The sequence below is a fragment of the Pristis pectinata genome, chromosome 4, assembly GCF_009764475.1.
Source record: "Pristis pectinata isolate sPriPec2 chromosome 4, sPriPec2.1.pri, whole genome shotgun sequence".
NCBI lineage: Eukaryota > Metazoa > Chordata > Chondrichthyes > Rhinopristiformes > Pristidae > Pristis > Pristis pectinata.
This window is the reverse complement of record NC_067408.1, coordinates 66,871,707-67,008,527: the sequence shown is the minus strand read 5'-3', so window position 1 is coordinate 67,008,527 and position 136,821 is coordinate 66,871,707. Positions and strand designations below refer to the sequence as shown.

At 40.7% G+C, this 136,821-nt stretch overlaps 2 protein-coding genes across 8 annotated transcripts; one reads left to right on the top strand and one right to left on the bottom strand.

Moving 5' to 3' along the window:
• Positions 1-24,903: 24,903 nt before the first annotated feature.
• Positions 24,904-108,739, top strand: ints6 (integrator complex subunit 6). 2 transcript variants are annotated; one of them, XM_052014195.1, is made up of 18 exons: positions 24,904-25,449; positions 25,611-25,688; positions 29,578-29,727; positions 56,714-56,803; positions 62,885-63,068; positions 70,312-70,440; positions 74,292-74,455; positions 75,011-75,163; positions 78,545-78,677; positions 85,563-85,657; positions 91,209-91,319; positions 93,822-94,037; positions 95,535-95,661; positions 97,017-97,159; positions 98,684-98,921; positions 101,136-101,507; positions 104,301-104,394; positions 107,927-108,739. In XM_052014195.1, the coding sequence occupies exons 1-18, from the start codon at positions 25,339-25,341 to the stop codon at positions 108,018-108,020; spliced, it is 2,682 nt and encodes an 893-aa protein (XP_051870155.1). In that variant the 5' UTR covers positions 24,904-25,338; the 3' UTR covers positions 108,021-108,739. The 2 variants fall into 2 exon arrangements, 1 of the variants encoding a protein (XP_051870155.1); XR_007956201.1 differs by lacking the exons at positions 93,822-94,037; positions 95,535-95,661; positions 97,017-97,159; ... (2 more) ...; positions 104,301-104,394; positions 107,927-108,739 and adding an exon at positions 80,689-80,813 and having other exon boundaries at positions 24,936-25,449; positions 91,209-91,318.
• A 428-nt stretch (positions 108,740-109,167) lies between these two features.
• On the bottom strand, positions 109,168-125,351 carry serpine3 (serpin peptidase inhibitor, clade E (nexin, plasminogen activator inhibitor type 1), member 3). Of its 6 annotated transcripts, XM_052014561.1 has the most exons (9): positions 125,180-125,351; positions 121,259-121,549; positions 118,179-118,412; positions 115,779-115,976; positions 114,316-114,514; positions 112,532-112,632; positions 112,167-112,253; positions 110,188-110,271; positions 109,168-109,688 (listed from the first exon to the last, which is right to left on the bottom strand). In XM_052014561.1, exons 2-9 carry the CDS (start codon positions 121,515-121,517, stop codon positions 109,645-109,647), a joined length of 1,206 nt encoding a protein of 401 aa, XP_051870521.1. In that variant the 5' UTR covers positions 121,518-121,549; positions 125,180-125,351; the 3' UTR covers positions 109,168-109,644. The 6 variants fall into 6 exon arrangements, with proteins under 6 accessions (XP_051870521.1, XP_051870517.1, XP_051870519.1 ...); XM_052014557.1 differs by lacking the exon at positions 125,180-125,351 and having other exon boundaries at positions 121,259-121,631; XM_052014559.1 differs by lacking the exon at positions 125,180-125,351 and having other exon boundaries at positions 112,167-112,226; positions 121,259-121,631.
• Between the last annotated feature and the right edge of the window lie 11,470 nt (positions 125,352-136,821).

The window sequence follows — 136,821 nt, the reverse complement described above, 5'->3', positions numbered from 1 at the left end:
ATGACCTCCACAATAGGCCACCTGCAGCCCAATCAGCAAATGGAATACACAGCTGGACACCAGGGAGTAGAGGGCCCATGAGATATTATTTCTGTTCCCAACCCAAGTAAGTGGAGGCATGCAAGGACAATCAAAATGCTCCACTACTCCTGCTGACTTCAACTTTTAGTCTTATAACAATACAATTTATTCTTTTTTTCACAAAACCGATCAACTCCCCCTTTTTGATTTTTTTGCCATTGACCGGAAACTAAGAGGCAAATTATAGTAGCCAATTAACCAGAATATTAAGGAAACTCACACAGTCACAGAGAGAATATGATAACTCCAAACAGACAGCACCTGAGATCAGGATTCCTGGAGCTAGACTTCTGTCCTCCTCAACATACCTCTGTCCTCCTCAACATACCTCTGTCATACCTATTTTCAATATGCCTGCAAAATAGAATTATTGGCCAGTTTCTAACAGTTGTTGCAAGTTGCATTATTATGTTCATAGTTAAAGTTGAAGATGGATGAATGGTAGTGGTATCTTCATCAGTTAATGGTAGCTGTGCTGAAGGCACCCTCAGGGGGCAGGAGGTCTCAAACCTTTTCTGCCTGCCAGGCCAGTTCTTGTGCTGATCTCCAGGATCCTGGGTGTTTGAAACCTCCAGCTGCAGCTGTTTGCAGACTAAATCGGGGGAGGATAGTTGGGGGATTAATATCCTGGTTGAAACCTCACACTCTACAAGGAGCCCCATGGCAGTAATGGAAACTTCTGCAGCTGAGACAACTTTCATTCTCCCAGTTTCTCCAGCTCCATCATATTTGTTTTGATGACGATTCCCTCCACATGTGTTTCTGATTTGTCTTCCTTTTCACTTTTCACCATGGTTTTCCCTGCACTACAGGGAGCCTCAACTGCATCCAAAATATTTCCAGAACTCTACTCTTCTTTGACCACCCAGAGAGCAAAGATAGGGTTAACCCTTTTGTCCTCACCTTATACACCACACTTTCGTATTCAACAGATCACCTTCCTTAATTTCCACGAGCTTCGCCTTGATTCCAGCACCAAACACATCTTCCCCTTGCTCCCCATTCCACATTATGCAGGCACTGTACCCTCCATGACTCTCTGCTATCTTTTCCAGTTCTGCTACACCCACTCCCCTTATCATACAATGCCTGCTTTTGACCTTTTCCCTTCCGACCATCCAGGGTTCCAAAGCAGCAGTTCACTCGTACTTCAGGTCAAGTGAATTGCAGTCAGTGTTACCAATGCAGTCACCGCTACCTTGTCGGAACCAAATGCAGATTGGGTGATCACTTGCAGAAAAATTCACTTTAATTCTCCATCCTACACCCAACCTGTCCTCTCTATCTTTGGCCTCATACCCACTCAAACAAAGTCCACTGTGAGCCCAAGGAACAGCATCTCATCTTCCAACAACACACATTACAGCTCCCGGAACAAAACACTGAGCTCAAGGAAAACCAGAAAGCCAACCTTTCCAGGTTGTGTCAGGACTGACCAGCTATGATGAATGCTCATTGACCTGTATTAGTTTAGTTAGTTTATTGTTTATTATCATACACACCAGGGCACAACGAAATTCCTTGTTTGCATGAAGCTCAAGGCGTCAACAGTATACATGGTAATCTTAAATGCAATAAATATAACAATGAGCACAAACAGCAGAATGGTGCAAAGATTGTGGTGCAATCAAAGTCAAAGTCAAGTTTATTGTCATATGCACAAGTACATGTATGCACAGGTGCAAAGAAAACTTACTTGCAGCAGCATCACAGGCACATAGCATCATATAAGCAGTGTTCACAAGAAAAACATAAAGTAAACATAAATTATACACAATTTTTACAAGAAAGAACTCAATTAGAACAAAAAAAAGTCCATTTTAGTGCAAAGTGGTCATAGTGTTGCTAAACTGTTGTGGTGATTAGGGTTTTGCCGGTTGGTTGAAGAACCGAATGGTTGAAGAGAAGTAGCTGTTCTTGAACCTGGTGGTGTGGGACTTCAGGCTTCTGTACCTCCTCCCTGATGGTAGCTGCAAGAAGATGGCAAACGGTGTGGATCTTTGATGATGGATGTTGCTTTCTTGAAGCAGCACCTCCCGTAGATACCACCGATGGTAGGGAGGGATGTGTCCGTGATGTAGTGGGCTGAGTCCACTAGTCTCTGCAGCTCCTTACAATCATGTGCATTCAAATTGCCGTACCAGACCATGATGCAACCAGTCAAGATACTTTCAACAGTACATCTGTAGAAGTTGATTAGAGTGTTCGGTGACAAGCCGAACCTCCTTGACCTCCTAAGAAAGTATAGACACTGGCGTGCTTTCCTTATGATTGCATCTGAAGTAGTGCAAAACAAAATCCTAGAGTGACAATGGCGGAATAACAGAGAGACGTAGAGTTAATAGTACGAGAATGTGGCAGCACCACCAGGAAGGGAATGTGAAGGAGGTGATTAGTTCAGAAGTCTGAAAGCAGTGGGGAAGAAGCTGTTCTTAAATCTGGACATCTGGGCTTTTAAGCTCCTGTATCTTCTCCCAGAAGGTAGAAGAGAGAAAAAGGAATGGCCAGGGTGGCAGGCATCCTTGACAACACAACCAGACTTACTGAAAAAATGCACCGTGAAGATGGACTGGATGGAAGGACGTGACGAGCCTGTGAGGGACTGGGCTGTGTTTACCACTCTCTGCAGGTTCCGTCGGGCCAGAGCAGAGCTGTTGCCATACCAGGGTGAGGTGCAGTCCATCAAACTGCTTTCTATAGCACATCTGTAGAAATTTGAGAGAATCCTCATGGACATGCCAAATCTTCTCAGATGCTGAAGAAAGTACTGATACACTTTCTTGATCACCACATCAATGTGGAGGGACCAGGTGAGGTTGCTGGTGATATGGATGCAAAAGAACTTGAAGCTGTTGATCATCTCTACAGCAGTTCTTTGATGAGGTAATGTTTACTCCAATTTTCTCTGCTCCACAGATACTTCCTGATTTGCTGAGTATTTCCAGAATTCTTTTATTTCAGATTTTTAGCAACTACAGTATTTTGTATCTCACAGTTCGAGCAATTTTCCCTCTCTTCTGCATTCTCATTCACCTCTTTCTATCTGTCTCCTCCAAGCCAATAAACTGCAATCAACAACCTTCACCAACAGCCCGCTCTCCCCCACCGTTCCTTTACGTTAAGGTTGGTCTCCACCCTAGCAAAGATATTCCTTCTGTTTTTGCCGCCCTTTCTCCTTCCCTGCAACTTGAAAAAACACTGACCTGAAAAGTTAACTCTGCTCTTGTCTTCACGGATAGTGCCTGACCTGCCGATTATTTCCAGCAGCTTTTGCTTTATAAAAGATCTCCAAGATTCCTGACTATATTCCCTCCCATCCTGCCTCCTGTAAGGACTCCATTCCATTCTTCCAGTTCCTCCATCTCCATTGCATCTGTTCTAGTGATCATTCTTTCCACACAGGAGCCTCTGTTACTCTTCTCTCTCCTCGATCATCACTTCCCCTCATCCATGGTTAACAGCGCCCTATTTTTCATACTTCGGTTCTCAACCCCTCCTCCCAGCTGGTACAAGAATAGCGCTCCCATTATCCTCACCTTCCAGCCCACCAGGCTTCATATTCGTTGAATCATCCTTTCAGTTACTGTCAGCATCAATGAGATTCCACCACCAGACCTTCTCCTCTCTTCCCCTCTCCTCCTGTTCAGCGGTCCAAATTCCCTTTGCTACTCCATTCTTCCCTCTCCACCAGCCACTCCCATTCTTGCAGCACCTTCCCGTGCAACCACAGGAAGCACAATATCTGCTCTTTTACTTCGTTCCTTCCCACCATCCACAGACCCAAAGTGAAGCAACAATTCACTTGCACTCCTTCCGATTGAGTACATTAAATTCTACCTCACAATATGGTCTCCCCTTTGTTAGAGAGATGGAATGCAGGCTTGATGGCCACTTGCAGGGGTGACCCTGGGCTTCCAGATGTCTGTCACTTTCATTCCCATTCTGACCTGTCCACTTGTGGCCTCCTGTATCGTTCCAATGAGGCCCAAAGTAAGCTTAAGAAATGGTCCTCATCTGTCTGGGCACAGAGCAACCTTCCAGACTCAACACCAAAGTCAACAGGCAACTTGGCTTTTCTGGTTGCATCAGAACTGATCATCCTGCTGTAAGGTTGTCCATCTGTAATATAAAGCCTGTTTTATCTTTCTCCACAGCCACTGCCTGATCTGCTGGGCATTTCCAACATTTTTCTTTTGGTTTCATATCTCAGTAAGGTCTCTGACCTGCATTTCACAGCTTTTACAAGTGCCTTTGTTTGTTTCCCATCTCTCTAAAAGTCCTCATTAATCTATCAAACAATCTGCTCCATAAACAGTGGAACCAGCTCGACAATCACAGCCTCATCCTATCGGAGAAAGGCTCTTTGTCCTATCCATTCCTCCTCCACTGACTCTGTAACTTAAAACAAACTTGTTTTCTCACTTTCAAGGGGTCTTCAACTTGAAGTGGAAGAGAAAAGGGAAGTTTTATAAAAGACCTTAAAGTCCTTTATCATCAGAATATAAACCTAACCCAGATAAGTCAATAGTATATTTTGCCTGAATGACTGATTAAATCCCTGAAGCAAAAGGTTGAGTAATTTAATCAAGAGACAGAAATGCAATTATTTATTTTTTTAAAGAGAGGACATGACTCTTGAGCCAAGGACTCGTGAGCTATGTCTGTGTGTTGAGGGATTGGCAGCTGTTCACTAAAGTCATGCGCAGCCAAAGTCCTGGAGGTTTTGTGCATGCGTAGCAGACAAACTGAAAATTGAAGGTTGACATTTGGGAATATAAAATTAGGGAGATTTTTTTTAAAGAAACACAAAACAAGAAATGCACACATTTGGATTGTGTTAGTGTCTCTAAAAAGCATTCTTATTAACAAGCAAAAGTATCAATTAGAACTATATGGGATTCATTTTTCAAGGTACCTTCTGAGGATCTGACGTATCCATTTACTAAATGAAAGCTATTTTAATGGGAAATAAAAAACAAAAAATGCCAGATACACTCAATCTTCAACCTGAAAGTTAATTGTTTCTCTTTCCACAGACACCATCTGACCTGCTGAGTGCTTCCAGTATTTTCTGTTTTTATTCAAGCATTTACTCTTTTTTGCTTTTCCAGAAAGGATGGTAGCAGCAATTAACAAGAAGCTGGAGGAACTCAGCAGATCAAGCAGCATCTGTGGAGGGAAGTGGACAGTTGAAACCCTTCATCAGTCCATGGTGGCAGGTTTTGTCAAAGAGCAGATCCACAGAATGGTTGTAACAGATACCAAAGACCAGTCAGTATAACCCCCAGCTCTCTCAAACCATAAGATTCAGATGAGCAGGGCAGGCACACTTCTCCCAGTCTCACAAGTGCTATTCACCTCATATTTCTTTTTTACAAAGTGAAACGTGGAAAGCAAAAAACAGAGTATGACAACTTTTCATTACAAGCAAAAGATAGAAACTAAGCTTGTTTTAAGTTGCAGTGCAGGAAATGGAGAGAACAAAGGGAATATCTGTAGTAGATTGGAGATCAAGAGAAACACGTGGTCTTTGAACTTAAAAGTCAGTCAACATACCGGCTTCCAAACAATTTTTAATTCAAGTGATAACTTTTTAATTGCATTTTAATGAAACTGAAATTCAAACAGCACTCTTCCTCAAGCTTAACCCTCTTTTCAAAATATGTGTGAGGTAGAAATGGTAGCTGCAGAGGTGAAAGTATTTCTATAATAGTGCATTTTTTGTTTGAGTATATATGTTCCAACTCAATTGTACACGAGTGATTTGGGTATTTTCATTACCACACATTCTCCTGTGATTGGAATCAAATGATGGTGACAGGAGGAGGGGATACCTCTCTGCATTATGGGAAATGTAGTGTCAGGTCCACGGCTTCGGCAGGCTGAATTTAGGTGGTGTAAGACTGGGACTACGCTTTCCTCAATGCATGCAATACGGAACACCCTAGGTGATAGCAGGCAGCCAATAGGCGAAGGAGTTACGTCCAGGCCCAGAACTTTAGAGTTTGTCCACCCCCGTAACCGGAGCCTGGGAGTTCCCAGATTTGACATAGAACAGTACAGCACAGGAACAGACTCTTCGGCCCACAACATCCGTGCCGAATATGATGCCAAATTAAACTAATTACTTCTGCCTGCACATGGTCCATATCCCTCCACTCCCTGCATGTTCATGTGCCTATCTAAAAGCCTCTTAAACGCTACTATGGTATCTGCAACAGATCACGAGAAAAGCTTAAAAGAGAGAATGCAAGAAATGTTCGGCAAGTCATGCAGCATCTGTGGGGAGAGAAACAGTTAATCATTTCACCAATCTTGCATCATTCAGACTTTATTTCAGATTTCCAGCAATTGCAGTTTTTGTTTTTCACTCATACATCTGAGGTTCCCTCCCTTCCCTTTTCAGCATTCATGCTCTGGTTCACTACTCCATCTCCATCAATACACACTCTCTTTCCCACAATGTCTTCCAGTGTGACAGCAAGGGAGGCCACATCTACTTTAGTACCTTCCTTCCGCTTTTTGTCGACAAAAGAATTAACATTAGGAGTAAGCCATTTGGTCCTTCACAGCGCTATAAGATTATGTTAATTTTCCACCTCAGTGCCATTTTCTTGCACCAGCTCCATATCCCCTGATTCCCTTAATATGTAAGAATCCATCAATCCGTATCTTGAACATACTCACAAACAGAGTCTTCACAAACCTTTCATGTAGAGGATTCTAAAGCTTCACCAAAGCTTCTAGGTGAAGAAGGTAAGAAATAGAAGGGGGCAGTTGCCCCTGTGGCAATTAGTGCCAGCTCTGCCATTCAATAAGATCATGGCTTCTACCTCAGCTCCACTCTCCACAACTAACCCCATATCCCTTCATTCCCCTAATATCCAAAAATCTATCAGTCTCAGTGACTAAGCCTTCACGATTGACTTGCAAAGACAATTCCAAAGATTCACTCCCCTTTGGGTGAAGAAATTTCTGCTTGTCTCAGTTTCCTGCGGTCCTGGGCAGAGCAGTAGCCGTACCAAGCCGTGATGCATCCAGATGGGATGCTTTCTATGGTGCATTGATAAAAGTTGGTGAGAGTCAAAGGGGACAAACCGAATTTCTTTAGCCTCCTGAGGAAGTAGAGGCGCTGGTGAGATTTCTTGGCTGTGGCATCTATGTGATTTGACCAGGACAGGCTGTTGGTGATGTTCACTCCCAGGAACTTGAGGATCTCAACCCTCTCGACCTCAGCACTGTTGATGCAGACACCACCCCCTTTCCTGAAGTCAATGACCAGCTCTTTTGTTTTGATCTAAATGATCAGTGATCTAAATGATCTAAATGATCATTAACCATAAATATTAACCAGGCTGTGTCCTCAGCCCTCTACCCTACTTCCAATATACTCATGACTGCCTGGCCAGATTCTGCTCTAACTCCATCTACAAGTTTGCATATGACACCACCATAGTGGGCCATATCTCAAATAATGATGAGTCAGAGTACAGGAAGGAGATAGAGAGCTTAGTGACATGGTGTCATGACAATAACCTTCCCCTCAATGTCAGCAAAACAAAAGAGCTGGTCATTGACTTCAGGAAAGGGGGCAGTGTACATGCACATGTCTACATCAGTGGTGCTGAGGTCGAGAGGGTTGAGAGCTTCAAGTTCCTTGGAATGAACATCACCAATAGCCTGTCCTGGTCCAACCACGTAGACGCTACAGCCAAGAAAGCTCACCAGCACCTCTACTTCCTCAGGAGGCTAAAGAAATTTGGTATTTCCCCTTTGACACTCACCAACTTTTATCGATGCACCATAGAAAGCATCCTATCTGGATGCATCACGGCTTGGTATGGCAACTGCTCTGCCCGGGACCACAAGAAACTACAGAGAGTTGTGAACATAGCCCAGCGCATCACGGAAACCAGCCTCCCGTCCATGGACTCTGTCTATACCTCTCACTGCCTTGGTGAAGCAGCCAGCATAATCAAAGACCCCACCTACCCGGTCCATTCTATCTTCTCCCCTCTCCCATCAGGCAGAAGATACAGGAGCCTGAGGGCATGTACCATCAGGATCAAGGACAGCACTGTGATAAGACTATTGAACGATTCCATTATATGATGATATGGATGCTTGACCTCACAATCTATCTTGTTATGACCTTACACCTTATTTTCTACCTGCAATGCACTTCCCTGTTGCTGTGACACTTTACTCTGTATTCTGTTATTGCTTTTACCCTGTACTACCTCAATACACTGCGTAATGAATTGATCTGTACGAATGGTATGCAAGACAAGTTTTTCACTGTACCTTGGTATAAGTGACAATAATAAACCAATACCAATACTCATACCAATACCAATGTCATCACCATTTCTGCCTACACTGACACTAACTGACTTACAGAGATTTTGGTCATTGTTTTCATTTCAGAATTCCAGCATCTGCACCATTTGCTTTTGACACATCATAAATAATGATCTGGAAGGTGCACAAAAAATATTTTTTTTATTTATTGGTTTATTATTGTCACATGTACCGAGGTACAGTGAAAAACTTTGTTTTGCATGCTGTCCATACAGATCATTTCATCACGTCAGTGCATTGAGGTAGTACGAAGGAAAAGCAATAACAGAATGCAGAATAAAGTGTTACAGTTACAGAGATAGTGCAGTGCAGGCAGACAATAAGGTGCAAGACCATGACGAGGTAGATTGTGAGGGCAGGAGTACATCTTATCTTACAAGGGGACCATTCAATAGTCTTATAACAGCAGGTGACATAAACAGAACAGATGCGACAGAGATAGAGACATTGGGAGAATGAAAGAGAAACCTTGGCATGACAGGCGTTGGAGGAAGTGTCGTCAAGATCACTCTTGAAGTGGGTTCATACTGGTCACCCAAAGATAATGGTATCCCTGTGCATTTGCTTCTCTTTTCTTTCTAAAGGGGGAAGTCATGGGTTTGTGTAGTGCTGCCAAGGAACAGTGAAGAGTTTCTCAGTCATCCTGTAGACAACATATACCCTGGTCACAATATGGCAGCGACACTGGATATTTGAGGCAGTAGATGGAGTGTCAGTGAAAAGGTTTTTTGATCTTAGTTGGATTTTTTGACTAATTTTTCTATTTTAGTTGTTAACCATGATGATACAGTTTCAGTCTCTGACCACTAAGTCGTGCTGTTGCATTTCTTGCAATTCCTCCAGGTTCAGGTCTCGAAATCAGTATAAACAAAATCCATTAAATTTAGAAGATATTTTTGTCAAAATAGTTTCATTTTCTCCCACCGCTTTGTTTCTCACTCAGGAAAAGTGCCAGGGAACTGGCTGAAGTGGTCTTCCACCGCACCTCAAGATGCTCCAGATCAGGCCAGCTGAGCTCTCGGGGGGAGCCATTGGGATCCCCACAACCCATGAGGGGTGGGAATCTCACCTTCCGTATGAGGAGTAGGATACTGACATCCCGTGTATGGGGTGAGATACTGACCGTGTGTGAGGGGTGAGATACTGACATCCCATGTGAGGGGTGGGATACTGACCGCGTGTGAGGGTTGGGATATGACATCGCGTCTGAGGGGTGAGATACTGACCGCGTGTGAGGGGTGAGATACTGACCGCATGTGAGTGGTGGGATACTGACCGCGTGTGAGTGGTGGGATACTGACATCCCGTGTGAGGGGTGAGATACTGACCGCGTGTGAGGGTTGGGATATGACATCCCGTGTGAGGGGTGAGATACTGACCGCGTGTGAGGGGTGGGATACTGACATCCCATGTGCGGTGTGGGATACTGACATCCCGTGTGAGGGGTGGGATACTGACCACATGTGAGTGGTGGGACACTGACCACACGTGAGTGGTGGGACACTGACTGCGTGTGAGGGGTAAGATACTGACCGCGTGTGAGTGGTGGGATACTGACATCCCGTGTGAGGGGTGGGATACTGACCACATGTGAGTGGTGGGACACTGACTGCGTGTGAGGGGTGAGATACTGACCGCGTGTGAGTGGTGGGATACTGACATCCTGTGCGAGAGGGGGGACATTCACATCCTGTGTGAGGGGTGGGATACTGATATCCATCACATGGATTTTTAAACCAATAATGACCTCCTGTCATGTAGAACTCCTGGTCAGTTGGCCTTGAGGTGATTTTGGCCACGGAAGAAATATTCACACGTTACTCCCCCACCACTCCTCAGCTGCTCCCCACTATACTGCATTCCACAAGCTGCTTTGTCTTCATGCTTTTCCTTCCTGCTCTTGCCTTTATTGAGTAAAACCTATAGGTGAGCATTTACAATGCAAACATTAATGGGAAAAAAGTAAGCCAGCATTTACATTCAAGTTCCCTTCATGCTTAACTTTACATACCTCATAATTTTTCTATTCTCATTGTTTATCTAATTTCTTGCCCATCCCCAGGAAACAGTATGAAGGAGTGGGAGGCTTCACAGTTTAATTCACAGGATGACAGCTGGCCACGTGAATATTCCTGTCCTGACCCACATCTATCTTTTTTGCAGCTGTCAAGGTGGTTGGTCCAACAGAACAAGAGTGTTTTATGTGCTCCCACAATCTATGTGATAAAGCAGGCAACCCGTGCCAACTGGCTGTTGCTATCCTGCTGAATGCCAACTCAGAATTCAGAGCCAGAGCTCAAGAATTTCCTCTCATGGGACTGTCTGGTATGAGTCCTGACCTTCTGCCTTAGAGACTGAAATGATCGGAGAGGATTTTCGACCCTCCCTTATTGTTGTGTAGATTAATCCAAGTCATGGTACAATTAGGTTCTTCATGGAAAAAGTGCCAAATCAACTATCAGGAATAGACCATATTTTCTCTTATATAACCTTGTGCATTTGCTGTGTACTTTCTAAACCTCTAACACATTTATCTAACTGGATGTCCAATACTCCACACAACATTCTAACAGTGTGCTGAACAATACTTAGTATAAATGCAACATTTTTATACTCATTCTGCATTTGCATAAGACACAGAATAATATTTGATTCTTTGTTATATGTGGCTTTTTTTATCCATTTGTATTGTTTTACGTTATTTAGATGTGTGTTGGTCGATAAGTCCGTCTGGTTCTCCTGCCCCCTATTTTGTTTGGAAATCAGCTAAAGCATCAGAAGCATGGTGAAACCTTTATGTTTTGAAGTGAAATGCTCCATGGCTGCTGTTCAAATCACCTACTGGGTGCAAATCCACAACTTGTCATGGTTCTTCAACAGCACGTTCTAACATCAAGGCACTAGGTGAAGGGGAACACTATTAACCAAGTCACAAATATTCCTGACCTGGACTTATATTGTCAATCCTTCATTGTCATTGGGTCAAAATCCTGGAACTTCTTGTTGAGTAGAAACGTGGTAGGACCTTCAATACGAGGTCCTCACCTTCCATCGCATCCATAACAGAGATGTTATGGCTGCCATGGGAGGTGAGGACCTCGATGTAATCACTGTCACTAAAGAGGTAGTGATGAGCAAACTAGTGGGTCTATAGTAGACAAGTCCCCTGGTCCTGATGGGATACATCCCAGGGTACTGAAAGAAATGATGTAAGTTATAGTAGATGTGTTTGTGATAATTTACCAACATTCTTTGGACTCTGGGCAGGTCCCAGTGGATTGGAAGACAGTAAATGTCACACTACTGTTTAAAAAAGGATGTAGGCGAAAGACAGGTAACTACAGGCCAGATAGCTTAATGTTTGTAGTTGGGAAGATGTTTGAAGCTATCATTAAGGAAGAAATAACGAGACACCTAGATAGAAGTGGTTCCATCAGGCAGATGCAGCATGAATTCAGGAAGGGCAGGTCCTGTTTGACAAACTTACTGGAGTTCTTTGAGGATATAGTTAGTGCAGTGGATAGAGGGGAACAGGTGGACATTGTATACTTGGATTTCCAGAAGGCGTTCAATAAGGTGCCGCATAAAACACTCAGCAATAAGATAAGGATGCATGGATTTGGGGGTAATGTATTAGCGTGAATAGAGGATTGGTTAACCAATAGAAGGCAGAGAATTGGAATAAATGATGTTTCTCTGGTTGGCAATCAGTGGAGAATGAAGTGCTGCAGGGGTCAATGCTGGGCCCGCAACTGTTCACAATATACATTAATGATTTGGAAGACGGGACCGAGTGTAGCGTACAGTATCTAAGTTTGATGACGACACTAAATTGAGTGGAAAAGCAAATTGTGCAGAGGATGCGGAGAGACTGCAGAGAGATATAGATGGGTTAAGTGAGTGGGCAAGGGTCTGGCAGATGGGAGTACAACGTTGGTAAATGCAAGGTCATCCACTTTGAAAGGAAAAATAGAAGATTAGATTATTATTTGAATGGTGAAATGCTTGTACATGAATCACAAAAGGTTGATATGCAGGTGTAACAGGTTATCAAGAAGGCAAATGGAATGTTGGCCTTCATTGCTAGCGGGATTGAATTTAAGAGCAGGGAGGTTATGCTGCAACTGTACAGGGTACTGGTGAGGCTGCACCTGGAGCACTGCGTGCATTTCTGGTCTCCTTACTTGAGAAAAGATATGCTGGCTTTGGAGGTGGTGCAGAGGAGGTTCACCAGGTTGATTCCAGAGATGAGGGGGTTAGCCTATTAGGAGAGATTGAGTCACCTGAGACGATACTTGCTGGAATTCAGAAGAAAGAGAGGGGACTTGATAGAAATATGTAAAATTATGAAAGGGACATAAAAGACAGAGGCAGGAAAGTTGTTTTCACTGGTAGGTGAGATTGGAACTAGGGGACATAGCCTCAAGATTCAGGGTAATAGATTTAGGATAGAGATGAGGAGAAACTGCTTTTCCCAGAGAGTAGTGAATCTGTGGAATTGTCTGCCCAGGGAAGCAGTAGAGGCTACCTCATTAAATATATCTAAGATACAGATAAATTCTTGTATAGTGGGGGAATTAAGAGTTATGAGGAAAAGGAAGGTGGGTGGAGCTGAGTCCATGGCCAGATCAGCCATGATCTTATTGAAAGGCAGAGCAGGTTTGATGGGCTAGATGGCCTACTCCTACTCCTATTTCTTCTGTTCTTATGTAAACTGCAGAACTTCATGAAAGCAGCTCACTACCACCTCTCATGGGCAATGGGAGCAGCAATGTGTCATCCTTACCTGAATATGTCCCATGAGTAAATAAGTAAATGGATTGCTTGTAGCTCTTGCCCTTCTTGTTTACCCTTCATACCAACTGAGTCTGCGATCGATGGTTTGATATCGGTTGATGCTATGATTAATCGACTCCTCCATTATTGATATATCATGCAATTACCAGGATGGTAGAGGACAAATACGATGTAAGTTGGACTTCTTTCCTCTTGCTGATAATACTGATATTTATGTACACGTTGGCATTCCCTGGATTGGGGCTTTTCACCCATATGGCTGAAAGACACACAACAATGCTAAAAATGCTGAAAATTTTAAAAAGGTCTTGGATTCTCATAGCACTATTCTCAATTTCAGAAGGGTGCTTCAGAGTCAATGAACTCACAGAGTCAAAGAGTGATAGAGCACAGAAACAGGCCCTTCGGTCCCTCGAGACTACACTCACCAAGCACCCATTTAAACTAATTCTAAACATGCCCATAAACCCCTCTAGATTCTACCACTCACTTACACACCAGGGACAATTATAGTGGCCAATTAACCTACCAACGCATGTCTTTAAGATGTGGAAGGAAACTGGAGCACCCTCGGGGAAACTCACAGAGTCATGGTTAGAATGTGAAAACTCCACAAAGATCCAGGGTTGGGACTGAACCGGGATCACTGGAGCTGTGAGTCAGCAGCTCCACTAGCTATTCCACTGTGTTGCCCCTATTTTGCCACTGTATTTTTGATGTGGTTACACGTTTCAGTACACGTTCCTCAGGAGAGATCAGGGTTAAGTTGAATTTGTGGATATTGCCCTTCCTACCTATTTAGCAGCAATCCAATCAAAGCTAACCAACAACTTCCCAAAGGTCCTAAAATTTGACAGTGCAAGAATGGCACGGTAGGGTGGCGGTTAGCGTAACGCTTTACAGCACCAGTGACCTAGGTTCAATTCCAGCCACTGTCTGTAAGGAGTTTGTACGTTCTCCCCATGGCTGCGTGGGTTTCCTCTGGGTGCTCTGGTTTCCTCCCACATTCCAAAGACTTACAGGTTAGGAAGTTGTGGGCATGCTATGTTGGTGCCGGAAGCATGGCAACACTTGCGGGCTGCCCCTCGAATACTACGCAAAAAGATGTATTTCACTGTGTGTTTCGATGTACATGTGACTAATAAAGATATCTTATCTTATCAAACACTTTGTAGCTGAAATGGTGGATAAATATATTCTTTCATATGCATGAAAAGGAAATTATAAAACTTGAGTATTTAAAATCATGAAGGGGAAATCAAAAAAGCTAAGGAAAATTACTGATGATACATTTCTGGTCTGTCACTACATGCTGCCTCAGGAAACAATGAATTTCAATATTAAAATCAGTACATTTTAATTTACGGGGATACAAGGGACTGCAGATCCTGGATTCGGATTCTGATTTATCTTGTGCTAACAATTGTTGTTCTTAATTAATTCAAAACCAGGAAAAAAAAACAAATGATATCTTGCACACACTTGCTCAAAGTTTATTCATTCAATAAGCATTTCACAAAAACATTTTACTCTAATCCCATTTACTCAATCCCATTTTAAAGACAAGGTAACCCATCCAACTACACATATTTCACAGAAATACAGCCTTATATAGTTCATTTTGGTATTCCAAACCTTGTACCAGTCTTTTTAAGCTGGTTTATCTGCCTACTTTGGTGCTGTCTAGAGTATCTGTGATAAACTTTTTGGGAAACTTACAAGGAATGTGGAGCTGAGTTTGTTTCTAATGCCTTTCTCATGGCTTTATCTTCTCACTATCCTTTTCTAGTTCAGGAACTGTCAAGGTTAAAGGACCCAGTTTTTCCTTTAAAGTGTATAGGGTTACCATGTTTTTGGATCAAAGTTCTTCAGTATTCACAGTTTCTGCAATAATCTGGAATATAGACATGATAGTCTGATTGAAGTGAGCCTGCCCCCTTCCACTTCATGACTCAGAGGTGGGATAAATAGCTCAGCTGATGTTCATGCATCTAGCTCAAAATGTCACTCTTTGCTGTTGGAATTCTAAGGCTGATTATAAAATAAAAGACCGAGAAGAAATGATATTCACATAAAACCCTAAAAAAGTTCTCAGCTGGGATAGAAAACTGAGGGATGGAAAGAATACAACATAAACTAATAGGATGTTTCCTGGTCTCAGGATGCACAAGTGCAAATGCAGACAAGCAAATTTGTATTTTGCTTTCAAACAATGTAGAACGTGGGACAATGCAGCTATTCAAAATTATAAAATGAAGGGACAGACCAACAATGAGCAGATAGTTTCCAGTATTTGAGGACCCATTGAAAGAAATATTTGCAGAGTGACAAAGTTTTAAATTTACTTCCAGAGTTTGTGGATGAGTCAGAGGTATATCAACATTTAAGTTTAGCTTGGATTGGAGGTTGAGAGTCAGTAAATGTGATTGTAATTGATTGCTTGTGTGAGAGTAAATGCTGACATGGTCTGGATGGGCCAAGTGTCCAGCTTCCACATTGCAAATTCTAAGAATGTCAACCATAGGGATAAAGTTTACTGATGACGAGAGCTTGGCCTTTCATTTATGATTTCTTTAATATTCATAATGATAGCTTGACCTAAATACAACAGCCTCTTTTTCACTGCTTAATCTATAAATCAAGAAATAACAAGTTCACCTCTGTGTAGTCAATATTTCCATAGTGATCTCATTGGAAGATACAAAGTCCTTTAAAAGCTTGACCGGGTGGATGCAGAGTTGATGTATCCTCTAGAACCAGGGATCACAGTCTCAAAATAAGGAGTTAGCCATTGAGCCTAGAGCTGAGAAGTAGTTTCTTCATATAGGAGGATGACTAGAGTGAGGGTAGGACTGATCAGGGATAAAAGTGGAAACATGTGCCTGGAGTCGGAAGAGATAGGGGGTGTTCTAAATGAATACTTTTCTTCAGTTTTCACCAGAGAGAGAGAGAGACGTGGACGTTTGTGAGGATGGCGTACAACAGTCCGATATGCTAGGGCATGTCGACGTGAGGAAAGAGGATGTGCTGGAACTTTTGAAAAACATTATGATAGATAAGTCACCATGTCCAGACGGGACATATCCAAGGCTTTACGGGAAGTGAGGGAAGAGATCGCTGCGCCTTTAGCGATGATCTTTGCATCCTCATTGGCCACAGGAGTAGTGCCAGATGATTGGAGGGTGGCAAATGTTGTTCCTTTGTTTAAGAAAGGAAGTAGGGATAACCCTGGGAATTACAGACCAGTGAGTCTTACTTCAGTTGTGGGCAAATTACTGGAGATGATTCTTAGAGACAGGATTTATGGGTATTTGGAGAAGCATAGGCTGATTAGGGACAGTCAGCATGGCTTTGTGAGGGGCAGGTCGTGCCTCACGAGCCTGACTGAATTCTTTGAGGATGTGACAAAGCACATTGATGAAGGTAGAGCAGTGGATGTGGTGTACATGGATTTTAGTAAGGCGTTTGATAAGTTTCCTCATGGAAGGCTCATTCAGAAAGTCAAGAGGCATGGGATCCAGGGAAACATAGTTGTGTGGATTCAAAATTGGCTCACCCATGGAAGACAGAGGGTGGTTGTAGACGGAATGTATTCTGCCTGGAGGTTGGTGACCAGTGGTGTTCCGCAGGGATCTGTTCTGGGACCCCTGCTCTTTGTGATTTTATAAATTACTTAGATGAGGATGTGGAAGTGTGGGTTAGTAAGTTTGCTGATGATACAAGGGTTGGTGGTGTTGTGGATAGTGTACAGGGTTGCTGTAGGTTACAACAGGACATTGATAGGATGCAGAGCTGGGCTGAGAAGTGGCAGATGAAGTTCAACATGTGAAGTGATGCACTGTGGAAGATTGAATTTGAAGGCAGAATACAAGATTAATGGCAGGACTCTTAGTAGTGTAGAGGAACAGAGGGATCTTGGGGTCCACTTCCATAGATCCCTCAAGGTTGCCATGCAGGTTGATAGGGCTGTTAAGAAGGCATATGGTGTGTTGGTCTTCATTAGTCGGGGTATTGAGTTCAAGAGCCACGAGGTGATGTTGCAGCTCTATAGAACTCTGGTTAGGCCACACTTGGAGTATTGTGTTCAGTTCTGGTCGCCTCATTATAGGAAGGATGTGGAAGCTTTGGAGAGGGTGCAGAGGAGATTTACCAGGGTGCTGCCTGGATTGGAGAGCATGTCTTAGGTTGAGCGAGCTGGGGCTTTTCTCTTTGGAGAGAAGGAGGATGAGAAGTGACTTGATAGAGGTGCACAAGATGATAAGAGGCATAGATCGAGTGGACAGTCAGAGACTTTTTCCCAGGGCGACAATGGCTAACACGAGGGGACATAATTTTAAGGCGATTGGAGGAAGATATAAGGGGGATATCAAGGATAAGTTCTTTACACAGAGAGTGGTGGGTGTGTGGAATGCATTGCCAGCAGAGGTTGTGGGGGCAGATACATTAGGGACATATAAGAGACTCTTGGATATTCACATGAATGATTCACATGGCTATGTGGGAGGGAAGGGTTAGATAGATCTGAGCAGGATAGAATGTCGGCACAACACTGTGGACCGAAGGGCCTGTACTGTGCTGTAATGTTCTATGTTAACCCAGAGGGTGGTGAAGCTTTGAAATTCACTACCCAAGAGGGCTGTGGAGACTCAGTCCGTGACTGTATTCAGGTCACGAGATCGATCCTCAACACCCTTCTAATTCCTCAAACAATGTCCTTCCTATTCACCACAGGTATGCTTTTTATTATTATATATTCCTCAGTTAATATATCCGAAGTCTTCACAGTTCTGAAGAAAATAATTTAGTCTAGCCAAGCGCTCCTCATCAGTAAAATTCTTTGGCCCTGGCAACATCTCCCTCTGAAATTTCCTCTGAACCTTCTTATTGGTGTTTTATACTTCAGAGTGGGATACTTGAAGTGAAAGTGGATATATTTTTGAAAAGATATAAGAATTAAGGGTCATGGGAAACAGGCTCTAAAGGGGAGTTGAGGCCTGGGGCAGATTAGCCATGATCATATTGAATGATAGGGGCAGACTTGAGGGGCCGAGCGGTCTACTCCTGCTCCTATTTACACGTTCTTTTGAATAATCAACTACAGTGTCAATTTTTCTATCATCTGCAAAGTTCTTTCTTGGCTCATTCAGTGAAGTTTAAATCACTGTAGTTACCATGACAAACAAGATCCTTGCTGAACCATATCACAACCTCCCAGTCACTAAACACTCGCCAACAATTAGCCTTTGCTATCTGCCACTGAATAAATGTTGTAACTGAATGTAAAGGTTTGCACTGTTTTATTCTTGTATATACTTTGTTTTTTATGATGAATAAAGTTTACTTTGGAATAAAAAAAATTTGTAACCAACTTGTCACATTTCCTCAAATCCTACTGTTCAGAATAGTCTTCTAAGTGGAACCTTGTCAAAATTCATGTCAACTGGTCCAAATGCACTCACATAGTCTTTGTCACCTGATCAGAGAAAAATGCAATTATTCTGTGCATGAATATTCCCAAACAAATCCATACTGACAGAATTTGATAACTATGTGCTCCTCTCAGTGATGACTTAGATTGTTCCTCAATCTTTTTCCATTAACTCTCCTTGCACTTGTAGAAGACAAGATGACCAATGATTACTTGTTCTGGAAGCCTGAACAATTAAAAGCTTACCCAACCACAGCTAATCCAGAACCAACCTTAACTGCTTTACGATATAACAAACTAAAACTTACTATTGCTCTGTTTGGGGAATAAATGTACTTGAAACTCTCAAATTATCCAGTCCAGATAGAGTACAGTGCTGGGATGGCATGGCAGGAATTGAACCAACCAGAACCCGAATGTTTTATCAGAATATACATCAGTCCTGATCTATGGAGTCATACAGTACTGACACAGGCCCCTCTGCCCACCAAGTTTGTGCTGACAAGCGACTACTGACTTGCAGTAATCTACATTCATCTCATTTTTTAAAATTCTCCCCACATTCTCATCAACTGATGAGGATGTGGAGGCTTTGGAAAGTGTACAGAAGAGGTTTACCAGGATGCTGCCCGGATTAGAAGGTATGAGCAATAAGAAGTTGGAGAAACTTGGGTCATTTTCTCTTGGGCATCGGAGGTTTGGGGGAGACCTGATAGAAATTTATAAAATTATGACAGGCATAGATAGGGTAGATAGTCAGAATCTTTTCCCAGGGTAGAAACGAGAAGTACTAGGGGACATGCATTTAAGGGAGGGGGGAAAGTTTAAAAGAGATATGCGAGACACTTTTTTTTACGCAGAGAGTGGTGGGTGCCTGGAACAGGCTGCCGGGGGAGTGGTGGAAGCAGATATGATAGTGGCATTTTGGAGGCTGTTAGATAGACACATGAATATGCAGGAAATGGAGAGATATGGATCATGTGCAGGCAGAAGAGATTTAGTTTAATTTGGCATTGTGTTTGGTACAGACGTTGTGAGCCGGAGGGCCTGTTCCTGTGCTGGACTGTTCTATGTTCTACGTAATTCCCACTGTCCCCCAAGATTAAACCACTCATCTATACACTAGCGTCAATTTACAGTAGCCAATTAATCTACTGACCACACGTCTTTGGGACGTGAGAGTACCTGGAGGAAACCCACACGGTCACAGAGAGAATGTGCAAACTCCACAGAAACAGCACCAGAGGTCAGGATTAAACCCAGGACTCCTGGAGGCATAAGCTCCATGAGCTGCGTCACTGCTAAGACAGGTCCCATCAGGCTGGTCTAGCTCCTTCTTCCTTTTAAATGGAAGTATCACTAGCAGTCTTCCTGTCGATTGGCCAACAAATTTTCAGCATAAGAGGATTGTAAAATGGTGATTGGTGTCTCCACTATTTCCTTCATTTCTTCTCCAAACAGGCTTAATTTTTTTCTTGGCTTATTTTTAAAGATGCAAAAAGTAGATCCAAAATTGGCTTGCCTGTAGAAAGCAGAGGGTTGTGGTGGAGGGAGTGCATTGACATTGGAGGGCTGTGACTAGCAGTATCCCACAAGGATCAGTTCTGAGACCTCTACTTTTCGTGATATTTATTAATGACTTGGATGAGGGGGTAGAAGGGTGGGTTAGCAAGTTTGCAGACGACACAAAGGTCGGTGGTGTTGTGGATAGTGTGGAGGACTGTCAAAGATTGCAGAGGGATATTGATAGGATGCAGAGCTGGGCTGACAAGTGGCAGATGGAGTTCAAAACGGAGAAGTGTGAGGTGGTACACTTTGGAAGGACAAACTCCAAGGCAGAGTACAAGGTTAATGGCAGGATTCTGGGTAGTGTGGAGGAGCAGAGGGATCTGGGGGTTCATATCCACAGATCACTGAAAGTTGCCTCACAGTTGGATAGGGTAGTTAAGAAAGCTTATGGGATGTTAGCTTTCATAAATTGTGGGATTGAGTTTAAGAGTCACAAGGTAATGATGCAGCTCTGCAAAACTCTGGTTAGACCACACTTGGAGTACTGTGGCCAGTTCTGGTCACTTCATTATAGGAAGGATGTTGGAAAGGGTGCAGAGGAGATTTACCAGGATGCTTCCTGGTTTGGAGAGTATGGATTATGAGGAGAGACTAAGGGAGCTAGGGCTTTACTCTTTGGAGAGGAGGATGAGGGGAGAAATGATAGAGGTATACAAAATATTAAGAGGAATAGATAGAGTAGACAGCCAGCGCCTCTTTCCCAGGGCACCAATGCTCAATAAAAGAGGGCATGGCTTTAAAGTAATGGGTGGGAAAACCAAGGGAGATATCAGAGGGAGGTTTTTTACCCAGAGAGTAGTTGGGGCATGGAATGCGCTGCCTGGGGTGGTGGTGGAAGCAGGTACATCGGTCAAATTCAAGAGATTGTTAGATAAGCATATGGAGGAATTTAAAATAGGGGGATATGTGGGAGGAAGGGGTTAGATAGTCTTAGGCGAGGTTTAAAGGTCAGCACAACATGGTGGGCCAAAGGGCCTGTATTGTGCTGTACTGTTTTATGGTTCTATGCCAAAACTCTTAATATTCCTCCTCCCTCAGTGGCCACCCCGCTCTCTGGGGCAGGACTATTTCACCGTCTGGGAGTCAAAAAGCAAAATACTGCAGAAACTGGAAATCTGAAATAAAAACAAAGTGCTAGAAGTACTCATCAGGTCAACCAGCAGCTGTGGAGCAAGAAATAGAGTTGATGTTTTAGGTGACAGCCTTTCATCAGGATGTTGTTCTTAGTTGTTTTGCTGCTGTGTTCCCTGGGGTTGGGCTGTGGATCACGGTCAGTGGCAGAAGTGAGGGGAGGGGGATGTGGTAGGGAGCAGCAGGCAGCTGAGGAGTTAAAGGAAATGGGTGGATACAGCGAGGGCTACTGTCAGTGGTAGCAGCGAGGGGAGGGGAGGAGGAGCTTACCCACCTCAGAAACCAGCAACAGACTTGGAGCTAATGTCATGATTCAGGGGTATTCAAGATTTAGAAAGGACTGGCAGATAGGAGAAAGAGGTATGGTAGCATTGCTGTTTAAAGAAATTAATGCAACAGTGAGGAAGGATATAGATGAAATGAAATCTGAGCTAATAAACACTCAAGCTCAGAAAACACATGTGGGAGTCTTGGTGATATTAGGGATGGCAATAGACAGGAAATCAGCGGTGTATGCAATAAGGGTGCAATTATAATCAAGGGTGACTTCAATCTACACATAGATTGGGCTAATCAAAGTAAGTACCAATATCGTGCTGGAGGAAATCCTGGAGGAATATCAGATGGTTTTCTGGACCAATACAATGAGGAATTAGCTAGGGAACAAGCCATCCAGAATAGGTGTTGTGTAATGAGAAAGGTTTAATTAGCAATCTTGTTGTGCAAGGGCCCTTGGGTTAAAGCAACCATAATATGATAGAATTCTTCATTACGATGGAGAGTGACATAGCTGTATCGAAAGCAAAGGAGGACCAAGGGACTAATTAAGAGGGGGGAAAATAGATCATGCAGGGAACATAAAAACTGGCTTCAAAATATTAGTGAAGACAAATGTAGTCCCCTTAGAGTCAGAAACAGGGGAATGTATAATGAGGAACAAAGAAATGCCAGAAAAAAAGTCAACAAATATTTTGGTTCTGTCTTTACAAAGAAGGACATAAGCAACCTCCCAGAAATGTTAGGGAACCTTCGATCGAGTGAAAGGAAGGAAATGCAGGTAATTAGCATTAGTAAGGAAATTGTATTAGGGAAATTGATGGAATTGAAGGCCAAAAAATCCCAGGGCCTGATAATCTGCATTCCAGAGAATTTAAGGAAATGGTCCCGAAAAGAGTGAATGCATTGGTGGTCATTCTCCATCAGTCTTTAGACTCTGGATCCATTCCTACAGATTGGAGTGAAGCTCATGTGATTCTACTGATCAAAAAAGGAGGAAGAGAGAAAATGGGAATTATCAACTGGTTAACCTGAAATCAGTAATGAGGAAGACACTAAGAGTCTGTTACTAAAGGTGTAATTATTTGGAAAACTGTGAGAGGATCAGACAAAGTCAGCATGGATGTATGAAAGGCAGATCATACTTATACTTTAGTAATTTACTGGAATTTTTAGAATGTAACTAGTGGAGTGGATGGGAAGAACCAGTGGATGTTGTGAATTTGGATTTATTGAACACCTTCAACAGGGACCCAGAGAAAAAATTAGTGTGCAAATTTAAAGCACATGGGATTGGGAATAATTTACTGACATGGATAGAGAAATGGTTGGCAGACTGGAAACAAAGAGCAGGAATAAACAGGTCCTTTTCTATGTATCAAGCAGTGACTAGTCGGGTACGACACAGTTCAGCTATTCACAATACATAGCAATGATCTAGATGAGGGAATCAAGTCTCTTTGAGTTTTTGGATCACACAAAGATGGGTAGGAGTGGGAGCTTTGAGGAGGATGCAGAGGATCCAGGTTAATTTGGACAGGTTGAGTGAGGGGGCAAATGCACGGTAGATGTTGTACAATGTGGATAAATGTGAGATTATCTGCTTTCGTTGCAAAAACAGGAAGTTATCTAAATGACGAGATTAGGAAAGGAGGATCTGTAACAAGACTTGGGTCCCTTGTATGCCAGTGGATAAAAATAAGCATACAGGAGCAACAGGTGACTAAGAAGGAAAATGACATGTGGGCCTTCAAGAGTGAGAGGAATTGAGTACAGGAGTGGGATGTCTCACTACAATTGTACAGGGCCTTGGCGAGACCATGCCTTGAGTACTGTGTGCAGTTTTTGTCTTCTTATCTGATAAAGGATGTTCTTACTGTGGAGGGAGTGCAGTGAAGGTTCACCAAAGTGATTCCTGAGATGGCAGAGCGATATATGAAGAGAAATTGAGATGATTGAGCTTCTATTTACTAGAGTTTAGAAGAATGAGAGGGGATCCTAATGCCACTGGACAGAACAGATGCAGGATATTATAGAAATGCAGAAAATGGGGGAGACAGCTCAAAGATACAGGGTACAGTCACTTAGGACTGAGATGAAGAGAAATTCCTTCCCCCAGGGAGTGATGAACCCGTGGAATTCTCCACCTCAGAAAACTGAGGCCAAGTCATTAAATATATTCAAGAAGGAATTTTGTTCAAAAGGCGAAACAGATCAATTGATATGGGAGAAAGCAGGAACAGGGGACTGAATATGAGTGACCAGGCATGATCATGTGGTGAACCAGGCTCCAAGGGCCAAATGGCATACTCCTGCTCTAGTTATCCAAGTTTTTATTCCTATGCTGCACTCCCAGAGCCTGGGTTGTGGCGAGAGCTACTTCACTGCTCTGACCCCCCCACTGTGGGTAAGAAGCTGCTTCATTGCCCGGGACTGGGTTGCGGATCAGTTGCTTCATTGCCCGGGACTGGGTTGCGGATCAGTTGCTTCATTCCCTGGGACTGGGTTGCGGATCAGTTGCTTCATTGCCCGGGACTGGGTTGCGGATCAGTTGCTTCATTGCCCGGGACTGGGTTGCGGATCAGTTGCTTCATTCCCTGGGACTGGGTTGCGGATCAGTTGCTTCATTGCCCGGGACTGGGTTGCGGATCAGTGGCTTCATTCCCTGGGACTGGGTTGCGGATCAGTTGCTTCATTGCTCGGGACCGAGTTGCGGATCAGTTGCTTCATTGCCCGGGACTGGGCTGTGGGTGAGAGCTGCTGTGCTCCCTGTGGCAAGGCTGTGTGTCAGAGCTACTGCATCCCCTGTGACCGTCAATAGCAAAGTTCCCACTCTGGCCTCATCAAACAACTCAGAACCCACACAGCCAGAGCGGAAGCAAGGCATCCCTGATCCCGAGAGATTGCCTGAGAAGGAGAAAGGTTCCCGGGAGCCAGACACCCCCCCACACGGGGCACAAGCCCGCGTCTCGGCGCCCTGGCCCAGCGCGCACGCGCGGAAATCCGGGCGTTTTGGAAGGCTGGCCATTTGAAAATAGCCACGCATGCGCATAGGGGAAGGCTGACGTGTGCGGCCCTCGCCCGCATGCGCGCGGAGAGACCCGTCGCCGTTCCCCACCCCCACGGCTGGGGCGGCGTGTCGTAATATGCAAACGAAGGGGGCCGCCCGCGACCAATGAGGGACGGCGGCGGCCGCGCGTCACGTGGGTCCGTGGAGGAGGGGGCGGGGAATCAAAACGAGAAGCAAAGTTGTGCCGAGCGGCATTTAAGAGAGGGACAGACACACGGGCGGGCAAGGCAGAGAGCCGGGGCTGTTAGCTAGCGCGGTGTGTGCGTGTGGCGGGGCGTGGGAAGCGGCCCCAGAGCTCGTAGGGGGGGGAAGGGGTTGGGGGTAAAGGTGACAGACAGGCAGACACAACAGAGCCGAGACCCCCCACACCCGCAGCCCCCTTTCCTCCATTGCCACCTCTTCCCCCCACCCCCCCCTTCAAACTTCAGCGGTCGGTGTCCAGTTGAGTGGAGATTCGAGGCTTATTTGCTCACCCCACCTTCCCACCCCCCCCTCCCTCCCCAACCTCGAGTGCAAGCCCCCTTCCACCAGACGCCTGCCCAGGGGGTTCTGGTGACAGCACATTGCCCCCTCCCTCCCTCTATCACCCTACCCCAGGTTGACCCCCTAAATACCCCCCTCCACCATGCCCATCTTACTTTTCCTCATAGACACGTCCGCCTCCATGAGCCAGCGCACCCATCTGGGCACCACCTACTTGGACATAGCCAAAGGCGCGGTTGAGACCTTCATGAAGGTAAAAAAAAAGGAATTAAAAAGCAATGGGAGTTTTTATTTAAAAAAACGGGTTGGGAGACAGGCCTCAGGCCCCGCAGTGGCGCTGGTGGTTGATCCTCTAACTTGTCTCCTCTCTCTCTTCTCCCTCCCCCCACCATCTTATTCCCCGTCTCTACACAGCTGCGGGCCCGCGACCCTGCCAGCCGCGGGGACAGGTACATGTTGGTGTCGTTCGATGAGCCGCCCTACGGTATTAAGGTAAAACCCGTGCCCTGGCGCTAACGTTTGAGGAGGGGAGGAGAGGAGAGGGGAGGGAAGGGGGGTGGGGGTGGGAGAGAGAGAGAGAGATCGATCTGCCTTTATTGAGCTGTGTGTGAAGGGGATGGGGAGGGTTGTGGCCGCCGCTCCGCCAGGGCACCTCAAACATGGCCGACTTCTTCCTGTGAGGCTCGGCTGCAGCTGCCGGGCCCGGGGGAGACGGCCGATACGCCGCCTCGTTTCACAAAACAGGTTGGGGTGGGTGGGCAGGGGAGGGAGCTGATGGGAAGGAGCTAACTTGGGTAGTTTCAGAACACCCCCCCCCCCCCACCTCCTTCTCCTCCTTCTCCTCCTCCCCCCCGCTTTGTACTGGATGTGAAGTCGGTACACTCCCCGGTGATTCATTTTCAGAAGGATGTTGTTTGGTAGGCTTGCTCCGTAAGAGGAAAGGGCGGTCTTTGTCAAATACCCAAACTTGCTCCTTTAAGGGGGCGGGCAGCCCGAGTCAAATGCCCAGAGCAGACTTGCTGCTTAAAGGGGAAAGCCACCTATGAAACATTAATTATTTGCTTGGGGTACTTCGACACACCACATAGCTACTGATACGAAGGACAACAGGGGCATGGGATCACCACCACCACCAGCGGGCAGCCCTCCCAGTAACACACCATAATGACTTGGGAATATTAATAGCTTTTTGTTCTTCACTGATCTTTATCCTGAAAGTCCCCTCTCAATAGCAGATGTGAACACTTTCCCCAGAAGTCTCACAGTAGTACAAGGTAGTGACTCACTACTATCCATCACCTTGGGGGTTTAATTGGGGATTGCTCTGTTAACATCCTTAAATAAAATCAAGTGCCCAAATACTCCTTAAAAGGGCAAGGCAATCTGAATCAAGTGCTGAGATTTGCTCCTGAAAATTTAATAGTAATCTTGTTAAATTGACTTTATTTAAAATGTCTTTTTCCAATTTTAGGTAACAACAACCTAGCACCTTTAATGGAGCTGAATGTCTCAAGGCAACTCGCAGAAGTGTTGTCAAACAAAATCTGGCACTGAACTGCACACGACTAAAAGCTTGGTCAAAGGACTAAATTTTGAGGAACATTTTGTATGAGGAAAAAGTAGTTTCTGAGCCTTTGGGGCAGGTTTACAGAATCTTGGGTCACGGCACCTGAGTGATGGAACTGTTGAATTCCGAGATGATCCAGAGGTCAGAACTGCTGTAGTACTGGAGGAGATTACCAAGAGGATTAACATCATGGAGTGATTTCTTTTTGGAGGAGGAGGGGGTACAGTTTCCCTGGGAACTACTGTAGGCTAGCAAGCACTCAGGTGTGGTGCAAGTTGGTGGAATTTGGATACAGGCAGCAGAGTTTTGGATGGCATCTTTGTGAAAAGTAGGAGAGAGGCAGCCAGCCAGGAGTGTGTTGGAATAGTTCAGGATTCTGAATATACGGATGGGGTTTTTGGGAGTAACTGGACTGAGAAATAAGCAGACAGTATAAGGTGGAGCTAGGTCCCCAAATGGAATGGATAGGTGGTCTAAAGCAGATATGGAGAAGTATGACGTCAAGGTTGTATATAGGCTAGATAAATTTGAATTGAATGCTGGAGAAATGATGGAATTGGTAGTTGAGGGACTGAATTTGTATTGGTTAATCCTTGTGTGGCTGAATGGTTACTTCCAGTGGCCATAATTATTGATTGCCACAGCCATATCCAAAAACACATCAATTTCTATTGGAACACTGACAGTTTTTTTCTTTAATCTATTCTTGGTGCAGCTGAGGTAACCAGATAGGTTAGTGAACCAGCTGAGTTTCTGCAACGGTCCATTTGTTTCTTTGTCAACATAGCTGGTACCAGATAATTAATTATATTCAAGTATTCCAGCCACTTTGATGGGGTTTGGGTTTGTCTCTGGATCATTAACCCTGATCTTGGATTGATGGTCCAGTAACATAAACACTGTGCTCCCATAGCCTGCACCACCCCCCCCTTCCCCCTTAGTTTCAATTTTCCAAATCTGGTGTATAGTAGTGGATACAGAGAAGTTGACCTGAGCCAAATTTTGGAAGGCTGCAGTGACTGTCTTTAGTCCCTGTTACAGACTCTGATGCTGTGGACTCCATCTCTGGCAAGATTCCCTGGCATGTGTTTAAATCTAAGCCAATATGTTTGCTGCCTTTGCCATATATGACTTTAAGTTGAGGTATCATTTAAGATATCCTGTTTCCACCTTCGTAACATGGCCTGCCTCTGTCCCAATGCTCTTGAAACCCTCACTTCTGCCTTTGTTAATCCAGAATGATGTCAGCTAGCAGTGTGTTGAAATAACCATTTTTCTGAACTCCGTAAACTTAAGGTCATCCAAAACTCTTAATTCACATTGTTTCAGATTCCAGCATCTGCAGTCTTTTTTGACTTAATTCACATTGACCTGTTCATCCGTTATCTCCAGGTCTACTGACCCTCATTGTCTTCCAATTAGGCAGAGCCTCAATTTTCAAAATTCTCATCTTTGTTCATGGCCATGTCTATTAGAGATCTTCTTCAGCTCTCTGAAATCTGTGCTTAATTTGTTTTTTGGTTTTTGATCATCTCTGATCATTGCAGAGGGTGCTAAAGCTCTCCCTGAAGACCAAAGCATTTCATCGTTAAGCCCTCTGCCTCTCAGTTCAGGAAAAATAAATCTATGAAAAAGCTTTTGGTTATCTGCCTGAATGTGATTGTGCCAAATTTTGTTTATAAAACTCCTGTAAATTGACTTGGGATGTTTTATTCCACCCATTTAAATTGGGTGGTTGTTTATTGAATTGGTGCAGTGAAATGATCTGTGAAGGGATAGCATAAAACAACATGCTGCTGAATTTTCATCTCAGCCATGTTTGGAAAACATTGATTAGTTTTATTGTAGAGAGGAGGTGGTGGGAAGGCAGTAGAGTCAGAGAGATACAGCATGGAAACAGGTCCTTCATCCCACTGAGTCTGCAATTACTATCAACCATCCATTTACACCAATCAAACATTAATCCCATTTCTTATTCTCCCCACATTCTCATCATTTCTCCGTAGATTCTACCACCCACCTACACATAAGGGGCAATTTACAGTGGTTAATTAACCTACCAACCTGCAGATGTTGGGATGTGGGTGGAAACCGGAGCACCCACAGGAAACCCACATGCTCACAGCATGTCAGGAATGAACCCATGTCTGAAGCAGCACTTCAACTTGCTGCATCACTGTGCTGCCTGTAATTTGAGGGGAAATTGGGTATTTATAAGTGGTTATGCACTAATCTCCTTTAATCCAGACTGAGGTGCTTCAAGATCACTGTTTTGGAGGGGTATGTTGTTGAACCAATGGGATAGGTATCCATGGATTTTTGTTAAAAATGCTCTTGTGTACATATTACATTAGCAAATCTCAGCCTAGACTGAGAGCAGTCCTGAGTCCTGGATAAAATTGGCTGCCCCTTTACCTCTTACCTTTTTTGTGCTGAAGCTGAATGGATTACATTGAGCTACAATTTTTCTTGAGGCCATATTCTTCAACACTCATTGTCAAAGCTCAGGCTATTTGGGTGAGGTGCATGTCGGTATCAGCTCTGCAGCTCTATTCCCATTTCAAGAGTCGGTGCCTTTGCCAAATAAAATGAAATGAAGCCTGGCACTGTAGAGATTCTATTAAAATATGGCAATTTTTTAAAACTTTCATATTGTGAAGTTACTAATCTCATATACATTTTCATGCTTTCTCTGTTGACATCTTATTAAAATGACCTGCGGAAGCTGTCTCCATGCAACAAGTGATGAAAGAATTGGAAGGATTTCTGAACAGGAAACGAGAGAGAACATGACTGAAATATTTTATTTTTCAGGCTGGCTGGAAGGAAAACCATGCAACGTTCATGAATGAATTGAAAAATCTTCAAGCTGTAGGACTGTCAACCCTTGGCCAGTCTTTAAGGACATCCTTTGATTTATTAAATTTAAATAGATTAGTTACTGGAATAGACAACTATGGGCAGGTATGTTTAACAGAAATAGTTCTACAAAATATATCATAAAACCTCTATCTACACAGAGGTACAATTAAAAAAAAAAATTCCTACAACCATTCCTTTCACAGTTACAAATCAAGAAACCACATGGACATGTGATATTGGGGTATGTTTGGGTAGTTAAGTGACTGAATTTCCCTTGTGCTCCACCACCAGCCTAGTGGCCTAGTATTTTCCAGACAAAATGGCTAGATCTTTAAGCCTGACTCCTCTCAGCCGAAGTTTTTGATGTGACACTCCCTGTGGGTAAAAGGGTCACTTCATCTTAATTGCAGTGTTCCAATCTATGCTAAAGAGTTAAGTACCAGGAAAGCAGAATGCTGCACTAGTAAGTTTTCACACAAGTGGTTAGTTGTTAGTTTTTCTGAGGAATTGTTCATATTCCTGGAATGCCTCTTGGGTTATCAGAAAACCTATGGATTCCCTGGGGTTTAGGGAATCCATAGGTTTTCATCCAGTGAGTAACCAGCCCATAGATCAAAAAGATTGACTCTTGGGTTGTAAGCTGTACAGTGTACTGGCCAAAAGCATTGTGATTGGGCTTCACTGATCTCCCCACTCCAGTAGCTGGATAGCACATTGATCTTTGCTGTTGGAGCAAATGCATTAATGGCTACTTGGGAATGTTACTGAAGACCACTGCTGGCAACAATGGAAAAGCACCCAAGCAAAAACTCTTCGAGAGTGGGGAAGCAAAATATAATGCATATTGAATGTGTCAGATCACCTTGAAAGTAGTGAATTTTCTAGAAGTATAAAAGTTCAAAACTTGAAATTATATGATATGTTAATTTTAAAAATAATTCTTTATATACAATTGGAAATGGGAAATTATAGAGTTATACAGCATGGAAACAGGCCCTTTGGCCCAACTGGCCCATGCCAACCAAGATGCTCCATCTGAGCTCGTCTCATTTGTCAGTGTTTGGCCCATATTCCCCAAGTACATTTCATAAGTGTCTTGTTACACCATGGTTTTTACAACTTTTTCTTGGGCCTGGTGAAGATTGAGTGTGTGATGTGTGATTTTTGTTTTATTCCCATTAACTTCCTGGTCTCCTAAGCTGTATGTTCTGAGCTCTAGAAAAGGATGCATGGCAATATAGGTGCCTGATGCTTACTGTGGCCAGCAAGTGTACACAGAAATTGAACGCATCCCAAATATGTAACAGTGCTGATTATTTTTGTCTCTTCATTGACTTAACACCGTGCCTCTGTTGATCTGCATCCGATGGCAATGCTGAGCTGTTTTAATCAAAAGCACATGTTCTGAGGTTGGCATTGAAATCAGTATCACACTATTAAAGTATTGTGCTCCTGGGTTGATTGAAGTCTGAACAACAACAGCCTGGGTGGAGGGGGAGGAAATCATTGTATATAATGTTTCCAAGCATGAAAATTTTAGATGTCCCAAATATTTCAGCTGCCTTTGGGACATTTTTTATCAATGCATGAACCATTCTACTTGATTTGTGTTCATGATCTAGCTAAAGTAGGTGTGCATATTTGTACATTCGGATCTGCTGTATTACTAATGCTTGATTACCTTTTCAGCTTGAAAGATACTTGGGCTAACTTATCTGGTGTTCAATTGGGGATGGATTTGATTAAAAGCATGTGGGTCTCTTTGTTTCTGATATAAGTGACAGAACTTATTTTGTAGTTTATATCATGAATATACTCTTAAGTATTTTGACCTTTAAACATTCCTCTGAAAACATACAAAATAAGACAAAACATTTATTTATGAAAGACTAATTTAAAGGACAGTTATTCCTTTGGCAAACAACCCTTTTAGAAAGGGTTGAATTTGTTTCACCAGACCACCTGGGGTATTCACTAAGTAAGAGTGAGCTATGTTTGACTCAGCATCAAGTTCCAAAGGCAATAGGACAGTGTCTGAACAATTCTGTGCTGATCCTCATCAAAGCAGTCTTTGAAAATGGGAGTTGAAATTTTCTTCAGAACTTTAAAGTTCTTCCTGTCTCGGCACTTGTAAATTGTGCTCTGTTGATACTCCTGGTTGGAGTCTAGAGCTGGCCAATGCTGCCTAATGGATGATTAACTCGGAAGGGTTATTTAAGGATTAAAAAAAACACATTTCCTCTGTGTTTGACCCTACCCTCTGGCCTGAAAGTTTAACCAAGCTGAGATTTACAAAACTTCTGCTTCATACCATGCTACCTTGTCTACAATCGTCAATAATTGTATGTTGTATTTATATGGATTTGAAAGAAAATTCTTGCGTAACATTTAATAATTTTTAATCCCGAGGTTTGCAGAAGGCAAAGATGAACAATCATTGCTCTAGTCTCCTTGCTCAACTAAAGAACAATTTTAAACTGAGTAATTTTCATCAAATTACATACTTTCATTTTTGTAAGATAGGGCTTCCTTTCAAATATTCTGCAGTGAGCCAAGCAATACTTGGACCTGAAGCATGTGCTCTCCAGTACCTTGGCCAAGTAGCCATTTTAAATGAGAGCCTTATTCAATGAGTGATCAATTCTGAAATTGATCCAATGTTTGTCCCAACAGAGAGTGACAGAGGCTGACGGGAGTGGGGTGCTCATCTCAGCCAAGTGGCTCATTGTCATCTGGATGGCTCAGCTGTTTACCAAAATCTTATTTTGAGAAGAGTCAAATAGGATGGCTATGTGTCCATACTCCAGCAGACTGTCATTTGTACAGCAATGAAGTCAATTTTACTTGGGCAAGAGCCTGCTTTTGCCATTCTTTAAACAGATACAACAAAAAAAGTACAGCCTCTTCCGTTTAAAAAGCAGAAGAATCTAGTAAGTGGCAGGTAGTTGCTTACAAATTGTGTATATTAAAAATCCATCTGAGTCACTGAGAGTAATATGGCCAAAATTTTCCAGTTGTCCGCAGTCTGCCTGGAAATGGCACTGCCAGTACATAATAGTATTCAGATTAATCATTTGTATCAATTAGGCAAAGTTTACAACATTGTGCAAGAAAGATCAATGCATCTGATTTTGTATTAACAGTCTCGTTAAGTCCCTCTGAAGTTCTGTTAGTGATTGCTTGTCTGTAGTTTGAATAGAATGTTTCTCCAGTGATAAATAATGATAGTTTGATCATATTTAAGAATAATGTGCCATAGCTGGACAAGGCTTATTTATATATAATAAAACAAGTTGTTGGTATGATGCACTCATTGGGGATTTAAATTTGGGTTCTCAAAAAGGATGATGACAAGCCCTTGATCATTAGTCGCTGACTTGATTTGAACATAATTCCAAAACTATGCCCAGCCAGAAATATGTTCAACTATTTCTAGTTTTTGGCCCAATTACAACATTGAAGTACTTGTACCTGATATTGAATGAACCTTTCAATATTCAGCAACTTGGAATTTTCACCCATTTAAATAATGTTTGGAGAATGCACAGATTAAAATTTGATTTAAGTTGTTACAGGATTAGGAACAATTAGAAAATGACTTTAAAGATGACTCTGGTTCATTGGTCTGCCAGATGTCTATTAAATGAGGGTAAATCAAAATCCCACTTTGCTTCTGTGGTTCAACTGATCTCTGGCTCGGGCAGGGTTCCATTGTGGATCCATGCAAGGGTTCATGAATGTGGATGTCTGACAGCCTGGACATTGTGCTGAGTGGTGAAAAAAATCAGTTGAATTGCCTCCTTATACTGACACCTGTATAATTGCCAATTGCAGCTTAAGAGCAAATTTTGTTCTGTGCTGAACAATTTGGGGCTCTTCACCACTGACCTTGTCTCTGGCAGTTTCTTAGTCTTTTCTCATTTGTATGGCGTTTCTGTGCAACTTTAACTGTATTTTGGGCCTTACTACAGGTCACTTAACTACACTTCCATGAAAAATAAATCATAAAATAGACAAGGTAGAAGTAAAAGATTGCAACCCCTTTAGTTGACATGGGTATAAAGCAGTGCTATAACTGGCACTCTTGCAATATGTTTCAATTGGTCTCCACTTCAAGCTTCATTGTGACAAAACAAAGTCGGTAATTGTGAAACAGATAACCATGTCACTTCTCGCCATTTTTGCCTTTTACGTGGAAGTTTATTAACTGAAGGTGCATTTTGTAGAACTTGCAGTGTGCATATAATTCAAGAAATAATAGACCTAATTATTTCATCTGCAAACCAATATTAGTATTCCAAAGAAGCATAAAATCATAGAAAGTATAGCACAATACAGGCCCTTTGGCCCACAATGTTGTGCTGACCTTTAAACCTCACCTAAGACTATCTAACCCCCCCACATATACCTCTATTTTAAATTCCTCCATATGCTTATCTAGCAAACTCTTGAATTGGACCAATGTACCTGCCTCCACCACCGCCCCAGGCAGTGCATTCCATGACCCAACCACTCTCTGGGTAAAATTTCTTGGGAAGAACCGTAGTATTAAATTGGCACATATAGCTGAGATATGAGTTTTTATTTCCTAAGAATGAAGATCAATTGATGGTTTTGAATGCCATTTTTTTTAGCTTGTTGCACTTTTACTAGCTTCACACAATCCTTGTCAAAAGTACAGAAATCACCTTTTAGGTTGCCTCCGTTACTACAGAAATTTGAGCTTTATTACATGATGTGAATGACTGACTTGAATCAGGGCACAGATGCAGTTCAATGATTAGAATTAATTGTACAGGTTAATGTAGTATAATACCTTCCAAGTCTCTCACGACCCTGGCTTGGGAGAATATTGATAATTACTTAAAGCCACAGGGTCAGAGTCCTGGGATCCCTGATCATAAAATGTGCAAGTTTCTGCACAGACTGCAATGATGCAAACAGCTGACCTTATTACCACCATCTTGAATAGTTGGATATGGACAATACATCTGGCATTGTCATTAACACCTGGTTTCAGCCAAAAATCTAAATGTAGGAAATAGTCAGATTTTAAATGCAGCAGTAAGTGTAATTTCTCCAGCTTTCTAACTTTAATAAATTCTAAATAGATACCAAATATTTTAAAGGGGGATTGAGACAGGGAACAAAGCTTTTAGAACAAATACCCATACTGTGATTTGATTGATAAATCTTTAAAAACTCTGAGTTAACTTTTGATTTAAGCAGTATCATATTATGACAACTTCATATGAGTGGCTTGTGAACCAAAAGATGTACATTTGTTGATACATCTTTTGTATCAAAAAGGAAAAAAAAAGCTGTATTTTGGTACAGATTGCATGTCTATTCAGATGGCAACATTTCTTCTTTTTCCAACAGGAATTCTGAACATCGTGGCATTAGAATTCCTGCAAGTTATTTACCTATACAGTGGAATAAGTTTATCACTGTTTTTGTATTGTGAAAACTATTGCTTTTCAATTTCTTCAATCTAAAAAAAAATTAATGTAATTGTATTCTCAAACTTAGATTCCAGGAATTTGAATCAGGTCACAAAAACATCTGTATTCTAGTTTGGGGTTGACGATTTAGAGTTTGAGTTATTGCTTTATTATTAATTGTTTCATTCTTTGGTATGACAGGCATTATTGTCTAAATAACTCTTCATTACCGATGCAATAATGGAATAAGACACATTCCCCTCTGTCCCTTCCCAACTGCATGTTATCATGCAAATCTATACTGATATAGATATTGTGATCTTTACGAAAGGTGGAGCAGGCGAGAAGGGCCAGATAGCCTACCCCTATGTTTTTTTATCAGGATATGAAATAGAGGCAGATGTGTTAATGGTTTTCAATGATAACCAACCATAATTACTCCTACCCTAGTTAGCCATCTTGGATGTTCCAGACTATTGTGACATAATTACTGTTGCTGTGATGAGATCAGCTAACTGCGAAAGAGAATAGAATTTATCTGGGAACACTTAGCATCTCGGGTAGCGTCTCTGAAAATGGAAACTGTCAGTGTTTCAGGTCCGAGACCCTTTGTCAGAACTGGGAAAGACTTTAAAAACATTAATTTTAAGTGTTAATTTTTATCTCCTTTCCCACTTCTGATGAAGAGTAGCTGACCTGAAATTGTAACTCTGTTCCCACAGATGCTGCCTGACCTGCTTATTATTTCCACTGATTGCTGTTTCTCTTTCAGATTTCCAATATCTGCAGTTCCTTTTTGCTTTTCATTTAGAATTTATTTGGTCTCAGATCTCAACAAGCTCAACATTGGGTATTGTATTTAGACACTTGGCTACTGAAGAGTGGCTACTGCTTCAATTGTTGCAGTTCACGTGCCAAAATTTATTGATTTACAATACACATGCCCTTAATTTAAGCTGTACTTCCCCAAGTCTTAATAAAAATAGGCCCACACTTGATGCAATGGAAACTACTGTTTTCCATGATTTCCTTTGTTCTTGTGACATAAAAGAAGTTTCATTAACTAATGCAATACTTTTGAAAAGCGTCAGAATCTGACACAGACAGACCTGTTAAAGGAGATGATCTGAATGGATTTGTTTGTATATGTCAGAATGTTGGGTGTGTGTTGTTTAGCCATGACGATGATGGAACTTAAAGGATTTACACACAAAAACGTCATTTTGCCTGGTGTTCATGCCCCTTGGGATTATCTTCTCATTTTAACTCTATTTGCAACCTACCAAGACCCACCAAATTTCTCCCTGTAATACTTGTCTCAAACATATCTGTATTAAACTGCTGTGGGTGAAATCCAATTCCACATTCTCACCACAACTAAGTTTTTCTTCACTTTGGATTTATTAGTGATTGTCTTGTATTTAAGGCCCCTATTTAGGGCTGTCACAAAGGGAGAATATTTCTAATAAACCTTTTGTTCTTTAAATAGTTCCATAAGGTTTCATGGATCTACTGGATTAAGCAAATGGCTCTTGATTCTGCTCATCTGTGTTTGCACTGCTGATGTGCAGCACTCCTATAAATTCTGGACTGTTGAAGAAAGTGGAGTGTAAGCCCACAACATTCTTAGTGAGCTGAGTGCTACTAGTCATTAGCAATGTTGACATGAAAAGTGTCATTAAAAACTACTTTGCCCACAGATTTTAAAAATCATTTACATTTATATTTTAAATTTGGAACCTGACGTTCTTTCATTACATTGCAGAATTTTCATCTTTGTTTTTCAAGTCCTCTTCATCCTTGCTTTGTCCCCAGAAATGTTCAAGGAAAAGCAAGAAGGTGAAACTCAAGATCTTAGCTTATTTATATAATTCAAAATAGATTTTAAAATGCATTTTATTCGGAAAGGTAGTTGACTAAACACCCCCAAGGCCTGAACTAATCCACTGAATTAGCTCAAATTGCATTATGGCAGCTTGGGAATGTATAGGGAGTTTTGAAAAATACAGTAGCAGTAAAATAAACCATGCTGTTGGTTTGTCTTAAATCAAATGGTTGACTAATGTCCATTAGGGAAAAAATATGTTGACTTTTTCCCATCTCATTTGTGTCCAGTGACCTGTGCTGGTGCAGTTAATTCTTCACTGCCCCCCTAAAGTGGATCAGCAAATTGCTTCATTATATTAAACCACTTGTATTCTTGAAATTTACCAGGGTTCCTTAATTTCACATGGATCAATGCTGGCTTGTTAAAGGCAGTTATTCTGTTACATCTGTGGAATTCAGTTCTTTGGGCCAAGACTGTAAAACAAACTGCAAACCAGTGAGCAGATTACTGGCCAGTAAGTGTGATTTGAGAGCACTGTTGCCAGCACCTCCATTCACTTCACTAATGATTGAGAATAGGTTGAGGCAGTAATAGGTTGTGTTGAATTTGTTCTACTTGAGGACAGGATATATTGGGCAATTTTCCTTATTTTTGGAAAGATTCGACTGGAACAGCATGTTTGGAGCTATGGATTTTTCTAAAAAAACATGTTTTCAGTGCAGTGATGTAAGTGTGTAGGATATTGGCTGAAAGGTATGTTTCTGACATGACATTGTTCCTCTATTGTTTAAATAGCTTATGCTTGATACCTAGATCTTATGTCTTAAGATATTGTCTTAAGTCGTATCTTGAATATTGTTGAAGATGACTTTTCCAGTTTGACTGGTGCCAGGCATTGCTTGTCATGTCCAGATTGCCTGTAAAAGTTGATGCTCAGTGGGCTATTCAGTTTAAAGTTTTATTACAGCAGTTTTACGTAATTGAAAGTGTGACCTTTTTTAAGAGGGCAGTCAAGAGTCATCAAAAGATGGAGGTGGTTCGTGGGGTGGGGGGGGAGGTGTGGGTGGGTGGAGGGAGGTGCTGTCTCAGCCAGTTGAGGGTGGGGTGGGGGAGGTGTCTCAGCCAGATGAGGATGGAGGTGGGTCTGGGGTGGGTGGGGGGGGGGGGGGGGGTGGTGTCTTATGGCCCATTTTCTTTCCAAATGGATGTATGGATCAGATGGATTTTAATTATAATGCATTAGATTCACAGTCAACAGAACTGACTAGCGTTCTCCCCCAGATCACTTCTTAAGTGCTTTTAATATTCCTAGTGTAATTTGAACTGTTCTTGCAATTGTCAGTCCCTCTGGGTTAGTTGTACATGAATGAAATCACCATTCCCTTATTGGAATTGATGTTATTGTGGTATCCTTACTGGAGCTTCAACTATTCATTATATTGATTAATGCCTTTGATAACTTGGTAGGAAACCATATCAAAATTGGGGAATGACACAAAGGCTGGTGACAAGGTAAGTAGTGTGAATGGGGGTATGAAATTGGGCAAGCTGATATAGTATGCTTATTTATCAAAGATGACATTGTGTAGTTAAGTGCAAGGTCCTCCGTTTTTAGTCAAGAAAAGGTAAATATTAAAATGAAGGGTAGCTGAAGGGTGGAGTTGTAAAGGATTAGGAAATCCACGTGCACTTGTTCCTAAAATGGGGCAAGTGGGTACAAAGCTTACCAAAAGTGTAATAGAAGGTTTGCTAATAATTACAAGTGTAGAATATAAAGGTGTGGATGTTCCACCATACCAGCTTTGGGAATATATTTGTACTTCTCGCACTACACCTTCAGAAAAGATGCATCAGTTTTGGAAAGAGTGCCTTGCAGTCGCCAGAATACTACAATGGATGGATTGAGGAGCGAATAAATAAATGAGGCATATACCCTAGAAGATGGAAGTTAAATAATAAGTAAATTGAGACTAGATTTTGCAAACAATTGATATGGCAAATGGAGACATTTTCTACAAGAGGATATATTCTTAATTCAGGGGGTAATGTAGGAAATGCTTCATGCAAAGAGTTGTAAGTGTGTGCAGCACTCTGTTCAATTCATTCAATTAGTACTTGTAACTCTAATATCCTTGGCGATCAAAAATATATCAAGGGATATGGAGGCAAGGTGGGTGGATGGAGTGAGAATACAAGCAATATCAGTCAAGGACCTGATGGGACTACAGTTCGATGTTCTTTACATACAACTAGAACTGTGCAATAAATGCCCACCTTGACATAAACATCATGAAATGATTTTCAATAAGAAATGACTTTCACGTCCCTGGCTGTGCAGCATGGTCTCGCAAAACACCAAAAGATAATCAGAAAATCTGTTTTAATAATAGACTGAGAAATAAAAGGTGGCTAGAATATTGGGGGAATAGCTCCATTTACTTGACAACGTAGCAATGCTTCAATTGAATACCACTTCATTTTGTGTCAAATTTTTGTAGTGCAGCTTGAGCGTATGACCTTATCAGGGAGAAAGCAACCACACTATCCAAGTTAATTCAGATAAGGTATTAAATGAATTTTATGCAAAGTTCTTGAAAAGATAAACAGTGGAATTGCAGTTTATTGTATTGACCTTTTGGGGCTCGATTGAGAAAATAAATAATCACAAGAATTCAGTAAATGTTTCAAGTTTTGGAGTCCAGAATATTAAATTAAGGGAAACGTTTTGTTTCATTCCCAAATCTGTTGAATAATGTTTGCTTTGCTCATTGGTCAATTGGCTTATTCTTTTATCTGTGCTGATGTTGAATGGAAATGAGCACTGGCAGATATGTAGGTTGATGTGTTGGATGTGGACATGATTGTTATGCCAACATTTTTGTCCATCTCTAATTGCTTCCTGAACTAAGCAGCTTGCAAGCCAGTTCGGAGGACTGTTAAGAGTTGACTATCTAAGTGCGCCTGGAGTTGCATGTAGGGTAGAGTGGTGAGGGCAGCAGATTTTTGCCCAGAAGACATTGGTGAACCTGTTGGGTTTTTGATAATTTAGGAGTTTCACAGTGAATATTATTGACAGCAGCTTTTCATTTCAGATTTATTTAATTCATTTTAGGTGCAGCTGTTTTTTGCCCAGTACGGAACCAAATGCTTCATTTGAGTCCAGCTATTTTGAAAATTATTAGAAAACTTTGTATTTTGGACTGGTACATCATGGCTTTGATCTGCTGCACGTCTGGCCAGTGTGACATTGTGTGTTATCCGGATTCTCCTGGTCTATAAATAGCCTCCTTGTTCAGTCAACTTCATTTTTGAAATGGGTTTACCATCAAATTACTCTTCGGCAATTTATTACCATACAGTAACAAATGTTAAACCTAGCTCTATCCTGTGAAAGCTCTCACGGCGTGCCTGAAAACAAGTGATAGTTGTAAAATTGCATTGTTTTGTTCATCTGAAATGAATTTGATTAATTTCAGAATTATAGCTCTGTGGAGGGACGTGTAGCTGGGAAGGTATCACTGAGATTATTGTAATTTTTTTTTGGTTAAAATCTGCTGACTCTAATAGTTTCAGGTTGCAGGCTGGGACTGTTAAATTCTCTTTGAGTGGAGGGGATGTTTTAAAGCTTCACTGAGCATTTGTTTCTATATTATTTTTCCAAAGTGTAAAATGGGAATTGCTGAAAAGTCCAGTGTTTAATTCCCCATCTCTAATGGTTCTTTAGAAAAAGTTGGTAGTGAGCTACCTTTTTTTAATCACTGCAGCCTTCTGATTTGCACATTTATGAAGTTAGGGAGTCCCAGTGCTAAAGAGACAGTGGTTTATTTCCAAGTAGTCAGGATGGTGTGTGACTTGGAAGGAAATTTTTAGGTGGTGGAAGCCTTTGTCTTTGAAAGAGACTGGGGTTGGGAGGTGCTGTTGAATTATACTGGGCAAATAACTGCAATCCTTTTGTGGACTGTACCCATTCCTTCCGCAGTGGTGGAGTGAATGAATGTTTAGGGTGGTAGTTGCTTTACTCAAATATTCTCTGACCTGCTTTTGTAGCCACATTGTTTGTGGTTGCATCAGTTGTGATTCCCTTAGGATGTTGTTGTTGATGGACTTTGCAATGGTGATGCCATTGATTGTGAAGGCTGGTGGTTGAACTCTCTTGGAAATGGTCATTCCCTTGGACTTTTGTAACGTGAATGTTACTTGTCACTTACCAGCCCATGCCTGAACATGGGCCAAATTTTGTAGGTATGGATTGTTTTATTTGCTGAAGAGTTGCAAATGAAATAGCATTTTGTGTAATTATTAGTGAACATCCCCACTTCTGACATCATGATGGAAAGAAAGTCATCAATGAAGCAGCTGAAAATGGTTGAGCCTAGGACACTGCCCTGAGGAACTCTGGCAATGATGTCGTCTGAGGCTGTGATAATTGATTTCAAAACTTGCAACAGTCTTCCTTTTTGCAAGACGTGACTATCTACTGTTTTCCCCTTGATGCCAGTTGACTTCAGTTTATCAGGGCTCCTTGATGCCACACTCTGAGAAATGCAGCCTCTGTAAAGGGTTAGGGTTGAGGTCTGCAATTTGGCTCTTTGGTTCATGTTTGGAATAAGCTGGTGCTGAGTTATCCTGGCCAAATCCAAACTGGGTATTGGTGAGCAGGTTAATAAAGTAAATGCCACTTAACAGCACTGTCAATAACAATTTCCAATGCATTGCTGATGATTGAGGAGACTGATTGGGTGGGAGCAAGCTACATTATGTTGGCACTGTCTGTAAATTGGACATACGTTTTTGGGTGGATGCCAATGTTGTAACAACAGTAAAGCTCCAATAATCTGGCATCCTTGGGACTTTGGTAGTGCCGGACTGGCAGATTTCCAGACTTTTCACTGTTACTCTTAATACCCAACACTTATTTCACATGACACAGTTGTATAACTTTCCAGTGAACCAAGTGAGTTTAAAGGGAGCAAAAAATAGACAAGCTCTTTGCTTGCACACCTAACTAAGTTCCTGGTCCCTAGTGTTCCAGACCCAGACCTGTATCTGGCTGCACATCCCATTTGTATTCTGAATCATAGAACCATAGAACAGTACAGCACAATACAGGCCCTTCAGCCCACAATGTTGTGCTGACCTTTAAACTTCGCCTAAGACTATCTAACCCCTTCCTCCCACATATCCCTCTATTTTAAATTCTTCCATATGCTTATCTAGCAATCTCTTGATTTGACCAATGTACCTGCCTCCTCCACCACCCCAGGCAGCGCATTCCATGCCCCAACCACTCTCTGGGTAAAAAAACCTTTCTCTGATACCTCCCTTGAACTTCCCACCCATTACTTTAAAGCCATGCCCTCTTGTATTGAGTATTCTGGATCCTTGGTGTGCTCATTGAACTACAGTTGATCCCCCTGCTCCTTTGTAGTGATAGGATTGTACTGGGTCAGGAGACTACAGATTGTGTGTACATTTCTGCTGCTGATGGATCAAACTGATAAATGTCTGGATTTGAGTGGCCAAATTTGTCCCGAGTCTCACACTTGGTATGAGTGAGGTGTTGAATAGATGGAGAGTGCCCTCTGAAAGATGAGATGTCTTTATCACTTTCAATAATGCTGTCATGGATGAATGGATACATCAACAAGTAATTTGATGAGGACAAGACCAATTCCATTTATCATTTGCATTGGTTGAAACTGCTGAGGCAGAATGGATTATGTCCTTTTAGGACTCGCCAGTTTGGTCAGTGGTTGTGCTTCCAAGCAGTTCCTGGTGATGGAAATTGAGCCCTCAACTTGGAGTATGTTACATCTCCTTGCTGCAATTGGTGTTTCTTCCAATTGTTTTTTAATATGAAGAAGTGCTGATTCATCAGTTGTGGGAAGAAGGTCGGCGCTAATCAGCTGATGTTTTCCTTGGGTATGTTTGGCCTAAAGCCATGAGACACTATGTTGTGTACACCCAGGGCTGCTACTTTCTGCCCATATGCCTGTGTACCATCATCTCTTGTGGGCCTTACTTGCAGATGGGCCAGCATGTAGCTAGGAATTGTAATGGAGGAGTCTTGAATATTGTCTGAACAGTTCAATTCTTTAAGTACAATTAGGTCAGGCTGAGGCTGAGTTTGTGGGATGCCTCTCCCAATTTTAGACACCAGTTACTAGATGTTTGTGAGGAGAACTTTGCAAGGTTGATTAGGCAGAGACCAATTTTGTCATAACTGGATGACCTAGCATTCTGGTTTTATCCTGTTCTATTTCAACTTGTGATCATGCTGAGAGGCTTCTTTGGCCTTTTCAGAGGGCAGATCAACCATATTGCTAAGGGTCTGACATTGCAAGTAGGCCAAACTTGATAAGGATGACAGATGTGCTCTCCTGAAGGTCATTAAGCCAGCTGGATTTTGAAGTGATCATTATATAGATCTTTCAAATTAAACATTAGCAGAACTTAAATTTCACAGTGCCATGTTGGGATTGTTCCCTCATTTATACCTGATTTATTCAGTCCTTTTAAAGGAATTTGTCATTTCAAATTTGGCACACAAGAATTTATTGATCTATGTTATAATCATGCATTGTATTTTCCCAATAGTTTGTATATGCTAGACAAATGAATAATGCAGATAACTAACAGTGTCATTCAGCCTGGAAGCTAATGAATATTCAAATCTTTTTCATGTTGGGAGGCTGTAACTAGGATAATTGAGGGATCGTGCTGGGGCTCCAGCCGTAGAGTCTATATCATTGATTTGGATGAGGTAACCAAGTATAAGTTTGCTGATTTAAAAAAATATAACACCGGAGTTGTGAGGAGGATGTAGAGAAGCTTCAAGCTGAGAACATGACAGGTGCAAGATAATGTGGAAACAGGAAGTTATCCACTTTGGTTTTAAAGTATTTTATGAATGGTGATAGATTGAAATGTTGACATTGAGAGGGACCTGTGTGTCCTTGCATGGGATCACCAAAAGTGAATGCACTGTTACAATGACCGATTTAAGAAGACAAGTGTTATGTTGGTCTTTATTGCATTAGTATTTAAGTACAAGAGTGAAGATGTATTACTTTAATGTCAAGCTCTGCTGAGACCACACATCAAATATGGTATACAAATCTGGTTTCCCCACCAAAGGAAGTATGTGATTGCAATAGAAGGATTATAATGAAAGTTCACCTGATTGATACCAAGGATGAGGGGATTGTCCTGTGAAGAGAGGGTTAGCAGACTGGTGCTAAAGTTTAAAGGATGAGAGTTGATCTAATTGAAATGTACCATACTCTTATTGGGCTAGACAGCATGGATAAGGGGATTGTTCCACTTTGTAGGGTGTCAAGGTAAGGGATTACTCATTCAGGACTGAGATGAGAAGAAACTTTTCTTCATTCAGCGCGTAGCATCTGGGCATCCATAGCTGAGTATATTCAGGGCAGAGATGGATATATTTTTGGATTTTGTAGAGGTATGGGGACAGTGGAGATAAGTGGTACTGATGTAAAAGATGAGCCAGGAGTTCTTAAGTGGTAGAACAGGCACTAGGACCCTACTCCAGCTTATATGTCACATATACTAAATGCTTCCAAATTGAGGTCACAGGTCACCATCCTAAGCCTGACCAGTGAATGTTTTGTGGGTTTTAAGTCATCAATAAGATAGTGGGATCTAGATAGAGTTCCTTTTCCATTTTCTCTGATGGGTAAGTTTGGGAATATGCTTGAAAATAATCCATAAATTACCAGAGATTTAAAAAGATAGACCTATGTACTTTGTGGCAAAACATGAGAAATTGAGAGAATGATGAAATATTTAGAGCACCTGGTGAACTAGTGTGCTGACTCTTGAGATTCAATACAGCTTGGTGCTGCATACGTCTGTTTTCGCCGTGCCATCAGTATAAAATAGCCTCTCTCTCTGGATTTGCTACTTTACCCATGAGCTGATTTTCCCATAGCCTTCACCAACTATCCTTTGGCCATTCTGTCTAATATTTATAAGTAATGTCAAGTCTGGAAATAGTTTTGAAAATCTAAATTTGGATTCATTGGGTCAAGCAAGCAAGTAGTGGATAGGAAAGTTTTATCTTCCATTGAAAGTAAAGCTTGTAATCCACCATGGCTGAGTATTTTGAGCACTTTCTCTTTGTAACCTACCACGTACTGTCTTCCCCTTGATGCATAATCAGTAAACTGATTAATTTCTCCAATTCAGGTCCTTTTCTCTGGAAACAAAGGGAGACAAAGAGGCTTTTAAACTTGCGATACAGTGGTAATGATACAATGATAGGCCTGGTTCTAGCTTGACTACTTTTTTCCATTGTGGATTTGCTTGCACTCTTATCTCAAGAGAATGTATGCAATCTTCAGGCATGGTTTGCATATTTAGATGTTGATATTAAAGTGCTTCAAAACAAAGATAACTTGGTTAACAAATAGCACTAGCTGGTTGATTTTCCATAACCTGCCTGCATGTGGATATGTAACTTAGTGAGCACATTTCCAAAATATTTCCAAATATTTGAGAAATTTAATTAATGAAAGAAACAAATCATTTTATTTGGCATAACATGAAATGGGGCTCAACCAGCAAAGGAAACTATATTTGGGTAGTCCCATAGAAAGTTGTGTTCAGTATAAAATCTCCAATATGAGGAAGTTCCATTGTTGACATTTTTTCTTGAGTAATCTCGACAACTTTACAGATAACCTTTTTTAGTTTCATTGAAATAAAATTTTGGCTGGTTATGCATAAGTCTGATGGTTTCACAAACTGTGTTTCTCTTTGCTAAGGCGGAACACTCAAAAAGACCAGTGTACAGTATGGTATTTTGCAGGATTTAGTGAAGAGAAGTTTAGCACACTACTCTGAATTAACATTTATGGTTGTACTTTTCCCATAATCAACAGTGATGATCATCATTCTGAAGCAACAACATTGTCCCCACTGAGATGTATTGAAGTCTCTAAACAGAAGTGCAATTTAATAAATAGCAATTGGCATTTTTACCTTGCATTTTGAAAAATGTTCAGGAGTCACTAAACTTTGTATTTTCTCTATTAGAGAGAAATGTCCCTACCATACCTGGTTATGATCAGATAAAATCCAATAGTGGCAGGAGAATGGGTCTTGAAACAGCAATATACTGTACACCTTCAGTGATTGCTTGAAAAATGATGCTGTTAATTGGAGAAGAATAACCAAACCAAAGTGACCTCGGTTTGGTTGTTTATCTGATCATTCAAGTTCTTCTCATTCCAAGTTCAGTATTACAATCAGGGTTGGTGTTCAGGTTATTTCATGATCACAGAATATGACCTGTCAGAAATTTAATTTGTTTAAATGCCCATTGCTGATGCAATGTTTTTGGTGGGGGCATGGATGGATAAGTTGTAGTAGGTATCAGCAAAATTTTAGATAGTTGTGTTTTTCTAGTGCTTGCTTGTGCTGTTTGGCTTAAATGCTCTTATGGTACCTTTTTGATTTTGTGCGTATCCCTCAGGTAGGTCCTCTTCTCCCCTTTCCCCCTTTTTTTCTTCCCCCCTCCCCCCCCCCCCCCCCATTTACATGTGTGGATATTTAGACTTTGAGTTGCTTTGTGGCTTCTTCCAGTGCTTCTCTGTAACTGACCTGAAAGATATGAGAATGGACCACGTTGGTCTTCATTTCTTCTGAGATCTTGGTCTCATAATGAGGTTCCATCAGTGTGGCAGTGAAGGTGTTTGGTTAAAACATCCAAGGCCCACTGTTCATCTTTGGTATCATGTGCCACCATTGTCCCCTCCCCCTCCTCCAGCCCTTAAAATTTTCCTCTGCTTGATGATTTTGTGGACTGTTACTACTTTTGCTTTATTGTTAGGACAGTAGATCACTCATTGTAATTTGACCCCTGAAATCATTGATAAATCTGCATGTGCTCCCAGCAAAGCCAATGTATTCTACCTTGAATGTGATGTCCAGAATGGCTCATTGTACTCGTGGTCTAACAGGCTTTGCAAAGCTGTAACATCTACCCTCTTGCACACCAGTCCTCTATATTAAGGCTTTCCATTAGCCTTGATATTTTTGTATATCTTATGATCTATGTATATACATCTGTGGCTCTTTGGATCTACTCTGCTATCGTTTTACAATTTAAGAGACTACTTCATTTTGCCGTTTTTTTTTAGGCCCAACTTTGCATGGCTTTCTATTGCATCATCAAAAATCGTTCAATAATACAGTGAATGGTTATATCACTGACTATATTATCCTTGTTGGACCCCAGAAATCAATTTAAGTGCTTGCTGATTTTCCCTCTTGTTCTCTGCCAGTCAGACAGTTAGCCAGTTCAATAATTTGCCTTCAATCCCATGAGTTTCAATTTTACTAATGGTCTTTCAGATTGTTTTGTCACTTATGTTTTTTTTAAATATCTCCCAGACATCATTAAACTTGGGTCCCACAGTACTTCTGATTATTGTATTTCAATTATTTTAAGCATTGATTATGGTGTCCATTTAGTGAATTTGCCTTAAATATCAAATATAGTTTTTATTTCAGAGGACTATCCATTTCACTTTTATTGCCCCCTACAATATGAATGCAATATGAATTTGATCCCTTTTTATTAATGTGATTGGTCAGGTAATGTAAACATTGGCATTTTCTTGCTCTGCATTTTGCACTGTAGAAATATAATGGTTTCAGGGGAACTACAGTTGGAAGGGTATATCAGAATGTCATCCAACATAGGGTATCGAATTGGTCCTTTGATTAATTGTGGCATTGTTTTCCCTGCTCCGTGTTATGCTACTTGCATTGGATTCCAACAACAGTCCAATTAACTTACTCCTACAGGAGTAAGTTAATTGAGTCCGATTAGTAGCTAGCATCTGTTACTTTTTCTGTCGTGTTTGGACGACTTTGTTTTTCAGATTTGAGCGGTTGTAGCCAGTCAGTTAATGAAGATCCGGGAAAGTTGATACCGGTTAGTTCTTCGCAGGGAAGCACAAAACTATCCACAGCATCTTTTCAATTCACTTTTTTACGTCATTACAGGAGCAGTCAATTCTTTACTGATAAGTAAGGCCCTATGTAAATTCTGGCTTGAACTTCAAAAAAGAATTGAGTTAAGGACAAGACAACTCCAGAAGGCTAATATTTAATTGAGATTATTTACAGTTAGTAGGCAAAGTTGTTTCTTGGGGTCTGGGAAGGGGATTTGGGGGGAAAACAAATTAATCCCCATAACTAAAAACATTTAAAGTGTACCATTAATTCATGTCGATGGAGTGTTTAAACTTAAAAGCTGTTGTTTTAACAATGCACAATCCTTGTACACTGCAGTTCATTGCTCCAATCCAGGCATGCGATTAATTTGGAACAAACAATCTGCTGGAGGAACTCTGTGGGAGAGTGGGGGAAGGAAATGTCGATGTTATTGGTCAAAACCTTACATCAAAACTGCATAATTCCTTTCTTTCGACAGATGCTGCTCAACCTGCTGAGTTCCTCCAGCAGATTATTTGTTGCTCCAGATTCCAACATCTGTGTTCGCTTGCCTCCATGTGATTTATTTAGTTTGTGGAGCCAATAGACGACACTCGTGTGGGATTAAGGAGGCAAATAGACCTGGGAGGGGCTGCGATGGAGGTCACAGATCTTAGGAGTGAGTTGGATGATCCTTCCATTGTAGAAGAGGCCTGATATTGCTGAATCGACAGTTCCCACAATGTTACAATTTTGAGTTTTACAGATCAGAGGTTTCAAGTGTTTGTGGGTGAGGTTACCCTTGTAAATACAAAAGCACCCTTGGGTGCTTGTTGATCTGAAGTTTCTGCCACCCAAAGGAAAACAATGCTAGAACACCTGTTTTTATCACTGTGATGGGTGGTACTTAAAGAAAAACTTGAATTCTAAGATCCTCTTGGGCCAAAAGAGTCCAACTGCAGGAGGCATTGTAAATAGGCGGAAGTGTGCAAATGGTTAATTTGTTACTTGGAATTTAATAGACTGAACAATGTGTTTCAGCCACTCTGTTGTAGCAAAATGTATGTACATATCAGCACTAACCCATGCAATACGTAGTCTGCATCAAAAACAAATACGAGGAGACCCAAACGCAGATTGGAAGAATAACATTTCATTCTGCTTGGGTAGCTTTACAATCCAGTGTCATGAAGATTGAATTTTCCAATTTCAGGTAACCCACACCCCGAGTGTTCTCCTCCACACACTCTCACCTGTCCACATAGTTCTCTCCCTTGTTCCCCTTCCTATCTGGACAAGCACACTCACCTTTGTACTGCTATATACAGGTATTTCTGCTATAATGGGACAATTGTGTTCTGAAGAAATCTCACGTTACAGAAAATCATGTTATAGAAACAATTGTGTCAATGGAAAAAAGGGGGTTGGGGCAAGAAAGTTTCAGACTTGCAATAAGTTATTTTTTTCTGCAGGATTTTCAAAAATAAAGGTTTTTAATATCCATGTTTATTCTGTTACTGCAAGCTAAAGATACTAAAGGCTGTATATTGCATTGTTTAGTAGGGTATCCTTGCACAAAAGTCAATAGAAGCAATTGGTTGACAATTTCCAATGGCCTCCCCATGATGAAAGTAGCAGCTTGTGTCCTTAAGAAACAATGGTGTCTGATTACTGAAGAGAGTTTACATGTAAACACTTGTTTTTCCCCAAGATAGCTTTTTTTTCTGCCTTTCAACTTCCAAAGTAACTCTTAAGTTGCTCTCTCATTCCTAATCGAAATGGCATTATAACCAATTCTGCCTGCGTAACACGAATGGTGTTCCCTAATCCATCAATCGCATTATGTCCAATTTGTGTTATGCAAACGTATAGTAGAACTATGCACTGGCAATCTTTCAGATTCCCTTGCAGTCCTGTTGCATGGTTTTGACCCAAAATATCAACTTGCATCTTTTGACTCTTCAGGTGCTGATTGACCTACTGAGTTCTTTTAGCATTCTGTTTTTTTTGGTCCCAGATTCCAGCATCTGCAGTCTTTTGTTTTCAAAAACAAATTGATTGACTTTATAGTCTTGTCAGTATCTGTGTATGTTTTAGATATTTCCCAGATAGCCTTGTTCACTTCAAATGATAAAAGGTCCTGATGAATTTGCTTAATATTTTGCTCAAATCTAATAACCTATAAAACATGTTGGAGAAATGGCTGTACTGGCACTTAGTTATATGATAAACACTTTATGGCCTAGAAACGCAAAGATTTATGTTTGGCCATTCACTTAGAAAGATGCACAAGTTGCACTGACATACTATATCCCCATGATTCCACCAATCAATGAAAAGTGTTCGTTGACTGGTCTGATATTTGCACTCATTGGCAAATGTGGTCTTTATGTGGTACTTTGTTCCATGTTAATGAAGGATATATATTCTCCAGAAAATTAAATATGTGCAGTTGGACAGGGCTTTTTGTGTAAAGCACTTGCCTTGAAATGTGGGGAAATTAGATCTTGGCTACCATTCCAGCTATAATGAAAAGAGAAAATGCTGGAGGTACTTGGGGTGAGACAGTATTGAGTGGGAGAAAATATTTGGGTTGATGGCCTTTCATGTCACCTTTGGCTCTGCACTTGGACATGGGTGTTTGTATAGAGGGCTGCCCTATGGTAGAGTCCTGTCCAGGAAAAACCACCACCTTGATGGTTTCTTTCCTCCATCAACTAAGTAACAGATGAGTTCTAATAGAAAGTCATTGACCCAAAACATTGTCTTGCTGCTACTCCAGCATCTGTATTATTTTGCTTTTGTTTCATGATAACGAAAACGCTGTCCCAGGGAGTTGTGTGTGTGTGTGGCAATCTCCAGTTTATAATTTGTGGTGGCCCAGTGGCCTATTCCACAACCGAATTTTCTTGAGGCAGTAGTGAATGGGAATTTCCATAGTAAGCAGAGCTTGTGCCATGATAATGGTAAGTTCAACAACCTGTATTTATTTGGTCGCTTTCAATGTGGGAAAGTAAAGACGTTTCCCTGGACTGTTGTAATAGGGACCAAGCTGCATGAGATACTGGAACAGCTGAGTAAAAGCTTGGTTTTCAGAGGAGGAGAGTGAGCTGGAAAATTGTAGAGAGTGTTCCAGAATTTAGATCTGAAGATGTGACCACTAATGGAGGGGTGAAGGAAACTGAGGGAACAACAGGAGTTCTCAAAGTTTTAAGACGGAATGAGATGCAAAGATGAAAAGGCCTTGAAAGGATTTGAATGCTGGTGCGAAATGTTAAATTTGAGATGATGCCAAGACAAGCCACTGAGTACAGGGTTCATGGGTGAACAGGATTTTGTGAGTCAGTGCCAGGAGTAGAATTAGGTTGGTGTCAGGCTCAGCTGCTGCACTTTTCTTTATCATCTTTAGTTCTTGGGCATTTCAAGCTAAGTATACTCTGCTCCATTAACCTAAAATACTAGGGGATGAGGATTGATTGTAAATAAATTTGCTAAGATTAACATACATGGGGGTGGGGTGGGGGGGGGTGAAAAGAAACAAGTTGGTATTAAAGTGATGGCTCTTCTCTACTTTTGGATATTAAGTGGAAAAAAATTGGAGAAGTGTATAAACACAATTTTAATTGTATGAAGCTCACTGAAATTGGGGAGAAAGGGCCCAAGGATTGTTAAGTATTATACTTCAAGAACAGTAGTTATTGACAACATTACATCAGTCAGTTAGCTGGAGATGGAGTTGGCTGTATGACTTGCACTAAGCAGTCTACCATACAGCAAAGAGTCAATTTGCTCAGAAAATAATAGTGAAAAAAAACTACAGCAACTTCTAATAAAGCAGAATAATTTTCCCAGAAAAATGAACAATTATATAGTTATCCACAAGTCGATCTGAGTCACTTAGACCTATGTGGTTATCACCTGATGAACAGGAAATAGCCAATCAGCCTCATGCTGCCTGGTGTCTACAGCTTTTTAAGAAAGGAATTAACAATATGAGTTTATTATCAGTAGTGGCAATGATTGCTAGATTTGGAAAGGGACCTCAGGTAAGAGCAGGTCAGAGAGTTGAATTGGCCATCTCTTCGAAGAGCTGGCCACAATGTGTCTTCTGGCCTCTGATTATTTCTGCTTATTGACCTCGGTGAGAGCATAGTGACTCAGGATGCTGTGTGCAATTCACTACAGGCAAGATCAATAGGCGATATGGTGTTGGTGTTTAAAAATGTGAATAGGTCAGATAATGAATGAGCCTACCCACTATTACAAGAGTTGAGGATTATTCCTGTGGTGATGTCTGAACATGAAACACTACTCTGCCATTTGCTTAATATATTCAGCCTTTAGTAAAGACTTGAGCTTGCATCTCTCTATTATAGACTGCCAACTTCATCTATTTAATATCAATTGTATACCTCCTCCTCAGCCCATCAACTGCTCAAGTACCTGCCCAGGCTTTAGTTTTCCCAAGACGTCGTTATTACCTTGCTGTCTTTCCTCCATAAACCTGGGCTCATCCAAACTCTGGTATCCATATAACTCTCAATGGCCTTATTTTTAAACTTCTCCAAGATTTGTTGTTTTCCATTTTCCCCCTTTCTCTTTCCCACCCCCCCACCTTCTCCCTCCACCAAAAAATATTTCACATTATTTCTTTCTTGCTTCTTGAAGGCCATGACTGCAACCATTTTTTCCCCAAGGTGTGGAATTCCCTTAAAATTTTCATTAAGATCTCACTAATCTGTTCTTTGATCATGCTTTTGGTCTCCATCAGCTGTCCATGTACTCAGCTTGGTGGTGTTATTTTAATTCTGATTATACTTCCGTGAAAGCCCATCTGGGAATTTTTCTCATTAAAGACGTTCTGTCACATCAAGTTGCTGTATTTGCTGTTAATTTGGGTGAAGGATACTTCAGGAGAACTTCAGTTTTACCATTCTGTGGATCACATTTGCTATTAATCTTGTATCACTGGTGAATATTAAAATTATATGCATGTTGATCAATTGAAATCCCTTTTTGCAACCAAACTTCTTAGCAGCAGAACTGCAAAGAACAAAACCACAACATAACCAACATGAATAAGAATGCTAATTTGTAGTTCTCGGATAAAAAGGGCAGAGCTGTAGGAATTGATCCCCAAAACATCACCAAATCATACAATCCTATTTAATAGTAGGTGTTTTATTTTGTCATTCATCCTGCCAATAGTAACAGTCATGAGCTTGCATCTCAAAAATGGCAACTGATGCTGCCAATTAAAGGTATTTTTAGGTATAAATATGCCAATTCCTTAAAAAAAAAACTGCCAACAATGTAGACGGCAATGTTTAGTATTTCCATTAGATTAACTGTTCTCCTGTCTTCAAAATACACTCGTGTTTCCAAGCTTGTGTCAAAATAACTTAATGATAGATACACTCAGTTGTGCAGAGCTTGTGTTATGTCACTCTTCATTCTGTCTGCTCTCTTTCCTGGATACTTTATATTCATCCCATTTTATTAAATCATTTCCTGTTTGAATGCTATTTAGTGAATATTTTCAGTAACATGTCATTTTTAAAGGTCTAAGGAAAAATATAATGTCTCGTTGGATTACTTGAAAATGGATTTTTCTGAACAATTATTTGGTTCTTGGAGAGACAAGACTGCAGATGCTAGAATCTGGAGCAAAAAATTAACTTCTGGAAGAATACAGTGGGTCAAGTAGCATCTGTGGAGGCAAAGGGATCATCAATGTTTCGGATTGAGATCCTGCATCAGGACTGAGAGTGCAGAGGACAGACGTCCAGTCCAATGGAAATGAGAGGGAGGGGTAAGACAGAAGCTGGTAGATAGGTAGAAATAGATAAGGGGGAGTGGGAGAATAGGCAGATGGATCTGTGTGGGGGAGGATAGAGACAGACTGGTGGGTGATGGGGAACCCATGACCTAAAAAGTTGACGATTCCTTTGCTTCCACAGAATATTTTTGACCTGCTGAATTCCAGTTCATTCTTCACTTTAGTTCTCCATGCCTTAAGAAAAAATCAAGCCGACATTAGCAAAGGCAATTGACTTTATTTATTTGATACTCGCACTGTGCATTCTTACTCATTCAGTAAATCTCAAATAATCCAACATCTAATTGTTCAGAATCCTGATGTTCTGGCTTTTGTCTAGTTCATTGGTCCAGAATGTGAGCTGGAGGTCTAGAATGTGAGTGGGGTGTGAGGTCAGGGTTCAGAGTGTGGGCTGGGTATGCATTCAAGGTTGGGGTCCGGAGTATGTGGGTCAGGAAGGTAAGCAGGTGGAGTTGGGATCTGGAGTACTGGTATATTTGCTGCTCCCTTTAAACTTGCTGGGTTTATTGTACTATTGTGTAACTTGTCTTTAATTGTTTTAATATATTGTTTATTTTATATATGTTTCTCCTGTTAATACCCAATAGTTTGAAAATTTTGCTAGTCCAGTACTACCAAAGTCCCATGGGTGCTGGATTATCAGAAATGTATTTGTACATAATTTTTTAATGAAACTTGCATGTCTGAGAGAACTTGGGCATTTACTCTTCATTTTTTTTTGTAAGCCAATATTCCCAGCAAAAGCAGGTTCTCAATGCCTTTCATTACCTTGCTGGACCACTCGGGACACTTTGCAAGAAAAGAAGTGCTCTTCAAGTATGTAGCAATAATAGCAGCCTATTTGTCCACACCAAATCCCTACAAACTGTGAAATTACATCCCTTTTTTTTGAATGTGGAGTAAGGGATAAATACTGGCCAGGACACTGGAAAATTCTTGTGCCATTTTTAATGATAGTGCCGTGGGATCTTTTGCAGGCAGCTGCGACTACAGACTAGGTACATTGCTTCATCTCAGAGTTAGCTGCTCCAGCCATGACTGCACATTTGTTAACCCAGAATTTTGTGTTCAAATCTCTTGAGTGGGACTTGAGTTGAAAGTGCTACCAGCTAAGTTGCAGCTAATACCAAGGGTCCAATTTGACTTGCAGCCAAAATATAAAGAAGCTGGATGAGAGCATTAGAATGCAGTCCAGTTTAAGTCCTTAAAAGGATTCAAATTGAGGATTCCAAATTTGTGTGAACAGATGTTTACTGTATCTATTGTTGTTATTTTCCCCTAATATTTTGGCCTGTTAACCATGATGAGAATTGATAGGACCATAAAAGCAAATTTCAACACATACTTACATATTTTACTGTGAGTTAGAGGCAGTTTTTATTAAGGGTTCAGAATTAACATGGTCCATTTCCAAAGTTGTGAATGAGTGATCATCAGCACGAAATTTTGCTGATGAGTCACAAGCTTGCTGCATTGGTTGTGAGCAAGTTTTTGGCAACTATAGATTATGCAAGCTTATGATGGCTGTGTAATTCTCTGAAGCTGGTTTCCAGAGTATTCTTTGTACATCGGAGAGTAGGAGTTCAGCAGTAAGAACTACTAGAATTTGTGAACAATTAAAGTTCCCATTTACCAGCCACCAGATAATTCCTGGCTTGTGTTGCACTGAGGCTTGCAATTTGGACATGGCAAAGTAATTTGCCTGCTGCTCATCACTTTGCTTTCATTTCTGTCAGTTATTCAACAATTTGGGCATGATGGAATATGTCCTAACTGAATGTTAATTGTTATAGGATTGGTTTTCTCACTAATTACTAAGGAAAAATATTGTCCTTGTTTTTCATCACTCTCTAGGTAGATTTTTTTTGTTGCATGTCTCAGCTGAATCTGAACAGTTGACATGAGGGAAGTACTTGTACAGGATTTTCCAGTTTGCTACTTCTACATATATTCTGCTGTATATTTGTATAACATTCTATCCAAGCTTTTCACAAACCCATCCCCACTCCCATTTAAAACAAAAAGTAGCCTGAATCTATTTTACTGATGTTTACAATATTCAACAAATAAGGTCTTTGTATTCTCTGGAGTGTGCTTTTCAATTATATTTAAGATCTATGCCTGGAAGTTGGATTTCACCTACTTTTGGTGCATGTATTTGGTACTTCAATTTTGTTAATGCCAAATCAGATGCCATCCATAAGTATTAAAAATCTGGTTGCAGTTAAGCAGTTGGCTGCTGTGCTATGCATGTGCTGATAAATTTAAAGAGGTGACACTACTAAAGAGCTCTTTTGATGGCCAGGGAAGGTGGAAGAAAATGATGGGGGGGGGGGGGGTGGGGAGGAGGGGAAAAAGGGTGTAACTGCTTGGATATCCAGTTGCTGTCCCTCCTCCCCCAGGATATATACTCCCATGGACCAGGCCAACTTTACGCTCTGCCTTGGGTAATCCTGAGTCACGGCAAGACCTCTGTATCGTAGATACCAATACATAAGTACTTTGGTGTTCTGGGCCGCCAGCAGTGGTAATTGTAATTCGTTGGAAGGATGTGATTGATAAAGTGTAAATACCGGAAGAACACTTTGAATTGTGCCTTCTTCCCTACTTAAAGCACAATTAATGAAGGTCATGGGTTACTACCTTCTGAACCAAATTTTATTGGAATGTCATCAAGTGTGAAACATAATGAGGAGGTGAGTGTGAATCGTGATGGGAAGTGCTGAGTCCAGTTTCCAGCAGGGTGAGACCTCAGCTGGAAATGGGTTCAAACACTTCAGAGCATGCACATAATGCTTACTGCATGATTTACATAAAATATCAGGTGCTATTTCTAGACATTTGTTCGAACTTGTTTTTCCTCAGGGATGTCAACAATGTAAAAATGTTCCTTTTCTCTGTTGCTTCCACCTCAATGGCTTGCTTGTACTTGGTAGCAGCTGTCATGTCGGTAGGAACATTAACAATAGCTTGCAGATTTTTAAAATGAAATGAAAATTTGTTTTTCAGGGAAGAAATCCTTTCTTTCTGGAGCCATCAATCATCATCACAATTACTGATGGGAATAAGTTGACAAACAATAGTGGTATACAGGAGGAGGTAAGTTGTGGTTTGTTGTTTTCATCAGTGAGCATATCAGTTTTTGTTAATGGGTTTTCTTCCTGTGACACTTATGGTCATTCTTGTCCCTGGAGTGTGATTTTAAGATTAATTCAATTAATGGGCCAATTAATCAACTTGTTTTTGCACATCTTATGTATTATTCTTTTGTATGACATGCATCATCTTGTTTTCAAACCTGTTTTTAAAAAAAAACTTTGAATTTTTAAGACTGGAAATAGATTTGATATGTTATCTTTTAGAGTGCCTAATAGTTAAAGGGCAAGTTTCAGATGGCCTGCATATTGGTACTTAGAATGAGGTAGTGAAGAAATGTTTAATGTGATCAGAAATATTTGCATATTTCATGCACAGTAGTACAACATCAAGGCTGAAAGGAAGGTGTAAGTGTGACTGAGGAGCACATCTTGCAAACCTGAGAAATAGTGTGAAAGACCAAAAATGTATTAAGGATTATGTGATTAACAATACCAGTCAAGGTATTGAAATAGAACGTGATACTGCAAATTAGTGAAGTCATTGGAATGCAATTGAAGACTTTGGATCTATAGTATATATATCTAATATTTCTTGACTGCATTTTCATATTTTTTGTCATGTTTGTTGTCAGGAATTGCATTTGCATTTTTAAAGGGGTTTTCCAATGTAAATGTATATATTGAACAATCTGACCACCATCTCATTGTTTTCTCATCAGAATCAGGTTTATTATCACTGACTTGTATGTTGTGAAATTTGTTGTTTTGCAGCAGCAGTACAGTGCAAAGACATAAAATTACAATAAATTACAAAATAAATAAATAGTGCAGAAAAAGAACAACAAAGTAGTGTTCATGGACTGTTCAGAAATCTGATGACAGAGGGGAAGAAGCTGTTCCTAAATCGTTGAGTGTGGGTCTTCAGGTTCCTGTACCTCCTCCCCGATGGTAGTAATGAGAAAAAGGCATGTCCTGGATGGTGAGGGTCCTTAGTGACGGATGCCGCCTTCTTGAGACACTGCCTCTTGAAGGTGTCCTCGATGATGGGAGAGTTGTTCCCATGATGGAGCTGGCTGAGTCTACAACCCTTTGCAGCCTCTTGCCATCCTGTGCATTGGAGGCTCCATACCAGGCTGTGATGCAACCAGTCAGAATGCTTTCCCCTGTACATCTATAGAAATTTGCAAGAATCCTTGGTGACATAACAAATCTCCTCAAACTCCTAACAAAGTAGAGCTGCTGGCGTAGCTTCATGAATGCATCAAAGTGTTGGGCCCAGGATAGATCCTCTGAGATGCTGATGCCCAGGAACTTGAAGCTCCTCAGGTTTTCCACTGCTGACGCCTCAATGAGGACTGGTGTGTGTACTCCCAACTTCTCCTTCCTGAAGTCCACAATCAATTTCCTGGTCTTGCTGACGTTGAGTGCCAGGTTGTTGGCATAATCCTTTGTTTTGAACATTATAAACTTAAATTTGGGATGTTAAAAAAATGAAACTCCAGTTTCATCCAGTATCTTTCAAATTGAATAGTTTCTAAGTGTTGAACTTTGCCTTTCAAATGTTCTAATATACTGGCATCCCACTGGATAGTTAATCCATGCTTGAGAGTCACTAGATATGGAGGGAGGAGCTGTGGGTTTTGGTGTGGGTGGGTGATCGGGAACTGAGGCCATGGCATGTGGAGTTGGGGAGCATGTTTTATCAAGTTTGATATCAGGGAATGTGGGATGTGGTGTGCTTGATGGTGGAATTGGATGGCCCTCAGAAGTCAGGAAAGTGGGGTGATTAATGAGGCAGCAGTTGATACATTTGTAACAACAGCCCTCCCAATTACGTCACCTATTCTGTGTAATCATCCAGTACTATTGGGAAAACTACATACATCTTGCATGGCAGCTATACTCAAAAGATTGGAGATCCTTACAGAATTTGGGGAGATTGTATATGTGTGTGTTTGACGTGTGTCACAAGCCATCTGTGATCATGGTTGCTGTTGTCCCTTAAGTATTGAGGTCCAAGTGATCAGGTGTGAGCCTTCCAAAAAGAGCACTTCATTTTGTTCCATCTGTTTTGTGTTGTGCTCTGCACTCAATCAGCCATGTTTCAATGCCCGTTCTTTGCTTTAAGAAATAAAACTGACAAGAAGGATTGGACATCAGGTTTCAAATTGTGGTACATCATTTTGGTTATGATAGGTGACTGAAATACTGATTCAAATCAAGATCCAGTTTTATGCTACCATTCCACTCTTTAAAAGATAATTATACCCATGTCTGTTCTTTGTTGAGGTTCCCACTTGCTTTAAGAAGACCACTATTATCCTGGTACCTAAGAAAAACAAGGTAACAAGCCTTAATGACTATTGCCTGGTGGCTCTGACAGCCACCATCATGAAGTGTTTCAAGAGGCTGGTCATAGCTTGCATTAACTCCAGCATCCCAGACAACCTCAATGTACTGCAATTGGCCTATTGCCAAAACAGGTCTACGGCAGATGCCACCTCCCTGGCTCTACACTCATTTCTGGAGCATGTAGATAGCAAAGACACCCACATTAGACTATTGTTTATTGACTACAGCTCCGCCTTCAATACTATAATTCCAAGCAAACTCGTTACCAAACGCCAAGAGCTGGGACTCAACACCTCCCTTTGCAACTGGATCCTTGACTTTCAGACCAACAGATTGCAATCAGTAAGGATAGACAGCAACACCTCCGCCACGATTATTCTCAACACTGGTGCCCCACAAGGCTGCGTCCTCTGTTCCCTACTCTACTCCCTATGCCCTCATGACTGCATGGCCAGATTCTCTTCCAACTCCATCTACAAGTTTGCAGATGGTACCACTGCAGTGGGCCGTATCTCAAATAACAATGAGTCAGAGTACAGGAAGGAGGTAGTAAGATGCTATCATGACAGCAACCTTTCCCTCAATGTCAGCAAAACAAGAGCTGTCATTGACTTCAGGAAGGGGGACAGTGCACATGCTCCTGACTACATCAATGGTTCTCAGGTTGAGGGAGTTCAAAGCTTCAAGTTTCTTTTACAATATTTTTATTAATTCCACAAAGAAAATACAGAGTACATGCATCAAAAAGAGGATAAAAATACTACTGAATACATTGTGTTAAATCATACTTGAGATCACAATTCTCTAATAATCACGTGATAGTTAATAAAGAAAAAATTGAAATAATTTTATTATATTAAAAGAAATCTAAACTCACTACCAAAACCGGAGCTGCTTGGTTTAAAAAAAAGACAAGGAAAGACCCTTGAGACGTAACAATATCAGCCAATATCTGTACTTTAGTCATCAAATCAAAGGTTTAAGTTCCCAAGGGTGAACATCACCACTAGCCTCTCCTGGTCCAACCACCTAGACGCCACAGCCAGGAAAGCTCACCAGTGCCTCTACTTCCTCAGGAGGTTAAAGAAATTTGGCATGTCCCTGTCGAGCCTCAACAATTTTTATCGATGCACCATAGAAAGCGTCCTATCTGGATGCATCACGGCTTGGTATGGCAACTGCTCTGCCCATGACTGCAAGAAACTGCAGAGAGTTGTGGACACAGCTCAGCTTATCATGGAAACCAGCCTCCCCTCCATGGACTCTGTCTATACCTCTTGCTGCCTCAGTAAAGCATCTAGCATAATCAAAAACCCCACCCACCCCAGACATTCTCTCTTCTTCCCTCTCCCATTGGGCAGAAGATAGAAAAACCTGAAAACATGTATCACCAGACTCAAGGACAGCTTCTGTCCCGCTGCTATAAGATTATTGAGTGGTTCCCTAGTACGATAAGATGGACTCTTGGCCTCTCAATCTACCTTGTTATGACCTTGCACTTTATTGTCTACCTGCACTGCGTTTTTCCTGTAGCTGTGACACGTTATTCTACATTTTGTTATTGTTTTATCTTCTACTCAATGCACTGTGTAATGAATTGATCTGTAGGAATGGTATGCAAGACAAGTTTTTCACTGTACCTCAGTACATATAACAATAATAAACCAATTCCAGTTCCAATTGTTGGTGTTGATGGTCCATTCAACCTTGCCCTTGGAAAAATTCCAGATTTTTTTTAAACTTTAGGCAACAGACATATCCTTAAGGTTAGCACAGTGGAATTGTGCATAATCATAACCTGCCCCACTGTTAAATCGCAGTACTGGCAATTGGAGGAAGAGAATGGTTTTTCAATGGAAACACCCCTGCTTCCTGTAAGCACAACAATTAACTGGTCTCTGAGAAATGTACATTTCTCCTGTCATATTTTATTTAATGTGTTCCACTGTTTACTTGTATTAAGGATTTATAAAGGAAGTAAAGCATTTAAAAGCAAAAATGGATATTTCTCTTCATCTGTATTTGTGTCGTTTTGCAAGGTTGTTTGTATATGAGATTTACATATCAGAGCTGCAAATGATTCATGACACATTTGCAAAGCTCCTGTCTCTCCACTGGCTTGTTCCACTGTGCAGCAGAGTTATGTGGGTTGCCACGTACTATTTGACTCATCCCAGAGCGCTGGAATGGTTCACACTGTTTCTTTATGCAGCTAGCCTTCAACCAAATTTGGCCACTCTGAATAGTTGTTCAGGATACTGCTAAAATCTGCCAGTCTTGGTTCACCATGCTCCCTACTGTTTGCTCAGATGGGTGGGGCAGGATGTGAACGGAATTTGATGTTGCCACAGAAGCAGATCAGCAAAAGTCACAGTTCTTTCAGAAAGAAATCCCTCACTTTAACAGGTATCTTGAGAAAACAACAAAACATATTTGACAATCGGATCAGCTAATTTGGCTTTAATCACAGATTGGGAAGAGTTGTTATCTTTGTTGCTGTTCCCGAAATGAGGGTTATTCCCTTAAACAAGAGTGCACTTCCATTATGGGCCAAATTAACAGGTTTTTTTTCCCCTTTGCTACAAGTGGCAAAAAAATTGGTCCAGCTATACTCTTTGGCAATGCACAATGGCAAGCTACACATAGTTTCTCAATTGTGTCTTCATCTGTGGGGGGGGGGGGGGGGGGGGAAATAAAGAAAAAAAAGCTCTTGTTTTCTCTAATGCCTTCAGTTTATGCAATTTTGTTGTAAATCACTTGCAGTACTATATACTCCTGTAAATACCATGCAAAAATAGTTATACAAGAAAGCTATAACATTGAAATATGAAGTGAAACATTTATGTTTTCGTTTTAAAAGCAGTATTATTTTATCATTTTTGATATGACTGCATAACAGTACTACTGAGTAAAATATTACAGGAAAAATGCAAATTTCTCACATTGAGACTCTTCAATTTTATTAAAAAGAAGCAGGGAATGGTCAGTCCTTGTTTTACCTAAAAAATCTATTTTCTTCCTCCAAAGTGATTTCAAATTGTAGAGACTGGATTTTGACTTGGCTTTTCAGTAGTCTGTTTTAAGCATTTGGATTGAGTCATGGGCAAGTTTTTGTGTATATATTGCTTCTAAAGTGGTCTAGGTGGTACGGGGTTAATTACTGGAGCCATTGAAGGATATGTCTGTCGTCCAGAGTTGAGAATACCTGGAATTTTTCAAAGAATAAGACTGAGAGAGCCATGGAAATGTACATGGCTACACAAAACCATATCTTACAGGGGATGGAGGAGAGGCTAAGAACCCAGTTAATGTGAATGCGGCAATGTGATTGCATGCATGTCTGCAGTGCATTTCTTCCACTATCCAAAAGAAGGGCTGGTTGTGAATCCTAGGTAACAAATCATCAGTTGTAAATTGCTGATCCAAATCGATCCTGCCCTCCCCACCCCCACCCGACCCCACTCCTAAAGCTTGGATACTGAAATCCATTTATCTGTCACTCTATCTGCAATTGTCTGACTTAGCACTGCCTTTTATGGTTCAACACTCAACGTGAAGTATTAGTACTTGTTTCAAACCAGAGCTTGAAATCTTTTGATTTGGATGACAATTGCACATTTGTTTAGCCTTTTAATGCTTGCACAAATTATTGAAAACACGGGAATGCAATTACGTTTGTAGTTGCACATGAATAAAATATTAATTGAGCTGTTTCTTTTCACAATTCCAGCTCCACCTACCACTCAATTCTCCCTTGCCAGGCAGTGAATTAACTAAGGAGCCATTTCGTTGGGATCAGCGATTATTTGCCCTAGTCTTGCGTCTTCCTGGATTGATGCCCCTTGAAGCAGAGCAATTGGGTAGTGTGCCATCCGATGAATCTGCCATTACACCTATGTGTGAGGTTACAGGAGGTGAGATCATCATTCAATTAACACTTGAATGGACCATCTTGCAACTATTGGATGGGATAAACTAAGTAGAAGGGGGAATACTGAGGGATTTAGAATCTTTGAAAGTGAGTGAATTACCAGGCCTAGGTGAAATACATTCCAGGCTATTAAAAGCAGCAAGGGAAGAAATTATAGAGGCTCTGATAATTTTTCTCTCTGGTCCCAGAAGTAGTACCAGAGGATGGGTAATGTTGTAATTTTTTTTTTAAAAAGGGAGGAAGATTTGCAAAGTAATTACGGACCAATTAGTTGAACTTTGGGGAAAATTATTGAAGTCCATTCTCTGAGACACCGTAAACCTATGGGTAGAAAGTCACAGACTAATTGGGGAGTGTCAGCATGGCTTTAGAGAAAGTAATGTATGAGAAATTTGATTGAACTTTTGGGTACTTGACAAGGGTTGATGTGAAAAGTGTGTTTTATGTAGTCTAAATGGAGCTTAGGCTTTTGAGAAAGTCCTGCAAGGCAAACTGGTCAAAAAGGTAAAAGGCCATGGAACCCAAGAGAGAGCAGGAGATTGGATCCAAAATTTGCTCATAATGGTTGATGGATGTTTTTGTGACTGGAAGGTTATTGATATTTAGCCATAACAGGGTTGACTCCCTGATCCCCTTGCTTTGTTATTGATTTGGACAAATGTCAGAGCAACAGTAAAGAACTTTGGTGCATTACAAGCATAAAATGCTGGAAACTGCAGAACAGACAGCATCTGTAGAGAGAGAACATAGAACATTACAGCACAGTATAGGCCTTTCGGCCCATGATGTTGTGCCGACATTTTATCCTGCTCTAAGATCTATCTAACCTTTCCCTCTCACATTGCCCCCATTTCTCTATCATTCATGTGTTTATCTAAGAGTCTCTTAAATGTCCCTAATGTATCTGCCCCCCACAACCTCTGCTGGCAGTGTGTTCCATGCATCCACCACTCTCTGTGTTTTTTAAAAAAAACTTACCCTTGACATCCCCCTTATACCTTCTTCCAATCACCTTAAAATTATGCCCCCTCGTGTTAGCCATTGTCGCCCTGGGAAAAAGTCTCTGACTGTCCTCTCTATCTATGCCTCTTACCATCTTGTACACCTCTATCAAGTCACCTCTCATCCTCCTTCTCTCCAAGGCGACCAGCACTGAACACAGTACTCCAAGTGTGGTCTAACCAAAGTTCTATAGAGCTGCAACGTTACCTCGCGATTCTTGAACTCAATACCCCAACTAATGAAGGCCAACACACCATACGCCTTCTTAACAACCCAATCGACCTGCGTGGCAACCTTGAGGGATCTGTGGACTTGGACCCCAAGATCCCTCTGTTCCTCCACACTGCTAAGAGTCCTGCCATTAACCTTGCATTCTGCCTTCAAATTTAATCTCCTGAAGTGTATCCCTTCACACTTTTCCAGGTTAAACTCCATCTACCACTTCTCAGCCTAGGTCTCCATTCTATTAATATCCTGTTGTAATCTACAGCAACCTTCTACACTATCCACAACACCACCAACCTTTGTATCATCAGCAAACTTAATCACCCACCCTTCCACATCCTCATCCAAGTCATTTATAAAAATCACAAAGAGCAGGGGAACCAGAACAGATCCCTGCAGAACACCACTGGTCACTGACCTCCAGGCAGAATATGCTCCGTCTACAACACCCTCTGTCTTTCTATGGGCGAGCCAATTCTGAATCCACATAGCCAGGTTTCCCTGGATCCCATGCCTCCTGACTTTCTGAATGAGCCTTCCATGAGGAACTTAATCAAATGCCTTACTAAAATCCATGTACACCACATCCACTGTTCTACCTTCATCTTTGAGGATGTGCTTTTTCACATCCTCAAAGAATTCAGTTATGCTCGTGAGGCATGACCTGCCCCTCACAAAGCCATGCTGACTGTCCCTAATCAGCCTATGCTTCTCCAAATACCCATAAATCCTTTCTCTAAGAATCTTCTCCAGTAATTTGCCCACCACTGGATTAAGACTAACTGATCTGTAATTCCCAGGGTTATCCCTACTTCCTTTCCTAAACAAAGGAACAACATTTGCCACCCTCCAATCATCTAGCACTACTCCTGTGGCCAGTGAAGACACAAAAATCATCGCCAAAGGCACAGCAATCTTTTCCCTTGCTTCCCGTAATAATCTTGGATGTATCCCGTCCAGCCCCAGTGACTTGTCTATCCTAATGTTTATCAAAAGTTCCAACACATCCTCTTCCCTCATGTCGACATGCCCTCCTGTATCAGCCTGAAGTGAAGTTCATTTTTTTTCCAGATCCAAACTAGGAAAGAGAAAATAAGTTGCTTTTAATTTGCAGAGAAGGTAGTGGGGGGGGGGGGGGGTTGCAGAGTGAGAAGGAATATCTCAGAGGGAGACAAATGGGTTAATGTGGCAGTTGGGCACAAATTATGCTTCATTATTTGTTATTAGTTGCTCTAGTAGGCCTGTGGGACATGCCCAGCAGTTCAGGCTAAACCAACAGCTTAAAACCCAAAAGGTCAGAAGGATCGTGAGGCCCTGTTTTCACAGCCCATATTCATACTGAAAATTAAGATCAAACAAGCTTTTGCCCTTCTATCCCATGGGAGGTTACTGTTCTCCCTGAGCTCGCCCAAGGACACCTGCATCACGTTGTGACAGGTGTGCTGCCCCTGTCAAACTCCCCACCAGCCACTGTCTTGTGTTCTAATGGAGAGAGAAATATTGAGCCAAAATCACAGATGGCTGGCAGAATGATCTGTTCTGATACAGAAAGAGTGAGTTAGCTAAAGTTGGAGAATTTGACATCATGTCCAGAAGGCTGTGATGTGGCCAGGTGGAAGATGAGGTGATTTTCTCAAGTTTACGTTGGGCCTCATTGTAACATTGCAGGAGACCACAGAAGGGTTGTTGGGGAGTGTGATGGAGAATTAAAGTGAGAGGCAACCAGAAGCTCCTGTCTGGTTTCTTCAATGGAGAGGAGATGATATTGTGAATCTAAAATATAGTACACCTAGATTGGAAGAAAGCAACTGAATTGATGCTTCACCTGGAAAGATTGTTTATGACCCTGGATGGTGGGACGGGAAGAGTGAAAGGATGGGTATTGCAAATCATCATTCTTTGGAACAGATGAGGTTGCAGGGAAACTGTGGGATGTATAAATTTGAGGGGTCTCAATGGAATATTTAGAAAGGAATGTGAGCAGAAGGGCCGAAACGAGGGCATTAATTCAATTATTTTGTTGAATTTTACGCCTTAAATTTTGGATTATTGTGCAGTCCATTCCTCACCATGCAGAACTCTTTTTTTTAAAAAGAAGTATTGGTGGTTCTATGAAGCTACAGTTGAACAAAATCCTACGTGGCAGATTTTGGGAAGCTAGGAAAAAGATTAAAAAGCGCAACTTAGAAATGCTCCCAGTGCCATGTGCCAACACATGCAGAAATAAGAGGATAGAGCAAATGAATGTGCATCTGGAGAGATGGTGCAGTTGGAAGGGTATGAGGTTCTGTAGCATTTGTCCTGTTCTGGGACAGATGGAACCTGTGTAACTCAAGTGCATTACACCTCAAGAGAACTGGAATCAATAGTGGTTCACTGGGGCTGTTGGGATGGATTGATCTCGCCTGGCAGGGGGCTGGAAACCTTGGAGGAAATTCAAAAAGCAGAAAAACACATTGGAAAGTAGACATTGGAAAGGTACTGGGTGCAATAGCTGCTAAAGGGAAACAAAGGCAAGTAGCAAGTAAAGTCAAAGTACGAAATGTGAAAAGGCAAAATGGAAGGCACTAATCTAAATGCATTCAGCATTCACAAGGTAGATGAATTAACAGTACAAGTAAAAGTAAATGCTTATGATCTAATTGCCATGCAGGATGACCAAAGCTGACAGAGCAAATGAACACAACAAAATAGGAGCAGCATAGGGCACTCGGCCCCTTGAGCCTGCCATGCCAGTCAATGTGATCATGACTGAACTGCCCTAGGCATTATTTCTTTGTCTGTGTTAGTTCCCTATCACCCTTAAGTCCCTGATCTTTCAAAAATTTACCTTCTACTTCAATCCCAATGATCTGGCCTCCACAATACTCTGGGGTAGAAAATTTCAGAGGTTCACCACTCTCTGTAAGAAGTTTCGATGTGCCTCAGTTTTAAATAGACCTCCTAATTTTGTAACTATGTTCCCTCGTTCAAGGTGCTTCCATTAGTGGAAGTACCTTGATGTCTACCTTGTCATGCCCCCTCAGAATCTTGTGCTTCAGTAAGGTCACCCGCATTCTTCTTTGGAGTTTAAGCTCACGTGTATTTGATGTTTAGGAAGGCAGGCAAGAAGGAAAAGGGGGGGTCAGGTAGTGCTGTGAAAAAGGGATGGAAGCAATACATAACTGAGAAACTATCTTGGTTGTAGTATTAGAATTGGTCCAGAGGGAACTAAGAGATGGCAAAAAGCAGCAAATGTTGGTGTGCATTATTTATAGGCTGCCAGATAGTAGCTTAATATTAGACCAAGCATAAGTCAGGAATATAGAAGTTCATGTAACTGCAGGAAATTTTAATGTGCATGTAGACCAGTCAAATCAAATTGGTAGGAATAAGATGGAGGGAAAATTCATGGAAATTTTTTTTGAGTATAAGAGCTTGGATGTCGTGTTGCAGTTGTACAAAATATTGCCAGGGCCACATATGGAGTATTGTGTACAGTTTTGGTCCCCACATTCCAGGAAGGATGTGGTAGAAATAGAGTGCAGAAGCAATTGACCAGGGTGTTGCCTGGAATGGAAGACTGTAATTAAACGGAGAGATTGGATGGGCTGAGCTTATTCTTACTGGAACATATGAAACTGAGGTGTGACCTTACAGTGGTTTGTGAAATTGAGGGACATGGAAAGGAAAGATGGTCTTTTTCCCAGGGCAGGGGCGTCTAGAACAAGAGGGCACAGCTTTGTGAGAGGTGAGAAATTTAAAGGAAATTTGAGGGGCAAGTTTTTCCATGCAGAGGGTGGTGAATATCTTGAATGAGCTGCCAGAGGAGGTGGTGAAAGGAGATACAATTATATTTAAAAGGCATTTGGAGAGGAAAGGTGTCAAGGGGTACAGGCCTAATGTAGACAAATGGGATTAGTGTATCACGGTTGGCATGGATGAGGTGGGCTGAAAGGGCCCATTTCTGTGCTGTACCTTTCTATGATTCTAAGATGGTTTTCTAGAATAGTCCCCACCAGGAATCAAGTACAGAAGGAGCTATTTTGGTTCTGGTATTGTGCAAAGAGAAATAATTGTATTGTAAAGTGGGTTTTAAGGAAGAGCGACCCTAATATGATCAAATTTTACATCGAGTTTGAAAGTGATGTAGTTCAATCTGAAATTAGAATCTTTAATGAAAGGAAGTTGAGGACATGGTTGTGGTTAATTGGCAAAACTTTAAAATTATGAAGGTAATTAGGCAATAGATAGAGATATCCAACTACAAGGTTTTACTCAATGCAGTTCTTTATTTAAAACAATGGTAGCTTTGGCTTCACTAATTTTTTTTTATGTGACTTTACCTTTACTGTGCTTGTGTGCATCCTTTCAACTAATTACATGTCTTTTTAATAGGGTGATACAAGTGGTCTTTCAGTAAATGTTTTCCAATTGTATCATCTAGTCTTAGCATGATCTCTGGTTACTTGGAACCCATTATTGTAGTGATCAAAACAAGCACTCTTATTTTAACTGCAACACTACATGACCAGATGAGGATAAGTTTATTTTTATTCTTGGAACACTTGAAATCTCCTGCCAGTAGTATTTATGACAGAATACTCCTGATGCTTGTTCACGAAAAGTTTAATTGATTTGTGAGATTTTGGTGCTGCTGGCAAAGCTGGCACATTGCCCATCCTTAAATGAGAAGGCATGCTGATCGTTCAAAGCACTGCAATCCATGAAGGTTCCTCCACAATGAATGGCGGCTCATCGGTGCATCTGAGGAGCTTGATATCAGCCATTTCAGGTGACAGTTAAATGTGAGCCATGTTTCTGTGGATATGGTGTCACTTACGTCAGACGGTGTAATGTCAACAGATCCCCTTGCCAACAGGACGTTCATGAACTTACTGTTTTTTTTAACAATAATCTGTGAGTTATGTTGTCTCTCAATCCAGATAGATTTAATTGAACTTAAATCTCCCCTATGTGGCGCCAGATTTAATCTACATTTCGGTATTGACAGCCTGGTAACATTATGGATATGTAACTGTCTGCATTTTATTTCAAATTTTACCCCTCAGAGAAAAGATGAACATATTGAAAGTACATGTTATATTTATTTCAACAGTTGTTATTAAAATTAAATCTTGTTTTTACCTAGTGAACTTGCTGAGTTCCAAAATCCTGACGTTTATCATGGCCTAAAATTTGTGTAATGTACCAAATGTAGGTGTTAATTTTCTTGTGGGTAAAAAAGGACTGTGTCGGCCTACTGGTCCAATGTATTGGCTCCCAAGGGTGTCATTAATTTTCAGGTGCTGGGAATTCTAATTAAATTTCTGGACATGCTCAGATGGTCATCCAGCATCTGTGGAGAGGTGGTTAACATTTCAGGTTAAAGACTTTCCATCAGAGCTTTGTTGTGAAGATGCATGAACACATTTGACAGTGTGTTTAACTCAAGTGGCTATGGTTGTACAGTTAGTTGCACCAATATTTAGTTGGTGTTTTGTAAAGAAATGTGGGTGTGGCCTGCACATGTTGACCAGTAGGAGGCCAAGTTGATGAAAAGGCAGGAATCTTACTGTTGTTCATCTCGTTTCCTCTTTTAACCACTTCTCCTGTCCCCGAGTTACATGCTCTGTTATCCCCTGCAGTAGCTTGTCAGAGGATTGATCCTTTATTCCACCCCACTCGACTCAGAAAAAGAACTTGAATGGTCATGTTTTCGACAAGTACCTTAACTTCCAACTTTTTTTCTGAGGTTTTGATGCATCAGATATATTAGCATTTTATCTCAGCTGAATTTAATATGAGCAATATGCTTGCAAAGCCTTTGGTGTTTTTTAAATATTTTTATTGTCCTATTAAGAAATGTTGGACCATATTTTAAGCGATGGCAGCTGAGTTCATAAGTTGGTGAAAAATTGGAAAAGACTTGAAACTGAAAGGTTTTATTACAACTGTTGCTGGTTATGTCTGAAGTCTACCCAAATAAGCTCACTTTGTACTTTCTGTGAATGATGTAGGTCGTTCATACTGTGTGTGCACACAGCGAATGCTGCTTCAGTGTCTGGAGTCACTTGTGCAGAAAGTGCAAAGTGGAGTGGTGCTGAACTTTGAAAAAACTGGTCCAGATCCAGCACCTGTTGGTGAAGGTAAGTTGTGCTCTTGCATGCATTGACTGTCCTAGTTAAATGATCTAATTCCCGTGGTTTGTAGATACAAGTTTAATGAATGACATGTGATTAGTGAGTTTCTTTGAGACCATTCTTAAAATTTCATTGTGGTGGGAGTGCTAATCAAGGAAAAGGGGTGGTTATAATGAAACAAAGGAATAAGAATTGGCCAGTCAGATTATGTATGTTGTGCCTTTCACTTTTATCATGGATGATTGGTATCTTAACCGTCGTGTTCCCGCTTTGATACTACAATCCTTGAAATGCTTGTCACACAATTTATAAAGGGTTTGGGAACTGGGGATATCAAGGAAAGGGATGGGATTTGAGGATCAGTGTTCATGAGAGAAAGCTGGTATGGAAGGAGTTTGGGGGTAGTGGGTTAAAGCACGGTGACTTAGTGGGAGGGATTAGAAAAGGCCGAGGGATTACTTTAAGGAGCTGGCACTGGCTACTCACCACAATGCATCACATCAGAGAAAATGCCTCACAGATGATGAGCATGGTAGTACTGTACTCTAGAGTCATCTGTTCACATGTCCTTGGGCTGGAGAGGGTATTGGCAAAGGAAGAACTCGGTCGTGACTACCAACCCAATTGATGCAGTGACATCATATCTAAACCTTATTGCACTACAGCATTGAGTGACTGAAAATAAAAATTGCCAAAGTTTCTTTTGCATATTGTTTATTTATTTCCCACATAAATTTTGTACCTCAAATATTTGAGTAGTGATTTGTGAATTTGTAGGACAAATTTGTTACCTGAACAGTCATAACGCAGGAGTCATCTGTATCCACACTGGTCTACTGAATTCAATGTTTGTTATGATGTAATAAAGGCTTATTGGATGATGATGGCACAAGTACCCCATCCCAGTTATAAGATCAGACACTTCAAGGAGAATTTTCATTCACAGTAATGTCTTCAGTGAAGATGATTGTTCAGCTATAGCTTTGGTGAATTTTATATCAGACCTTGTTGTGGCCATTGACCTAGCAATTGATGGTAAAGTAAAACTCAATTATTATGTTTGCATTTATCAGCTCAAAGTTCAACAGTTTTTAATGAAGTGGAAATGGACCATGAGTTTCAACTTCCTGAACCTGCTCTCCTCACTACCACCTAAAAAAAGCTGGTGGAAGATTTGATCCCACATCATAGGGCTCAAGCCCTAGAAATGTGCAAACTTGGCATTTCTCCTTGGAGATTCGTTGCTTTTCACAAAGTTACTGGATTTATTCCGTTGAAGTAAATTAGTCTCAACCTTTCCATTTGGGGTTGCTAATTCAAATCAAGGATCCTGTTAATGATGTGGTGTATTTCCAAGGGAGCAAGGACAGCTGATTCTCGTATACTTGATTTGGATATGAATATATGCGTTAACAACATTATGAAATGTAGAAGGTGTGATAAATAAATTTGGATAAGATGATAAGAAAATTGGTGGTGGTGTCATCTGAGGTTAGAGCAAAATACAAATCCAGTTGGAAAGTTGGACGGAGCAGTGGCAAATAGAATTTAGTCCTGACTAGTGCTAGGTGATGCATTTTGGGAGGGCAAACAAGTGTAGGACGTAAACAGTAAATGGTATGGCTGGGATGTCATTTTACAACTTTATAAAATGGGTGTTTCTGTGCTGTATGACTTCATGACTCCAAGGCTGATCATAAAATGCAAATCCTCTAATATTCTCAGTGGCTGGAAAAATAGCCAATGAAATTTCATGCAGGCAAACCTGAAGTACTCCATATAAAAATATAGGAAGATGCCTGATTTCTGTCTGTGATATCTAAAACAACGAGATGAAGTTGAAAGTCATCTGAAGATCCTAGCTTGTTCAATGCTTAAACAAGTTAAACTAATACAGGCTAGATTGGAAGAAAACAAAGTATTCTTAAGTAACTAACCTTTCGGCAGTGCCAGAATGTGGAGTAATAATCAACATGAGTATGACTTGCTGCTTGGCTTCTGGGTTGAACATCTGTCCAAGAGCCATTGATACTGTATATATAGACAAATGGAGTAAAAAAAAAACTGTACAGATTTTTCGCATAAGAGATGTGAGGAAGGACTTGACAGACAGAAGGAGATAACTGATATGTTATGGATCATTCTAAATGATCCATAACAACATGTAAGGCACAGTAGTGTAGCGGTTAGCATAACACTATTACAGCGCCAATGGCCCTGGTTCAATTCCAGCCACTGTCTGCAAGGAGTTTGTACGTTCTCCCCGTGTCTGTGTGGGTCTCCTCCGGGTGCTCTGGTTTCCTCCCACATTCCAAAGACAAATGGGTTAGGAAGTTGTGGGCATGCTATGTTGGCGCTGGAAGCATGGCGACACTTGTGGGCTGTCCCCAGAACACTCTACGCAAAAGATGCATTTCACTGTGTGTTTCGATGTACTTGTGACTAATAAAGTTATCTTATGTAATGGACAGGTTGGACTCAGTTTGGTGATTGGTTGAGAAGGAAATGTTGGATTTATTTTATATTTGGTTGCAACACCAGGGAACTGTAGGATATTTAGAGCGTTGAAGTACAGTGAGATGAGCAGCACAATAAGGCAGGTTCACCTTCATTCACTAAAAATGAAATATTTACTGAATGAAAGCTGTGTGCTTGGTATGAGCATTTTGAATATTATTTCTGAAAGCCCAGAATGAGCACATATTCAACATTGCCAGTAATTAAAATCCTACCACTCTTGACTCCATGCTGATACTGGTTTTAGTTAATTACTCCGAGATTTACTATGACCTGAAATCCAGACTATTTACATGAATCAACAAAGTATTCATTCATGGAGCTTCAATTCCACTGCTTACCTTTTGGGTGGAGAGGAGTAATTTCAAAAATTTTGTTTTTCCTGTTTTGATTTGAGCAACATCCTACCAACATTCCAATATGAGATAGATGTTTAAAATATTTTCATTAAGCCATCTTGTGTTGAAAGGCTGCACTCTTGTTTTCACTTGCCGTGTTTGAATTTCCTTTTCACTTATCATTAGAAAAAGCAATTTTAATCACTAAGAATGGTGAAAATACTTTTAGGCTGTCACTTGTAAGCTAGTTTTGCTTTGTGGAATGCTCCGTTTGAATTTAGTGATCCAAGACCTGTCAGATATTTTTGGAAGGTGTATTTTCATTAAGGAATTTGCTGGATAGGTACAGCATCTATGAGTAGAAAAGGTGTCCAATGTTAGTAGTCCTTTAGTCAGGAATAGTAAGATTCTCCAAATGTGTATCTTTGCTGTTCTGAATCTTTTGATAATGCACAAAAGGCAACTGCCAACCAAAGACTCAAAATGCCTTCATTTTGTTTGCTCCTTGGGTGTGCGTGTGGGTGAATAAATGAATAGTGTTCTGTAAACTTGTCATTAAAGATGTGCTCTGTGCTCTTATAACTTGTGATAGTTTTGTGTTCATTCAGCCTATTAGTAGTGGAGAATGGGTCTCTGCATTTTAAGGCACACTTTATCCATCTCAGACATCCCCCAGACTAGGATGTGGAACACCTAGCTATTTCTCACAACGTCACATTAGGAACAGCTCTGTGCTAGAAGACCATGCTCAAAATTCTTCAAATTAGCAAAGGGGAACTATGTTCCAGTAAATCAGAGATGAATTTGAAACCAAGATCCTACAATTGAAAGGCCGCTATTGAGCTTTGAGCCTCTTGGTTACGTGACCTCCCTTGTGATTCCAATCATCATATATAGTGGACAGAAGCTGGGAAGTTCTTTGTGACAAGGTACTGTAGTATATTGAAGGAACAAATGGTAAATATGGTGGTTCATCACTTAAGTGCTGTTCATGTGTTCTAGATGGAGCTCTTGATGCCCTTAAATCCGCCCCTCCGTTTGGACCACAACTCTGGCACAGTTGTCACAAACTCATTTATGTACGTCCCAACCACAAAACTGGTGTTCCAGTTGGACATTGGCCGATCCCTGAATCCTTCTGGCCAGACCAAAACTCTCCAACCCTTGTAAGTTTTTGCTGCTCTACTTCTCTTTCTGTGTGTCTTTAAGACATAGCATGTTTAGTAATTGATTACATGTATTCAAACATATATTTTTCTAAAATGGGTGTTGAAGGAAAGCTGTTTATTGCCACCATATAAGTTATTTGTTACACAAGAACATTCAGTCATGCTAAGCTCACCATGAAGCATTCCATGGAGTTCTTTTGACTTGTTCTGTTTGCATAAATGCGTACAAGACTGCGAACTAAAGAAGAAACTTTGCCATATTGTTTCAATACTTTAGCACAGCATTTTCTTAATAACGTGATAACTTAAGTTCAGTTTGGTTGTTTAAGCAAAGCACTCCTAAAATATGAATTGTTATATGTAAATATTATAAATTTGAGTTAATGTGTTCTCTTCACTCTGCCACTTAACACTTAAAAGGCATAATGTGTACACCTAGACTCTTTGAATGACTTGGCTGGCTGATGATTACAATTTAATCATAGGATATATAAGTAAAAAATTCATTACAGGTTACTCCATTCATTCTGGATGTTTTATCTTTTAATCCAGCCACCTCGTAGTGCCCATCCAGTGGTGAAATTTTCTTGTGTTGATTGTGACCCAATGGTTATTGATAAACTACCTTTTGATAAATATGAGCTGGAGCCTTCACCTTTAACCCAGTATATTCTGGAACGCAAATCTCCTCACATCTGCTGGCAGGTAAGGTATCTGGTATGGTTTTGTCTTTTAACATATCCACCTTAAAATTAATGTTCAGAGGCATTGATCAATATCTCAGATTAACATTTTCCTCATTACTGTTAATGATTATTCAAACTTCTAGCTTTGCTTTTCATCCAGAATGCTGCAATTAAGAAAATGAAGCTAAAGCATTTGCATAGTTCTATAGGTATTTGGGATGACGTGCATAATGATTTATAGATTTAGTTAGCAAGTACATTTAGTACATCAGAGGCGGTAGCGTAGCAGTTAGCATGATGCTATTACAGCGCCAGCGATTGGGGTTAGATTCCTGTCACTGTCTGTAAGGAGTTTGTACGTTCTCTGCGTGGGTTTCCTCCGGGTGCTCCGGTTTCCTCCCACATTCCAAAGACGTACGGGTAGGTTAATTTGGGTTTAAAATGGGCGGCGCGGACTCGTTGGGCCCGAAGGGCTGTTACCACGCTGTAAATAAAATTTAAAAGAAAAAAATTTTTAAAAAATATGGAATGGCTCAAATTAAAAGAAGCAATCTAAATTGAATAGTGAACTTTCAATCTAAGGAAATGGCAAGGTCTTCAAGCTGAAAGACTAGGAAACAAAACTTAACCCTCATCATGTTTAATTCTGTGCTGTGCCATTGTACATGTCTATATGCCTCCATCAGCCTGCAATGGGACCAATTTCTTGATTGATGACTTGTACATAGACTATGTGCCTATTTTGGTAGACAAGATCTATCAAAGTCAGTATATTGGAAACTGCTAGATACAATCAAGTGCTCATCAAGGTTTATGTTTCCATCACTTTTATATAGCAAGCTCCAGGCCCCCAGTGTACCTTGTGTATAAAATAATGTCCTAGACTTTGTGTAATCCTTCCATCTATTTGTTTAAATCTTTGTGGTTCTTTACCTGTTTAAGCCTCTCATAGTTTTGTACACTTTAATTAAATCTCCCCTCATTTGTTCCCTTCCATTCAAAACAACTCTAGTCACACTCTTCTCATAACTATAATTAATCAGCCCACCCACCTTATAAATCTCCTCTGCATCTGCTCTTGTGCTGTCACATCCTTCCTATATTGTGGTGACCAAAACAATACACTGTTCAAGCTGTAGTCTAACTAGTGTTTGACGTTATCTAGTGTGATCTCCCTGCTCTTGCCTTTCTGCTTAAGGAATAGAATACAAGTATCCCACATGCCTGCTTTACCTATCCAGCTCCCTTCTGGGATCTGTCCAAGGACCCTCTGTTCCTCTACATTTGCATATCCTACCATTTATTATTATCTCGTCTGGTCTCCCCAAATGATGATGTAACTCTGGCACCAGATAAATTTTAAAACTTCATTTTAAATGATTTGTAAACTGTCTGGTCGGCCATTCTGTTTTTATTTGTACCCCTTAGCTCAATGATTAAATAAACTGATACTTGCCAGTCGGGCACTCCTCATCAAAGTATCCATTTGTAGGAGAAGCTTGTAAAACCGTTGGGCATGAAATTTGTCTGCACAGTATGACATTTTTTGTCCTCTGTGCACATGATGTGCATAAGCATAGAGGCTGCCAGCACATGCAGAGAACTTGTCATTGAATGTATTAAGTATCATTTTAAAAGATTCAATTATTTCTCTACCTAGTCCAAGTAAATTTGATAATTTATTATTAGGATTTTGTTGTTAAATGCTATTGTTTGGTGTGGTGTGTTAGTTATTTTTTATTCTGGTATGCAATGCTCCTTCCATTAGTTCAATGCCCACTTTTTGTTGGACAAAATACATAACCAAAATGATGAGTATTTTGTTAATATTAAAATTTTGGTTTGTCCATGTAAGCTGACCTCTATGCTGCTGCTCCACACCCCTTATCCCTTATACTAACGTATCCTAATCTGTTGTGGTTAAATGAATGTAGAATTGTTCCATTACTTGTCAAAAAATCTCCCTTTTCTGTTCCACCCCAACATAAATATTCCACTGCCTAGATGCCCTTGGTTTGCTTCCTTATTGACAATAATTGCATTTAATTTCCAATTTCAAAATAGTCTCTTTGTTTTAGATGCAGAAAATGTTGGAATCTTTCAGTAAGTCAAGCAGCAGCTGCAGAGAGAGGAATGGAATGTGTGTTTCAGGTTGAATACCTTCCATCAGACCTCTGATCTTTTGAGAGGTCTTTGACCTGAAACTTCAACTGTTTCTCTCCCCACAGATGCTACCTGACCTACTGAGTGTTTCTAGCACTTTATTTTCAGATTTCCAGCATGTTCAGTTAAAATTGATTTTCCAATTTTGACTCTTTTGAAAAGAAGAAACCACAGTAGTTTAGGGGAAAAAACTATAAATGCAGCATGGGCTGAATGAAGTCAATAAAGTAGCTTCACCTGCATGTTGCTTAAAGTTGGAAGGTTGATGTCCCATGTAACCCCCTTCTGTTTATCATTTGTATCCACTGAGAATGAAGAAAGCTAATACAATACCAGTGAAACTGGACCACAGAATATTAATTGAATAGATTCCTATTATTAGTGGTTGTGGTATCTCAAATTATGATGGTATAAAAAAGGCCAAAGGAAATTCAGGGCAAAAGCAATGGCTCAGATTTTATTCCCACGAGCCCACTGAGTAGACTTGCATTCATGGTCAGTTCTCAGCTGAACTTGGCCAGATGCAGAAAGCCCATCTTGCCTGCCCAGCCAATCCTGGAATTGAGCAAACAAGCCCTGAATGGCAGCGGGCTTTAACTGACATAATGGAGTGGTGTGGGTGGTTGGAGAAGGCTGTCCATGAAACTGTTCCATAAGCTTGTCAAAGCTGGTGGTGATCTGAAGTTGTAAGGAATTTGACGACTGCAGGACTATGATTAATAGATCAAGGTTAGATTATAGTGGGCCAAGGATATTAAGGAATATTGTACAAAGTTGGGCAAATTGAGTTGTTAAATATCAGCTATAATCCAGTTGAAGAAAATGTTCTTGAGTGCTGAAAGGGCTGTTCCTCTCAGTGATCAGCTTGTCCAAGATGTTTTTGGTGGATGATCAGGTAATTTCTTTCAAGCTTTTTGTTTTGAGTTAAGCTTTATGGAAACCAAGTGACTACCAGGATGGAATATTCACATGAACTTCATTATAAAGTAACAAATATGGAGCAATGAGTTAAAGGAAATTTAAGACTTGTTGATAGGAAATAATTCTAAGACAAACCATTTTTTTCATGTTAGGTTAGCTTAAATTTCATTCTCCTTGTTTTAAACATGATCTGAGTTACGTAGTTTTTTATTATTAAACGAAAACATAACAGTCTACATGGCTACGAATTGTAGAATTCCAAGCCTGATTTCAGACTTCCATCTTAACATTCTAACCCATCAAATTGTCATTCCAGGTGTATGTGAACAACAGTGGAAAGTATAGTGACCTGGGTCATCCTTTTGGTTACCTGAAAGCTAGTACAGCTTTGAATTGTGTTAATCTTTTTGTGATGCCTTACAACTATCCTGTACTGCTTCCACTTTTAGGTAAGTATATTGTTTTACAAGAATTCTAATGGAGGACCAAGTTTTGAAGTGAACTAAAGTCCTTGTGTTACCTGATTCCTTTTGCATTCTTGTTAATTTATATTGATTGTGGTCATTGTCTATTTATTCTATGGGATGCAAATGCAGATGGGTTGCAAAGAAGTTATTTGAACTGAAATATCATGCAATGTTCTCATAAAGAATCAAATACCATCTGAGTCAGTCTTGTGATGAGTAATATTGTTTGAATTAGAATTAAATGACTGGTGCTTCTGCTGAAAGTCACTTCATTTACTGACTGCAAGTCAGAAACACTGAAAGTCCTTTGAGCTGTGAAAATGCCAGCTCAGTCAGTGTTCATTGTGATGATATCTGACTACATTGCATGCTTGCAAAAAAGAAAGGTGACATATTGGGCAGTTTGGCTTGTTGCCTATGTTGGCTGGGAAGAATGTACATTCGGTCAGGATCACTTGTTTGGAGTCATAATTGTGCATCTTTTAAGCATCTTGTGGAGATGCAATCAGGATTCCTCTACTCTTTGCAGTACTTTGTAATTGGCCTGTAAAAGAATAATTAAGCATTATCACTTGCTATTAAGTGTAAGCCTAGTTGTTCTGCAGTGCCACAAGTCAAAAAAAAATCTGTGCGGTATACTAATGTGTTGCACCATTCCAATCACTGAGTACTGATTGCACAGTGGATGGTTCATGTGCTATTCATAGACATATTCTTACCCACTTGGCTTGGAGATTAAACTTAATCAAGGAAAATAATAAGTAAGGAAATGTTGATGACACGGCTGTTGTTGATTTAAAATGCCCTGGCAGTGCTGTTTCATTGTTTACCTCGTTTTAGAGTAATAGGCATAATTGAGGGAAGCAATGGGTGGTACTGGCAGGAGCTCACCTCATTAGAGTAGAAAAGCTGACTAGACAGCAGCTGTGTTCCTGCTCAAATGTGATTGCCACCCACCACCCATCTTGAAGGCCAGTTATGTGATTTGTGATAGACAAATTGAAAATTGCCAATTTTGTCTTTGTTTTCTGGAGAAAAATGGATTGAGGCATGATTTTTCTTATTTGTTGAATGAACCTTGTGTAGATGAGGAAATTGTATCTATGGAGAATGCCATAACTTCAGTGATTGTTCGTATTTGAATCATAGAAAAGTATAGCATAGAAACACCCTTTCAGCCCATCTCATCTATGCCGACCATGATGCACATTTCTGCTAGTTGTCCAAACATCTTTTAAATGTTGTAATGGTGTCTGCCTCTGCCACTTCCTCTGGCAGCTCATTACAGATATTCACCACCCGTGTGGAAAAGCTCATCCTTCAGATCTCCTTTAAATTTCTCCCCTTTTACCTTAACGCTGTGCCCTCTAGTTCAAGAATCCCCTGTCATGGGAAAAAAGGATTCTGACCTATCTATCCTATCCATGCCCCTCATATTTTTATAAACCTCTGAAGTCACCCCTCATCCTCCTCTGTTCCAGTGAGAATAAACCCAGCCTATTTTATCTCCTTAACTGCAGCCCTCCAACACAGGCAACATCCTGGTGAAATATTGTGGATTATGTGGAATGGAAATCATGGATGTATATAAGTTGATTACAATTAAATATTGTCTTGTTCTCCAAGCTTCTATTGCTCAATTTGTTTTAATGGAAGGCAAGATTGCAGTCTGACCCACTTCTAGTTGTGTAATAATTGTAGTCCCAAAGGTTGTTTGCTTAATGCAACCATCAATGCTCATATAATGGTTTCTTAATGTATGAACTCTGCATGTGTTTAACACAGAAATTGGCAGAGTTGCTGATCACTGACTTGTGACATGTTTACACAAAAAGAGTCAGTGCTGTTTTGCTTCAGAGTTCATTTTTTGAACAGTTATAGAAAATCTGCTTTTGCATCTCTGCTACTAGGCCTTGGTATTGCTGTATGTTGCATTTATTTATTGTTCATGAATCTAATGATGGTATATGTGTGTGTGTCTTTACATGTCCAGAGAAATGCAATCAGCACGAACTGGGCCTGACCAATAAGCCTCTCTCTCGACTTCCTCTGACAGTCAGAAAACATGGTTCATTGGTCGACACCAAGGCCCGCCATTGCTGTTGCATTGTTTCATGGGTAGGTAACTTTTGCTGAACTCTGGTATTATGTAACATTTTCTCATGCAATTGCTTCCCTCCAATTTATTTGGATTTCATGAAGTTGCATTGTAATTTGGTATGAATTTATACTGGGTCATAATGAATACTGGTAGCATTCTGTTAAAACTTGAATTAGCTACCTCCTTGACAAGTCAATTGCACATTATTCACCGTTTCTTAGTTCATTTAGGTGAGGTGCAGCGTTGTCTACAGAAGTGTATAAAAATAATTAATTGGAAGAGCAAGGGTGATATTTAAAACTTTTTTTTTGCTCAGTGGATTAATAATGAAGTTGAGTTTATCCAATACTCTGTGCTTGTTAACATATATTGGCTCCTGGTCCAGCAGTGCCTTTGTTTAAAAAAAAATTCATTCTCCGGCAATTTAAGTTGTTTCATAGCCTTGGCTCTCCCATAACCCCATGCACCCTTTGAGAACTCTGCATTCTTCCAATTCTGGTTTTCGTGCACTTACATCTCCTTCAACCCATTGTTTGTGACTATTCTTTCATCTATTTTGGGCAGCAATCTCAGGAATTACCTCTGTTTCAGTACCCCTTCCTTCTCCTTAAGACCCATCTCCTTTGACTAAGCATTCAGTAACCCATCTTGTGTTTCCTCTTTTGGCTCAGGGTAACGTTTTTCTTGTCCGAAAATACTCCCAGGGTATGCCTTGGAACACATTACATTAATTTTGCTATATGATTCTAAATTCTAGTTGGATTGAACTGTGAAACAAAGGCAATATATATTTATATTATACCTTTTTAACATGGCAAAATCATCCAAGTTGTTTCAAAGATATTGTCAAATAAAAGTTGACACTGCTATAAGAGGCATCTAGACAGATGGTCAAGCTTGGTCAAAAAGATGGGCTGGTGTGGAGGGTGAGGGAGGGAATTCCAGACTATGTGGCCTTGGTAGCTGAATGTGCAGCCTCCAGTAAAATTGCTGGTTTATGAGGCATCATCAGAGTAGTGCAGAGATGTGAGTCTTAAAGAGTTATTAGAGATGGAGAGTAGCCAGCTAATGGAAGTAATTGAAAATAAAGATGGGAGCTGAAACTCTTGCTGGGCTGGAAGCCATTCTTAGCCAACAAGCACAGGTCCCTGTTTTCTTCATTTTTGCAACTGTTTTGCATCATTTTGAACTTTTTGATTATGCCTTGTTCTTCCCTTTCTCTTGTCTCATCTTTCTTGACAATTCCAAAATAGGAGGGAACGACCATCAACAGATCAGGGTACATAAAACTCAAATGAAATCATTAATTTTAATTTGCCGGATTTTCCAATTAAATATTTCAGATGCATTTTGAATTGACTTTAGCTGGAACTATGTATGTTAAGTGTTGGTTTTGTTATAGAAGATTGTGCTGTCCTGCAGCTTTTGTTTTGGAACAGACCGTGTTGTTCGTGACAACCTATACAGTGCCATTTAAAAAAAAAGTTTTCTTGATATTCCTTTGATTTCCTGGGTCTCCTCATCACTGACACAAGAAATTGGAAAGAACCTGCTGCACACATCAAGTGACACGTGGAGTAAAATTTTTCAAGTGGCATTGTATTACCTGACAACCTGCCTTGTTGGGTAAATCAGTCAGCTCTGCTATGAACTTTCCATTTGCTTTGCGTGAGCCTTTTCTCAGACTTTAGCGCTCCACAAGTTTGAGGTTTGACTTCAAACAGACAAATTGTGAGAGCTTTCCAACTCTACTTCCTTTCTTCTCTTTTCCTGTTCTCTACTGCAAAGCATGGTTTAATGGATAAATTGACAGACAATTTGTTGCTTCCTCTGTTGCTTTCTGGATTAATCAAATGAAATTTTCACAAATGTTGCAAGCTGTATCTTTGTCATTTTGCTTAAATTTGATAATCTGACACCCTGCAGAGCATTGATTTGTTATATTGCTCTTGTTCCTGCAGTCCAAACACTCTGAGGCACATTCCCCTGTACTTCGGGTGGTGTGGGGGGACGGGGGTGAGGGGGGAGGTGGAATATATCCATTTGAGCTATGTACTGCTGTGCCTGGAGGCCAAAGCAAATCTCTGCCATCTGATGGCACATCTGCAGCAATTAATTGCCCACAGCTGCGTGTGGAGAGGCTACCTGTGAGGGCTGCTGTTGGACTGGCCAAGATAGAATGGTGTGGCTGTTCAGAGCTGAGGTGGTGCCTTCAGGGCTGCACCCTGGCCAGCATGGTGAGTGTGAGCTGTTCTGCAGACTGGCAGTACCTGCTCTATGTGTTGGCAGACTGCCTGAATCCTACAGTCAGTGTTATCACTTTTGGATCTGATGGAAGGTGCTGTTTCCCACTTCAGTTGGTTGCATTGCTCTCCCCAGCCCAGTGACTTGTGTATGGTAACGAACAAAACAGTGGTCACTTGCTATTGAGATTTTTATCATTGGGAAAGCTGTGGGCTGGAGAGAAATGTGCACCTAAACGAAAAGGGAGATGGCAGTCTCTGCGTTCAATAGGAGGTGATATGAGAGACCACAGGATCTGGCCGTCTGCCAACACATGGAGAAAGTTCTGCCAATCCCCAGCAGTGACCTGTGCACACCATGGTAGCTTGGGTGCAATACTGAGCAGCCGTACCAGTCGACTTGGCTTGCCCAACTGAGGTCCTCAGGGACAGCTTCTCTGTATCCAGCTGTGGAATGCCAGTAGAGGGCAGGGATTCATGCCAGATTTCTGGTACAGCAGTGGGGAGGGTAAGGATTTGCACAGCAGCGTACAGCAACAGGGTGGGTGGTGGTTGCATCAAGTTCCTGACATTGTAGAGGGGAGGGCAGGTTTACACCAGGTTCCCAGCATTAGCAACGCTGAAGGTAACACGTCTCTCTCTGCTGCCATGCCCCATTGTAACGTTGATTCCATTTGTGCTCGTTTCCGAGAACACATCTTGAGTGCTAAGCAAGGTACCGGTGTAATTTGTTTACTTTCTCCCTGTATATGGGTTTTTGTTAAAAAAAACACTTCGTTCTTGTGTTAATTTTGTCTTATGAGGACACTTCTCCCCACACACATTTAATCCCCTTCTTGTACTTTGTTTTGATAGTGACCAGACTCTGGGCAAAGAATGCCTTAAAGTAATTCCAGATAGTTTTCCTTGTCAGATTGCTGATAAAGGGGGGAAGAGTTGGGCATGTTGAGGATTTGTGCTTTATAGGGTATATTGAACTTATTAGTTGCAAATGACCTTATTAGTTCGAATAAAAGAAATCCACACTTTGTGCTTTGCTACTGCTCCCAAGGTCCAAATTGGATTGGCAATTACAACAGGTATGTACTGCTTGGACTAAGTGAAGCAGCAGATTATCAAGTCAGCACAACTGAGGACTAAAATGGCAGGTTCCATATTCATTTCTGTCCACGTAGTCCAGAACCAATGAGCATTATAAATATGTGAGCAGTGTATCTGATGCTGTTTTGCATTACAGAGGTTTGACTAAATTATGCTGGTCTTTATGCGTGTGTTTTGACTGATTCCTACTCATTCAAAATTCCAAAAATGTGGAAGTTGCTTCAATTTGTTTTATCTTAAAGTGTTGTTACTCCGGTGTTACTGTTAATGGCCTTCAGGTACAAATTCCTTATGGAAATGTTTGGTGCTGGATACCTTAGTTTTAATAGTACCATATGATGTGACTGAAAATGCTTATTCATCAATTGATGACTTGACAAAGGTTTTGAATTGCATGCTGAAGTTCCATTGTTATTACTGCCTTAAAAATAGTTTTAAAATAAAATCGGGAATCTTGGTGGTGGTGTCAAATTTCTCTGACAGACAAAATTATTTCATTTTAATATTTCGGAGACCTTGATTTTTGGTCAGTTTTGGTGCATTATGGGAAATGTTCATGATGCAGAATAACGTGGGTTCTTGAGCATTTCGGGGCTCTCCACATCAGTTGTATTGTGGCCAAGTATGGAGTAAATTTCCTTCTGATTTGGCGTAATGAAATGGCTTCTATAACTTTGGAACAGTGTCCATAGCTCTGGCACCAGCCATTTCTTTGAAGCCACAGTTATTCTTATGCATGGTTAGGTTTACTTCAAAGAGTCAAAGTTCTGCTGCCATGCTGAGGAAAAACTAGATTCTGTACAATATACTTGAAACATGAACAATCGATGCAGGTTTCCAGGAATCTGATTGCAATTAGCAGCAATGAACAAGTGGGTGAATAAAATTGTAATGTGGACCTAGATATATCGGGTAGCATGCTTGGTAGCCTTCACAATGAGGGAGAGGAAGCATTCATTCAACACTCTGCTTTGAACCTGAATTGAAGGGATATTAGTTTCTGGTCTACAAACATTTTTAATTGGAATGTGGATTTGTCTTGCATGTATTCAAAACCTATCATTAAATGAAGTATTTGGGATCCATCGTCAACCAACCTTGGAGGTGCACTAGTGTTCAACCCTATAATGCTATTAGATAGGTTGAAGCAGGTTTGATTTTATTCCCTCTTCTCCTATTCCACCTCAAGCATAAACCAAGATCTTGAACCAGGCCAGCTTCGTAATGGAAAAGGCAGAGGATCATTATGGTATATTTAAAATAAAAAGGCCTGTGGGGAAAACACTCTGGATTTATCGCCTGCAACAGAGAATAACCCTTTAAAGATTTTTCTTCTTAAAAAAAACCCACGTCAACTGGTGTACAAAAGAGAATTTCTTCATCCACTTAATAATTCATTATTATTTAATTTTTGTTTTGCAGATGATTTGTTTAAAGTGCATAAGCTGAAGCCAGTTATGAAATGGCGACAGGCATTTGAAAATTACTTGAAGACAATGCCTCCTTATTATATTGGGGTATGTTTAATTTGATATTTTGCTTCATTTGTAAATCTAATTTGCAATTATATATGTAGATTCATTGTGGGTGAGAGCGCTTTGGCTATAGTTGATAGTTAAGACAAAGTTTTAAAGGCATAGTGTTTCTCAATTAAACTTTATGTCTGTGGTGGGGAAAGGAGGGGTTGTTGGTGAGGAAAGAGAAAAGATGCATCTTGCACTGACTTGGTCAATAACTGTTGATGCACTGAGTTTTTGACTGAGTTTTTAACAGTTTGTTAAAGCTGCATCTTGCATTGTGGACATGTGAATATGCAGCAAACAGAATGGTCATTTCAAAATTTAGCATGATGTTGCCCACTTTCATTCTGATACTTTGTCATGCGGTTAAACTTCAATTTGCAAATCCTGGCCAACTTTATAATCGTTAAAGGATTGATTGAGTTGCCAGAGCATGGTGTCTGAAAGCAGAGCCACATCATGCAGTTCATCTGTAACTCACTTCTAGTGTTTGTTAAGAAATATATTGGGCAGTATTTCTGAGTTGTTGGTGCAAGCATTCTCATGCCTTTTCCAGTTTTTAATGTATCTATTAGGCTGTCTTATGCAAATTGCTGTCTAAAGCTTTCGAAGAATACCTCCATGAACATTTAGTAAAAGAATTGAAATTTATTTTAGAATCCAGATCAATTTTCACTTGTGTGCTACAGAATGGACTTAAGCATTATTTGGTTTGATTATTGTTTTGCTGCAGATTTGTCCAAGAGGTTTAAACTATTTTCACAGTGCAGTACATCTCATAAAGTAGATTTTATCATGTTTTTTTAAGGAGGAGTGCAGTTTGTGCCTTGCATAAATAACATAGCTGAATTGGCATCTAATATTTTTAATGAGTTAAAGACAAAATAACTTTTAAGTCTGGGGAACATAAGATACAACAAAATGTGGACACTTTTCAGGTCATTCTGTGTGTAGTGTAAAAATAATAAGCTGTGTGCACCTATTCATCCCCCTTTCCCTTGTTCAGGTCCTTAAATGGCATTTCTGTGATAGGTATCTAATCTGGGGCTGGCTTTATACCCAACACGTTCATTGATGTGGGTTTTTTCCAATCGATACAGTCTGACTTCTGTGCCTGCAGCATTTTCTGTTGCATTTTCTCATTTCATGTACATTTTTCCTGATTAGATGATGGCAACTGTTAATCACCCAGACCAAATAACATGGTTTAGGTGTGTCAACATTCCTCTAAATATCACAGATGACCCTCTTACATTGAATGTGTGTCTACAGGTTGATGTGTAATATAAAAAAATCAGTTTTTATCAGAAGATTACTTGATTTGCAAAGAATAAAGTATGCCTTGCTATTATTGCCCCAGCAGAATCTATTTTAATGTGAAGTCACTGAATCATTGCATGCCTAAAGTGGGAACTGGTGATCTTATTTTGCACTAATTGAGCCTTTGATGCTGATGACTTTTGCAGAGGAATAGGGCTTTGTCTGAGTGAAGCATGTGACAATACGGAGACTAAAAAATTTAAGGACTACAATTCAAATGCTGATTTGTCATGTTTAATTGCAGAAAAAATGCTCAAGTTGGGTTCAATCAAGTGTATTTGTTGGAAAAAAAGACTGCTATACTTGTTGAGGAATGTAGTTTGTACTTCAACTTTCTCTGAGCTACTGTTAAGCTAAGTTACAAGAATTGCCCATCGTAGTAATTGATTTAATGTGAAATGTCAATAAATATAAATGGGTGAAATACATTGTAAAGCTTTAATTTCTGGACATTTTGCATCAAACTGGCATAAAGCGAACTCACCAGGGAAGGAATTCACTAAATTTGAATACTTAAGTGTGTAAAGTTGGAGGACGATTAACCAGATTGTGCTGTGAACTCTTTTCCATTTCAACCTTACTGTGTCAGTTGTACAACACTCAAGCCTCAGTCAGAAAGTTTTGGGTTCTAATCCTTGTGGAGACCTGAGCACCAGAATGTAATCTAATATTATATTGGTGTACTGAGAGTCCTGTGCCATCTGAGCTGCTCTCTGGGATGAGATCTAAACAGAGGCCCTGTGTCCTCGGTGTCTTGGTCAATATTTAACTCTCAATCAGTGGCAGAAACAGATTGTCTGGTCCTTATTGCACTTTGTTGGACATTAAACACAGCAGCCAGTCTGTGCACAGTAATGTATTGAAGTGATTACACTTGAGAACATATTTAATTGGCTGTAAAGTGTTTTGTGATGGTTTAATATTGTAAATGGTCTAGGATAGAGAATTGCAACAAAATACCTTAGTTTTTATTTAATGGCCTTACTGCAGCTGTTAGTGCTTTGTAATTCCATGAAACACAAGTCCCACTTGATGACAGAATCAGTGCCAGTATGTAAAGGTGTTTGAAGGTTGTTGTGTAAAATGTTGCAACTAGTGGTTCCAGCCACTTTGTTTTGTTTCACTTAAGGGGTGTGACCATACCAGGCAACTACAGCATTTATTGTCCATTGCTAATTACCATTTAACTGAGGAGGCAGTTAAGAGTCAATTGTATTGGTGGGTCTGGAGTCACATACAAGCCAGACTGGTTAAGGACAAAGGACACCAGAAAACCACGTCTTTATTTTCAGCACTCTGGTTTCATAATGACATTACTAAGGCTGGCTTTTTGGTGAAGGTTATAGGATAGAGGTAGAGATATTTCTGCCTGCAGTGATGAAGAAAGCAATTGCCTAAAATTACCAATGAGTTTCTTTAGTCAAAATGTTAAGTCTCTACTACAAAAGGGAGACACAAGAAATTCTGCAGATGCTGGAATCTGGAGCAATACACAAAAAGTGCTGGAGGAACTCAGGTCAGGCAGCATCTATGGAGGGAAATAAACAGTTGACATTTTGGGCCGAGACCCTTCATTGGGACTGGAAAGGAAGAGGGCAGAAGCCAGAATAAGAAGTTGGGGGGGAGGGGAAGGAGCACACACAGGCAGGTGATCGGTGAGTTCAGGTGATAGGTCAGTCCAGGTGAGAGGGGGAAGGTTGGGGGAGGGGCAGAAGATGTAATAAGCTGAGAGGTGATAGGTAAAAGAGGCAAAGGGCTGAAGAAGAAGGAATCGGTAGGTGAGGGCAGTGGACCATGGAATAAAGGATGGAGGAAAGCAGAGAGAGGGGGTGAGGGGAAGATGTACCTGGTGGTAGGATCCTGTTGGAGGTGGCAGAAGTTGCGGAGAATGATATATTGGATGCGGATGCTCGTGGGGTGGTAGGTGAGGACAAGGGGAACCCTGTCCCTGTTATATTGGTGGGGGGAGGGGGTGAGAGCAGACGTGCGGGAAGTGGAGGAGATACAGGTAAGGGCAGCAATGATGGTGATGGAAGGGAAACCCCAGTTACTGAAAAAGGAGGGCATTTCTGATGTCCTAGAATTAAAAGCCTCATCATGGGAACAGATGAGGCAGAGGGACTGGGAGAAGGAGATGGCGTCCTTGCAAGTGACAGGGTGTGAAGAGGTGTAATCAAGGTAACTGTGGGAGTCAGTGGTGGTGGAGGGAAACTGGTTGGGTCTGTTATTGAGAAAGAAACAGAAAGCCTTAAGGCCTTCCTGATGGGGGATGGAAGTGTAGAGACTCGACATCCATGGTGAAAACAAGGTGGTCAGGGCCGGGGAGCTGGAAGTTGTTGAAGTGATAGAGAGCATGCAAAGTGTCACGGACCTAGGTAGGAAAAGTAGTGAAGGCAACTAGCACAGAGGCTTTTAAGGGAACACTGGATTAACGTGAGAGAGTTGTGTTGACAGGTTTAGATGAAAAATGATGGGGTGGGGTTATGTTGAGTGTAAAGATGTTAATTCCAACAAATTCTATGTATCCTGAAGACAAGTTACATCACACTTTACAAATCTCAACAAATCATCATTCAAGCCCAACCTGTTAAATTCAGGAGCTGTTACCTTTTAGGGGAAAAAATTAGACACTCTCTGATTCAAATATAACTTCTCATAGAAAATTTTAAACTATTATGATCCCTGAATTTTTGCTAATGTATAATTCCATGCTTTTCTTTCAAATGGCTGAGAGTGTGCTTCCATATTTCTCTATCTAGTAACCTTTTCCAAGTTACATTAAAGCTTTCATCAGTTAACTTGGAAACAAATGTAGGAAGGATGATTTTGGAACACAGTGCGTGAATGCAGATATAAGCTTTTGGTCCTCAACATGTGTTGTTGACTTGCCTGGCAGAACTTTGTTTTCAGCTTGGCCATGTTTTATGAGGGCTGGTCTGGTTGCAGAGCCATGTTTCCTGCCTTCTGCTTTTGCACCGATATTGACAGAAAATTGGATAATGAAGGTCTTGTGATTCATACAGGGTGCTGTGATGTGTGTTGTAGGTGATGGTGTGAGATGAAGTGCACAAATTCTTTATCAATTTGGTGAAGGTCAAGTTTGGCCTCCTAGTTGATGTGACTCACCCATGCATCACTGGAATGCTTGGACTGCATATTTATACAAGGTGCTTCACTGGTCCTAATATTCCATGTGCATCAGAAAAAATTCTGACTATACTGGCAATGGCCTGTATCTGTGGGGCATGTTTAATGTTCAGTGTCTTTGGTATGGATTTCTCATACCAGATATCCTTACCACAAGTCTCCCTGGGTTTACATTGCTTTACACCGGTGTTGAAGTTTGTGATGTGACATTGACAGTTGGTGCCGAAACAATTACTCAAACAAGTGTGTATATTGTATAAAGATAACACTTAAAATGCAGTTTGGGTGACATTAAATAAGATAAGACATCTTTATTAGTCACACGTACATTGAAACACACAGTGAAATACATCTTTGGCGTAGAACGTTGTGGGGCAGCCCGCAAGTGTCGCCATGCTTCCGGCGCCAACATAGCATGCCCACAACTTCCTAACCCGTACGTCTTTGGAATGTGGGAGGAAACCATTGCACCCGGAGGAAACTAACACAGGTACAGGGAGAACGTACAAGTTCCTTACGGACAGTGGCTGGAGTTGAACCCGGGTCTCTGGCGCTGTAATAGTGTTATGCTAACCACTACACTACCGTGCCTGCCCTGTTATCAAACATCTAGACATAGCAGTTTATGAATGCTCCAGGAGCAGAACTGTAAGTTGTTTGTTTGCAAGTGTGAATCTTAATTTCAGTGACAGAGCAAAGTATATCCTGCTGGAAGAACACAGTGGGTCAAGCAGCATCTATGGTGGCAGTGGGATGATCAACACTTCTGTCATTTAGTCAGTGCTGGACTGATGCAGGATCTCGACCTGAAACGTCAACCATCCCTTGGCCTCCACAGGAGCTATTTGACCCACTGAGTTCTTCCATCAGTTTATTTTTTCTTCCAAATTCCAGCATCTGCATCCTCTTGTTTTATTTCAGTGTCCATCCCCTTCAAGTAAGGTGCTCAGACTTGAAGAATTTGCTGAGGTGTTGTGCAGAGTTGGTGCGGTGTGAAATTTCACAGCAGATTTCTGCATTCTGATGATTCCCTGAGTGTTAATGACATTTGATAAGTAAATATTTTGTTAAATTTCATCAGCCTTTGAAAAAAGCACTGAGGATGATGGGAGCTCCGAACTTGATTGCAGAAGGAGTGGACTATGGTCTCAGCTACAGTGTCATCTCTTACCTCAAAAAACTTAGTCAACAGGTAAGGTTATATTTTAAACTTATCTAACCACTTCTTTCCGGCAGCCTTCCCACACTGGGGTATTACTGGATCTATTAGGAGGAAAGCTTAAATATTTCCTGTAAAGAATAGACAAGTTTTTATCCAAGTTTGCAGCCAAGTTGACTAAAGTTAAAAGTCACTTGTCAATTGTGCATTGGTGAGGAAGTACCAACACTTAGTTATTTCACAGAGCTCCATCCTTGCCAATACATGTTCGTTGACAGGAGGGTAAAATTAATACTGTTTTCTCTGTGTACTGTTAGTCATTCTAATGCAGAAGAATTGAGGCATGGGGCAGATCAGCCATGATCATATTAAATGATTGGGCACGCTTGAGGGGCCTACATCTGTTAATTTTCTAGCATTGCTTTGTTTTGTATCTTCCAACCGTGCTTCAGCTAAAGTTTGTAGATAATGTTTGCTCTCTTGATCTACATTTCTGACCAAGTCACTGAGATCTGCATTCTGAGTTGCTTCACTGATTGTAAGCAAGTAACAGTGCTTCATCTTAATGATATTAGTACAGAATTCACCTAACGCCTCAAATCACGATTAAAGTTGGGCAGTGAGAGACTTGAGTGTACTTTAGAGGTAATTTTCTGTGAAAAAGCTATTACACCTGCTTTATGTGCAACAAAACCGATTTTTAAAGGGATGATTGATTCTGGCTCAACTTCCTGCTAAGAGTACAGTTTTTTTTTCTGAGGCAGATCCTCAGAATGGAAACTGGTTTTCTTCCACTCTAGTTTGAGGGTTCTGAGGTGGCTGGTGAGGCAAAGGTGGGAGGTACTTTATGGGATGGGTAGGTAGTTTTGTAAGGTGGTGCGTACCTTCCACCTTTTAAGCAGAGCTTCTGTGTGTTTCCATTACATGGACTTGAAGTTCTGAATGCAATCCTAATTGCTCACTTTTCCTTGAGCGATCTTGAGTCTGTAACTCTCGGAAGTCATTGTGGATGCTGCATTTTATCATTCGTGCACATCGTTGAATGTTTTCATTTATCTGCCTGGCAATCTCTTCCTGTAATAAAATGTTAGAATAGTATGTCAGATTCAGGATCCTGATGTCAGGTGTGTAACGGTGTGGCCTGTGTAAAGGAACCGACTGATATTATTGGGACCAAGTTACTGGTGATGTTGGCCTGAGAGGGGGCACTGATATTGGATTGCTTATTCTTCTGGTGAAATTGAGGATTTTGCAGAGGTGGTATCAGTGACATGATTTTCCAGTGCCTTGATGCCTGTTATAGGTACTCCAGTCCTTAAAAGCGTTTAGGAAGGCAGGGATCACTGTTGTTTAGTAGACATGAGTTTTGGGCCACATTTGAGGACTTAATCTTGAAGCATGCTTTGCCTCAGTTGAGCAAAGGCTGTGCTGGTGCATGGAAGGTGATGTTTTTTATAACTGATATTTGCTTTAACTGAGAGATGCCACCTGAAATTTCCAGAATCCCTCCAAGAACCTTTTATTGTTTGCAACTAGTCTGCAGTGGAGGCTGGTTCGCAGAGGACCTTTTATCTCTGGGTGTTGGGTGCAAGGTCCTTATCAAACTTCAGTGAATGAGTTGACAGTGGCTTGGTTTCTGAACACATGCAAACACAAGAATCACCCACATACTGCACCTTGACTATAGTGTGGTTTTCAAGTGTGGTCATAGTTGTACAGCACAGAAACAGGCCCATTTGCACCAATATGACACCAATGACAGAGGATGCACAGACTCCACACAGACAACGCTGGAGGTCAGGATGGTCACTGGAGCTGTGAGCCAGCAGCTCTACTAGTTGTGCCACTGTGTTGCATCATATGTGAATTGTTTACCAATAGTTCTGAAGATTGGCTCTACTCCTGCTGGAAGCTTGTTGGAGGAGAGGTGCAGCATTATAGTGATAAACATTTTGAAAAAGCAGGGGCAATAATGTAGCCTTGTTTGACACCCATCTTCACTGAGATTGGCTAACCTATTGGTTAGAATCGTGGCTTGCATTCCATCATACAGCAAATGTAAAATGGAGACAAATTTCTCTGGGTAACAATGTTAAATGAGTGTTCCACAAGTTCCTCCTCGTCAAAGGCTTCAGTGGGAGAGGCCATATATAGTGGCTGCTGGTGCTCACTACAATTCTTTTCAAGTTGTTGCACATTGTTGCTTGTTTACAGTTTAGAAATAACTGTACTAATCAAGCATTTGATTCATGCTTTGAGACAGATTATGAAAGTGCAATAAAAATTCAGTTTCCTTTTTAAAAAATCTGAACTTAGTTTGTCTTTGAATGAAATCATTTTAGTCCTTGAATATATTTGTGCACTTTCTTTAGATATTTTGTCATTGGTCATTCCTGCACCTGGAACGTGACATTAATTTGACATTTCTTTAAATATTTAGTTAATAAACAAAAAGTATTTTTGAACTCTTTCTTTGCTGACTTTATCATGAATTTTGACATTTCCTTCATAAAATGTCCTTCTTCCAATTCTTAGGCTAAACTAGAATCTGACCGAATCATAAGTTCAGTGGGTAAGAAACCACTCCAAGAGTCTGGCATTAAAGTAAGAAACAGAAGCAATGCCCTCTCATTAACACAGCGCAAAGACTTGAGGCAAATTCTGATGGGCATCACAGGGGAGCCTCCATACAGACTTATGGATCTAAATATGAAGGAATTTGCTGGCTTTCAAATTGGGATTCTGAATAAGGTGAGACATCTTTCAGGTATTTGTAATTTGAGATTTAAAAATTATTTTTCTGCAGAAGTGAGAATTATTACTTCAGTATATAAAAAAACCCAGGAATCACAAAGGCTTGTAAAGTTAACTTCTCCATGGAGCTGTCAGCCTGGTTTGAAAATGGAAAGCTCCCCTTTTGGTTTTGGAGATCTCTTGATCTTCATAACTTTTTGGGGATGATACTTCAAGTTAGACCTATGAAGGCTGTAATTCTCTGAAGGAGACATTTATTTCTAGTTAAAAATGTTTTTAGAAGCAATGTGCTGTACCAAGCATTCCAACAAAAGTTAACTTGATTGGTAAGTACTCTCCTGTGAAATAAGCTTACAGTGCAAATTTCATAATCAGTAAATCAATTAGAGCCCGTCTTATTTAAGAGGCAATTTGCCTGAAGTTATTCTGTTCAAACAGGAGTGTAATGATGAAAGTGATCTCATAACCTGATTTGCCTTTACAATAAGACTATATATATATTAAGATATGCAAGGTACTGAGGTTGGGTGGGGGTTGAGGGGAATTGATCAGAAAAAGAAAAACTGGCCAATTTTTGAACAGAATTTCCAGAAAACTGGTTAGAACTGGTCACCAGATACATTGTGATGAATTTCTAGACCAAAGGCAGAAAGAAGCATCTTGAATGAGAGATCTTTTTGTCAAACTGTTTCATCTTGTGTGAGTATAGAATTTGTTGGTTACTCCCCTGAAATTGCATTGATGTGCAGACAAAATTGATATTTTTGGGGGTATTGGTGCTGAACTAACTGGAGTTTATCATAACTTCAGAATGATGAATCTTGCTAAACAGTGAACCTACTGGGCAAATAGCTCTAAATTATTTTAACATGTTTGATATCATAATGCTGTAAAGCATTGCAACACTGTGGAATGGGACTTTATTGCAATTATGTGAGTCTTGTTTTCCCATAAAAATTTTCCCAACAAAATTAATCTCTCCAAAAAATTAGATCAGAATTGATCTTTAAATAAAAGCCATTTGGCTTGAAAGATAATGTTTACTTCTAGCTGGATATATTCATACACTTTAGGTTCCAAGACAAGGCCTTGGCACTTGAGTTTATTTATGGGTGTTCTGCTTGCTTTTCTCTATAGAAAGGCATTTTTCTTTCTCTTGTGTTTATTTGAATAATAGTCATATCTACCCTTCCAAATAAAAAAAATCGCTGAGGAAGTTTGACCTTCATGCAAAACCACTTGCTTTCTCCTGGTCCTAGTATCACCACAGCATCTCTAGCTTGAAACAGTAGACATTTCTGTTCATGAATATGTTTCACATGGACCTAAGTTGACTCTGCACTGGACAGAGTTATCAGTGCAACTGTAACTATGGAAGCACCGTACTCCTGGACCTGGTTGTTTGAGATCACCTTTAGTGAATGTCTGACATGTAGGAACATGTAATGGCATTTGTTGGTATCTAGATTTATTTTCTTTTAAAATTATTTTAAGGATTTGAAACCTCAGAGCTACAAGAATGCTTATGACATACCAAGACGAAATCTCCTGGATCAGCTTACACGCATGAGGTTAAACCTGTTGAAAACAGCACATGGTCCATTGAAAGGACAAGATGAAGGTAAAAAAAAATTCAGGACGTGGTCAAACACTTTGTACATTTCATTTGAATGGGTGCCGTGATCATGGGATAAGCATCATTTGGGTAATTAAACACCATTTTCAATATTTTTGGGGCGAAGCATTGAGGCAGGAAAAATTGACTGGGAGATGTTCTTAAATGAATCTTTTTCTTTTAGCACCAAAGCAGTCCGACAAACAGTGATGATCTTTTCTCATTGGGCAGTTTTAAGTGAGCTACTATTAGTTAAGCCTTGCTGCTGACCTGAAAGACCAAGTTATTGTTTACAGAATCCAAACTACCAAACACAAGTGGTGGCTGAATATTGATACAGAATGCCGAGCAGCTGTCTTGGTTGTGCTTTTCCTTCTAAGATTTATTCTGTTGAATTTAGTCATTTGGGAAGTTCGAAAAGAGATACTTGATGCTCAGTTAGAAGAAGGATACCTGCTTTTCTAGCACACTGTTACCTGGCGAGGTCCAAAAGTGCTTTGCAAAATACTGACAAATAGGACAGCAATAATTGCATTTGTCCAGCATCTTAAACCCAGGAAGAAAAAAAATCCCCAAAGGACTTCAGGAGAGCGTAATGGGATAAAAATTGAAACTGAACTAAAAATGATGGCAAATGCAATACTGAGAACTTTCAATATTCTTAAGAATATTGAAAGAAAAGGGGTGATCTTGAGGAGACTTGAAAGAGGCAGAATTGAAGAAATTACCTCTGGTCTGTGAGACCAGTGGAGTTAGAGATGCGGAATGGTGAGTCTATGAATGGACTTGAAAATAACCAAACTTTAGTCCTAAAATGGGGCTTGAACTCCCAGTTTCTTGTGTGCCACAGAGGCAGCCTATTGTATTGCGGCTTAAAACATCAAAATACTGTTAAGTTGTTCTTGAAGTTCAATTAAAATGGAAAAAGCTTTCACAGTTTGGAGTTGTTAGTTGTACAGAGGTGTATAATTTTCTAGTTCATTTATACAATTTATTTTTTTTAAATCTCTTTCATAAGCTTTAAACATTCATACCATATTTATGTAAGTATTTCCATCTGTTGTATTTGGACATCAGTTTCTACAGAGTTCCTGCATGCCATGTGTAATTGTCTCAATTTTTTTTAGAACATTTAACAATTATTTTCATTTATGTAATGTACACCATTTTAGTTGTGCAGATGTGTTCAATTCCAGTTTCTGCCTTTGACGATAGGGACTAATATTGCCGGTTTATGGTATAGTTATATGGTATAGAAATAGTGGGGTTGTATTTCAGCTGATTCTCTAGTATTATTGCTCAGATTTGCTGTGAAAATGAAAAACAGCGTATTATCCATGTTAATATTTATTCTCCTCCAGATCAAATGCATAGTGTCCCAATAGCACAGATGGGAAATTACCAGGAGTTCCTGAAACACGTGCCTTCTCCCCTACGTGAACTTGACCCTGATCAGCCCAGGCGATTGCATACATTTGGAAATCCTTTCAAGTTGGACAAGAAGGTATGTACCAATGTATTTAAATGTGGGCTGCTACACTTGAGGGTTCCCTGACCTTTCCTAAAAGAAGTTGTATTCTGTGCCTAGCCAAGGTGTTTAAACAAATATCTACAGCAGTACTATGGCTTAAGTCTCTTGAGCTATTGGCTGTTTTCCGTTTTTGCCTCAGTGCTATTTTTAGCAATGTTTGGGGCTGTGAAGCCATAAGTAGCATAAATCATTTAGCAGACATGTTAATGGCCCTCTTGAGACTCTTGGCTGTTCTTGCTCCAGTACTCTTGCTTACATAGAATATTCGGTATATCTTGGTTAAATCTTCAGAAACACAAATGTCATCTGCCCTATGTGCAGACTCTGTTCAAGGGGTGAAACAAAACTTTTTTAAAATACAAGCTTTATTGCTTATGCTGATTTGATTTGGAATTGGCAAAATGCTGCTGTACAATATTTCAAATAAGTACCAAAGTGAAATGTGTTCTGTATCAAATCTGACATGAAAATGCAGCCAACAGACACAAGCCAATTCAATTTTTCCATTTTTAATGTGATAAGGCGGTAATGCTGTCAGTATTTGCTCTACCGTCAATACGTTTTAAACATCCTTTGAATATCCATTCAATATATTTAAGTATTTGCACAGTTTTATCCAAGTTGGCTACATAATTGATTTCTTTGGGCATTCAGTCTGTTCTGATTCTTCTACTAACTAAATGGCATCAACTGCATTTGACAACCTGGTGTCCTACCACAAATATCCCTTTTGTTCCGTTCACATCCTCTTTGCATATTGAAACTCGCCCTAGCTGTGTTTCTCTCTCCCGATGCTGGCTGACCTGAATATTTCCAGCATTTTCTGTTCTTATTTCAGATTTCTATCAAATGCAGCCTTTTGATTTTCACGTGAAATGTTTGTACCCCACTTCTACTCTCTCCTAAAACTGTTTGTAACTTATAGGAGAACAGTTCAATGGGTTTTTAGTATCTTCCAGCAACCTTGGTAATGTTTTTCATTATGGATGAGCCTCAATAATGGGTGTGTTATTTAACAACGGGACTTCGAACTGAGGTTTATACACTCCTTGCCAGACACTAAAGTACAGTGCAGATTGCTGGATCCTGTATTATATTTGTTCTCTCCTTAATTAGAGGTGATGAGGTTAATGGGAATCCCATAATATCGTCCTAAGGTGACTTCCACGGGATAAATTAGAGTAATTGGGGAAACCTACCTCCTGACTCTTTGCAGACTTGCAAATCCTTCCTGCTTTTTGCTTGATCATAGAATCACAGCTAAATGGAAGTCATTCAGCCTCATGATAGTGTCAGCTCTTTTGAACAAGCCATCTACTTATTTTCATTCCTCTGCTCTTTGCTTGAAATTTAGCAATTTTTTTTCTTCTTCATTTCATATGGCTTTTCTGGTACAGCTCCTTTAATCTCACCATGCCTATTTAAAGCTTATTTTAATCTTTTAAAGCTCATACTGCCTGTTGTGGACATGAGTTAATGGTGACTTTTGCCTTGCAGGGAATGATGATTGATGAAGCTGATGAATTTGTGTCCGGGCCTCAGAACAGAAGCAAGCGACCAATGGAACTGAATGTGGCAGGAATTCCGAAAAGGCGTCGTTGTATGTCACCTTTATTGAAAGGGCGTCCACCAACACCACCAACAATGGCTAATCACAGTGGTGGCAAGGGCCCTCCCCTTATACCAGTTATACAGCCACAGGCAGACCTTATAAAGCCAGTGGCTGTTATTCAAGGTAAGGGCACATGCAGTTTGTGGATGTCCTACCATGAAGGTTTGAAAAAAAACAACGCAAGTTGGCCTACACGAGCTAATGAATAGCCTATATCACAAACTGGCATAACTATTTGCTGTCAATAAAAGAAATGACAACAGAATATATCAACCACTTGCGTTGAATGCTTAATACTTAAACACAGCAACACAGAAGCAAATTTGCCTAAATTAGACTGAGTTTTTAATTACCATTTTTCTTCCTTTTAACATCTTGCTGGAGAGTTGTTTCATTGTCATTTGTAAGTGGCCAATGTCTCCCCTTGCATGGGTTCAACCTGGTTGACTTCTTCCTTCCTAAGTTCACAAACCTTGTAGAGTACCCTTTACAACCCTTTCTGCCCCTTTTGCTCCTTTTCCTTCTTTTCCTTAATCTTACCATCACTTTATTATGTAGGTGCCTTGATCTAATAAATTAAAGTTTGACCCTGAATGACATTGATAATTTATTATCCTGCCTGGGGTATCCTGTAAGAGTACAATGTCTTAATGACATGGCCTTTGGTTTAGCACCTTTTCTATGTCCTTGTCAGAGACTGTAGAGACTGCTTAATTTGCTTCTGCAAAGATGAGAAACTGATGTCTTCAAAGACTGTCAACTTGATGACATTATGTTTAATAATGTTGCTCAAGAACAATTTTGCATCCATTGTTTAACTTGGTACGTGACTGTCAACATAACTACTCTTAACTTCTCAACTCAACACGTTGAGCTTGACTGTAGTTACCAACTGTAATTTTCCCTGAACTGATAAATGCATGCAATGTTTTTGGGAAAGCAACTTGTGCAGAGGATGTGGAGAGTCTGCAGAGAGATATAGATAGGTTAAGTGAGTGCACAAGGGTCTGGCAGATAGAGTACAGCGTTGGTAAATGCGTGGTTCATCCACTTTGGAAGGAAAAATAGAAGATCAGATGATTATTTAAATGGTGAAAGATTGCAGCATGCTGTTGTGCAGGGGGACTTAGTGCTTGTACACGAATCGCGCAAAGTTGGTTTGCAGGTGCAACAGGTTATCAAGAAGGCAAATGGAATGTTGGCCTTCATTGCTAGAGGGATTGAATTTAAGAGCAGGGAGGTTATGCTGCAACTGTACAGGGTACTGGTGAGGCTGCACCTGGAGTACTGTTTGCATTTCTGGTCTCCTTACTTGAGGAAAGATATACTGGCTTTGGAGACAGTGCAGAGGAGGTTCACCAGGTTGGTTCTGGAGATTAGGTGGTTAGCCTTTGAGGAGAGATTGAGTTGCCTGGGACTATACTTGCTGGAATTCAGAAGAATGAGAGGGGATTTTATAGAAACATATAAAATTATGGAAGAGATAGATAAGATAGAGGCAGGAAGATTGTTTCCACTGGTTAGGTGAGACTAGAACTAGGGGATATAGATTTAGGATGGAGATGAGGAGAAACTGGTTTTCCCAGGGAGTAGTGAATCTGTGGCCAGGGAAGCAGTAGAGGCTACCTCATTAAATATATTTAAGACACAATGAGATAGATTTTTGCATGGTAGGGGAATTAAGGGTTATTGGGGAAAAGGCAGATAGGTGGATCTGAGTCCATGGCCAGATCAGCTATGATCTTATTGAATGGTGGAACAGGCTCAACGGGCCAGGTGGCTTACTCCTGCTTCTATTTCTTATGTTCTTATGCTACTGACAGTACACTGTTCCCTTAGTAATGCATTGCATTGTTTGATCCTGAGGTCTTTGGATTGGAACTTAAATTTGCAGCCATGTGATCAATGTCACAGACTGAGCAATGGTAAACATGTCAGCCAATTTGTGTAGGGCATTATTCTACAAAAGTGGATGAAGCTTGTTCTGATGATGATTTGGGGGCTGTTGGTTGGGACACTTGGAGAGCTGGCTTTTTTTTTGCTGTAAGATGTTGAGAGAGCCTCTGCCATCTAGCTGAGCAGGCAGACTCATCCTTTGGACAGCACCACCAAAAGTGTAATATTCGTTGCATTGAAGTACCACCTTGCATTTGTGTGTAAGAGCTATTGTGTGGTGTCAACATGTCACCTTCTGAACCTAAGGTGAGATTACTAGCATTGATCTGAGACGACACTCAAAAAAATGGGTGGCGTGTTTTGTTTACAGAGTAAATGACTTAGGCAGAATTTTAAACTACTGCATTAATAGTTATCTATTGTTTATTTCTCCTTTTCTAGAGGCTGAAGAAAACCAGGCTATGTGTGTTGACTATGTTGAAAACAGTATTGTGGACCCACTTCCAGTTGAAATTCCACCCCAGAGACTCGAATCAGCATCACCTCTGATCCATTCAACATCTGGCTCTGTGGAGTTTGCAGAAGAATTTGCAAATCACGAGATGGATGGTGGTCTTTTAGTGGTCAATAATAATTCTATTGGCAATGTTGACCTTAACCACGAGGAATCAAAGGACAGTGGAGTTTGTCAGGATGGACTTTTGAACAGGTCTTCACCAAATGCCATTAAAACACTTATGAGATCAAAACAGCAAGAGACTAATATAGAGCTAAGGGCACAAATTTTTAAGGAAATCCGTAAACCAGGCAGGCGTAAGTATAACTGAAGAATAAAATGTCACTTGCTTTGTTCCCGTAGATTAGCGGTTTTCAGCAACATTTCTGTTATGAATATTGAGAATGTTTGATTTTGCCTGTTGGTCTCAATTGCAATATTTGCTTCTGTTTCAGAGGAACTTAAGTTAGGCTTTTGAAGTGTTGAGGTATTGTAGCTCCATATCTGTACTCTCGCATGGTGAGGCTCTGTTCCAGAAGCAGTTGCATTTAACTTGTTCTCATGTTCCTTGTGTTTTTTTTTACCCACTCCCCTCTCTTGACCCATTTAGTTACCTATCACAAGGTTAAACCTTTTTCTTTTTGTCAAAGCTAGGAAGACAAAGAATCTACAAAAGTGTGTTTGTGATGGACTGCATTAACGTCAGTGTGTGGATCAGTTATGTACATTTGCAGTTGTAAAACTGGAAGAATGTCACAAACACCCAGTGGTCCTAGTCAAAAGCCAATCTGTTATGCAGTGCCCATATTTGAATTTGGATCTATTTGCTGGTTACTGCTTTTCCAAGTCCTTGTCACAGCCATGATATCACTTGGCTGATGGGAATTTAGCTCTTGATTTACCCATCTTGGTATTTTCTGACTATAATTTACCAAAAAAATTTCAATAACTAGAACGGATAACTAAGTGCTTGGGAGTTTTGCCCTGTGTTTTTCACATCCTATTTTGAATACACAATCTGGTCCAGCTGTTCAACAGGTCCCTTTGGAATTTTAATCTTTTAATTTAATTCTTGGCTTTTCGTAGATTATTTAACAGTGGAAGTCACACAAGTCTGATTGTGTTACGTTGACTGTTCAACCCCATTTTCTGCTTACATCAGGAGACATTGATTTAGTCACTATGAGAACTGGGACAGCAGAAGCATTAAGGTCTCACATTGCCGTAGTTAATTCACCATGGGCAGCTAATCAAGCCTGACACCTCTTGGTCTTTATATCAAATAGACCTTTTATCCGTAGGTCTATAAACGAGGACAAAGTCCCAATCTGCTTTTGACTGCATTTTAGTGATGGCAGAAAGTTGCAGTTTTCTCGCTACATTGTAGAAAGTGTAGCAAAGGCAAGACTGGAATTAGGTTGTGTTAAATGAGGTGTGATTCACAACATTACCTCCTGCTACAAGTTAATCTGAACTGTGGTTATGGTGTGGTGTTAGTTATTTACTGCTGAGATAAATCATCACCTGTATCCTGATGATCGCCAGATGTATGTGAAGAGGAGAGAGCTTTCCTAATGCTGGCAAAGATTGATCAACAGCAATCAATCTAAGTCCTCTTCTTTGAGAAGAGCACCCATAGAGACGCTATAAATCAGTTAAATTAAGGGCAGATTGGACTTTGTCAGAGGCTAGGCTGTGGAGATTTGGTTCCATCGTTATCCTTGCATGTGAGCAAGGGTATGTACTGAATGACGGCATTGACATTTTGTTACGGAGCTAGTAGATTCACCCTTTTGGTTGTGAAATTGAACTAGTAAATCCCACGCATCAAAGTTCACATTAGGTACAATAAAACAGCAGATACATCCTCCTCTGCAAAGAGGGGAAACTGGTCTTTGCTCCACAAGTGCTAGTTGACCTGAGTTTATCCAAGATTTCTTTTTATTTGGGGCAAGATTGTTTTTGCATTTATATAGCACCATCTTGGGTATTTTGCCCAAATGCTCGATGATGTGTTTCAGAGGTGTAAGCAATTTTTGCCCACATCAAAAGGTCACACGGTGATCTCATTCTTTCTGATTGAGCTGGTGGCTTTCTCTGCACCCTATAATCACTGGATTGGAGATTTTGCTGATGAATGTAGTAGTATTCAAGGTACAGGCCTTTACTATTAGTCCATATCTGTTTAAAATTAATAGTTTCCTTAAGGAAATTGTGTACCTTAGTCTGGAATCAATGCCCTATATGCTTTCTGACATAGTGGTCTTGTGTAACTGGTCTGGTAATTAAATGCATTCGCAGTAATGTCCTTGGATGTAAGATGTTAGCTACACCTCCTGTCAAACAAAAGGCTAGATATCTTGTAAGTGCTGACAGGGATTTTTACAAGTGGATAATTGGCAGAATTCAAGATATAGACAGAGGTACAATGGCACAAGTGATCGCTGGCAATATGGAAACTGGAATAATTATTAGAAGACTCAAGTTTCTCCTAACTACTCATGGATGCATCCTGAAGTGGCTGTATGGCTGTGGTGCAGTAACTGATCTTTCATTCAGTTAGATTTATAGTAGATAATCAGACTAGTCATTAAAGTGTTAGCTTGAGTGTGTACTTTGATGTTGAAAATATTTTACAGTGAAATTCTGATAATTCAGCACCCTTAGTACTTTGCGTGCCAGACTGACAGGTTTTCCCAACTATTAAGATCTTACTCCACAAACTTTTAATTTGCCTTTTTTAAATATTAAATGTAGTATAATTTTACAGTGAGCCAGGAGAGCTTAAGGAGTGGGAAACAAGGCCCTGGTGAGTTTAAAGGGAGCAAGCTAATGGGTCTCAACCACCTGGTGTGGTTGAGACCCATTCCCAAGATGGATGGGGTCTCAACAACCTAATGTCTTGGTAAACAATGGACTGTGATTTGTGGCAGTGGCACCCGTGCCTTGTAGCTCTCACGTGACTTTACCAGACGTGATACTGTAACTCTCACTAGAATCGATTTTACATGGACTAAGATGGCAACAGGTAAAACACATTATCACTTGAAAAGTTGCTTGCATTTCCAATGTTACTGCCTACTGTTAATTTAATATTGTCTGTCTTTCAGATTATGAAAATATCTTCTATTTATTGAAACTAGTGCAAGGCAGTCTGGAGACACGGATGGTATTTGTACAAAATGTCATTAAAGAGGCAGCAAGGTAATTCATCTAATTATATATCTTTGGTATCTTGATGAAAGGGCATTATGTCAATTCGTTTCAGGATTATCTAACGTATCAAAAGCAGTCAATTGAGCAATTGCATTTTGGTGATGGCATAATCAGGACATTATTTTTTTAAGGAAGTGTTTTGCCCTGTTCACATTTTAAGCTGACCTATTATGCTTTTAAAAGGACACTTTTTTTCTCACCATCCTTGTGTCTCAAGTCATTTTTGGCAGCTAACAAGCTTACAAGTTTTAAAAGATGTTGATACTCAAAATAGAAGTAGCTGATGCAGGAGTGATGAGATCACCATTGAAGTTATTTAGATACACCAGGACGGTTGATTGATTTTTTTTTTGGTGCACAAGCGACGACAGTTGAATCGATTTCATGTATATAAAAAAAACCTGATTTGTTTTCCTGTGTTCATTGTGGGTTTAAATCAAGGTTTTGGGGCATTTTTCCACCCCCATCCAACTCCAGCTATTTAAATTTTCCATTCAGCTTCCTCTGACTCAGTTTCCTTTTTTTTGTATGTTCTTAATCTTCTGTTCTAGATTCTTCCTTTGATCTTCCCCACTTCTCTATTTGAATTGTCAAAAGTATTTGGAAGATGCTAGCTAGCTTCTAGCTGCCTTCTAATCACACATTCTTTCTGGTTAAGAAAGGGACCTTTTTTGTTTTCTATATATTTACGTATATTTTATTGGGTAGTGTGGATGAATGCTTGTATCAGAGAAATTGTATTCAATTATACATTATGCAGAATAACAAAATCTGGTTTACAGTTCACACCCTTGTGAGTTATGGCCTGTGCCATCACCATGACTATCAAGCAGCATTAGTTGAGGAATGTCTCCCTTTTCACCTGCAATAATTTTTAAGTATCGTTTTAGAGTTTGGGCAATATTTTCAGTGAAATGACTTTTTTTTAAAAGAACAACTTCCAATGACAAAGAATATTTTCAGGAGACTGACCGGGTATTTGGAGCTCAATAAATTGACCGTGTGTATTCCTACTTATTTCCAGCTTCTGGTTAGAAACTGATTTCATCTTTCCTAATGGTATCATAATGTGAGAGGCACAACATTATTTGAGATCTCAGTTCCTGGTTGGAATACACACCATGGCAACTTCTCACTGAAATTCACTGTGCATGGGAATAGTTTTTCGATAGAATATTGTTTTGTGCAAAGAATTTGCAACTCTCCATTTCATAACATGTGTGAAATCCTATCCCCCCACAAATAACTACATTTGAATTACAAATATTTGAAATGTATACTGCTTCCCCATCGTTGAGTTTAATAGAGGAGGAGGCATTCACTAAGCAAGGAATGCAAGGACAATCCAGACTGGCTGTATTTGCCACTGCCAGGACAGTAATGTTTACAGGGTCATAAAAGTTAGCTGCCAGTGTTAGAATCAAAGCTCTCTTGCCAACTCATTCACCCAGCCAACTATTTCTGAACAATTGTCAGTTTGAAACAGATCTGTAAACATCCTCCCCAGCCTTTCCCAGGGCAACGTACTCACTCAAGATCAGTACTGTCTCTGGCTTCTCAAAGGCTCCCACATAAGATATCTGTAATACAGATTCATTTGTGGCACACTGTTGTACAGATATCTAATTTTTCATGGTGATCTCATCATTCACTTTCCTGTTGAGCAATAATATGATATAACTGGCCAAGTAACATAGCAAAGACTCTCATGGTGATCTGGTAGTATGAACTATGTTATCATCTGGGCACCCAGAATCTGATGCTTTCTACTGAACATCTCTAGTCCATTCTGTTATTGATCAGCTACTCTCAATCATGGGTCAGTTCCTGCTTCCCAAACACAGTGGTTTCATTGGAAGGTGTTCTCCTCTGCCCTTTTTATTATTTGAATGTGGAGACAAACTGCAAGGACAACCTCTTCAGCTGTGGCTAATGTCCTTCTATTCCTTGGCCATTATCTGACACAAGACAATTGTGAAACCTGTGCAGCTGCAGACATTTCTCTGGAGTGCGGAGCGCAGTATTGAGATTTTGAAGCAACATCTCAATGGGTGAAGTGGTGCTTTGCAGTGAAGAACCACCAGAATCATCACAATCGTCACCTGCTGCATATTGCACAACTTTGCAATGTAGAGAGGCCTAACCATGGAAAAGGAAAATGCTATCCATTTTGAAGGCCATTGTGTGGTTGCAAACTTTGAAAATGATGCTACTAGCAAACTTGGAAGAGATCCACGTACATTAAGCAATATACTTCAGCCATGCTTTCACCTAAGCTATAGATACTAGGGTGAATCAGTATAAGAGTCCTCAGAATTGTCCGTTCCCACTTCAGCTGTCTTCCTTGCCCAGTCATTGTTCTGCAGGCTTCTGAAAATTTATCTTGTACCTTTTGTAATTTTATTGCAAAAATAATTTGCATTTGTATATAGCCTTTAACATGGGTTCTGTGGAACCTTGCAAAAGGTATGGATGCTTAGGAGGAGAATTTCTTCATCGGTGGTATAATTCTAGGGAGAGGCAAAGCCATGGAGAACTGATGCTGGATTGGGAGCAAATATAAAACAGCAAGCTTTAAGGTGAAGGTTGAACTTGAGAGTTTGGATACAGGCAGCAGTGTTGGAGCAAGTTCATGATGAATGGAATAAGGGAGGGTGGACAGCAGAGCATTGCCCAGCCATGACCAGAGTTACACCAGCGCAGTCAAAGGTTTCAGCAGCAGATGAACTGGGTTGCATTGAGTTCAGATTTGCAATGGAACTGGGTCGAGTGGCAGCTTGCAGAAGTGCTGAAAGGAATGGCTAGAAATACAGAGGCCCAAATTATTGCCTGCAGTAGCTTTCCTACTTTGGAAAAGCCAATGAAAGTTGGCATTCTTTGTTTCACCATGATGGCAAAGGAAACGGGTAACATTTTGGAGTTTTAAAATGTTTCCCTCCACTCTCCCCAGAAAGGATATGAAAAATATTGTTTGTGTTTTTCCTTTAAACTAAAGCATGATTTTTTTCTTAAAAAAAAGACAATGAAATGAAGGCTAATGTAAGTTGATTTCCTGAAAATGTTTTTCCTCAGTAACCAGTGGACACTTCACATTGTTCTGGAATGACCTTCTCTCTCTTTCCAACTGTGAACAGGAAGGAAGAAGCAATCAGTCAGTTTTTGAAAGAAAGCCATAAAGGCTCTTCATGTGACTAAAAGGATAGAGATGCTTGAAAATTAGACATAATTTAATCTAGTGGGATGACCCATTCAAGTGAGAAAGTGACACATCCTTAATTTGGTATTAAATTAATCTTACTGACTCTAAATGAGTCTGATTAGACCTATTTTGGATGTTCAGCTGAAATAAACCAGCTCATTGAATTGAATCAAGTTATGTCTTTATATCAATTTTGAAATTCCAGCAGTTAATATCATGATCGAAAGGTCTCCACCACCCTAAATATCATTGTGATGAAGAGGCTGTTAGTGGATTCTTGCTACGAAACACTAAAGCTGTTCAATTTTTTTTAAAAAATAGGTTTAAAAAACGAGTACTGATCGAAGAGCTTGAAGGGATTTTGGAAGAAATACAAAGTAAATCCAGCCGGGTAAATTATATCAACAACCGATAATGAATCCTGAGATGTGCGAGACTGGACTGTTTTCTGGTATTCTCTTAAAAGCATTTGAGAAAGCCACATTGGACCACACAAGCTTACTTTTACTGTACTTTCACTCTGTGGTTAAATTTGCCTTCACTTTTCTTTGCACGGTTAGACTTATCTGGACCTTGGCAAAAGTAGTATTAGAAATGCCATCTTTTGGTGATAAAGGTGATTGTATGACACATTCAGGACACTGGGCACGAGGCACATTACTATCTGAGCAGATGACTTATGTTATTTTACCTTCAGAAAGACACCATTCTGTAACATTTGCTTTCTGTGATTAACCATTGTTTTTGTGTTGAAGCAGCTTGCCTCAGAAATGGGATAAATCATTTGGCAAAAGTGAACCCAATTTGATTTTCATGTTGCATGGAATTAAAGGAGGAAAAGTCTTTTGTGTCCAATGAATTCCAAGATGTGTTTTTGTCTTGTCTACATTTTGTCACAGTTTCCTTCTGGCCTGACCTGGTTTCGCCAGGTCAATCCTTCTGATAAATCTTTGGGAACTGGCCCTTATCAAGAAAACTGTATAAACAATAAGGACATTTGTCTTTTTTTAAAAAAACTGATTTGCCTAAGACAAATTATTTTTGAATGGAACATTCTGTCGTAAAAGGCCATATTTTGAAGATTATTTAAAATGCCTTTGTTACTATTTCCTGCATTAAAAAATATCTATTTTATATTGGATTGTTCTCCTGTGCATGTGTAACCAGCCTTGTGTACTTTGGGTGTCTTTTTCCTCAATGACTGGCTCCATTGAAATTACTTGTCTACTTGAGAGGATAGAGTCTTTACAGGTGTTAACAATCTACACTGCTGTGTAATGATGCATTGGCAGTGTCTCAACTGATTAATGCAAGATTTGAACCGGATTTTCCCTTTTATATAAGGTAAGTCTGAATGTTTAAAGTGGACTGAAGATAGGAGGAAGTGATGTACTACTAAAATATAACCTTTTGGGGAATTCTCATAGGCAGTTTCATTCCTTGTATGTGAATAGTGCTTTGACTGAACAAGACTTAAGTATTAAATGTTCTTGACACATTGTGCTTGCACATATGAGTTAACGGCTGCTTTTAGCATTAAAGCATGCAGTCTTATTTGTCAGTTATATATCAAGTGATATGTATAGTATGTAATTTCCCAGCTAGATGCTTGCTGTTTAAGTTGGCAAAGTGAAATAGTTCAATAACATAAAAATTCCTGAAAGGTACAGAGAGCTTATTGCTTAATTCATAATTTAAAATTTCTCAAACAGACTTCAATTTCTATAGCACCTTTCAGGACATCCCATAATTCTTTAAAGCCAATTATTTACTTGATAGTCACATGTTGAAATGTAGGAAGCATTGAAGCCAATTTGCACATCAGGTTCCCACAAACAGCAGTGTGATAAATGAGATGGTATCTGCTTTAATGATACAGGTGAAGAGAGAGTTGTTGGTCAAGACTCTGCTGCGGACAACTCCTCAGCTATTCTTCAAAATAGTGCCATGGAATCTTTTGCGTCCACCTGAGAGAGCAGACAGGGCCTCAGCTTAATGGTTCATCCAAAACAGCGTCCCCAGTAACCTTCGGAATATCTTTATTCAAGAGGATCCATCACTCGACCCATGAAAACTATTGTTCCTGTGGAATTAAATGACCCATATTAACATGAAATTTTTGCATTGTGTCCAAGTTCTGCAGGGTGAAAATTGAATGCCTGAACAATTAGAATCCTATGATGTGCTACTATTCATAACTTGCGTCTAAAAGTGCTATTTTTGAGCAATATTAATTACAAATCAACTGGTAAATTAAATTCCCATCAATATCAGATGTAATTGACAGAAGCATGAAGGATTAAGCTTCAAATACTATAAGGCAAATCGCTGGTTGGACCACAGAGCAATTCTGTGCACAGAACTTTGGAAAAGACATTGAAGGATGCAGGGATGATTTGCAAGAACTGGTCCAGGAACAAGGGTCTTCAGTTATATGGAGAGACCAGATACACTGGAATTCTTTGCCTTGTGAGAAGAAAATATTAAGGGAAGATGGAGGTGTATAATGCATTGTAATTTGAACAGCAATTACTGCATATGAAGAGCATTATTTGAAAAGCAACACATCACTATCATTTTACCTGTGTTGAGATGGCGCAGCAGAAAGAAAAATGGCCTGTCAGCCTTAAATACAAGTGCCCGGGACCTTTTCAGTAGAACCATGGCTGAAATAAAGCAGAATAAAATTAAATCAGACCAGGCTAAAAATATAATTATTAACTGTTTTGTGAAATCTATTTCATAATTTTGAATCACATTGGCATTAATCTCAGCTCATTCTTTCCTCCATTGCTCTTTTGACACTGCTTAAGATTTTTCTTTTTGTATCCCACACTTGCATCTCTCATTCCATGGAAATGACCAATTTTCTGGTCTCTTCATAAATCTGACTGCAATCCTGAATTCTCCTTATGTTCACTGATGTAATCCAAATTCCAAATTTGTCCCAGACGAATTACCTGCATGATAAAAGGTCATGTGGCACTTGTAGAAATTCATTATATCGACTTAGTGTATTAAATATATGTTTCTGCCTTTGTGTACCTCCTATCCTGGCAGTTATGTCACCTTTGTTTTCTTGAAGATACTACTTTAATCTACTTGTTTTTGGAGCATTGTCCACTTGGAGTGAAGTAGGACAACTTTAATACCTCCACCCTGTTGGCATGGGATGAGAAGCACCATTATTTTTCCCTTTTATCTACAGGAGAAAAACCAATTTGCATTCAGCAAGGTCCCACAAACAGAGAGATAACTGACCAATTGCTTGAGGATCACGAGTACCTTGTGCAGTAGTTCCACGGGATCTTTTATATCCATCTGAGAGTTCAGAATGTTTAATGACTTATGCAAATAATGCTACCTTTGCAGACCAACAGTAGACTGCCAGCCTGAATTTTGTGCTTTGGTCTCTGGTGTGGACTTAAGCCCACAACCTTCTGATGCAGGTAAGAAGAATGCCTTCAGCTGACACCACAGGCTTAATGCAGATTTAGCATGGTAACTACAGAAAACACATGAACCTTTGTTACTTTTAGCATTGTATCTAGTACTATTATTCAAGAGAACCCACTTTGTACACCTGAGAGAATCAACTGTATGGCAGCACTTGTTCTCAAGGTTACTCTGGAGGAGCTCATTCATAGCACCGTTGTAGGCTGTATATCAAACAACGATGTCAGAGTACGGGAAGGAGATAGCTTAGTGGAATGGTGTCATGACAACCTTTCTCTCAATGTCAACAAAACAAAAGAGCTGGTCATTGACTTCAGGAAAGGGGGCAGTGTACATGCACCTGTCTACATCAATGGTGCTGAGGTCGAGAAGGTTGAGAGCTTCAAGTTCCTGGGAATGAACATCACCAACAGCCTGTCCTGGTTGAATCACGTAGATGCCACGGCCGAGAAAGCTCACCAGCGCCTCTACTTGCTCAGGAGGCTAAAGAAATTTGGTTTGTCCCCTTGACTCTCACCAACTTTTACCAATGCACCCTAGAAAGCATCCTATCTGGTTGTACCACGGCTTGGTATGGCAACTGCTCTGCCCAGGACCGCAAGAAACTGCAGAGAGTTGTGGACACAGCCCAGCGCATCACGGACACCAGCCTCCCCTCCTTGGACCCTGTCTTTACCTCTCATTGTCTTGGTGAAGCAGCCAGCATAATCAAAGACCCCACCCACCCGGGACATTCTCTCCTCTTCCCTCTCCCATTGGGCAGAAAATAGAAAAACCTGAAAACATGTATCACCAGACTCAAGGACAGCTTCTGTCCCGCTGCTATAAGATTATTGAGTGGTTCCCTAGTACGATAAGATGGACTCTTGGCCTCTCAATCTACCTTGTTATGACCTTGCACCTTATTGCACTGCACTTCTTCTGTAGCTGTGACACTTTAGTCTGTACTGTTATTGTTTTTACCTGTACTACATCAATGCACTCTGTACTAACTCAGTGTAACTGCACTGTGTAATGACCTGTACGATCGGTTTGCAAGACAAGCTTTTCACTGTACCTCGGTACAAGTGACAATAATAAACCAATACCAAATAACAGTAAATACCTGTCGCAGCTGCAGCTTCAGTGCCATCTTCTGTTACTTCTATTCTTGCTTCATGAATAGCTTCAGAAACAAATAGCTTTTCATGCTCTAAAATTATGAACCATCACCAGTTATTACTCAACATTCAAAATCACTATTGTATTTCAAAATGGAGCTAGATTATTAGTTTCTTTCATTAGAAGCTAATCTATCAGCCAACTTTTTTTCTTGCATAACAAGCAAGCAATTTCTCTGCATTTAATATGGTTTAAATAGGAAGACCCAAAATGCTTTAAGTGAAGGTTAAACAGGAATATTAGAAGAAATCTATTACAATGTTATGTACAACCGTTTCCTGCCTTGTTAGGATTGGTTGTGCTGCTTACCAGAAATTCCTCTGAAGTCTGCTTTACTGGGACTGAAAAGGTCAGTGATTCCCAAAGTTTTTAGCACAGTCTTGAGGTTGAACTTACTTTTCACTTTAAACCTAAATATTAAGAGTGATAAGATGCAGTCAGTTTGATACTCTACAACAGGGGCACTGAGTAACCCAATATCTACTTTCAATATGAAGTGAATCCAGGCTGGGGTGTAAAATGATGAACAACCTGATCTTGCCAGTTTTCTGAGTGAGTTAGCTAAATTACCCCTGTATTTCTATAGTAAATGGTCATGAAGCAGCATTGTTAATGTATGAACATTAACCATTGTTAATGTATGCACAACCATTTTGTGGTGAGATAAGAGTTTGATCACTCATCCTGATGACTTTCCACTCTTCGTCATTGTGTATTTATGCACACTTTCCTGCAATGTGGGAAGCCCAAGATATTCCAAGCTATGCCCCCCCCCCCCACCCCAATGTTTTCCTTCTGATGAATCAACTCTCACATTGAGCTTATTAGTCATCTATTTGGGGTACAAGTGACAAATGAGAAATATTGTGGCAGATTAAAAGTTCCTGCATACTAGAACAAAATGAAGTCATAAGGGCAGTATTCTAATTCAGCCTGAATAAACCTATGTATATGTTGTGATTCCTTATATTAAAGGGAGTTTTACTTATTGGAAGAAATTTGTTCAATTGAATGGAGACTCCGAGACCTGATTCCATCACATCTGTGGACCGGCAGTACTGATCGTTATGCAATTTATTTTTTGGAAATCTGAGTGGATAGAATGCTCTTTTAGGAGAATTATAAGTTAAAGGAAAAACCACTAAAAGTGGTAGGAAAAGGAATTCAACAAATTGGGTGTTAATGCAACTTGTAACACCCCTTTCATCTACAGAGCTGATTTTCAAATGAGACCAGGTATCTGGAAGAAGTCTCTTGTGGATTGGTGGAACCCAAGAACCACCATACAAGTATGAAAGGTCATCTTAGCTTTATCAGTTACTACTCATTTGGCTGCAGAAAATGCAAAAACTATTGGTTGGTGAGGGTGAGATGGGATGTGGAAGTGGAGGTGGGTCTGCTTTGTCTCTTCGTGGGCAGGTCAATTGTGCTGCTGATGCTGTCCGTAAAAGACAAAAGAGTGATCCATTTCGAAGCACCCATTTGAGTGCTGCATTTGCCATTGTAGTGGGGGGAGGGAAACTCTCTAAAAAGTTATTGGAATTATCAATTAATGTTGGAAGACCATTAACGTTGTTGTATTTTCCCTAAAACTGAAGAACTAAAAAAAAAACTGATCATGATATTTTGTTCATTGTCATGGTGCAGTAATTCAGTCTTGTGAAAAATGATCTATTAACTTATTAAGTAATGCAGGTAGCATTGCTTGAGGTTTAGCAACTTCTAGAGCATAGGAGTTAATTAAACAAGATGAGTATAAATGAACTGAAATGGCAGGAAGCTTGGAAATACAGAATTTAAAAAAAACTCTGATTTGCTCATGTGGGTCTTCCAAATGCCACTTGGGTATTATCATGAGATGGAAGCTCATCAGAAGTTTATTTCAGCTATGGTGTTTGAATGATGACTCCACACTTTACATTAAAATGCCACAGCCAAAATTCTTCATTTTTAACAGATCAGCTTATGCAGAGAAATAGTTTGAATGGTGATGTCATTCAATGGTCCACTTCAGTTTATTACTAAAACATTACTGAGGGTGTTATTGATCAATGTAATTTGTGTATGTTTATGTATGCAAGGACCAAACTTACCTGGGTAAGAAAACTTCCATTTTCATTCTTCTCATACTTTTGGTCCATGTTGATAGTGTTTGAGCTGTGATGTGTGGCTCTACTTGAGAGATGCTTTTTTTCCTTTCGCTGGGAATGATGATAAACATGCTCACTGTGTGCTCCAGATAGCTGAGTTCAACCACTATAAACCTCTGATTACTTCCTGTCTTGATCTGACCTGAAATTTATTAGGGGGGAGAGAAATATCAGAATAAATAACCTTGATTTTAAGATCAAGCCCATTATTACTTGTTAAATTCATTGTTTTCTGAATGGGGGAGTGAGGAAAATGTATTGTGCAGGGTAAAGCTCATCTGGAAATACTTAATTCTCAATGTACTTGGAAAGTAGGTTTAATAAGATTTACTCATGGAAATATGGAGCTTAAATGTGAAGCTTTTCACTACAGCGAGGGAGCAAGTATGCAAGCAACAGAGTTGGATGTATTACTAAACCAGTTGGGACATTTGTCTTGGGTTGCAACATCAGAATGGTGAAGTTAAATGAGTTATATATAGATGGACAGATGACCATTTAGCCTATTATATCTGTTCTGGCTTTTTTTTTAAAAGTGTTATAGTAAGAACATTGAATTGTAAACAGTAAATGGATTTTCAAGCTAGTTAAGTCTATATTCTTGCTCGGAACTGGAGAGCAAGTTTGAAAGGGAAAGGTGATAGTGATAAGGCTTCTGACCAGAATATCACTATTTCACTGAACTTAAAACAACAATTGATCTTCCCAGCTCTTGGAGTACACCGTTCTTAAATTTAAGTTGCTATAAATGTATATGTTTCCATATGACAAAAGACTCGGTGGACTGAATACCCTCCCAGGTCAACTCCCAGAGCAACGTCATCAGAGCTGCTTGTTTCTCTATAACCTATTCTGTCTCACATGCCCATTAACTACCACCCACCTGCACACAGTAATTTACATTGGCATGTCTTTAGGATGTGGGGTAAACCATTGCAGTCACGGGAAGAATGTGCAAACTCTATCGACAGCACCAAAACTCAGAGTTGAACCCAGATCATTGGAACTGAGAGGCAGCTGCTCTACCAGTAACACCACTTTAGAAACTTAAGAGGATGAGCATAATTTTCTCCTCCAACAGAATGTACTATTCACATTGAATATTTGACTCTGAGTTCAGTGTTGCCAGTGTGGCTAGTTTTTATCACCCACTGTTAGAAAGGTGGCAGCTCAGCTGCCTGCCATGCTGGTTCAGTTAAGAAACAGACGTATTAGAGATGCACAGAGATCAGAAAGGGCAAGGCTAGCAAGCCAACCTTCCTCACAGGACAGTAACCAGTCATGTTTTTAAAAACGCCGTCAGGGGCACTTAAGCATACTTGCTTTTAATTTCTAGTTGAGATTTCCATTTTGAGCTTTTATTTTCTGGATTACTGATGGAATTGAAGAACCACTATGCCACTTACCATAATTTACCTCTGATGTTTGATACATCATTGGTACTTTAATGACAGACCCATCTGCTTTGGTAAATGTGAAGTGCTGGGTCTCTGAGAGTGAAAAGGGATTCTGCCACTTGCTTTTAAAGTGCATAGTGCTGATAACAGCAATCTGCGCTAGTGATGGATTTTCTATCGGCCGGGATATAAAATCTTCGATTTCACCTGCGAAAATAAATGGTGTAATTGAATGTTTTTTTATTATTTTGACTCCCAAGCATTGAATGTTTTGCCATTGAAAACGGGGATGTTAGTAAGGAATATAACCAGTCTCATAATGGTACAAAAACTTGGTACTCTCAATGATTTGGAATATTTGCCTATTAGTACAATAAACATAATTATTAACAATTGTTATTTTATGCTGATTTGGCGTTTAATTCGATCTAATTACTATGTACCCTTGCTTGTGTGGTTAAAACAACTTCTAAAAATTATGATTCTTTAAGCCTCTTGTCCAATTTGAAGACAATGCCAAATCTAACATGCCTTAACCAGTTGACAAATTGGTGATAGTTGATCACCAGCTCGGAGCAACCCTACCCATTGATAGGGTCCCAATGATATGACTCTGTGATAGTGTAGTGAGGGATTTATTGTAGGATTATCTGAACCTCTAAACCCAACTAATTTTCCTTTATCGGTTTCATTGATCAAGGCAAACCACACTCATGAATCACGTCTCACAACTTCGCAAAAGCGAGCAATTCGTACCACGCAATGCAAGTGAAAATATTATTTGAAATCATTTGAACACTGTGAAACTCAACTATATTGAAGCAATAACACCTATCCGAATTCCACTTCTACCTGCAGTGCTAACTGATTAAAGGCGCTGTTAATCTGTGACTCATTCTAGAACATAGGGGCGGCAGAACCCTGAACCTCCTTCGTGCCGAATGTCTTTATAATCCTGCACATTTGGCTTCATGAGGAATCCATCTGACCCATTACCGGTTCTTCCACCTTGCTGTCCACTCCAAACCCCTCGTTCTTGCCCTGTGAGCTCTGCAACTTTTCCTCTTCAAATATTTATCCAGTTCCCCTTTGAAGGTTATTATCGAATCGGTTTGTGCCGTTCTTCCACACCAATACTTACCTCTCAACCCATCATCTCCGATTTGTATCCCTTACTTATTCTTTGATCATCAGTCATTTGAAACACGCTTTCATTCCCAATACCTCTTAGTGATCTTTCGTTGCCAAGCACCATCTGTGGCCGTCACTCCCCTCCTACTCAGCTGGTGCTTTGAGCAAACCGGGGAGTGGTGTCCCTATCCCAAGTACGAGAACTCGGGCTCTTAACAAGCAGTGAGGTAGACGTTAGAACGTGCGGGGTTGGAGACTGCGCGTTTCCCCACACCAATGTTTCATCCGAATGCAAGTACTTGCTGGAGAGTAAAGGAAACGAGTTGTAAAAAGTTATACTCGGGAATTTCCAGTGCCAGATTACATTGTCATTCTCCACTTCTGCATTAATTCTCAGGTAATGACGATGCTGGGAAGGTGCAATATATTGACCGAGCGGCCGGTGATGGGTCAACTCTGGAATCTCTGCCGTCTGAGTTTGTAGCCGTTTAACTCCACTGTGGCATTGAAAAAGGCAGTTACTACCCAATGCTACGGAATTGGAGTTGGACGTGGACCCAGTTAGGTAAGGGTAATCGATTTCTGTCCGTAAAGGGTCATAATCTCGTATTTCTTTAAAGTACGATCGGATAGCGTCATCATCACTTTAGTTGATTCGGGGGGTTATTTACAATTTATCAACCCGGTTTAAATTCCTAAATAATACTAGGGAAAATTGCTTTTCGCTTTAGTGTCAGTCTCGTTCAGTGGTAACATTTTGTTTCGAGAATTAGATCTTGTACCATACTCCAGGGCAGTGCAACACCGAGGGATTATTGCATAGCGGAGCTGCTATCTTGGATGCTAAATTAAGGCAAGATGCTGTCTTGTATACTGAGTTGAACCAAGGCCCTTTCTCCTATTCTGGGTGACAAAAGACTATGTGCCCCTATTTTTAAGAACAAGGCAGTTTCCCTAAGTGGTTTAGCTAATATCCAACCATTTAAAGGCGCACGTTATATGGTCAATTTGATAGTTCCGTTTCTGGAACTCTGAGTGTAGATCAGATGCCTCGTTTCTACATTTCAGTCAATACCCCATTGTTCACTGCACGTAAAGCTCCGATGAGCTGTGAGGTCGTAAAAGGCATAACGTACATGCGACTTTTCTGGGTAGTAATCCAATCCCATTCTGGTTGGGATCCATTAGACCCATGGTTACAAATTTCTGAAATTCAGAAGCGAAAACGCGACCGTCTGCTGCGTCGTGTGCAAAAAGGTCTGACCTACTGCTGGTTACCTCGGCTCCTGGTGCCAACCCACTTGTTTATCAACGTTGCCGTTTCATTGGGATTGCCGAAGTTCACCCGCTGCAGGCTCCCATTTACCCAGACGGCCATGTCCTCCGAGAATTTCGGAGAGAGCTGGATGCTGGATTCCACGAATAGGCCACAAGCCAGCTGTATGGTTGGACTGTGGTTGGAGTTCGTCAGATCCCCGTAGGTAGTTTGTAAGAAGTGTTGTACTCGCGAATCTGACAACGGTTGATGGTAGAGTTAATACATGCATCAATAAAATTGTGGTAACTAACGTTACAATGGTTGAAACATGTATTGAATTGCTTTATAATGCAACTTGGACATTTATTAAAACCATCTAAGATCACAAAGGGATATTGATCGACTGGGCCCATGGGCCAAGGAATGGCAGATGAAGTTTAATTCTGGTAAATGCACCATGTTGCATTTTGGCAAGACAAACCAGGGTAGGACTTGTGCAGTCGATTGTAGGGCCTCGTGGAGTGTCTAGAACAGAGAGACTTAGGTGTGCAGTTCATAGTTTCTTGAAAGTGATGACACAGGTAGACAGGGTAGTGAAAAAGCATTTTGCATGCTTGCCTTCATCAGTCAACATACTGAGTACAGGAGTTGGGACGCCATGTTACTGCTGTGAAGGCCAGATTTGGATAACTACGTGCGGTTCTGGTCACCCTGCTAAAGGAAGGATGACCAGAGGGGTTGCCAAAAAAAAGACAAGGGGATGTTAGCAGGACTAGAGGGCTTGGGTTATAAGTGGAGGCTGGATTGGCTAGGACTTTTTCCCCCCTGGAGTGTAGGAGGCTGAGGGGGTGATCTTTTAGAGGTGTATAAAATCATGAGGGGCATAGATAAAGTGAATAGCCCAAGTCTTTTCCCCAGGATAGGGGAGTCCATAACTGGAGGGCATTTTTAAATTTTTAAAATTTTATTTACAGCATGGTAATAGGCCCTTCCGGCCCAATGAGTCCACACCGCCCATTTTAAACCCCAAATTAACCTACCTGTACATCTTTAGAATGTGGGAGAAAACCCACGCAGACATGGGAGAACATACAGACTCCTTACAGACAGCAACGGGAATTGAACCCTGATCACTATGTTTAGAGTGAGAGGGAAAAAGATTTAAAAGGGATGCAAGGGTCAACTGTTTCTACACAGAGTGGTGAGTATATAGAGATGGTACAATTACAACATTTAAAAGGCATTTAGACAGATAAGAACAGTTTAGAGGGATGTGGGCCAAACACCAGTAAATGGGACTAGCCCAGGTTGGCAACTTAGTACAAATGAGTTGGGCTGAAGGGCCTGTTTCCATGCTGTATAACTCTATGACCATTAAAACATTTAGAATAAGCTGCTGTTGCTGTGCCCAAGTATCTGGCTCAGCTGTATAATTTCTGCATCCCAATCAGAAACTAAAATTTCAAGGCTGATTGTCCTGGTGCCCAGGGACAAATTTCTGGCTCCAAATCATTGGGATGTTTCCTCCTGTCCCATCAAATCAAATGGGTTGGAGGAGTTCCTCAACCTACCGCTTAGTATAAACATAAGGGCGGTAGAAAGAGCATTCACCTCCTGGCCGGCCAATCTCCCCACTGTTCCCCGATGCAAGAGAGTGAACAGGGGGTGGGGGGAAGACAGACCTGGTTTCCTGGACCTGCCAGCGTTACCGTGAGTGATGGCAATTGTCTCTGGGCAGCTGAAGCAATGTTTCTGTTTCGAACATGTTGCAATGGCAGGCTTGAGGTCACAAGTGCAGCTCGCCATCGCTCCACCAGTTTTAAAGCATTTGAAGGGGGTGCCTTCTGTGCACGGCCGTTTGAGCCAAGATCTGGATTATGGGAGTTTGACTCTTGCTTGTTAGTGGAGAGTCCTGCTTGGTTCAGGAGGCTAAGTGGGTGTGGTGGAACCGGCAACAATTTGGGATTTTTAAAAAATCCGCTGAATGGCCTTGTTTCATCACTGGAACAATATACTTGGCCATCGTCTGTCCCAGCTTCACATCAGCCCATTCATCCTACTGTCAGAGCAGTGTGCCATGTGATCAAACTGTCTAATGCACCATTGTGCTGCTTATATGATACTTTGTGCCTGTGATGCTGCTGCAGTAAGTTTTTCATTGCACCTGTGCATGCATTTACTTGTGCTTTGACTTTTAGATTTCTCCTGGAACTGAACCCAAACAATAACCCAATGATTCTCTGTGTGACATCCTTCACGTTTTTGTCAAACTGTCATCATTTCCTAGCTGCTGCTGGTAGCTGCAGTTTCAGACGTACCCTGGAATCTGCCACCTGATTTAACCTTAATTTAATCAAAATCGACCTGCCCTGGTGTCCATAGCTTTTGCATGTTTTCTTTACATTAACAAAAGATTCAACATATTTGAGTTTAACTGATTGTATTTAAAACATGCGGAATCATAAATGAGCGTTTTTAGTGTTTTTGTCCCTCTGCTACTAAGCTAACATTTTTTTGAAATATTTTCTATAAAACACCATTTATTATTGGAACAATGAAAAGTCAGTTTAATTTTATGTAAAAATATCCAAAACATTTCTACTCCTGACTATGCTCGAGCATTAAATCAAAATGAAGGCCCTCTTCATCATCTGCGCAAACTTATCATCCCGATTTCCTTGATGTAAAGCGGACCCTTTTGGGCGACCAGTCTCGGATATCTTGTCACATGTACATCGAAACAGAGTGAAATGCATCTTTTGCATAGAGTGTTCTGGGGGCAGCCAGCGAGTGTTGCTGCACTTTAGGTCTTTGGAATGTGGGAGGAAACCTGAGCACCCAAAGGGGACAGCGGCCGGAATTGAATCTGGATCGCCGGCGCTGTAATAGCGTTATGCTAACTGCTGCACTACCGTGCCTGCTCTAAAACTACTTTAAACGTGTTAAACTCTATTGACTTAAATCGCATTAAAAATCTTCCAATGTTTTTGCGCCGTTTTGGTCAATATCATTGAACTGCGATTGTTCAGTTTTATCCCGACGCACTTAATTTGAAATTTAAGATCAATGACTAATGTGTAGCATAATGAACAATATTCACCAGTACCGTGTACAGTATATCCGAGGGCATTCTCCAGCTGCGTGGAAGTCTCTCCTTTGGCTCCCAACTGCAGGAGCCCCAATGCAAAAGTGATACCTGCTGGCGATATGACGAAGTTGCGATACTCTTCGGCCTCGGTGAATTGTTGGTAAAGGTTGAGAGCAAACTCTGTGTTCCGTTGCCTGATGTCCTGGAAAGCACAGCTCCTCCACGTGAACAGCAAGTGCAGCAACAAATTGAGGATTGAGAAGGAACACATGATAATGAAGTGGAGTGTAGCGAGCTTCGACCCTGCCAGGACGAAGATGCAACGCCTATAAGTTGCTGGCAAGTTAGGTGGGAAGAACAAAACACTGCCCATCTTTAGCGACAGCGACTGCACAACACACAATTTAAGTCAACTAATGTAGAAACATGGCCCTAAGGTACATAATCATCTGACGCACACGGCTGTAATAAATAAGGTAAACATCGATTAAAATGGCATTTGCTCCTTTCATTACACAGATGACTTTTGAAGCGTAGTCACTTATATGAAATACAAGGGGCAATTTAAGGTTTTATCAGTACTAATAATGACCTCTAGCTGTTGGCAAAGAGATGGTAAAGAGACCTCTTCTGTTGGCCAGGAGAGGGAGCACTCTCTCCTCCCCCCCCCACCCCCCACCCCCAACAGAGCCATGAGATCTGTTATTTCCCTGTGTCAACACCACAGGGCTCCTCATTGTGCACACCTCAGAAAACTGCGCATAGTAATACTCACTCATAATCCTGGAATTGTGTCGATCCAGTTCTGTGTAACTGATGAAATAATGCTCTGACAAAGGTTGCTTTGCTGAAGAATGTTTTATAAGTTACTTGTGTTTTGAATTAAAGTTTATAAAATGAAAATAATTCTTCTGATTTCCTTGCTAAATTTGTGCCTTTGCTTACTGGTCTGGAGGCTTCATGCAAGCATTTTTGCCCAACTGGTCACATAAGGCTATGTGTTACCATAGCCAATTAGTCAATACCCATACAGGGCAGTGATAGGGTTAAAGGGTTTCAATGTAATTGGATTACAGGGAATAGGAGGATAATTCTGTAATTTTCCTGATTTAACTGATAATTTGTAGTCATGAGATATCAGTCAGGAATGGGACTCCTGGATTAGTCTCCTTTCTTAATGCACTGGCACAGAGGCAGGCTGAGACTTCATCACAATCACCTGCTGAGATCCTGCAGGCTTTCCATCTGGGATCTTCCTCTTCAGAAGGGATTTATTCAAGCACAAATACATACCATGACAGGGTGAGGTAACAGCTCCAGGCATACAATTTAGGAACAGGAGTAGAACTGCATCCCTATTTACCTGCAGTAACCTTTAACTCACTTCCTTATCAAGAGCCTCCTTTTGCATATAATTCCATTAGCAATATACCAGTGTGTTCTGTTAACTTGCTAATTACTTGCTGTACCTGTGTGCTAGCCATTTGCAAACCATGCACTTGGACATCTAGATCCCTCCACACCTCAGAGCTCTGAAGTGTCTAATTTTTTTCTGCAGAAGTAGACATTTATGTTTTCCCCACACTCCATTTGCCAAATTTTCAAGCACTTAAGTGTCTGTGGCCCCCTTATCTTTGTGTCATCAGCAAATTTAGCAACCTTAATTTGGTGCCTTCAAGTCATTTACTCATTGAGTTAACTTGCTGAGCTTTGTCATGGCTGTACATTGATTTGCAATTCCAACTAAGCACTTTACCCTGTTTAATTCTGAATGGTAAAATGCCATGGATCAGCTAACCTAATCTATACTACACAACTGCTAGTCATCCCAAGAATTTTCTTGATACAACTTCAGACAATGTGATGTTCATGAAAAGAAACTTGAGCCAAGATTTCTGCAGTCTGGTTGTCATACCCTAGAACACAACAAGCACAAACAATCAGGGTTTAAGGAAGGCATAATAATTCTTCCTTTGAACCCTCCTCTTCTTTCTTGTTATAAGAATGTAATGTTTAAAGCCAGCAAGCTTTCATTTAAGCTTAAGAAAATGCAATTCTTTTTAACTAACCGATTCTGATGCCACAATGAAAATATGAAGATGTAGAAACTACACCAAGGAGAAATTTAAAGAGCTGTTTGGAAAACAAAATTGCTTTACATCAGAAATAGTTACTTTGAATCATGCTGTTGCAGGAATCAAGCATTAATTAGTCTTTTCAGGAAAACTTATTTTACATGGGATCAGGGTTATGTTAGTGAGTTGAGAAGTGTTGCTGTAGACCCACAAGTTGAGGAAAATTCATATCTGAATGATTAAGTGTGGGTAAGTTGTGCACAAATTACTGGATCAGAAATTAGTATAAAAAAGCAGAGGCAACTTATCTGCAAAATCCACAAAAAATTGAATAATCGATTTGCTAATGAATTGCTACAGTTGATGTTAACTTGAAATTCTTTCCTTATTTTTGATATACATTTGATAAACTGGTTACCAGTCTAATCCTTTCTTCAAATGTAGACACAAGTGACTTCCGATGCTGGAATATGGAGCAACAAACAATCTGCTGGAGCATCTGCCCACCCCATCTCCCTTATTTGGTTTCATACTCCACCTTCCTTTCCTGTTAGATGCCATCACCTGCAGCCCCTTGTTGCCTCCACCTACCACCTCCCAGCCTCCTGTCACTGTTTCCACCCTTCCCTCCTTCATCTGCCTATCACCCCTCCTCACCTGGATCCACATGTCACCTGCCGGCTCTTGCTCCACCTTTTTATGCGCGCTATCTCCCCTCCCTCTTTCAGTCCAGATAAGGAGTCTCAGCCCGAAATGTCCACTGTCCATCTCCCTCCACAGAGGCTACCTGACCCACTGAGTTCCTCCAGCTTCTTGTCTTCAAATGTCTTCCTCCTTCAGGCTGTCAACTGTTCTGGGATAGCTGTCCCACAGATTTCATTGCAGAGTACTGTGCCAATATTTTCTTTCAAAAAAGCATCCCCCACCTTTTTATAAAATCTTATCAGAACTTTTTTTTCCCTCTTCTGGTTACTCGGCTTTCCCTCGAAACCATCCAAACTTTTCACCGACCTACTCACCGTCCAAGGGAGTTGCACGCTGTAGCCCCCCCCCCCCCCCCCCCCCCCAGTGCAGAGAGGTTTCTCCTGCAGTTCCAAATTATTGTTAACTATCTTGAATGTATGGCCCTCAGTTTTGGAGTGGTGACGTAATTTTTTACTTCTATCAGATCTTTTTTGAGCACAAGAGAGAACTGATGTGTGGAAAGGGCCCCAGCCTTTTCAATTTTTTTTACAGCTAACTGCTCGTATCCTTGTACATCTTTCCCTCGCACCAAGGACCTCCTTATTAAATGAAGACCAGAACTGTGCACGGCGCTCCCAAATGTGGTCCAATTAAATTCAATACAAGTTTAAAACAACTTCAATTGCGGGAAGAAAAACAAGAAAAACCTGCAGATGTGCGGGAAATCTGAACTGTCAACAGAACAATGCTGAAAATATTCAGCAGCTTCTGTGGGAAGCGAGGCAGTGGTTTTAGCGTTTCGGTTTGAAGACCCTTCATCAGAAGTAGAAACACCAACTTTGCTTCTTTTTCCGTAGGCGCTGCCCGACCTGCTGAGTGTTTCCAGCGTTCCGTTTTCAATTCTATCCAGAAAAGAGCTCAAGGGCTCTGTTTGTTTGCCTTGTTAACCTGCCATTCTCGTTTCACTGCACGAAGACATCACCCTTCCTTTCCATAACGTCCCCCCTTCATCTATAGTGATTATTTTACCGGCTCCTCTCAGCGGTCCTAGTTAACCCAATTTATTTCCAGTAAGTGAAATGTAGATATCTTTGCCTACAGTTCTATAAACAAAATACAAATAGTGCAGTTGGAAAAAGCCAGAACACGTTCTGTACAACTCTAGATAAATTACCTGGTACCTTTTTTGCCTCCCGGTTCTTTCGCCTTTTTCCTCTTCCTCCCACTACCTCGCGTTCCCTCTCATGCCCTGTTGAGAAAAGTCATAAGACTTTGCCTGTGACTGTGGGTAGGTTTCGCCGTCTCTTCCTCTCGGCGCTGCCTGTACCACTCTCCTCGGATTCCGACAAGCGGGTCTTATACAAAGCGAGGAGAGGAAAGAGGGGACATCACGTCACAGCCACGACCTAATCCCCAAATCCCACGATACACCTTCCACTCAAATTCACCAATGCACACCGGCCAATGCAACAGCGTCCCGCATCTCTCTCTCTCTCTCCACGCTGCGAATTCCCCAAGTCCTTGTCTAGAAATATACTCAATTATAAAAGCCGTGCAATATCCTGCGAGTAGTACTTGTTCTTTCTTCCAAGTCCAGCAGCGCTGAATTTACACCCGAAGGATAAACGCCACCGTTTTGAACCATGTTCTGATATTTGCTTCGTTTAGATCATTTATTGAAATTTACACTTTAAATGAAAACAAAAACATCAATTGCGGAAGATGTGAAGTAAAATTAGGAAACGCTGAAACACTTAGTAGGTCAGGTAGCATCTGTGGAAGTAGAGACCGAATTAACACTTCAGGTCTAGCACCTTTCCATAAATGACCAGGCAGCGCCTGTGGAAGGGTCATTGACCCGAAATGCTAACTTCGCCTCTATTTCCACAGATGCTGCCCGGCCTGCTGAGCACTTTCAGTATTTTCTTTTTTTTTCAGCTTTAACCTTATTTGCTGAGAGGATCGCGGCGAATCTCTCCGAGTTCCACATTCATGGCACTGAGTTCCACATCTCACTGTTACATCACGCTGCAAAGTGCCTTGTATGGTGGCACCCCTTCTAAACCATCCCTTCCTCTGAATCCTGATATCACATTGCTGCTGTAAAGGTATGCACAAATTATGCAACTCTTGCCCGCACTTTCCATCAAAATGATTGCCTCGTTTACGATTTTGTTTTTTAAAAAATGTACATTAAATGGGCTATCTTTCAGTAAAATAAGTTGTGATCTCCTGGCTAACATTGCTATCTATTAAAATAATTGAAGTCTAAGTTTAAGCTCTGTCATTTATTCTGCTGACCATATTTGGGCATGGTCCTTGTGTGCTGCAGTCAGGCAGCTGGAAACCTGCAACAAGAGCATCTCTTCCCCCGCCCCCCCCCCCCAACCTTGACCCTGAGTGTTAAAAATCCAACAATCTCTGTCTTCAGTATTCTCAGTGAATACACACCAAACCCCCGGGATAAATAATTCCTTAGAATCACATCTGCCTATTAAGACTTTTTTCCTGCACTTCAGTCATGAATTGCCCACCAATTCTGTGCCCTCCTTATTTCCAGAGTCCACATCTAACCCTAAGAATTGTCTACAGCAGGGCTGCCTGCATGTATGTCTATTCAATGCTTCCTTTTAGGACAACCTAGGAATCAACCATGACTCTACGTTGCATCTCCTCAAGGTCAAATATATTCTTGAAAGTAACCTGACCAAAACTGGACAATGCTCTGGATGTGTATTCTCCCTGGGACTCTATATAATACGATTGTTTCACACTCCAAACACCTTGCATCTGTGTTTTGCACCTTCCCCCTTGCTTGCTGTACCTGTCAAAACCATGACTGCTGGTAAGAAAGAGAAAGGCAGCATCACGCATCATCCTAACTTTGGACACACTGTAATTCCATCAGAGTCCATATCATGGAATCCTCAATTCAACAGCATCATGGAAGCTCCTTCATAATATGGAATGCACCAAGGTCTAGCAGGCAGTCCACTGCCATCTTCTTGAGGGCAACTGAGATGGGAGCATAGCTTGGCCTTTCCAGTCACTCCCATTTCCCTGGAATGATTTCTTAACCTCTGAAGATCTGTAACTAGATAACTAAATCACTCCTATGAAAGTTTTCCTTGTCTTGACTGCCTCTGAAAGATCAATTGGTTCTTTAATCCATAACCTCTGAATACATGTGAGCAAGTACAATAGCCACTTATTATAAAGCAAGACTCAAAAAAATTGCAGTGAGATGAATGTCCACACCCTGATTTGGTGGTGTTACTTGAGGGAGTAATGATGGTCAAGACATTTGGAGACCTTTCTTTCCTCGAGTAGTTCTGTGGGAACTTTCCCATTCTAGAGAATCACTAGTATAGTTGGAAGGACCCTGTGGCTTCACATCACATTCAAATGGCTCCAAATGCAGTCTGTCTTCAATGATGTATCTTATTGGTAAGTGATCAAGTCAACAAAGCAATTCCTAATTCTTTTGAGTCAAGTGAAAGAGGTAACATTTTTTGATTGTAGGTTAGAGCACATCAAAGCAGTGGCTATTTTACAGGTGCAGAAGTCTAGACTATTAATTTGGAGAAAATGAATTAATATTCCATCAATTTTGGAATTTGAATTCAGTCTGAAGAATTTGGTGGTTAAAATGCTGGTTTCAATACAAAAGATCTTGAAGCTATTTAATTCACTTTCTCCAAATTATTAGTCTACACTTCTGCATTAACAGCTCTGTAAAATAGCCACTTGTGCTGATGAAGGAAACCTGTTGCCCTCATCCAGTTTGGCCTGCATGTGACTTTAGTCCCACATCAGGAGGGTTGACCCTTATCAATCCTCTGCAGCATGTTTGGCAGGTAACATTGTTGTGCAGGCAATGAGGAATGGGGAGTAAATGCTCACCTTGCCAACAATATCACCAGAACAAGCAATTTTAAAAGAAAATAATTGTCATTCAATTGTCCTGCTGTTATAAGACTTTTGAATGGACCTCTTATAGGATAAAGATGAACTCTTGATCTCTCAGTCTACCTCGTCCTGGCCCTTGCCGTTTATCTGTCTGCCTGCACTGCACTTTCTCTGTAACTGTAACATTATATTCTGCATTCTGTTTTTTTTCCCCCCTTTTTACTATCTCAGTATGCTTTTGTATGGAATGATCTGTCTTTATGGCATGTAAACAAAAGCCTTTCACTGTATCTCAGTACATGTAACGATAATAAACCAATTACCAATAAATAACATTCAAGAGACAATTGATTTAAAAATAAAACAAAACTGTAGAAACTTGATTTGGACAATTCAACTGAATAGCAGCAGTAATTATATATATCACTACATGCAGTATGTCTCCACCAGATTGAAAAGTAAATTAGCACAACTATTGAATTCATGTATTTCTGGACCTGGTATACTGGGACTCAGTCATCTCCAAATAAAGCAGATCCATTAATGAAAATGTTGTTAGGTTTTGTGCAGTAATAATGCCTTCTCCTTTTCTCACGATCCAAAAATGTTTGGTGCTGATAAACATTGATTGCATTGCTATTACTTCTTGTTAATGGATGAGACATTCCCATGTTAATTTTTTCCAAGGGTGCGGTGGCGGGGAGAAATGCTTTGTTGTAACCAGGTATTTGGTTCCTTTGTTTACCGAAAGGGTTTCTTTCCGTCTCCGGGGTGCACTAATTGGTAGCACTGCATTAGATCTGAATAGAGATGTCACATACTGGAATATCACTGCTATATCCTGGAATGCAGAAAACATAAAGGGAATTAAAGACCAGGACCACAAGTAATTTTCCAGCCACTGGACATAGACAAAGACTTTGATTGCAGTTGGAGACGAGAGGTTGTCCTGATATTTGTTCTGTAGCTGGCAGTTGGGATTGAGAGACTTTTCTCCCACTAGATTATATTTTTGCAGTCCCAATGTTCAAGTATGTGAGAAACTGGGGTGGGGAATAGCATGGGGGTGGGGAAGATTCTATTTTCTTAAAACTGATGATTGAGCAATTTGCAATGTAATGTTCCCAGCACTTAACTCAGATGTGCAAGTATTTTGAAATTTACATCTCACCTGGAACATATTTCTGGTCATTTATATCATTGTTGTTTGTGGGCTTTTTTGTGCACAGATTTGTCTCCCATTGTCGCAGCCTGAACTGTGGGAAATGCTGAGTGCTTCTTCTTCATAATTTTAGGGAAAAAAATAAATCTATAAGTTTAAAGTGGCAGACAGTTGCATGGGTGCATCGGAGTGTTACTTGATTTTGCAACTCCCGCCAAGTCCCGTTCAGTCACCATTCAGCTCACTGACATACATTGGCTCCTCGAAAGTCACACATTTAAAATTCTCATCCCAGTGTTCCATTCCTACCATGCTTTCACCCCTCCCCATTTTGCTAACCTCCTGCAACTTCCCAACCCTCTGAGGTATCTGCGTTCCCCCTATTCTGGACTTCTGATCATCACTGATTTCTAATGCTCCACCACTAGTGACCCCCAAGGTCAAAATTTCCTCTCTAGACCTCTCACTCTCACTCCTTTAAGGTGCACCTCAAAATCTGCCACATTGACCAATCTTTTAGTTATCTGCTGTACTGGCCCCTTCTTTGTTTCTGTATAAAGTGTTTTTTTTTTGTCACGGCTTTCCTATGAAGCACCTTGAGGTGTATTACTCCATTAAAGGCACTACAGTGAAATTGGCACCAACGGACACATCAACGAACAAGGAAATGTTCAGACACAGGTAGTATGAATTGGGTATTATTATGCCACATATTCGATTTCAAAATCACTAATAAATAGGATTAACCATTTAAAATGCCAGCTGGGTGAAATTTTACAGGCAATTCATTAAAAAAAATCACTTGAAGGATTTGGACATCACCAACAAGTCCATCCCTAAATAGTTTTGGGAAGGTGGTATGAGTCACCTTCTTGAACTGCTGCAGTACTTCTGGTGAAGGTACTCCAACTGTGCTGTTGGGCAGGGAGTTCCCGGATTCCTACCTCATGACAGTGAAGAATTGGTGATACATTTCTGAGCCAGGTTAGTGTGCAACTTGGAGGGGATCCTGCCAGTGGTGGTGTCCTCATGCACTGCTGCCCTTGTCCTCCTCGGTGGTAGAGACGGTAGGTTTGGTAAGCAGCTGTAAGCTTTGTTGGAGGGGAACTTCTTGAAAATTACATGGGAGGAAGTATCAGACTTTTCACTTTAACTGCTCAGTGCTTCAGTAATTCACCATTATCAAGAGGTCAAGAACTAACAGTGATTCTTATTGCTAAATATGTATAAAAATGTGCATAGTTGCAGCATATGCTTTAAAATTTATGCGTTTACATAGCTGTAAGCATCTGCATACCTACAACATTAAGCAATCCAGAAACAGCTTCTTCCACTCCGCCAACAGTCCATGAACCCATGAACACTACCTCGTTACTCCTTTCTTTTTGCACTATTTATTTATTTTTGTAACATTTAGTAATTTTATGTCTTGGCACTGCTGCAAAACAAATTTTATGTCATATGTCAGTGATAATAAATCTAATTTTGATTCTGAAAGTAAAAAATAAATGAAGGGAAGCTGTATCTGGAGCGAGGGAAGATTGTATTACAAACATTTTCTATATGTCTTGCTTCCAAAGGGTTGAAAAATCCTAGAAGGCAGAAGGGAACAGGAAGGGTTGCCCTGTTTTCCTGGGCTCCTCAGAAAGTTATTACCACTGCAGTGGTCAAAGATAGACCTAATGATCTCAAAGGACATTTGTCAGCTTTCACATTGTTGACAAGTTCAGGACTTCCCAAAATTAATCATCGTTCCTGTCTTCTGTTCACTTAGAGACCCTGCAAAAGTACTTACGCAGTCGTTCTTCATGGGAGTGGAAAGCTACGCTGGTCTCTATACACAGATAGTGACCACTGGCTTGGGAAAAATGCTGCTGTCTCTCGATCACAAAGGTTAGGTTTGAGCCCCTCTCCAGACAGCATGCAATTTTTCTCTCTTTATTTACTCTCCTTACATTGGAGGCAATTCAAGAAAGTTTCATTAGTTTGATTCCTGGGATGAAGGGATTGTTGTATGAGGGCAGGTTGAGCCATTTGGGCCTTCCAATAAGCTTAGAAGAATAAGAGGTGATCTTATTTGAAACATAAAAGATTCTGAGTCATGGAAAACAAATAAAATTGCAGATGCTGGAATCTGAAGCAAAACAGAAATACTGGAAGAATGCAGTTAGTCCAACAGTATCTGTGGAAAGAGAAACCAGTTAATGTTTCAGGTCAAAGACCCTTCATCAGAACTGGATTCTGACTCCAGTTTAGATAAAGGGGTTTCAAGCTGAAATGTTGACTAGTTTCCCTTTCCATGGATGCTGCCAGACTGCCTGAGTTCTTCCAGCATTTCTATTTTTGTATTGGATTCTGAGAGCTCTTGAAATGATCTTTGCCCTGGTGGGGTTATCTGCAACCAGGGATCCTAGTCTCAGGATAAGTTATCATCTCTTTAAGATGGAAAGGAGAAGACTTTTTTTCCCTGAGGGGCCATCAATATTTGGAGTTCTCTAACCCAGGGAGTTGTGGAGGCCGAGATGTTATATCTGGGGCCAACACAGGCAGACTTTTGACTGTAGAGAAGTTAAGGATTATGGGAAAGAGACGGGAATGAAGGCCCGGATCTTATTGACTGGTGGAGCAGGGTAGAGGGGCAGCCTGGAGAGGAGAGCCCCTGAGGAAGAGAGCCCCTGAGGAGGAGAGCCTGGGCATGTGTCTGAATACTAGAGTGGTGTCCAGTGGTTGTGTTTGATAGATCTTTCGTTTGGTTAAAGGCTGTATTCTGACCCTTTAGAGCAAACCAAAAAAAAATTAGTTTTTTTTGCAATTTTCTACCTTCTCTGTTAAAAATAATTTCGCATGCTTAGTAAATAATTGCACTTAATGTCCTACCAATGTATTTTCCCTCCTTCTTTAACTCTTGAGGTTCATTGTTGCCATGACCCAGATCAGCTTTCTGTTCCTCCACTCCAATTGCTTTGATGAGCTTTAGCACTGCCTTACCTCTGCCACATATTCTTCATAATCCCCATGAATAGCAATGATTTATCTTTATTGCTTTCCAAGTGTTAATGGATTGCATAATCTGCTACAGCAGTAGCAACTCTCTGTTGTTTCCAGAATAGTTCTGTCACCTCTGTTTATTTCTTCCTCTGCATGCTCAGTTTTAATCTTGCTTGAAATGTCCTCCCTCTTACGCCCGAGGGGTGAAGCAGTTGCTTCTGACGTCGGTGACGCCCGGGGAGGAGACATTCTAAAAAGGCGTGGATCTCTGACTGAAGAAGCTTCAGTCATAGATCCATTGTGTACATGTGGGAAGAGGAGAATGTGCTAGGGAACCTTGGAGACACTGCAACCATGACCATCTTCAAGAAGGGAGGCAAATTCAGTTGTGGTAACTAAGTGGGCCTGCCCGTGTCTGCCCCTGGGAAGGTCATTGGCAGGCTCCTTCCTCCCAGCAGCTGAAGAGCTGCTTCCAGTTCGGTCACCTTGATGCACAGTGGGCGTGATCTTTACCATGTAACACCCCTGAGAGAAACACAGGGAGCAGCAGCAACCATCTCACTGACCCCACAGAAGTCTTTACCAAGAGGCACTGTGGAGCAGGAATTCACCGCCATCTTACACACGCTTCATGACCACATGCAAGACATGATCTTGATCGATGTGTCCACAACAGATTATTCAATTAGTTCCACTCTCCAGCTTCTTTGCTCTAGGTGTATAAATATTTCCCATATCTCCAGCTTCTCTTTGAAATTTACCATTGAATCTCCTTCTATTGCCCTTGCAATCCACTACATATATACAGTTCTCCTTCCTTCCCCCTTAATTAATCTGTCAACTGTCTTAAATTTATCACCTCTAGTTACCTGTTCTGATACTGGAAATAATTTTAGCTTATTTACTCTTTCAAGGCCCTTCATAAGTTAATGGTTATTAGCTGAGTGAAACATTTATGTTGGAAATGCTGACTTCGTATTGAATTTTACTTTTTATTCATTTACAGAATGTACTCATCCCTAATTGCCCTTGAGAAGGTAATGATGGTGAGGCACCTTGAAACATTGCAGTCCCTCTGGTGAAGGTACCCCAGAAGTATTGTTGGGTAGAGAGTTCCAGGATTTAAACCAGCAATAATGAAGGAACAAGAATATATTTCCAAGTCAAAACAGTGTGTGTCTTGTAGGGGAACTTGCTGGTGATGTTTTTCCCATGTACCTGCTATCCTTGTCCTGCTTCGTGGTAGAGGTTGGGGATGAGGGAGGTGCTGTCGGAGTAGCCAAGGTGAGTAACTGAAGTGCATTTTGGACATAGAAAACCGTGGTACAGCAGTGATAGGGGAGTGAATGTTCAGGGTGGTGGAGGGAGTCTATTCAAGGCAGCTAATTGGTCTTAGATGACATGGAGCTTCTCAAGTGCTGTTGGACCTGTGCTCACTCTGTTAGTGGAGAATATTCTATCACACAACTTGCAGATGGTGGGAAGTGCTCAGGATGTCAATAGTTGAGTCACTCACTGCAGGAATTCACAGTATTTGTGTTACCGGTCCAACTAACTGGTGACGCCCCCAGGGTGTTGATGGTGGGAAACTCAGCATTGGCAATAAGTGCCAAGAGTGAAAAAATTCTGAATGTCAATAATTTATAGAAAATAGTAAAAAAAGGTGTTCATCTGTGTGCTTCAAAGAAATTTGGAATTTCTGGTGATCAGCCAGTTTAATTGTACATTTAATGTGGATTGAACATCTTGCGAGGCCCCTCATAGCAAAGGTATCTAAATCTAGATGTCCTAGGTTTAGGGTAAGAGGTTTAGAGGGAATCTGAGGAAGAACATTTTTACTCATGGGGTGGTTGGAATCTGGAACGCACTGCTTAGAGGACAGTGGAGGTCGAGGCTCTCACAACCTTTAAGAAGTATCCAGACAGTCACTTGAATCAACAATGTACAGAAAGCTATGGATCAAGTGTTGGTAAATGTTATCAGTATAGATATGTACTTGATGGTTGGCACGGAGAGGACAAATCAAAGGGCCCATTTCTGTGCTCTATAACTCTATGACTTAAAGCTTTCCATTTTAGACCCAAGTCCAAACCGTGTGATTCTTGTTGAAGCAGAGGGGATGAGCTGCGTCAATCATTTTTGGAAATATTGCAGATTTGGTACTGTAGGATTATCTGCACTACAATAAGATGCATCAGCTTTTAATCACTCCACAAGATAGCATGATTAAAATTTATTGAAACAATATGTCAGATATATCATGCAGCTTTCCTGCACTGATCCACTCTAACTCTTCCTTTTCTTTTAGATGGACTTAAGGAACGCAGAGATACTATTTGAAGGAACAGTGTCTGGCCAATATTTGTTGCTCCACCAGCTTCTCCAGAAAGATGATTTATCATTTGTCTTTTATCTCAGTGTTGCTGCTGGAATCTTGCTGTGCACAAACTGCATTTCCTCTACCACTGCGCTGAGTGCACTTCGAGGATACTTTGTTGGGTGTAAAATCCTTGGCAGGCCCTGAGGCCAGACGGATACCATTTACATCCAAATCTTTATTGTCCCTTCAGGAGGGCACAGATTGGTTTGGTTGAGTCCAGTCACATGATGCTTTCTGGCGCTGCCCTTCATTGCTATGGCAACTGGCTGCGTGGTTGATGGAGAACCCCTGCCTGCTGTTGGAATGTATTTTATTTGTGTTGGGTAGGGGGGTGAGGGTATTCAACATTTAGACATTTTTGCTTGTTTATCAAATGCTTTCTAATGCACAAGTTTTAATTCACAAACACCAGCATTTTTGTACCTAATGGCAAAAAGTTAATGGATTAAAAAGAGCGATGGGCTTCTTCCAAGGGCTTTTTGAGGCCAGTGGGTGGGCAGTTTTAGAGATGATTATGACTCAGAGACAAGGATAGTTTCCATCTTCAGCAGGGACCTAGCCAAGCAATTAATATCAATACCATGGCTCCCACAGCAAGGAACAAGGGAGGGTTCTTATTTGTGTTTGACTGGCAGGCTTGGGAGCCAATCATTAACACATAGAGAATCATAGGGTCATAAACACAGAAACCGGCCATTTGGCCCACTGATTCTATGCCGACCATCAAACATCCATTACCACTGATCATAAACTAATTTCACTTTATTCTCCCGACACTCCCATCAACTCTACCATTCACCTACACACTAGGGGCAATTTACAGTGGCCAATTAGCCAACCAATCCGCATGTCTTTGGGATGCAGGAGGAAACAGTGCCCGGGGAAATCCATATGGTCACGGAGATAACGTGCAAACTCCATACAGCAATGCCGGAGGTCAGGATTGAACCTGGGCTGTTGGCGCTATGAGGCAGCAACATTACCAGCTGCACCACTGTGCCACCCCTTTCTCTCTCTATGGATGAGCCGGCATCAACAGGTTTGAGTGATGTACATTAAGAGCATCAGGATTGCCTTGGTTTCTCATTGGGTGTTGGGTGTCCATGGGTAAGATATGACTATGTCTTTCTTGCATGTGTAAACCTAGTGCTGGCTAGCCTTAGGATTACCATGGTATGAAGCAAGTGTACCCTGGTGTATCTTATTCTTTATGGTACAAATATCATAGTGAGTAGATGTAATCCTCTAGAAGACTGCATGCTGTTCATTCATTTGGGGCACGTAAGTTAACCATTTAATTTACAACCTGGCTTGTCTCCTTCTGCGGGACAGAAGAGGATGTGTTTGGCACAGTCAAGCTCACAACATCCAATACACACACTATTAGGGCTCTTAATGTTGGGGCCTTTGGCTTAGTGCAACACACTAAGTTCTGTATTTTCTTCGTCCAACTCGGTTTTGCACTAACCCTGCACTAATTTTGTATTCTGTATATACTGTTTTTTGCACTATTTGTACTTGCACAATTTTTTGTCTCTGTTTATTTTATGTCCTCTGTTCTATATATGTCCTCTGTTGTGTGAGTCTGGGGGAAACGAAATTTCGTTCCTCCATGTGTTTTTATAGCATGTGGGTGAATGACAATAAAGTATAACTTGAACTTATACCTTTTGATTTACTTGCTCTCAGCAGGCAGGAGAAGTGATCTCTGGATCACACAGAGCACATAGAGTGGCCAGTGACACTGAACCATTTAATAAGGATTCCACAGTTGATGCCTTCTTTCAGTATTGTCCAACCATCTTCAAGAGGCCAGTGGGTACTGTTGCCCTGCTTTCCACTAAGTAGTATATTGCTGATCTTCCAAGCATCAGTGTCGTCCTCTGTGGGAGATCATGGCAATTCTTCCAAGTTGACTGATTTAGCAAGGTCAGGCTGGCACCGCTGGAGCTGTGAGGTGGTTTCGGCTCTGGCGACCACCTCCTACTACTGTCCTCAACTCCCACTCTTGACCATAGAGATTTTTCCATCTCTGTCCCAATTCCATGAGAGACTCTACAGCCCTTTGTTAAACAGGAACAACTTTCATTTATGTGGCACCTAAACATTGAAAATATCCCCAAGGCTTTTGATCAGACACTGCCCCATGAGACGACTTTAGGTCAGGTGGTCCAAAGTTTTGTTCTAAAGGTCGTTTTTAAGCAGTGTTTTAAAAGCAGAGTTAGGGTTACAGTGAAATTGTTAAGGGCTACACGTTTGTGTTATATGTGGTAATTGTTAAGCACAGTGGGACTCTCCCTGAGCATGTGGTGTGCTACAGTGAGCTGAATCACCACCCTTATTGCACACAACTTTAATGCTAACACATGCAGAATAC

Coding starts and splice junctions, on each gene's coding strand:
- ints6 (XM_052014195.1), top strand. CDS start 25,339: ATGCCCATCTTACTTTTCCTCATAGACACGTCCGCCTCCATGAGCCAG. Junction 94,038..95,534: donor AAATTGGGATTCTGAATAAG/GTGAGACATCTT, acceptor AATTATTTTAAG/GATTTGAAACCTCAGAGCTA. Junction 95,662..97,016: donor ATTGAAAGGACAAGATGAAG/GTAAAAAAAAAT, acceptor ATTCTCCTCCAG/ATCAAATGCATAGTGTCCCA.
- serpine3 (XM_052014557.1), bottom strand. CDS start 121,619: ATGGGCAGTGTTTTGTTCTTCCCACCTAACTTGCCAGCAACTTATAGG. Junction 112,633..114,315: donor ATGGAAGTTTTCTTACCCAG/GTAAGTTTGGTC, acceptor CTTAATATTTAG/GTTTAAAGTGAAAAGTAAGT. Junction 109,689..110,187: donor GCTGCGCCATCTCAACACAG/GTAAAATGATAG, acceptor TTAATTCCACAG/GAACAATAGTTTTCATGGGT.